Source organism: Diabrotica undecimpunctata, chromosome 3, assembly GCF_040954645.1.
Source record: "Diabrotica undecimpunctata isolate CICGRU chromosome 3, icDiaUnde3, whole genome shotgun sequence".
NCBI classification, from domain to species: domain Eukaryota; kingdom Metazoa; phylum Arthropoda; class Insecta; order Coleoptera; family Chrysomelidae; genus Diabrotica; species Diabrotica undecimpunctata.
The window spans coordinates 108,011,471-108,149,905 of record NC_092805.1 but is presented as its reverse complement, the minus strand read 5'-3'; the positions used below and the strand labels follow the sequence as shown (position 1 = coordinate 108,149,905).

The 138,435-nt window shown below is 32.4% G+C and overlaps 1 protein-coding gene across 2 annotated transcripts; it reads right to left on the bottom strand.

Annotated features, from left to right (window-relative positions):
* Nucleotides 1-27,496: 27,496 nt before the first annotated feature.
* LOC140437191 (farnesyl pyrophosphate synthase-like) lies at nucleotides 27,497-112,801 on the bottom strand. 2 transcript variants are annotated; one of them, XM_072526545.1, is made up of 4 exons: nucleotides 112,451-112,801; nucleotides 73,427-73,736; nucleotides 35,913-36,356; nucleotides 27,497-31,844 (listed from the first exon to the last, which is right to left on the bottom strand). In XM_072526545.1, exons 1-4 carry the CDS (start codon nucleotides 112,663-112,665, stop codon nucleotides 31,509-31,511), a joined length of 1,305 nt encoding a protein of 434 aa, XP_072382646.1. In that variant the 5' UTR covers nucleotides 112,666-112,801; the 3' UTR covers nucleotides 27,497-31,508. The 2 variants fall into 2 exon arrangements, with proteins under 2 accessions (XP_072382646.1, XP_072382647.1); XM_072526546.1 differs by lacking the exons at nucleotides 27,497-31,844; nucleotides 35,913-36,356 and adding exons at nucleotides 43,055-43,583; nucleotides 49,120-49,563.
* Between the last annotated feature and the right edge of the window lie 25,634 nt (nucleotides 112,802-138,435).

Here is a 138,435-nt window from a genome sequence, read left to right as displayed (position 1 = left end):
ATATTTCTCGCTTCTCTCTCAAAATGCAAAGGAAGCATCGAAGAATACTTTTTTAGATCAATCTCCCATCTTTTATATACATAAATTTGGTGCAAGGGTATTCTATGGACGTTTCAAAATGAATAACGATGAAGAAACCCTAACCTTAAATTTTTCTTTGCAAGAAATACAACCTAGTCCAAATCCCCAATTCCAGAAACTCTCTACTTCGACAGATCAATTTTTTTGTATGTACTGCAAACTGACTGAAAATGGGGAGTACTTAAATTGACTTGAGTAATGTCAGAAAAACAAACAAACAGTTCTTCGATGGCTGCATAATCCAAAACAAAAATAATATATTATTTATTTTTCTTAATGTGCCTTCTTCATTTCTGAAAGTCGACAACAATTCTGACACATCTTTCTCTATCCTGTGCGGCTCTGAATAAGGATTTAGTATCGAGACTAGTCCACTCTTTGATGTTTTCAACGATGAACATTTTTCTTACCTGGACCTCTGCTTCATTCAATTTTCCCTCCATCAACAACATCAAGAGCTCATAATGTCTTAGCCGGTACACATGGCCTAGATAACTGATTTTGCGCTTCTTGATAATGTTAAAAAGTTCTCCGTCATAGCACATTTTATGCAATACTGCATAGTTAGTGTCTTCTAAACACCCATATCTCGAACCTTCTCTATTCTATTTTCTCCCAAAGGACAAGTTTCTCCTATTTTTGTAAACAAAATGTAAAACCCACAGTATGGTGGATATATTATGTAGATGAGATATTCGATTTATTCCTGATGAATATAACCGATAAAGAAAAATTGATAAAATTTACCTTGGAAAAGGATTATATGAACTCATATCGTAGATATTTTAATGTCAAATCTTACATCAAAAATAGAGAATTTGATAGATCTCAAATATGTAAATACGCATGGGAAAATGAACATAGAGTTCAATGAAACGATGCATGTATTATCCTGAAAAAACAGATAGTAAAAAGAGAAAAATCAAAAAAGCTATTCTTTTTTTTGTTGAATAAAATCAACTGCGCCGCAAATTCGTCTTGTTACCAATATTTAGAGAAGAAATTGCTCAAAAGAAAATACCAATATTACTAAGTATCAGTAACATATCACTCATACATCATACGATTTAACAACAAGGTGGCTTCAGAAAAAGTAGTAAAAGATTGATATTGTTGCACCATCTCAACTCTGTACAATAAAAACAATAGAGTATTGTTTGCGTCATTATTTTTTATTTTACTTTTTAACGCATTACTAGATAATAAAAAAAGAGTTGAATTAATAATAAAATAGGTTTAATGTTTAATAATTTTTAATTACCTCACTTCCAAGGTAGCGTAAAACCGAGACGAAACCAAACAATTCCAACTTTTGGGTTAATGTGAAATAAATATCAGCCAAAAAATTTTTTCTCCGGTTTCCAATTTAATATCTAAAAGGTTCTTCATTTTCTTTCAGTACCCTGTCCGATTATCGAACGTTGGCGATCATATTGGCAATAATAACTTTGTTGACGGCGGCTCTAAATAAATTAGCGGTGGTCTCTTGAAACCATTCTCGGAGATTTCGAAACCAGGATGTTCTTCTTCGGCCTGGGCCTCTCCTTCCGGCGATCTTACCCTGTATTATCAGGTGTAGAAGGTTATACCTCTCTGGATGTCTCATAGCATGACCGAAATATTGTAACTTTCGAATTTTTATCGTTTTTGTTATTTCTGTGCTCTTTTTCATTCGATGTAAAACTATATCATTTCTTATTCGATCAACCCAACTTATCCGCAGTACTCGTCGATAAATCCACATCTCAAAGGCCTCCAATTTTTTCATGAATATCTCTGTAAGGGTCCAGCTCTCCATACCATACAGCAATGTGGAGAATATGTAGCAGCGTATTAATCTGATTTTAAAGTTTAACGTAATATCTCTATTAATTAGAATTTTCTTTAATTTATAGAAGGGGGCTCTGGCTTTTTCAATGCGTATTCTTATTTCTTTATTTATATCCCAGTTATCGTTAACGTTTGCGCTCAAATAGGTAATATTGTGGACTCTTTCTAACTCTATTTCATACGCTCTGATGTTCGTTGGTTGTAACTCCGTTTTGCTGACAACCGTAAGTGTTGTCTTAGAAGTATTAAGTTTTAGCCCATATTCATCACATGCTTCGGTTACCCTGTTTATAAGTCGCTGCAGGTCTTAATATCAGTAGATATTAAAAAATAGAGGCCATAGAATACATCCTTGCCTCACTCCACGTCGTATTTCCACTGCTTCCGTCGTGTTGTGTCCAATTCGTATGTTTGCACATTGATGTCAATACAAATTTTTGATAATACGGAGGTCTCGGTCATCAATTCCCACTTGTTGCAAACCACCTATAAGTTTGTCATGGTTTACTCGGTCAAAGGCTTTTTCTAAGTCGATAAAACACATATATACCGATTGTTCGATATCAATACATCTTTGAACCATGACCTGCAAACTGAAGAGTGCTTCTCTGGTTCCAAGGTTGTTTCTAAAACCAAATTGTGTTTCACTTAGTTGTACTTCTATTTTGTTGTAAATTCTCGAGTGCAGTATTCTTAGGAAAATTTTCAGTACATGACTCATTAGACTGATAGTGCGATGATCGCTACATTGTTTGGCATTTATTTTTTTCGGTATCATTACAAATGTTGACAGTCTCTTGGTATACTTATTGGTATATTCTTTGATAGGTTTATAGCTCTTTCCATTTCATCGAGTGTTATGTTTGGACCAGTCGATATATTATCGATTTGAATTTCTGTTCTATCGTCATTAAACAGCTCCTCAATATATTTTTGATATTCTATCTAAAAGGTTAGTCCAAACATAATCGGAGGATACAAAAATGGGGTTTCTAGCTAAATTATAACTAAAAAGTGTTTTGTGATTCCTTAAAAATGTTCTAAAATGTGGGTAAACCTCTTTTGGATCGTTACTGCTCAATTCATTTCTTGAATTAATTTTAATATTATGTATATTGGTAGTCCAGTCGGGTTAGACGAAAAAAAGGCCTAACCTTGCAAAATCACGACTGAATCCAACCGTTACGTTAGGACTCTGATATACGATATACTGAATGTCGTTCGTATAATTTACTCCACTGTAGTGCCATTGCCCGGTTGGAGGGACGCTAACGCGACGACATTAGCGCTAGTATAACAGAATTCTTAGCCGCTATCTTGAATTTTATTTAGCTTAAGTGCCTCGACAACTAAGGCCATTGGCACGGTACAGTTGATTTATTTTTAGAGATTACACAATAGGTATTAAATTTTATTAAAAAGAATAGTGTCTTCGAGAAAATGAAGTAATTTGGTGTATTCACTTGGATAGTTTAGAATATCGGCAAGCTATGTCTTTAAGTTACTTTTCTGGACGTGGCTGGTGTACTGTTGGCAGTCCGTTAATATATTATGGTTTACGGTAAGGGCACAATTGCACTGTTGATATGTTGAACGTTCATTGGAGGACATTAAGTAGCCATGTGTCAATCTTGTATAGCCGATTCGTAGTCTTCTTATTATCCGTGATTCGTTGCAAGTGAGGTTAGTAAAACTTGGACGGGTAATTTTAGGTTGAATCCTGCGTAGGGCTGTACCACAGTTATTCCAACGAGCTTGTCAAGATTCTAGGATTGACTTTTTTAAACTTAGCTTTAAGGTCTTTGCTTAGTTGGATCATTGTTTGGCTAATTGATGAAGTAACCGCTTCTTTAGCATGGCGATCAGAATTTTCGTTACCGACAAGACCAATATGTGACAAAGCCAGATAAGTGAGACTTTTGTGTATCGAGCATGAAGAGATTGGTATATGTCGTGTATACTCTGAACTAGTGGATGATCAGTAAATATTGATTTTAATGAAAATATGGAGAAAAGGGAATCGGTGAAAATCCGAGTGGAACTTTTAAAGTAGTAACTGCGCATCCTACTCAGCAAGAATTTTTTAGGTATCAGTGTAAAGAACTAAATCAAAAAGTGTTTTGTCTAGTACTTCTGAGAAGGCTTTCTTTATAAGAGTAGAGGTTGTCTCACATTTGTCGTAAATGGTGAGGGAGGTGTTAAATAAAGGAAGATGTTTGGTCCAGGGAGGAGTGAGTGGAGAAGGGATGGGCAGGGTGAAGGATAGTTCAGTATTCATAGACTGGCGAGTATTTGCTGGAATGGCTCTAAACTGTGCGAGAGGGGTTGCTAATGGAGTAATCAGGTACAGAGGTAGTAAGATGGACAATGGGGTTGGAAGGATTACTTGATGTAGTGGAAGTATATGATAGAAGCAGATGTTGTCTTCTAAGGGATAAAGGGGGCTCGTTACATTCGCAGTAAAGACTTTCCTACGGGCTGGAATGAAAAGCTTCGAGACATAGACGAAGAGCAGTATTTTGGATAGAATCTAGACAGGAAGTGTTAATGTTTTTCTCATGGCAATAGATAATAAAGTCATCGGCATATTGAACGTATTAAATAGGGTTGTGAAAGTTATTACATATGTCATTTATAGCAAGAATAAAAAGGGTGGAACTAATAACAGAACCTTGACGTACTCCGTGACTCTGAATACAGATTACAGAGTACTTTCCATATACAGATACTTTAAACCATCTGGGTTGCAGCAACTTTTGTAAGAAGTGAAAAATATTTCTGTTAAAGTTGCAATGACGTAGTTTATTTAATATGGATTTTCTATAAATTGTGTCATATGTATTTTCACTGTCAAAAATAGCTGCGAATATTTCTTATTGGTTATTGAGCGCTGTTAAAATGTGAGTTTATAGAAGGGCAAGGTTATCCCAAGTGGATCTATTACGTAGAAACCCAGATTGAGAATTAGGAATTTGTACTTTTCCAAAAACCATAGGAGTCTTTTATTATTCATTTTCTCAAGAAGTTTGCAGGTAGTGTTGATAAGAGAAATATGACGAAAAGACTTTGGTAATAAGGAGGGTTGACCCTTTTTCCTTATTGAAATAATAGTAGAATCACACCATATCACTGAAAATTGTTGGGAATTCCGTACAAAATTATAAAATCCAGTAGTTTGCAAAGGGAGACATCGGATAGCTTTTTTAAGAAAATGTATGGGATGCTATCCGGGTTAGCTGTATTGCTTCTACAGGAGGTTAAGGCCAATTTTAGTTCAAAGAGGGTAAAAGATTCATTGACGTGTGTAATGTCAAAAGAGCCAATAGAATTATTTATGATAGAAATGACAAGAGAGAAGTTAGACGCAAAATTAGAATTCTTATTTTTAAATTTTTCTTTAAAGTGAAGAGCGAAAGGATTAGAAATCGATTGGCTGTCACAGATAATATTGCTGTCTATGATAAGATTAAGAAACTTATTACTAGATTTGCGACCCTTTATATCTTTTATTTTCCTTCAGACCTGGCTTGGGCAGGTATAAATTGCTAAGGATGAGACGTAATTTGCCAAGAAGTTTTTTTTTACTTTGTTTTATGGTATATTTGGCTTTGGCTTTAAGTTTTTTGTGAAGTATAAGATTGACAACAGTATTATTGCGGCGCAATTTGTTGAGAGTGGATTTGGATTTGTGGATAGCTTCCACCAAGGAACCATTTTGCGGGAGAGAAGATGTTTTTTTACCAACATACTTATCAGCCGTTAAAATGATACAGTCGGTTATTTGTTTGTAGTGTGGCAGTGTTTGTATCTGAATAAAAAGTTTGAGTGGATAGGATCTTTTCCGTTTCAATTGTATATCTTGTCGTCAGCATATTTTAGATTCTAGTAATTGCGGAAGTATGAATAGAATGAAGTCCTGATTAGAGTATGAAGAGATTATAATAGGAAAATGATTACTATCGTGCAAATCATCGCAAGTGTTTCAGAAAAGAAAGGGTGCTGGTTTAGGGTCACAGATGCTAAGATCTATAGCGGAGAAAATATTGGATGATAAGTTAAAGTGTGTATGTGAGGACGTATTTAACAGACAAAAACCAGATACATTTAAAATGTTTTTAACAATTTTACCTCTTCCAAATGTACTACTGGATTCCCACATAGTACTATGAGCGTTAAAGTCACCCATAAGTATGAATGGTTGGGGAAGCTGGAAAATTAGATCAACCAATTTTTCTTCTTTTAATTTATCGCTTAAAGCAATATATATAGCTTGAAGCAAATATCGAAGCACCACCACTGGCTCTAGAATAGTTAGTACGTATGCGATAATACCCTTCAAAATTTTTAAGGCGACCACAATATTTATTTTAAAATTCTAGATTGAAATAAGTTGTTGAATTCTTTCTATACGAGGATAGAATCCATCGCAGTTCCATTGGAGAATGGTGAACGCTTTATTTATAAGAAAAAAATTAAATTATGTAGTGGAATTAATGAGATAATAAGGAGGAGTCAGTGGGGTAGCATTCCTCGGTAGTAAGATCTCCAGAAAATGTGTAAGAGTCGGGGTCCAGTTTGCATTTAATTTTGTTCTGAATACGAGTTAAACGATTTTTTAAGGAACGTTCATTAAAAGCGTTATTGAACTTACTTCAATCTTGTAGAAGAGAGAAGATATCTGTAGTAAATTTGTAAGCCTTCAAAAGGGTCAGAATTACCGAAAGTGTTCTCAAGAAAAGCAATTAGTTGCGTTTCTTGAAGGGAGCATGAGGTGTCAGTTTCAGCATATAAATTTTGTACGGTAGAGCGAGTTATGTTGCTTATTATTTGATTTTCAGGTACTTGTGATTTGGATTTTTTAGTTTTCTTTTAAATGATCTTTAAATAATTTGTAATATAATGACTTCAGAAGCTGCTAGAGTATTTGGGTCGGAAAAACTAAGGGTTTCTGTTAAGATAGGGGATGGAGTTTCCAGGTAGTTATCATTGGAGTGAAATCTTTTGTCACCAGGTTTCGGTGACTGTGCAGATATGGAGGTGATAGGAAGGTTCTGAGATTCATCAGTAAAATTTTGCACATTGTTAGCAATACTATCAATATGAGGAATGTGGGAGATATGATCAATAGATTTTTCATTTGGTTGCGATGAAATAGGACTGGATATATTGAGGCAGGTGTCGGCAGTGTGACTCGGCTGTTTACAAAGAAAGCATCGCAATTTATATATATTATAGGTTATCCTTCGTAAGCTCATTACGTGAGCATATTGTTGCATTGAGCAGTTGTACAGCATCTGATATGAGTGTGAGGTATAATGGTATTTAATCCAAGATCAGAGAGAGCTTTTTCAACAACCGAATGTGAGATAGAAGGGTTGAAATTAGACACTAAAATTCTTTTTGAAGGGGAGATAAGTCTGTGTATAGGGATAACTTGAGAGTTAATTGTAATACTTTAAATGGTTTTTTAAAAAATCAACTTGCTCAAAGGAAGATAGATATATACAGATACGACCATGCGCAACGCGTGACGCGAAATAAACATTTTGCGGTGTAACAATTATAAATATATACGGATTAAATAACAGTGTTGGGAGCGGAGGGCATTATGATAGCTTGATCATGTGAAGGAGTAGGGGTGAAGGAGTGGAGGAGCTTTTGAGAGAGTAGCAGCTACATACGATCGTTGAGTTTTGCTTGTGGAAGGAGATGGATTGGTAAAGAGGTAAATTAAGATTTATTTTTAGAGATGGAATCAGGGGTTACGAAAGATTGACTAGACATATTGCGATTCTGAATGCCAAAATCGCAACACTTGGAAATATAATAAAGATATTTATTTTATAGAGATGATACCAATATTAGTTCGACAAAAAATTTGTAAACAAAATTGTAGGAAATCGCATTTGTAACAATTTCAGTCCATACCATTTTTGCCAAAAAGTGGAAAATGGTGGGATATTGAGCAAACAAAGAAATCAAACTAATATCTCTATTTATTTCTCTCTTGGTTTAATATCTCTGTGAGCAAAACGGTTCTCCTTTAAAATCAAGATGGCGGCTGACGCAATGGCGGAATTCAGTCACGATTTTAAATTTACACTATTATTAACCCTATTATTAACCTAAAGGTTAGAATAATAAAATTTAGGACACCTTGCCATACAAGGTCCAATCCTCTCCCGACTGGAGAGCAAAGAATTTTTAATTATATTCAAATCTTTTTCGTCTATTGAATATATCAATGTATTTTATTATGCATGTATTTCTATATTATTTATTTTCTTTATTAATTTAGTTTATTAACCTAAAGGTTAGAATAATAAAATTTAGGACACCTTGCCATACAAGGCCCAATCCTCTCCCGACTGGAGAGCAAAGAATTTTTAATTATTATATTCAAATCTTTTTCGTCTATTGAATATATCAATGTATTTTATTATGCATGTATTTCTATATTATTTATTTTCTTTATTAATTTAATTTAATTTGTACTTCTATATGTCACATACTTCTACCATCTTATTCCCATCCAATTGAAGACTTGTTTTTTGTGATGATGAGTGCAACGTTCTCTCTTTCATAATAACTTGAAATCGTTACAGTCCTAAAGAAAACTAAAAGTGATGGAAATTCGGCTAGTTACCATTCATTTAGAATGTTACAATTTAGTTTTACCGTTGATTGAATATCCGAATTCAGATATTCAATCAACGGTATTACGTCAATAACCTCACGGATGTATCTTTATTTGATACATTTTGAGATATCAAAAATCCTCCTCCTATACTATTAAACCTAGCATTCCTAATTATTTGGTCGACTCTTCTATATGCAGTTGAAACGTGGACCCTAAAAACATCAACCGTAAATAAATTGGAGGCCTTTGAAATGTGGACCTACCGGAGAATGCTCAAAATTTCATGGACATCGCATACCTCAAACGAAGAAGTGCTGCATAGAATAGGCAAGGAAAGAGAACTTTTTAACACAGTAAAAGTTAGAAAAACATCATACCTAGGCCACATACTGAGAAATAATAAGTACCAATATGCCCAACTTATAGTGAAAGGAAAAATCGAGGGAAAGAGAGGCCTAGGAAGGAAAAGACTATCGTGGCTCAGAAACATCCGACAATGGACAGGGCTAAATTTTGAACAGCTAATAAGAACAGCTGAAGATAGAGAAGATTTTAAAATTGTAGTAGCCAACCTCCATTGAGGAGAGGGCACTTTAAGAAGAAGAATTCCTAATTATGATGAAAATAATATCCAGGAACTTGCAAACCAAATAACTATCTATTATTACTAAAAATGGTAAAATTACAATAGCTTCAGTTTACTGCCCTCCCCCTAAATACAATCAATAAAATGAAAGCTATCTTAATAATAACAAGTAGGTACATATACATCGACTGAAAAATTGGCCCATTGCCCAATGATCAAAATAAAGTATTTAATTTGTTAAACTTTTTCATTCCAAGAAAAATCTCCCCCTCTCCGTCTACAGTAATAGAAGAGAAATTAACATGGATTCAGACTACTCAGCGATTATCCTCATACTTATTAAACATGTCATCAAGAAAGAGCCAAATCCAACTTTAAATATTAGAAAAAGCGACTGAAAAGGATTAAAAGATCATAATTATAAAGATAAATATACAGCTAAATATTGCGCTAAAAACTAGAGATCAAGAGATTGATCATTGTCCAATTGGTAAATTTTTCAGTAGATACATGTGCATATATGTTATAGTCAAACCTCGAATCTCTGGCGCTCCTAGGTTTGACTACTCAATCCTCGGGTTTGACTTACGGTCTTAGTCAAACCCCCAAAATAAATTCTATTTTCGGCCTTTGACCAAAGAAGTTTCGTCAAACCGAGGAGAGACTAATTGGTCAGGCAAATGTCAAAACTAAATTTCATGAAATCAGGGTTGGACCAGTCAAACTCCGATCTGATATTAAAACGTCATAATTTATTAGATTGGGTTTAATAAAACTTCATTTTTTAATTTGAATGTTTATTATGTTTATATTATCGTAATTAAAATAAGCATTAGTCCCTATTCTGACACAGTGAGATATTTAGAATTGAAAGGAGGTTAGTCTTTGTATGTGGGTATATTTTATTTTATAAAAACCCTTAAAAGGGCAACATTACAAGCACGAACGTTTTCGGAACAACTGTTCCATCATCAGGTTAAAATACAGGTTACCATGCCTGAGCCACCAAAATATTTGGGTAAAAACCCTTTAAAATGTAATGTGTTACCAAAGATTCTACATGTTGTTGATAATATTATATGATGTTTAATATTTTAATTAGATTTTACTTCAGGTAACATACACCCATGCTTAAGTGAGTTCCAGTGTCCGGAGAGTAAACCTCTTCAAACGGACTACGGCTGGTAACTGATGGCTGGTTACCAGCCGTAGTCCGTTTGAAGAGGTTTACTCTCCGGACACTGGAACTCACTTAAGCATGGGTGTATGTTACCTGAAGTAAAATCTAATTAAAATATTAAACATCATATAATATTATCAACAACATGTACAATCTTTGGTAACACATTACATTTTAAAGGGTTTTTACCCAAATATTTTGGTGGCTCAGGCATGGTAACCTGTATTTTAACCTGATGATGGAACAGTTATTCCGAAAACGTTCGTGCTTGTAATGTTGCCCTTTTAAGGGTTTTTATAAAATAAAATATACCCACATACAAAGACTAACCTCTTTTGTTATACGTGGTATACAGCCAGCTACAGGAATTATTTTCCTTGTGGATTTTATTTAGAATTGCACAATACGTTAGACCTTTTAAATTTACATAATTTTGAAAAGCACTTTTATTGCAGTAGGATTTTATAAAGCCTTGTCCCTCCAAATTTAGAATCTTTTGCACTGATTTCTCTTAGAGACAGTTGAACGTCTCTTAGCCATATCTTCGAAATTAAGAAAATTCTCTTTGTATTCTTTTATTTGATTCCTCGAAAAAGTGAGTTTATTGTTTCGGGTATCGCCCCTACTCTGTAAAAAGCCTCAACTGTTTTATCTTGTATGATACGCAAAACATTTCGAGCATCTGCTTTGGCTCTATCGAAGCTGGGAATGGGTATGGTTACAGTTTTTCCAATCGCAATTGGTGGACATTTTTGTTCAGTTAATTTTTTCATCATTTTTCATCATTCATCATTCAAAAAATACCCAACACTATCAAAGCTGAAGAATTCCGACCAATCAATACTTTACCTCCTATAGAGAAAATATTAGAAATTGCTGTTTATGAACAATTATTAGAACATGTAACAAAAAACAAAATTTTAATTAATAATCAGTCAGGTTTTCGAAAACAATTCTCTTGTGAATCAGCGTTCCAAGTTACATTATGTCACATAAAGAGTAATTTAGATAAAAATAAATACGTAGTCGGTGTATTTCTTGATTTAAAAAGAGCTTTTGAAACCATTGACAGGACAATAATGATTTCTAAACTTAAACAGTATGGTATAGGAGGTACAGTAATTGCGTGGTTAGAAAATTATTTACAAGATCGCAAACAAAAAGTTCGATTTAAAGACCAATTGTCATCTGAAATGGATAGTAATACAGGGATTCCTCAAGGTAGTGTATTAGGCCTCATTTTATTTATTCTGTACATTAACGATATCGATATTTTTGTAATTTGTGAATTTATTAATCTTTTTGCCGATGATACTCTAATATGTTGTAGTGATGAAAATTTTAATGTAGCTATTCAAAAAATGAACACTATTTTAGATATAGTTAATAAATATTTAAAAATGAATAAACTAAAATTGAATGTGAAAAAAACAAAGGCAATGGTTTTCACTACCAAACATAAATATAGGTTGCTTGATTCTGAAGTCATAAATTTAAATATTAATAATGAAAAAATTGAAATTGTCACAACAGTTAAATATTTGGGATTCCAGCTTGACAATATTCTAAATTTTGAGTCACTTCGAGTATGTTCATAAAAAAATATCAAAAAAACTGAGTAGAATTTCTCAAAATTTATCAATGGAGTCAAAAATAACAGTATATAACACAATTGAGGAGGTGTCAATCAAAATCAATCATGTCCACTTTAAGAAGTTTTAGGGAAATCGCAAAAAACGTATTAGTAAATAACCTTACATGAAAAATCGGATAAATTAGCATATATCATTTTATTTATTAAAATTAACTGACTCTTAGTAAATATTTCAAATCTGAAGGTATAAATAAACCTGTAAATACATTTTAAAAAAAGGACATGTTCTTATTTGATTGGACTTCATGGACGTTGATAGAAGGGGTTGATAAAAAAACTCTTAGACTACTTAAAATATCTATTGTATTGTTACAAAAAATATCTTGAAAAATGGCTAACATTTACCAACGACACTTTCCACAAAATATAAATGTTTAAATGTGTAGTCCAATGTCAGATTGTCCAATGACAATCACAGGATTCGTCCACTTCGTCAGCATCAATTTCGTCGTCCTGGACTTCCACTATTATGGTCTTATACCAAGATAAAAAGTCATGTTTCTGGCAGTCATCACCATACATTTTCACAAGTAACGTCTCCACATCCTTCTTCTTAGTTGCTTTCACTATATTGCTCAGTGGAAGTGACTCTACAGGAGTTGAGAACGACCTTGCAGAATGCCAGCCTTTTTTTGAGGCTTGTTGTAGGTTTCAAAATCACTTTCAAACCTAAAATTCTGTGCCGATTTCACTTTGATGACAGTAAGTTCTTGTCCATTGCGGTTGACAGCTTTCTCTTTCCTCACAAAAATCCTTTTCTTTTCAGATATCATTTCAATGTTTTTAAATCGTGTAGCCAAACTTTTAGCATCAATCAATCCCCAATCCTCTCCAAGTTTCCGTACTTCTCCAACAGAACTATATACATTGTAGTACTCTTCTATTGTTGCAATGGTAGGCTGCTTCCTGAGTAACTTTTCAACCCTTCCGAACACCCGATCAGCGGGGAGGAAGCTATGCCCGCGAACAGGGTATGTTAGAACAATCTCCTCTAAAGCATTTTGCACTGATCCTAAGTAATACACTAATGTGTGAACAACGGCATTGTTTTTGTTTTGACCGGCACACCCATCACAGAACAGATTCAGTCTTGTTACATTTCAAAAATTAGCGGAGTTCAAGAAATTTATAAGTGCAGATGAAACTTCGGTCGCACCCCTTCCTGCAAGTTCTTCAGTCCATACGTAAAATATGGGGTTTTGTGCGTTTGATGCTACAATGCAAAAAGAGTAAAAACTTAATTGTCTTTTGTAGAACGCGTCTTGAATAGGAGTTTTGGGAAGTGCTTGAATTTGCTGGAGATCAAAACAGAAAGTAACCTCATTTTCTTTGTTTTCCTTTAAGAGCCCATAAAAAGCATTAGCTCTTAATCTGTGTATTCTTTTCTCCATCATAAATTGGTTGACCACTACCAAGTCTTTCACAGCTTTAGCCTTCTCAATTTTTAGCTGAAGATCTATTTTATTGCATGTACTGCAAACGTCAGAAGCTGGTGATGAAAATTCGATATTTAATTCATTGAAAACTCTCCTAAACATAGATTTCTTAACTTTAAGATTATCAAGTACAGAATCATTGTATATTAGCCACAACTTCTTAATGTTTAAGTCTGCACCAAGATAAATCCTTTTAGATTTTTTTCGATTATAGTGGCTTTCTTTTCCTCTTAAATTTCTCAAAAAAAGGCTTACTGATTCCTTGTTCGCAGCAGATTTGTGACTCTTCCTATCGCCACCTCTCTGATCCTTAACAGCCTTTCCCTCTTTCACCTTTTTAGAAATATTAGTCAATCTTGTTCCCTTCACCATGGTAATATGCATGAAAAGTTTCCTACACACAGGTATAACTTTACCGGTTGATGAAAGTATAGAATATTGTACACTAAAACTTTTAGCCTTTGATTTTTCAGAGGTAGGCCTAGGCCTTCGCCGCTTTATGTTACGTTGATTTATCCAACTGGCAATGGTATTATCTTGCGTGTTTTTGTCAGGTATTTTGTAGAAGATATTTCGAACAAAAATAGCATCTATAGGCCTAACTAATGCACATTTCATACCTTTGTTCATGTGTTTACATGGAACAAACACACGACATCCCACTGGAGTACTGTATCGCTTAAGCTTGGCTCTAGTTTTTTTATCCACAGTCTTTTTATTTTTACGAGATCCTTCATTGGCATCGCCCACTCTCACTAAGTTTTCTTCATCCATGGAAAATTTCAATTTTATTTAATAAAAACTACTATAATAATATTAAAATTAAACCACAGTGCAATACAAACTCAATACTCGCTATCGACATAACCTAGAGGGAAAACACAGACAATGTGTTGACATGGTCAAATCACGTGACCAAATCGGGGCACTCCTATTAGCTGAATGGACATGTGGTGGTATGATTGAAACCAACTGTGGACATGATTTCATTTGATTTGGGAACCAAATATTGTGTATTAATTTTAAACAGGACATGATTTTTTTTAACCGAAACCGAAAACACCATAGAATAGGATTCACTCTTTATATATTATGAAACAGCTGCTAACTCATTTTTTGATTTTTATGGACATGATTGATTTTGATTGACACCTCCTCAATTATTCAACCTCATTTTGACTATTGCTCATCAATCTTATATTTATTTAACCTTAACAAACTTAACATGCTACAAAAATTACAGAACCGTGGAATGAGAATAATTCTTAAAACAAATCGCCGTACCCCAATTGGGACGATGTTAAATACTCTAAATTGGTTCTCTGTTGAAAATAGACTGTTTTATTTCACCATGATTTTGGTCTTCAAAATAGTAAATGGCTTATCACCTGAATATTTTCAAGAATTCATTTCTTTCAACAAAAGTATTCATTCTTATAATACCCGAGGTTTAGATGACATATATGTACCTAGAACTATGTATAAAAGTACGATGAATTCACTCTTTTTTAAAAGCTTCCTTAAATTTAATCAGTTACCAACATCTGTAAAAAAATATACTAGTCTCAATAATTTCAAAATGTTACTTAAACAATATATCAAAAATTTATAGTGTACTTTCTTTATATTGCATGTATATTAGGTTTTTTTCTATTTAAATAAAGATCTATCCATAACATTAGGCTGACCATGGAGACCTTCAATCGCCTTTTCTTTATTTATTTTTATATTTTCTGTCTGCGCTAAACGCATGCATATAACTTTACTTTCGAAGCCTTTATAGCATGCACCAAGTGTGCTGTCAGTGTACAGAATATACAACCTGATTACAAATTATGCACGTATATGCGCCAAAGTTCTATTTTTGACAAATACAATAAACCAGATCTGAAGAAATAATTTCAATTGATGAAGAATGTTCTGACTTTCTTAGTGACGACGGTTCATTTCATATCTTTGAGCTAAAATAAAATGTAGATACTTAGCCAAACCAAATTATATGGAAATATTAATTGAAAAGCTTATTTCCAAAGTGTCTTAAATGGTACATTTCGATGTTTTTATTTTATTAAAGACGTTATAGATTTCTGCAGGCCTAGAATAAAGCCGCAATCCCCAGACAATGGCTGCAATTGACATTTGTGACAATACAAATACTTGGGAATATGGATAGCATCAAATGTAGACCAAACCAAAGAAATAAAACACGTATTGAAATAGCAAGTGCATCATTCGATAAACTTAAAAAGTTTCTTTGTTGTCGGGATATAAGGTTAGGACTACGCCTAAAAATGCTTCGGTGTTACGTATTCACTACTCTTCTTTATGGCTTGGAAGCATGGTAATTAAAATAAGCGAAAGATTAGGAAATAAAGCTGAAATAATATTGACTATCAAAAGAAGAAAACTTGAGTACTTATGAGGCCATGTTATGAGAGGAAAAAGATACTTATTATGCAAGGCAAAATTCGAGGAAAGCGAAATGTGGGAAGACGAAGAATATCGTGGCTTAAGAACTCGAGGGAATGGTTTGAATGCAGTAGTGCAGAACTACTTAGAGCGGCAGTCAACGGGGTCCGCATGGCCATGATGATTTCCAACCTTTGATAGAAGATGGAACTTAAGGAAGGAGAAATAAAGTTTTATTTGGAAACGCATTTGAAAATTGTATTTATTTTCAAAACGTCTCATCTCCCTACTGGTTTTGCGTCTTAAATCGGCCTGGCCAATCTGTGAGCACATATAAGTCACGTGAGTTATCATGGGTGTTTACTTGTTTGCTTCTAGTTGATGCGTATAGAAAACGACTAGTATCTATGGTATAAACGTGCATTTTTTTGTTTATTTGTGTGAATAACGGTAGTGGCTGGTTTTGAAGAAGTGGTCTCTTCTTCAGATCATACCGCGAGAAAAAGATCACAGAGAAAGATTTTTTTATTATCCCAGATTTAGCCATACGGCTCACACTCCCTCTAAGGGGAAAATTCACTCATCCTAGATACCTACGGTATCAAAAAGATCTGGTGGGGTTCTTTCGTGTTATCGAGTTCTAGGTGACTTGGTCAGTATCATCCAAACTGCTGGAGTATCATCCAAACATTTTCGTACATATATGGTCGTCGAGAGTAGTACAGCTTTCTGCATGGCCTTATAGAGATGTTCATTCAGACCCAGCTTTTTTATGTTTTCTACGAGGTTCTTCGGAATGACTCCAGTAGTAGAAAGAATAATAGGTATCGTCTGGGTACTTTTCATTCTCCATTATCTCCGTATTTTTATTTCCAGATCTCTGTACTTCGCGATCTTTTCGTTGTATTTAACACGCAGATTATTGTTGTTAGGTATCGCCACGTCGGTTACTGTTGTTTGTCTTATTAGTTTATTTACTAGTACGAGATCTAGTCTATTGTGTGCTACTGTTTGGTCTACTGAGCACAGTGCAATCCCAATTTAGCTTGAAGTTGTCATTTTTAAGCATATTCTCTGGAACGTATTGATAATATGGGAGATGGTTAGCTTGAAGAAGTCCCAGTTTGATAGCTACTTCTTGATGAAGGATTTTCCCTACTGAATCATGGTGTTCCTTGTATTCAGTTGCAGCGAATGCCTGACAGCCCTCAGTAATATGTTGGAATGTTTCTTGGGCTTGACATCCATATCCATAACCTTCTGTTTCAGGTAAGATATTTCCTGATGTCAGCCGATAGTTCGACTATATTATCGAGATAGTCTTGACTGACTTCATTGGGATGTGGCCCGTGCAGAGATTTACCCATCTAGGTATATATATGTACATATAGATATATACATATATATATATATATATATATATATATATATATATATATATATATATATATACATAGACCGCGTAGATTATCATTGCACCCAGCTTTCGACATCCTCTTCGATGTCTTCTTCAGGGTTTCCGAGGTTTCAGTCTCTTGAGCCCCCAGACAGAGTTTCGGCGTGGAGGTGAAGGTGGAGGCTGATCCTCGGAACAGGCAATTGCAATTTTTTGAAATCTTTTGTTTCGATATTTACAAAAAAGGTATAAGGTAACTAGGGTGATAATCAGTGATAAGGTTGATATGGTGAACAAGGATAAATGTTCCTCGATGAATGGTTGGTTCATGATATGTACCAGTTCTTCTGGATATTGGTCTAGTTTGTGTTGTGCAATGTTTAAAATGATCTACTTGATCTTATTGAGTTTTAATGGTTTTAATTTTGATATGTAACTCTTTGTCTCGAAATGGTCACAGCATCTATAGGGTACGTTAACTGGATGACTTCTATAGGTGATATTTGGATATTTCTCGATTTGGTCTCTGGAGTGAACTCTGGTACTGCCGATGAATGCGGTAAATTCGGGAATTAATCTTCAAATTGAATGTCTTTTGATTATTTGTGTAGTAACGTCTTTTCTTGCACACTTGATTGTTATTGTTAATGGATCGAAAATAGTTAGTAACCATAAATTTCGGTCAATTTCTTGCACATTGTAACCTTTTTCCAAGAGCATCGACATTTGGCAGAACGCTGAGAGGTTTCATCTGGTCTTCACATATGGCATCGGTGTCTATGGGATACGGAAGAATGTCTGCACACATTCTTTGGTTTTGACCGATCTGTTTGCATTTTTCGATGTCCATTGGTAATACATATGAAATATGAAATTAAATCATTATCTCGCCCTATATATTTATGTACAGTTTAAAGTATATGATGAAAACCAGTTTGATTATCAAATATTGGTATTGAATATAATTGATATAGGGTGTAGATTTCGGAATCAACTAATGGGATTTCGAGGATGAAAACAATTTTTGAATCGAGCTGATAAGCTTGAAGTTTTATAATATCATTATACTGAGCTATATTTGACAGGTAGGTCGGTAAAGGCAATACATTCTTTTGCAATGAATGTGAGATTTCTTTCAATGAGTCCATTAAGTCTATGGGCAAAATAATAGAACTATGTAAAATTTGCAGGCGGGAGAATGTGATAGCACTTAAGATATCATTTAAATAATTTTCTAAAAATACGTAGCTTTCCATTAAAGACTGATATAAATCTAGTGTTTGTAACTGTGCTTGGTAAAAAGAGATGTCGACACTAATGTACATAATTTCGATATTTTTTTTGTCTTTATTAAAAGTTTCTTGATCTATTTGCAATTTTTGGGTAGTAGAGTTAAAAGTGTTTATTACTAAAGTGGTAACAGATATTTGATTTTTTAAGAGTTTTTCAATTTGAGCTTCACCAGTGTTTATCCTATTTATACATTTATTAAAGTATTCGCCGTCGGAAGCGTCTAAATTTCCATCAATAGATTTCCATATTGTTTTAATACCGTTGATTAAACCGCGTTTTGAGCGTTTATTATAAGGTACTGTGTCGGAGAGTATTTCTTTATATTTTAAGTTAACGGAATTTGAAATTTGTTTTAGACTGACATGTGTTTGTACTTCGGCTTGAAATGCAAGTTTTCTCGGTGTAGATAAATTTTTCTAGTAGGTTTTCTAAAATTCTGTCATTGTTGGATATTGTAGTTTTGATGGGTAACAATTCCTTGTAAACAAGTAAGGTCCATTTATCGTTAGATATTCGTATAGTTCCTTTTTCATGAAAAAATATTCCAATTATGTTATTAATAGGGGTGAGATGAGTTTGGGACTGGTCGATTGAAAAGAGTCCATAAAATCAGTAAAGGAAAATTATTCAAAATAAGGTTTTAGTCTGTCAAAATTTACTTTGGAAGTTTGGTTAGCTTTGGGGTTTAGGTTAATTGCGGAATTTGTTAAGAGTTCTTTAATTTTGAAAGGTCCATTAAAAACATTTTCTGATTTTGATGTAATTTGGGATTCATTTACATAAACTTTGTCACCGATTTTAAAATCAGGCAGTTGTGCGGAAATATTTTCGTCAAATCTTATTTTCGCCTGTTCTTTCCGTCTTTCTGTCTTTGCTCTGGCTACTTTGTAAAAGTATTCCATACGATAATTTAGGTCTCATAATATATTTAGTCATCAGTGTTTTTTGATTGTATAGAGTTTCTAGTGGTCGTCCTGCAGTATGTTCAAATATAAGTTCGAATGATGTAAAACCATGGGTGTTATTTTTTGTGTTGTTATAGCATATTGTTACATACGGGAGTATGGTGAAGGAATGATCTTTGGGGTTTTCGGCTTGATTTGCTCGAATCATTTCTGAGAGTGTAGCATGAAATCTTTCTACAGGTCCATTAGATTGTGGATGGTTAACACTAGACAATGTTAGTTTTATGTCATATAGTTCGCACAGATCTTTGAGTATAGCATTCTCGAATTCTCGACCGCAGTCACAATGAATTCTTAATGGTGTTCCATAATGCTGGAAAAACAGTAGGAGTGTATTAGCTACTCTTACTGCCTTTTTGTCATCTAAAGGATAGGCTTGTGTGAATTTGGTTAATTCGTCAAGAATAGTTAAAGCATAGTTTCTAGTGGGGCATTCGAATATATCTATATTAATTTTTTCGAATGGTGTCTTTGGAGTTTCTGTTATGACTAATGGCCAATAAATTTCACATGCTTTTACACATTTTTCGACATCTTTTGTTAGGTTCTTCCAATTATATATCTCGTTTATTTTTCTGCCAGTTTCATTTATTCCTCGGTGTAAATTGTTTTTGCCACAATGGTAATGATCTAGAATTTGAGGGATTTCGTCTTCGTTGGCTGTTCTAATTATATTTTGATAGATTCTTAATTTTAATTCTTTTTCAGCCAAAATATACGAAAATATCTCTAAAATAGGTAGTTCGAGATTATTTTCGACACAATAAGTTTTGATTTGTCGAATTGGCCTTTATTTGCGAAAAGAAAGAGAAACAGATATGATATTACTCGTTCAGGATCAAAAGGTAATGATATAATAAAATATTTTCGGTCTTTTACAATTTTACTGGATACAATTATATATATATATATATATATATATATATATATATATATATATATATATATATATATATATATATATATATATATATATATACTAATCTGGTGGTTTTTGGTTCAACCAAGGAGATGAGTATGAGGTGTGTTTGGAGATGAGTAACATCATGGAAATAGTTGTTGATAATGAAATCATTAAACCTGTAACTAGTGCAAAAAATCTAGGTTTAACTTTAGATAATCACCTCAAATTTACAAAACATATTAACACCTGTGTGAGTAAAGCATTTCTCAGTCTAAGAATAATTTACCATAATCGCCGCTGTCTGTCATACAAAGTAAAAAGAATATTGTGCGAAAGTTTAGTATTTTAAACTTTCCAAACTTTAAACTCCAAAATTTAACTATGGAGATGTGTATGGGCGTTGTATTAGTTCAGAAGACAGGAGAAGAAACCAGCCTATTTTTCACAAATTAAAACATGTAAAATGGTTGAACATGGAAAAGAGAAGATTTCTACATGCTGCTTGTCTTTTCCACAAAACTATCGAAAACTCTCTACCAGCATATCTTTTTAAAAAAATTATATACAGAACTGACATACATAATGTCAATACAAGATACAAAAATATAATAACAGCTCCTCCACATTGTACAGAACAATTCAAAAATTCATTTACATATCAAATATCAAAAGTATATAATGGATTAGCTAAAGAATTAAAATTAAAATCGATTATATCTTTTAAGAAATCTCTTAAATCTAAATTGCTAAGTGAGTAACACATGTGCAACTATTTGATGACCTGTTATGAAGTATGTATAAACTGTGTGATAGTTTTTGGACAATATTTAAATGTTAAATGTTTCTATTGGTTATGGTTTTTAATTAATTGTTACAGAACATGCAAACAAATATATTATATATTTTTTTTTCTCTTGCTTAAGATGAAAAGCAGATGTACTGATATCTTGAAATCAGCACCAACTGATCTTCGACATTTTTTCTTTCTTATTGTATTTTATGCATACATAATTTATATATTTTGTGTATTGTATGAATTTGAAGGAAAAATAAAGACCTTTATTATTATCCAGATTTAGCCATACGGCTCACACTCCCTCTAAGGGGAAAATTCACTCATCCCAGATACCTACGGTATCACAAGGATTGAGCTCTGGTGGGACTCTTTCCGTGTTATCGAGCCCTAGGTGACTTGGTATGCTGGAGTATCTCCCAAAAATTTTCGTACACATCTGGATGTTGAGAGTAGTACAGCTTTCTGTATGGCCTTATAGAGATGTTCATTTAGATCCAGCTGTTTTATGTTCTCTAGGAGGTTTTTGGGAATAACACCAGTAGTAGATAGAATAATAGGTACTGTCTGGGTACTATCCATTCTCCATTGTCGCTGAAGCAGGGGTCGCCTCGTCAGCGACCTCCCGCCCACACCGCTCAGGCCACGTCAGTTCAGACCACGTCAGCGCATACCGTTCCCGCGCATACAGCGAGTATAAAAGCAGTCACACAGGGTAACACCGGTTGTCACTCGACACTGAGGAGTAGGCAGATTGATACCTCAGTGCCGAGAGACAGTTCTTGCAATATAGAACACGATACTGGTACGTCTCGAGTGAGGGGAGTAGGCAGATTGAGACCCCGAACTCGAACAGAACCGTATCACTCTTGATAATGGCTAAAAAATGGGTGCCGAAACGTCGAGTTTTAAATTTTCAACGCGGTTCTTCCCGAGAACTCAGTAATTTTCATTTATCTGACCGCGGAAACTTATCCTATACATATATATATATATATATATATATATATATATATATATATATATATATATATATATATATATATATATATGTGAAATTGAAATGGAAAAGGATAATGCGAGTGAATAATAAAAGTAAAATGTAATGGCATATCTCGCAAAACAGAAAAAGGTATATCGATGGAAGGTAACCGTATATACGGATTTCTGACTATTGGTCGTCTTAAGTACAGTGCAGCCAAGTTAGAAAATGAATATGTTAACTTGGGAAAGGACCACTACAGGAGCAACGCGACCAATTTGTGGCACTAGAGTTAGAAGACCCTGATGGTTTGAAAAGGATATATATATATATATATATATATATATATATATATATATATATATATATCCTAATGTGAGCGTGCAAACCCTCAAAGTAGTTATGTAAGCACACAATTAATTCAAATTATTTTAGGTCGAAAAATACTAACCAAAATAAGAAGCTCATACTATAAAGTACAGTCCTGGTTATACACTTTTACTAAATAAATCCCTGTCAATATTGTCCCTGAGACTTATTACCAATTATGTGATGAGAAAATAATTGAAATCATTCACGTGGGAGTGTTTAATCATGTCAATGCTGTTTATCTTTGCGAGTAATTACATACTTAATTTAATTGGTGTATTTCAGGTTCAAGTTCACATACGATGTTTATAGTGATAAGAAAACTTATTGATCTTTGTCGAATTACTAGAGATCGTAAAATTTTATGTTTGGGAGATCAAACAATACACTCATCAAACTATTATTCACCGAGATGCTTTAATCATTGTTCTTTATCGTTCATAGGATAATTATTGAATTTAATTTGTGTATTTTATGTTTAAGTTCAGATACTATGTTTATGGAGATAAAAAGGCTTATTGATCTTTGCCGAAGTTCTAGAGCAAATAATAACTTTACTTTTTATTCAAAAAATCAACCAATAGTTACAATATAAAAAAGACATTTTAAAATATTATTTTTATTATTTATCTATCTATCTTGTCACTTTCACTTGTTTCTATGCAGTGCTATGATAATCTATATTTTACCCAGTCTTTATTTCTATATGAGCATTTTGCTCACACCTTAAAAATGAGCACAAAAGTCAACGCCGTTTGCTTTTGGCTTCTGTTTCATACTAGCCGAGTTTTTGAATCTGCTTATTCAGTTCATGCTAAAACAGTGAATTGTGCTAAATTATAACACCTTAACTCTTTTTAATAAGTATTTACTTTTTACGTTTGTCTTCCTCTGGTCGTTCCGTTCTTACATATAGGCACATTTAATCCAGTTGATGCTTAGTTAAGTAACTTTTATTTCTTTATATGTTTTCTATAATATCTATACAGATTAGACTTATTTCTGAAAATAATTGGAACAATTTGAAATCTGAACATTTGTTGTTCCCAAAATTGTAGGCGATCTTCACGTCTAAAATCCTTACAGCTTGCTGTCATTTCCGGAAATTACTGTCAAGTTAATATAATACCCTACACGTTATTATATTTTTATATTCTGTGTAAAATTCTGGATAGGTATATTTTATACGAGATCAGATAAATCACAATTGACACAGAGGGAAGATATTGTATATTGATAACTTATTTATTTATGTTAAAACAAGACAATTTATAAACATGATGTAATATTATTTTACGAATTTGCATAGAAAATAGATTTTAAAATTCAGGATGTTTACAAAAGTATGCCATTTTTTTACATTTTAACTCACAGTAAGTCAGTAATTTAAATACAACATCCTTGTATTTTAGAACTTAATCAAAACAAGATACTAATTTTCATTAAAATATCAATCTCAGAAACAATGGTTGCTATGATAAAGAATATGCATTTGCAAACTCTTGAATTTTTATTATTGTAATTGTTAGGTGTAATTTGCTTTGTTATGTCAAGATCAGTAATTTTTAAATTTATCTCAAGATAATTAATTTTCACCAAAAAATTTCTCTTTATTATTCGAATGAAGCGGATTTGAATATTTATCCTATTTGCAATATACTATTTTCAATGTCGTTTTTTCATCGACTATGGGCTTACTAATTTCTTTATCAAATTATTCTATACAGTCAACTTAATAGAAACATTAATATGAATTTCTTAAAGGATTATTCTTATACAGTCTGTCAATTTTAAAAATTACAATGGGCTATATCTCACGAACAAAAGCTGATACCGTTTCTCGATGAGTAAGGGGGAACTAAAATGACATGAAAGAGAACTCACCCAGATCAACCCTCTAAGACCACCCACCACAACCAAAAAAGTTTATATTGCAACCCCCAACTTGTGATGCATCATTGAAAAGACTATAAAAAATCCTATCCAATGGTATAAATAATAATTATACAGGGTGAAGCAATAATTGTGAAACTTTGGCTTAAATGGAAAATTTAATGAGGTTTTTGTTGATTCTGTTGATGATCCTGTATAATTATTGTTTAATAATTATACAGGGTGTTAATATCAGCCGGCTTACTATGACTTTTCTATTTGTAATGCTATCTCCAGGTCTATTATTTTTAATGATAAGTGCCCGTCGGAATTTTTTTTTGTTAAATAAAAACTTAATTTGCCGTTTTTGCAAAACAAGTTGAAATTATCTGTTTTTTGGGTTCTATCAGATTCAATAATTTTTGGTTTATTTGAGAATTTTAAATGTCATTCATCATTTGTACAATCGGTACTGTCATTCAGCTGTAATTGTCACGATAGTTTACAGTATACTTGAGCGCGTGGAGATCATTTTCATATTTGCCTCCCAGAAGCAGTGTTATTTACGAAAAGCTCAAATATTGAAAGGTATCCGGACAAAAATGTAAGTCTCCGCGATTTAGTTGAAAAGTTTAGAGAAACGGGATCAGCGCAAAATAAAAAAAGGGATGCCCCAAGATTAGCCCTGAATGAAGCATCCCAAATTGAGGTCCTTGGAAATTTTGCATCAACACGTCAAGTATCTGCAATGAGAGGACTTTCACATGATTCGGTTAGAAAGGTGTTGAAGTTATATAAATTTCACCCGTACAAAACAAAAATTCTTCAAGAACTAGGCGATGACGATCCAGACCGACGAATTGAGTTTTGTGAACTTATGATTGAAAGAATTCTCGTTGAATGTTTGTTACACTGATGAATGTACTTTTATGCTGAATGGTAATGTAAATTCAGGTTCAGAGAAGGTCACACCCAATATCCTGAAAAACTGAATGTTTGGGCAGGAATATTAGGCGATGCTATAATTGGCCACTTGTTCATACCAGGTAATTTAAGTGGCGGCATTTATCTCGATATGGTGGAAAACACCATCGAACATGATCACCATCTAATTGTGCATGAATTAGAGAACCAAAGGGACGATCAACGCAACCTAGCTCTAGACGAAGATTTGCTACACTTCAAACAAGATGGAGCACCTCCAGTTAGACACTGGTTGGATACTAATTATCCGAACAAATGGATTGGAAGGAGAGGTCCTATTGAGGGGCCACCGAGGTTACCAGACTTACAGCCACCTGACTTTCTATGGGGTTACCTCAAGTCAGTTGTGTATAAAACTCAACCTGCGCCACTTGGGAATTGCGAGAAAGAATTACGCAAGCATGTCGCGCTATTACTAAAACAATATTTGCCAAAATTCGTGCAGAATTTTAAAATAGGCAATATTATTGTTTACAGAACCCACTTTGAACATTTACTTAATTGAAATTTTTAACAAATTTGTAGTTCAACAAAAACCTCATTAAATTTTCCATTGAAGCTAAAGTTTCACAATTATTGCTTCACCCTGTATAATTATTATTTATACCATTGGACAGTATTTTTTATAGTCTTTTCAATGATGTATCACAAGTAGGGGTTTGAAATTTAAACTTTTTTGGTTGTGGTTGGTGGGGCCTAGGAGGTTGATAGGGGTGAGTTCTCTTTCATGTCATTTTAGTTACCCCTTACTATCCTAGAAACGGTTTCAAGCATTTTTCGATATCAGCTTTTGTTCGTGAAAAGCCCATTGTAAGTTTTAAAATTGACACACTGTAGAACAGACAAACGACAAACAATCATTGGATTTTGTTTTGGAACTTTTGAAAATTAATTTTGAAAAAGTTTGTTGAGTTCTGGTTTCTGATGAATCCACATTTAACCTACGTTTATCTGATGGACACCACATAGTTTAGAGAAGGCGAGCAAACTTTTTTGTTTAAGCTACTATTTTGAAGTATAAGAATTTTTTGGGTAGATTACTAGGTGTTTGGGTAGTATTTTGTTTTATCAAAAAGCTTTTTATTCTTTGGAAATGGTCTTTAAATGCGAATTCTCATATCATGGATATTCTCATAGATTATGTTATTTCCTCTTTTATCGACCTATAGACCAGTCGGTATCTGTTTTGGGTTGGATAAATCGTATATAATCCAATTTTTTGCTTTAATCGCTAAGAAATGATTATTATTTCACTATGCGGACACTTAAGGTGGGCTAATTTTTTTATTAAATAATTTGTGAAAAAAAGTACATTTCTTTTCTTCTTTTCGTTGCTATATCTTGGCAGCTATGCATTTTAGAAACATTTTGTGAATACAAAAGTTTCGCAATTAAATTTTCTACAAGATAGAAATGATTTCATATTGAAAGAATAATTACTACTATTGCAAAATTAGAAAAAACCGTAAAAAAGGGTAAAAATCAATGTTTTTTTTTTCAATAATAGAGCCACATAGAAGCTTCAAAATTTACCCAGAAACTAATTTAATTATAAAATAATACTACCGCAAAATAATCTTGCAATCTAAATTTTTGAAAAAAGGTTATTACTTAATTTTCAAAATTATGCAAAAAAGTTAAAAAAAATGAAATATTTTTATATAGAAAAGACATTGAAACTTTCAAATAAAATTCGAATAAATGAAATCCATTGAATAGAAGAGCCCAGGGATTTTTTTAATTAACTGTACAAATTGTTTAATAAAAAATTTCGCTCACCTTTTGAACGTTCCGCATAGCGAGATTATCATTTCTAATATGTCGAAGCGATTAAAGTAAATAACAGGACCATATATGATTTATCCTAATGAGGGTGTTTTAAAACAGCATATATTTTTTATTCGAAATATATTTAGCAGATTCCTCAATAATTATTGGGGTCATCTCGTGTTTTTGTTTTTTTTTTACAGTCATATCACTCTTTTTGTTTTCCATATATCATATCTAGTATTCTGTTCTTTCCATTGTTGTTCTGATAATACTAGGGAACTACCTTCAGCTTTTTAATGAGGTATGGTGAAATACGTCTAGTATAATAGGGAGGATAATAAAAAAGCAAAAGTAACCTTAAACATTTTTTATTAACATAAAAAATGAAACAGTCTTTTATACTATCGAGAAAATTTGAATGCAATTGTGGATTGCATTACATACTTTAGCAAATCACTGAGAAACATTGACTTGTTCTATATAAACCAAATATCTAATATAAATTCTTATATAACACGCTAAATCAAGTTTATCCGCAAAAGAAAAATCATCACTGATGTAATTAAATACGTAAAATTATCATTATAAAAAGCATTACTAGAAATCATATAAAAGTGTACGTAATAACTTTGTGTTATTTGTAAAAATGTGATTAATATAGATATTAAGACAATAAATGCCAGATCCAAATATATTTTATGCTAGCAAAGAAAATTGCTACACTCTCCTTTTATGACAAGTAAAAAATCGTATTTCTTTATACTCCACTAATAAATGCATGAAATTCTAACGGGATAATTCAAATTCAAATGAATTAAGCGCTGTTCAAGCCATTTAAAAAAAATGAGATCTTCTCGGTTAAGTAGAATAACACCAACAATTTACTATTTTCTGTTGTGGAGAAAGTTCAGTCATAGACTCGCACGGATGTGTATAAATGCAAAATCAAACAAAAAATTAGTCGAACGACCAAAAAGCTTATAATCAGTTTTGCTTCATAGTTTACAATTAAATCATTTGAGTCCTTCTGCAACCAAATATCTAACACGCCTCTTTAATCGTATAAATGGAACTAAGACACTACCTCAAGACTGGCCATCAACCACATTGATACCATTAGCCAAAAAGCATCAGGCAAGACAATGTGATGATCACAGAACAATATCTCTGATGAGACACACAGCAAAAATTTTCATGAATATGTTTAACAATATTTATAATAAAAAAAAATTTTTATTTCAAATTTTTATAAAAAGTATAAATAAAACACCCAAACGGGCTAAATCACAAATACAGAACGTTTTCGGAATGTAAATTCCATCATCAGTGTAACAAAGTGCACATGCTATGAGCCACTAAAATATGGGTGAAAACCCATATATTTTAGTGGCTCATAGCATGTGCACGTTGTTACACTGATGATGGAATTTACATTCCGAAAACGTTCTGTATTTGTGATTTAGCCCGTTTGGGTGTTTTATTTATACCTTTTATAAAAATTTGAAATAAAAATTTTTTGTGATACATGGTATACAGCCAGCTACAGGAACTTAGTTTCCTTGTGGATATTTATAATAAATGCGATGAATATCTAAGTCGCTTACAATATGGATTCAGAAAGGGTACGGGAGCAAGAATCAATGGCATTGTGTTAAACAACATAAGGTATGCAGATGATACGGTGATTATAGCAGAAAATAAAAAACAGCTTCATATACTAATTAATTCACTCACAGAAGGGAGCAACACAATGGGGTTAAAAATTATTACCATAAAAATTAAAACGTTAGTTTTCAGCCGAAACAAGCCCATCACAATCTTAATGTTAGTATCAATGGACTAAATCTGTAAGTCGTTCAAAAATATACGTATACCTGGACAGAGAAATAAATTGGCAACTAGACCACTCAAAGGAAGTTCAGAAGAATTTAAATCGCCAGAGCAGAATTCATGATCATGAAAAACATACTTTGCAACCTAAAATTGACCATACCAATAAGGCAGAACACTAAAATGTTATATATGGTCATTGGTTCTTATGGCTGCGAAACAAGGACATCAAACAAGGCGACACCAACTAGTAGCTGTACAGAAGAAAGTTGTGAATAAGTTGGATCACAAGAACCACTGTAGAAATTTTGTCAAGGATGAATACTCGGCCACATCTGTTGAATATCGTCAAAGTTAAGAAAACCTCATATCCCGGACATATACGCGACAAGGAATATGAACAACTACAACTAATTATTAACGAAAAAACTGAAGAACAACGTGGTATAGGAAGAATAAAGAAATCATGACTCAGAAATATAAGAGACTGAACCAGAACTGACCGAAAAGTTATCAATAAGACAATAACAAGAGAATTTTTCAACCTTTACACAAATTACCTTGACCTTTGGTGGTGTATTTATGTTCAATAAATTATAGGACATAATATATATATATATATATATATATATATATATATATATATATATATATATATATATATATATATATATATATATATATGTGTGTGTGTGTGTGGAGAGGTTTTTCTTCGAACTGTTAGCTACAGAGTGAAATATTACTGACTTCAAATTAAATGTATTGTAATATAACGATTTTTAAATAGTACGTACTTGTACGTATCAATTGTATTTTAGTGACTACCTCAAAATGTTTTAAGGTATTAAAGGTTAATCAGTAAGGTAAGAAGTAGCAGGTAAGCCACTTGAGCGCACTCTGACCTTTGACCTCCGCGGCTTGAACCGTACGGGCATATAATTATTTTATTCCTCTTCGCGCATATACATATTTTATTATTTTTAAAGTTCTTACTTGGTCAGATATTGGGCTAACGGCACTTTTAAATGGGACTAATGGTACTTTTAAATGGGGGGATATGGGACAAGTGGGCCGTTGACATGAATACTATTAAATATAATAAAGTACGGGTGTCGCTATTTTTTAATTTTTTAAACAATTTCTATTTATGTGTAACAGACAAATTTTCCACCATCATATTGTGGTATGTCGTTTTAAAGGTTTATTAATAAGTGGAATAATACAGATCATTCGTTTAACCGGAATTGTACTAAACAAATTGCAGTTATTTAGGTTTACAACCTTCGAAAAACGTGGTTTGCAACACATATTTATTTAATAAGTCCCTAAAGTATCAATAAATAAACGAAATAAATGGCGTAGAAAAACCTGCAGTCTCGCATTCGATATTATGAAATATTACATAATGCTCAACGCATCTGAATCGCTGAGTCATAGGGAGACGTTTTTAAAGTTCCTACATAGAAGACCAGAACAGCTACATTGGCCGGTCGAATTAATTGAGTTCAGGTGACAAGGTTTATCTAGTTTTTAGTTTATCCAGTTATTGTTTTGAAAAGGGTTTTTTCAACAATAAATTATAAACGAGAGTTAAAAAGACGAGTTGCAGTTAGTTCATCACAATCACGCTTTTTAAGCCTATTAAAAGCTTAATTGAATATCGATAATATTCGAGCAAGTCAAACTGACGAAAAACGCAAAATTGCGCCAGCCGAAAACGAACAGGATGACTTCTGTCCGGTCTTTGAAATTTGAATCTTCAGAACGATTTCCGAAGTGGAAATTGAAACGTCAATATAAATTTATTATAAACTTCAATTGTGGCTTATTCCCATTAAAATAGTAATTACTTTAAAATGCCACATGAAAATAGCTTTAGAACAATATTAAGAAGTCTCTCGGGTAGTAATCAATGAAATTCGCCGTGTTTGGATCCTTTTAAACTGGTAATTATTACCCCACAGATAGTTCGACTCAATGTTTAACGCATTGTAATTGTTTCGACTGTAGAAATATTTGCCTTCACTTGTCATTAGAGACAATTACATAATATAAAATATTTAGCTAGTTCTTTTTTACAAAAAGAGCATATTTTAAGTATTCACGCCAAATTTTTCATTAACTATGAATAAGTAGCCTTTGAAATAGTATACTTGTTAAGTATGTAACCGTAAATAATTTTCGTATTTGGATTTGGCAGCAATAGTGAACGTATATTAAGAACCACTGACCCTCACTGCAGCAAAAACGTAATAAATTAATAGTAATAGATTTATTGTGTAAATTTTAATTAGAGAAAACGATATCCATAAATAATGACAATGCAAAAATATATGTAAAATCATATTACAACGATTAAATGGGCATGCACCCATTAATAAACTACCCGAAAATACCCAAATCACGGTAATTCTTCGAGTTCGTTTTGTATATTCAGTTTAAGACTTACAAGGAATACATGTAACTAATTATTTTCGTAACAGATTTTAACTGACAATAACTATCTTGATACTTTTTATACCGATTACACACTCCTAGCAATCTCTTTTGTAAATCTTTTTTACAATTTTAAAGAATAAATCATGCGGCAATCCCTTCGAGATTTGGTGAATGTGCGTTCGAATAATATTAAAGCTTTCTTCTTCGTAAACTGCGTATGTCGATGGCAAATTTAATTCTTCGTATAAGTTTTTAATAATCTTAATGGACTCTTCCTCATTACGTCCGTAATGGTCTTCCATAATCTTTCTTTGAGCCGATGTGGCTCGTTGTAAAGCTACCACGGCTAACCAGCTACACTTTCCATCTTGGATATCTGTTCCAATTTTGCCAGTTACTGCCGGATCTCCAAATACATCGAGAAAGTCATCCTAAAATATATAAAACATTATAATAATAGCAATATTTGGTATTACAAACAACTTTTTACAGCTACATCTATCTCAAATGCAAAGTACGTGCGTCTACCAGAAGCACTCCCGACGAGAAAAAAGAGGAACGTTGAAACTTCTCCCAAGAGATTGTGGTGGCAGAAGTTACAAAACTGCTCTAATGGGATCAAGACAGGGATCTCCAAAAATTATCTGGACAAAATGGTGTCCAAGAATGAAACATTTTCCATAAAAGATAGCCTAATAAAATTTATCGATGAAATTCCATGGATGTAGACTCATGGGCAGGTACTTTCAGTTGATAAATGTCGAGGAAGAGTCCTTTTAATAACAAAACGAATTTCTTGAAAATAAAACGGGATGGAAATAGGCTGAAAAACTACCTAAATCCAAATATGTGCTAGCGTAACTTCCGAAGACCAAAATTGGGGATCTGAAGGTGAGAATATTCCATCTTGGTACATAAAATACAAAATTGGAGCTCCGAATCCTGAGCTGTAAGCTGGTCGCAGATGAGGGACTACGTTTGAGTCTCCGGATCGACAAAACGTCGAAGTATAATTGAACAAGCTGCACTGAAAGCCCTATTACCAACTCTTTCGTGCTAGTGTTATGCAGTTGGCTCGGAAGAACTCTACGCAGACTAGGACACTAATGATCCAAAGCCTTCCAATCACAATTGACATATATTTCCACACAGGCAATTGAAGGTAGAAATTGGAGTAGAAACGTGGAAATTCAAGGCGGAAACTTTATCAAAACTTCAGGCTTTTTACCTATGGTTATATAGAAGGATCCTGAAGATACCATGGACAGACAAAGTCACAAATTAAGAAGTACTACGGAGGATGAACACAACCGCGGATTTGGTCAACATCGTGAAGGGCCCATATCTAGAAAATTAGGAGAATAATTTTTAGAGGGTGGGAATCACGTTCTTTTTCTTCTTTAGGTGCCGTCTTCTTAGAGAAGGTTGGCGATGACCTTTGCAAAGTTTTCCCTATTTTGGGCTTTCCTTATTAAACATGTTCATCTAGGCAACATGGAATCACGTTGCCTAGATGAAAAATATCTGTCTTAAATTTTGTTGTATACTATATAGTTCTCGGATGAAATATTACTTTATCTGAATCAACAAATCAATACCATTTCCTATACTGAACTGATTCAAATAACTAACTTGTACGAACTCGTCACTTTATAACTCCTGATTATAGTAGACCCTCCGAAATTAATCAAACTGGTCACCTGTCATCCTTTGGAGACCCGTAAACTGATCACTTCAGATAGGTAAACTTATCACCAGCATTTTTGCCCTAAAGCGCTGATTTCTATTGCGGAAGATTGCCTTTTACCTGCTACACTTCTAGTTTATGTGGTAATCTATTAAGCAATGAAGCAGTCTTGCACCGTTTCGGGCAAATGAAGAGACATTTTCCTTTTCGCATAGTTGGGGGTAGGTATCAATAGAATTCAGTGGAATTCCCAAATACCCGCCAACTCTTGAATTTAATACATGCGGATTTGGATTATTTTTTCGATTTGCAAACCTTAGAGGTTTGCAACCATTTTTTGGTATTTACCTGCCACGGGGTGCAGGTAGGACAATGACCAGTTTGCAAATCTCTTCGCGTCTATTTTAAAATCCCTGGTTTTATTGCGGTGATGAGTTTGTACTATGTACGAGTGCATTTATGCTAATTGGTCATGAGTTTACGTATACCTCAAGCAACAATACATACTGAAAACCAATGTGTAGACGGCCATTCTGAATAATTATATTACAGAACCTTCTTTATAGAAATATTGTCTAAAAAGTTTTAAGTAAAATATGAGGGCAGAAGAAAATATATTTTTGAAAAAAAAAGATAAAAATATTGAACCTTAATGAGTTTTTTAAGGATTACAGAAATACTAAAGCAATTAAAGCGTTGGGATTATACTGGGTAACTCATAAGGCAGGAATGGAATATAAAATAGTGATAAAAGGCTAAAACTACAGAAGAAAAGAGAAAGTAAAATAATTAAAGTATCGAAATATAAGTTAAAAACGAAAAAAAAATGGAGATATCACAAAACAAAATGTGTAAAGGACTGTTAAAATTATATATATAATATATATATATATATATATATATATATATATATATATATATATATATATATATATATATATATATATTGAATTTTTAGATTCTGCATAAAATTCTAGATAAAATTTGTATGAAGTACCATTTCATATTTTTTGAGTTATTCACCTTTTTTCAAAAATTTTGACAGATAGGGACAGCATGGCTTCTATCGAAAGATATATTTTTTAAGCAAAATGATTTAAAAACAGAACTGTTGGAAGTTGTCAACTGTTATAGGGCAAACTACAATCGATATATAATTTAAGATATTGCACAACACAATTTTAAAATTCTCCGCCTTCCGCCCTATCACTGTAAGCTCAACCCCATAGAGTTGATATGGAGCGAACGGAAAAGATATATTGCAGCACACAACAAAACTTTTAAGAAGTTATAAATTTAATTACTGAAGCGTACTCACAAGTTACCCCAGAAAAATGGAAAAATTATATAAAACACGTAATAGGAAAAGAAATGGACATGTGGAGAGACTACAACATGATAGATGATGTCCAACCAATTATAATCTTAGATGTTTAGTCTTTAGTGTCCTCCTCTATGGAGTAGAAAGCTGGAGCCTTACAGAAGATGCCATAAAACGATTGGAGGCATTTGAAATGTGGTGCTACCGATGTATGTTAAGAGTCTCATATATACACTACACAAGTAACATACCTATTCTCCAGAGGCTAAGAAAAGACAAATAAATTATTAACAACATAAAAAACAGAAAATTGGCTCACTTCGGCCACATCATGCGTAATGATAATTACCGACTTCTATAGTTGATTCTACAGGGCAAGATTGAGGATAAGAGAGGCCCTGGACGTAGACGTATATCTTGACTGGCCAATCTTAGGAAATGGACTGGTCTAACATCAACTGATCTATTTCGAGCTGCTGTGAATAAAATAAGATGGGTCAATGTGATCGCCAACATCTCTAGAAGATAGGCCCATTTAGAAGAAGATAATAAACATAGGTAGAACGGACAGTGACAGTGATTTTATTTGTAGTGACACGGTCGAAGCTGATGAACAGTAACGTAAGTTATTATGTTTATTTTGTTATTAAAAATATTTCCTATTTCCCCATTACATTATAAAACCGATGCAACAAACAACTTCCATAAAAATTGTTATATTAGCTACGTATAAATAAAAAACATTTACGGTATTGACCTGTTGGGTTATTTTATTATTAGTAAATTTTCAACTCGCAAGGGGTTTAATAAAATGTTGTTAGATGGTTAAGATTTTTATATCTTGAATTATTGGTTTCAAAATAGCCTAACCTAAAATAATCTTAAACTTCAGCACTATAAATGTTTTTATTAACATATTTTTTTGTTGACCGTTCACGAGTAAATTGAAAGAATAAAGAATTCTTCAGTATCGTCAGAAAATTATTAATTGTATGATGACCGGCTGAGAAAAAGAAGCAAATGAACGTATTAGGTAGTATTTGTAAAGGATTATCGCTGTTAACTGTTGTGTAATACAAAAGGACGATTTTGTTTATGATAATTCACAGAATGGGCGAAATATGGCAAATCCACTTGCAATTTACAACCACAATTTCAGTTATAGCAGACGCTAGTATAGGCTTCCTAGCACAAATCCGCACCCTGTATATTATTCTTTTAGTTTCGCTGTATATAGTCTTTTTTATATATCTGATTAAATATTTTTATTTAATTCGAAAATGGTTGACTTATTTTACAAATTAATTGACATTAATTTGACAATTAATATACCGTAAAGGACGACATCTATCGGCGATAGTTACGTGGAGACCCTACTTGTTTTACTTAATATATGACTATATTATCATAATACTAGATAATTAGATACTATTATGCTATGTGATATTGAGCTTCATTTCAATTACATTTTGCAAGAGATGATTTTCTTACCTGAATTTGGAAAAACTCCCCGATTTCTAATAATATCGTCTTTGCTTGCCTGTGTTGTTCCTCGTCAAACATATTCGCCAAATACATTCCTAAAGCAACGGGCAACTGGAAACTATAATAAGAAGTTTTGTATTTGACTATTGAATTATATCTCTTCATGGTGAACTGATCCAATCTTGGCTTTCCGTCTTGTAAACAAAGACAGTCAAGGGATTGTCCCATTGAAGTTTTTAAAGTTACGTCGTGGAAAAGTTCTATGATCGGTACGTAACAAGTACGATTCGAGAAGTACCTTCTAAGAACTGAATAAATACTATTTTCTAATAATATTCCGTCGTTGATCGCTACTAGACCGACGTCTTCGTTTCGATGCCAGCAGGGCTGGCCTCTGCGATACAGTGAATTGTCCATTATATCATCGGCAACTAGGAAATATGCTTGAAGCTGGAAACAAAAATGAAGATAATTAGTATGAATTATTACCGGTAGAAAGGAAAGGAATCAATATTTTTTAAACAATAACTTGATACAATAGGATGCTTTACTTGATAGATAAAGTAAAATAACGAATAACATTATATACTAATAATACGAATATTATATTATATAACAAACTCACTACCTTGTTAAAACTTCCTATATCCAATATACTCCAGTAAATAACCGATTTGGAGTGTAATTTTCCTTGTCACGACGGATTTACTTGAAAATTTGGATATAGGTTGCTCTTGCCCTCAATCTCACATTTGGACTCATTCAAAATAAGTTCGGAAATGGATAAATTGACTTCTTCTAAGCAACTTTTATTCTATATTTTTCACTATAGTAAAAATCCACTATCTGTAAGAGTGATTTCATCGTTTAAACGCAGAATATCCTCAAATTTAAATGTACACAGCGGCCATCGAAAACTACCCGTTTAATTTGCGTTTTCTCATAAGAAATTACAGAATGTATAATTATTACATTTATTTGTGCTTCTCTATAGCAGACTTGACCACGAGCTGCAGATTGCTGCTGCTACAGTGTAGCAGATTCTCGTTCACAAGTAGCAGTTATGGTCATACAAACCTGAATTCTTCGACACAGCGATTATTACCGGCATAAAAATACCAAAAAAATGAGTTTTTTTAGTACTAAAAAATTGAGCAAACATTGTAATGAAATAATTTTATTTACATGGTTTCGTTATATATTTAAGTTTATAAAATAAAGATCGATATTTTATATTTCATTCCCATTCTGTTTCAAAGTCTTGGCAACTTGGGTATTTGTAAAGCATCGCAATGGTATCACTACCGCCCGTGCCGAAGCAAGAAACATTCATTTACATAGGCGGTGCTGTGGGAGTGCTTGTGTTGTACTTTGTAAATATATTTTGTGCGTTTGAAGTTTGCGGTGATAAACCGAGTGTTATTGAAGTTTGTCGTTTTATACCGAATTTTTAGTTATATTCTGACTGTGATTATTGAAATACAATGGACGAACAACCAAGTTGTTCCAAGAGAAGGCAGCAAAATTCTGATGTTGATTCCAAAAATGAAAAGCCACAAAAAAGACGGAAAATGTTAACGTCAGAAGAGTAGTGATACGATATGAAGGAATTGCCAGCAGAAAAATGGCATCAAATGTTAGCCAAGCGGTCGATATTTGTAGCAGTTTAACGAAAGTAGCCCTTAGATCGTGTGCTCAAAAATACATCGGAAAATAAAAAAAAAAGAAAAAGGTAAAACTACGAGGTAGAAAAAACATTGTTTTGGATGACGAGACAAGTAGTGTTATTCAACAAAAAATTCATTCATTTTCGTATTTACGAATTAATATATGAATTTTGTGTATTTAAAAGAAATACGCAAAATTCAAAGCATTGGACGGAAAATATATTATTTGAATGAAACCTGGATTAACGAAGGTCATACAGTCGGAAAAGTTTGGCAAGATTTAAATGTTAAAAGTAAATGAGAAGCAGAATAGAAGGCTGGTTTACAGGATTAAAAGCTCCATAGGAAAAGGACGACGTTTAATCATTACCCATATAGGCAGTGATACAGGATTCCTTGATGATGGTTTGCTTCAATTTGAATCAAGAGAAACAAATAGGATATTATGATAAAGAAATGACTTCCCAAAATATTTGGGCGCTGGTTTAAGAGAATCTTAAAAAAATTAGAACCTGGACAGTTCACGTCAATAGACGTTTTAGCGTAACTTCTGCGACAGCTGGGAAGCATTAATAAGCTTTCTGCAAATTTATTTGTTTTTTATAGCTTTTTGATTGTAACATTCTGTATTTTTAGGGGAATGTAGGGAATAAGCCACAAAATATTAATTCATATGTTTAATTTACTGACGTTTCGATCTCTATATAAAGAGACCGATTTCAAATATACAAATAATAGATATAATTATTTTTCTACAGCTTTTTGCATGTTGCATTCTATATTTTTAGGGAGAATGTTGGAAATAGGCCACAATATATCTATTTATATGTTTAATTTACTGATGATTCGATGTCTATTCCAGAGACCGTTTTAAAGTTGAAAAAAAAAAGAAGATAAATAATTAATAATAAACAAATAAAATAAATATAGTATCATTTATATCTTTGAAAACGGTCTTTGGATATAGAGATCAAAACGTCAGTAAAAACCTGTAAATAAATAATTGTGGCCTATTTAGAACAAATAATATTTAAAAAATATAATATAATTAACGTTGAAATAAAAGTGAGTGTAAGCCACTGAATTTTGATACGTCTTTCCCCATTTCTACGCATTCAAAGATTATATCACTCTTCCAAATAGTGGAATTATAGTTTAAGTTAATACTTTAAATATATTAATTAAAAATAACTCAAAAAGTAAGTATTTATCAAAAAAATGCTTAGAAAAATGTAGCTTAAAAAAAAACAAAAAAATGTGTACTTATGAAGTCTGTAGACCCAGTAGAAGCAGAGTTGTAGCCCATGTAAAGTAGGTTCTTATTTGTCAAATTCCAAATCGAATATTTCAACGTGAAATAACTAAAAAACGAAGGACTTTTTCGGAGAAAACACATCAAAACTTTTTGAAAGTGTTTTAATAAAAAGCTTTATTTTTGTTTTAAATTTACTAGCATCAAAACTAGAAAGTTACTATCAAAATAAAGTGGTCCTTTTTTTTTGGTAAAACGATCGTGAAAATTACCTAATTAGCACCCCAAATAAAATTAATCGTTACCGCTTTATAATCTACTTTATTTATGTATTGTTTATATGATCTGTAAGTCTTACTGGTTCAAAGTACTTATTAAAAAAAATTGGTTTTAAAGTAAAAGAATAATTTTTGAAATTTTGAAAAAAAAATGTGTATTTTTCAAAATAACTTAAAAAGTGTTAGTGATACGAAAAATCTTGAAGAGTAAAAAAATATAGGATTTGCTTTTCTGAATATTTTGATTTTTTTGTTTTTCTATAAGACAAAAATGGGTTAAGATGTTGCTGTTAAAAATTTGCATACACTCGTGATTACTGACTCGTTTAAGCCCTTCATAGTAATTCATAGCTTAAAATCTAACCGAGTTATGAGTAAAAAACAATCACATATTTTAGGAGATATCAGAACGAGTATACTATATAGAGTATTGTAAGATACACATAATGTGCTATTAAGGCAAAGATATACTTTCACCCATCCTTACAAACTAATAAAAGTTTTTTTTTAAGTTATAGAAATAAAATAAATTCATAACATTTTGATTAAAAAATTATTGTATTTATAGATTCAATGAAAAAAAATACAACTATTTAAGTTTCCTCACAAGGTGTGGTTTTTATAAGGATATAGAAATTATGTGGTAAAATTAAAAAAGGAGAACTGTAAAGTTAATGTCACTGTGTAATTAAATAATTCCAAATTGTTCGAATTTACAATTTATATGATTTTTTCTAATAGGGGTCGTTTTCATCCCCAAAAAATAAAAACCAACGACACACGTCCAATTTTGAAGTGGGGGGTAAGTATTAAGTATAACCTAAATCCAAATTTACATGCAAATCAGTGGAGACAAGGTATTCAATGACATCATGTTGTAAGTTTTTATACTAGTTTTATACAATGCTCTTTAATTTTAATTTCATTGTATTTACTGATACCATATTTTAGCATATCCTGAAGAAGCAAATAAATTTTGCGAAAGCTAGATAAAGAACAAAGAGTTTCACTTTCCTGCCCTATTAATGACTGCAACCCCAAAATAAAACTTTATTTTACATAACGTGTCAGTCAATAATACCTATCTACTTTATATATATATATATATATATATATATATATATATATATATATATATATATATATATATACAGGGTGGTCCTTAAGTAATTGTACAAAAAGAAACGGTAGAATCTACACTTTAAAATATTACGATTTAAGCCAAATTGCTTTAATAAAATGTTGATATTAAGAAAGATACAGGGTGTTAAAGTGCAAAATAAAAGTTTTATTTTTCGCTATAACTTTCATCTTTGTAAACATTTATGTATAAAAATTTACAACTGGGTACTTTTAAATATGAGAAATTATAATTTGATGCACACTTTGACGTAACTGATAGAGGGCGCCACTTATGCCACATATGTGGTATAAATTTGCCCTTAAATTTTTTGCTCTTTAAGCTATCTGTATTTGGGATAAAAAATATTAAATATACATTATTTTAACAAAAAACGGTATACTTGTTAATAACTTCAAATCTCTACAGTTTTCGAGATAATCGCATTTTAAAAATCAGCTGCATAATTCTGATCTACGACAATTACTCCAGGCAACGAAGAAAAAATAGACAAAAACATTAATACTTCTGAATTTTGGTACAAAATACCTTTAACTAGAGTTAATAGTTAACGAAATATTAAATAAAATAAATATATCAGCAGGATAATTAATAATAGGATTTGACAAAATAACAGAATAATAGAATTTTACATCAATCATTTTACGTTTTACGTTAAATTAAAGTCATAATCAAAACATTTTGTTTACAAACCAAATTAAGAAATAGTTAAACTAAATAACATAACTTTTTGTCAAAGTAAGTGTTCGATATGTCCACCATTTTCTTTAATTCATTTGTCAATACATTCCATAAAAGATCGTCTCATATTAAATAGCATCATTGGTTCTAACGAAACTGCTGCAGTATTTATTTCTTTCCATAGTTGGTTGCGAATGTTTATGGGATTCTTATAGACACGTTGTTTTAATGCGCCCATACACCAAAATCAAGCGGAATAAATTCGGGGCTACGTGGTGGCTATAATGTATAATGGATAAATATATCGATGACATTACTTATTTATATTATTACGTTACAGCTTACGAGTAACTATAATTAAATCTCGAACAAATGGACTATTATGATTAACTAACGAACTAATATCAAGCCGAACTAAATTGCCTGTGTATTTACTATATTTGTAACAATATCGGTTATTAGGATAACGATGATGTTTTTGTAAAATTGCTGAGTCTATCAGGTTAGATTTGTGGCAAAAGTATTATGAAACAGGACACATATGTGTTATTCAATACCTGTGCTCTAGTTTCTATTTGTCCTAATAAAAATGGGTAAACAATTTACGTAATGAACAATAAGTATTCTTTTCGGATTTTTTATGAATTAAATAATTATATCAATATCTCACCACATTGCCAAGGAATATGACTACCACGACCAATTCAACGTTCAGAAAAGTTGTATATAAGTATGTTCTAACTGCCTTCTCTCTAGAATGTGGTTGTGTACCATCTTTCATAAACCACATATTTTGGGTTTTTAGCATTTTACAATAGAGAAAAAGTAATACAACGCCATTATACAAACTTTAAAAGCGATAGCAAAGGGAAATTGTAAACATGATGACGGCCAACGTCTGAATACGGACACGGCACCTAAAGAAGAAGATGAAATATCTTTTCTCCAATAAGACATTTAGCACATAATAACAAAGCATTTTGTGATATTACATTATCATCTTTAAGTTGTTTTAATAAGAATGAACTATGAATTATACTTATCTACAGGTATTCAGTGCTATACCGCACAAATATCAAACTAAGAATTATTGTGCAGCTGACTTATAAAATACGTTTATCTCGAAAATGGTTAAATTTTCAGGTTACTAACAAGTATACCTTTTCTTTGTAAAAATAATGTATCTTTAATATTTTTTAACACAAATAGAGCTAACTTAAAGAGCAAAAAAGTTAAGCGCAAATTTAAGCCACCCATGTGGCATATGTGGCGCCCTCTATTAGTTACATTAAAGTTAGTATAAAATTATAATTTATCCTACTTAAAAGCATCCAACTGTAAATATTTGTCCAAAAAATATGTACAAACGTAAAAGTTATAGCGAAAAATAAAATTTTAAATTTCCACCTTAAACCCCCATATCTTTCTAAATATCAACATTTTATTAAAGCAAGTTGGCTTAAATCGTAATATTTTAAAGTGCATAATCTACGGTTTCTGTTTGTACAATTACTTAAGGACCACCCTGTATATATATACTTTTTTAATTTCTGCGTTTGTCGATATGTTAGAAATAAAACACTTAATTATTGCTTAAACGTTTCGGCTATTTGCCATTTTCAATAGGTACTTTAATTATTTATCATAATAATACACAATTATATTTTATGTCTACACTATTTGGTGGTTTACAATAGATCGATGTTATATGCTTTAACACGAAGGGAGCCTACATCTTCTGTGGTCGAAAGAATTAAGCAGGAAAGATGTAGGTTCATCATAGGATGTAGGAAGGATAAATCATATAACATCGACCTAGTGTCATTATAATATTAAAATTAGTCATGATTTTTATGTAATACTTAAATATTTCCACACCGAATTACGTAGCCAGTTTCAACTACTTTAAATATTTTTCACTGGTGATGGTTCGACTGGACAGAAAACGTTGTGAAGATTTGAAATCCTTTTGGATAAATTTTATTAATAAATATACCATTATACATCATAAGTCTTTACATCTATGTAAGTTTTTTTAAACTATGGTATACAGCCATCAACTGGAATTTTTTCCTTTGATTTTGTAATTTTAAAGTATACTTTATTCTATATGAAATCAAAGTCAAAAATGTAAAACAATTTCTATAATTATTAACAAATATATAAAGAATTACAGTAATAAAATATACTGGCGATTTTGCGTTTACCATATAAATATACACATATCAATTTTTGGTCCCAAACTAGTTTGGAATGTAAAAGTCCTTGTGCAGCCTAATATCACATTCTTAATAACCCTAACAAGATATATAGCACTAATTTTCACTGATCCAAAACATACATCTGATCTAACAATGTAAGGAACAACTTATGAGGCAGCCCCTTTGAAATCTGCTGGATGTGCGTATGAATAATTTTGTATGTCTGTTCCTCGTATTTCTCGTACGTGGCGGGCAGCCCGAGTTCTACATACATATTTTTGACAGCTTCAATGGCTTCGTCTCCCTCTTTACCGTAATACTTTTCCATTATTTGCCGTTGAGCACTGTTGACTCGTTGAAGAGCAACTACAGCCAGCCATGAGCACTTTCCTTCTTCAATGTCTGAACCAATTTTGTCAGTGAATCCACGTTTTCCAAAACAATTCATAAAGTCTTTCTAAAAGACAAAAAGAGATATTTTAATGGGTAAAACTTATAGTCGAGGATATTAAGAAAAAGTATTGATCTTTAGCCAACTGTATTAATTATGAATGCATAAAATATAAAATCATATTACTTAGGTGACACATAACGATTCTACCAATGAACCGAATAATGTTTATGTTGGTTAGAAGAAGTAATGGAGACGGAAGATATTAAAACTAAACAATGGTCGTCAAAGAGATCAATCCACTACTAAAGTTGTTCTTTCAATTAGTAGAACAAGAATGTATGAAATAATTACAGTTGTTGATATATCTTTTACAGACGCCTTAAAAACAAAAAAGAACATAAGAAAGACATGGAAAATTTCTTAATAGGACTTGCAAGCCTAGCGAGAACCGAAGAAAAACAGAAAAGAGCACAACACAATGTTCTTCACAATTTTGTAAAGAGATTTTGAGAGAATTGGTAAGAAAATTGAACCACGAGATAAGCGACACAATAGATATATAAATAATAGATATATACAAGAGATATATAGCGACATAATAGAGAAGACATAGGCAGATTATTCTAGGCACATTCATCTTAATATATGTGATGGATAGGAAATATAGAACGAAGAGGATCCAACTGCCCGATTAATAAATTTGACGGAAGCCAGATACAGAAAGACAGAGGGAGGCCTCTAGAGGGAGAGATCCAAGTGAAAAACTATAGAAAAGACATACGTAAAAATCGGAAAAAAATAGAAAAAATTGTAACTAAATGCAAAGCCCATGACAACTATTGATAAAAAGTAGAATGCGGAGTGATTCACTACAATAAACGTATACGAAAAGAAAGTAGAAAGATTTGTTAGTTTATCAAGAATTACACACACAACTAGACATGTGCTCTGAAAAAATGTAGTACAATTCTACCAAGGAACTAGAACAGATGTTAAAAGAATTAAATAAGCAGTAAAATAAAATAGGTCTCAAAATTAACCTTCTTATATAGGTTTATGACTGATAAAATCAGTCTTGAAAATGTAGATCACTATAATATACAGAGTTGGAATAAAAGTATGGAACCAACTAAATATCTTCGAAACAAAAAAGACGCTATTCATGAAAGTTTGCATGCAAGTACAATGACACCTAACGCATCTAACGCCATATTTTTTGTCACTATTGTACTTTCGGTTTCACCGGAGGAACCCTCAACTTACTTAATTTGAATGGGAAACCCTGTATATTTTAAATATTATTATCTAATTCATACCTATCGAGTTAGTAGAAAATATTTGTTAAAACTAGAAATAAATCACTTTACAGTTAAAGAATCTTCTTCTTATTGCAACGTCTCCATTCGAAGGTTGGCGATCCAAATGGCAATTGTAGCTTTGGAAACTGCTGCAACGAAAAATTTCTGTGGATGAGCGGTCAAACCATCTCCTTCAGCCACGAGTTCTGGCGTCTTCCAACTGATCTTTTGCCCTGCACTTTACTTTCCAATATAATTTGGAGTAATTCATATCTTTCACCTCTCAACACATGACCCAAGTACTGTATTTTTCTCTCCTTGATTATGTGAGTAATTTTTTTTGTTTACTCATGCACGGAAGTACCTCACCATTAGTAACTTTTTGTATCCACGGAATTTACAGCATCCGTCTGTATATATACATTTCAAAGGCATCTATTCTTTTTTCTGTTTCAGAGTCCATTGTCCAACTTTCACAGCCATACAGCAAAACAGAGAAAACGTAACATCTAATCATTCGAATTCTGAGCTCTAGACTAAGTCTGATCTTGTAAAAAATGTTTTCATGTTCATGAGTGTTTTCCTTGCTTGTTTGATTCTTGACAGGATTTCTTTTTTTGAGTTACACTGGCTGTTGATATTTGCTCCCAAATATTGTATGGAAGTTACTTGTTCTATTATTTGTCCCTTGGCGTACAAATGTACGCTTGTTGGTATCTTTGATAAAATTAGCATTTTAGTTTTGGAAACATTTAGACGTAAACCGAACATTTCGCTATGAATTATCGCAATCTTCATTCCACCTTAAACCTCGTCTAATGCTTTTGTGAATATAGATTCCGAATACAGATTAAATAATAGTGGTGATAAGACGCAACCTTATCGCACTCCTCATCGGATTCGTATATTTTCGGATGTTGTGTGCTCTATTTCAAATGTTACCGTTTGATGCCAATATATATCTGAGATAATTCGCAAGTCTTGTTTGTCAATTCCAGTTGTTTTCAGAATTTCGATCATCTTTTGATGGTTAATGCAGTCAAATGCTTTTCGATGCATATACATCTACATTCATGTCTCTGCATCGTTGCGTTAACACATTTGAGGTAAATAAGCTTTTCTTTTTGCCTCAAATCAAGAGCAAAAAAGAAGAGTGTCACTTTCTGAAACTCACTTGTAAATTCGTGTAGGAATGATTCTGAAAAAAGTTTTAAGGACATGAAACATCATGCTTAATATTCGATAGTCATCTCAGTGTGAGGCATTGGATTTTTTTTTTGACATATTACGAATGTTGATTTTAGCCAGTCTGATGGTATTTTACCTGTGTCATATATCTTATTGAATAGTGCTGATATTAAATCGAGGCTTTTACTTTCGTTGTCTGCAAGTAATTTAAGTATTTTGACATTGATACTGTCTGGACCGGTGGCTTTTCCGTTCTTCTGAGATTTTACTGCATAAATAACTTCTTTTTTTTTGTTATTTTTGTACCTTTTTCAGTTAAAGAATAAGTAAAGGAAATATCCCCAGATCTACTGAAATTGTGACGTCAGTTCCTATCCTTTATATGAGGCTGACGTCAAAATGTTCCCAGAATGCACCACGGAGTCTGTTGTCTATCTACTTACGACATGAGTTTAAGTTTTTATTCTCATTAGACCCATTCTTTAACTTTGTTTAACGATTTGTTTCTTGTTTTGAGAAATTTCTTTTATCAAACTTGGTACATATGACTTATAAATAAGTTGTTTAAAATTTCAAAAAATATACAGGATGTTCCATTTATATCAAAAAGTTAGGATATTTCCTGTAAAACCGGAAGTAGAGTAGTAACAAAAAATATGGCGTCAGATGCATTGTGTAACATTGTATATTGTGTAACATTGCAAGCAAAGTTCATGTATATCGTCTTTTTCGTTTCACAGATATTTAATTGGTTCCATACTTTATCATAACCCTATAAAATACCATTAAACATACCATTAATATCGGCAAGTTAAGCTATATTTTGAAGAACAAGACTGCGTACGGATTTCAGACCATGGCGTTTATAAATAATTTTCGTATAAGAGACAGAACAAAAATTACTGATGTAGAACATATAGCGAGACTCAAGTCGGGCATGTTGCTCGATACAATCCTAAAAAATGGACGAAGAGACATGCGCAGAGCGCAGAAGAATTGGATAGATGATATCAAACATATCGTGGGATATGGGTGAAAATTGTTATAAATACGAACATGGGCTGAAGAAGAAGTATATATATTAAACTTGTATATAGAGTCAAGAATAACTACTATGATTAAGGTTAAAAATAATGCTAAAAACACTTATACTACTTTCGTATAAAGGGAAACATGACGCAAGGAAACCAATACAATGAAGAAAAACAGAAAAAAAAACAGATAAAATAAGTGGTGCCAATAATTGCAAAAATATGTCGTATAGTCAATGTATTCAAAACAATGTCTCGAAATAGTGTCATATTTCGAAAATGTTTTTGACGGATTTTGTATTATTAGATATTTTAATAACATAATAATGGCTAATTTTATCAATACAACTTCTCGATACCAAAACTATATTTGCGCAATATATCTACCAAGTTGATAATTACTACTTACATTGGCGTAATGAAAAAAAAAAAATATTTCAATTTTTTACATCTACATTAATATGAATTTTTAATCAATTTTTTTACAAAACTGTTCAATCGATGTTTGATAGGTTTGGTATTTTTATCACGAATAACCTCAAATACAAAACACAACAACAGCCGTTTAGGAACTTTCCTTGTGAGAAGCTGCTGTAGAATGTAGCACTTTCTCGCCAAATTAGCAAACAAGCTCAAATTAACCATTTTATTTACATTAAGATTATATCGATCAAGTATACGAAGTGACATAGAAAAAAGAACACCCAGTAATACTGAATTATAACAACAATTTTTTGTATATGACTCTTATTAAAATTGTGAGCCAATTTTTCATTGTCTTATAAAGCTCTTGTAAAGAATATTCTCTATACTCATCCACTCTCCCACTTTAGCTAAAAGAACTGTCACAGTTTTATTTGAATCCATTTTTTCATAATATAAAAAGTAGATTATTCGTCAGAAATACAAGTATGTTAGTAAGTAGACAGTTTTTGAAATTTTTTCAATTTCGAGACCTTCAATAAATTTTTTGTTCAAGATTTGTTTTTTCCTTTGTTTATTTCTACTCTCTGCCGAAGCTCTTTGTTTACTGCATTAAATGTGAAATGGTTTTGATACAGTCGGATGATTTTACCGAAAACACTATGGTCACTTCCATATAGATATTAATAGTATTTAAATTGGTTATTTATGCTCAAGGTCCTATACTTTTTGTTGTGTTTTAATTTTGTTTACACTTTGTAGCAGAACCAAAACTCGAAACAATTACCTCGGGTCTTAAGCCCCACGCAAAAGTTATTGCATATTATTCAGTTATGTACTCTTTATATTATTTGGTGTACTATTCTGCTTTAGACTTTTTAGATCGGATCTCAACTGATGGGGACGTATGCAGTAGTTAGAATAGGGTGTATGGAATAGAAGCAGGCGAGTAGTGCGTTGTGTGATAGAAAAATTCTAATGAAACTAAAACGCAAATTTTATAAAAATAAAGCACAATAGATAATGCACAGGAATAACAAGAAATAAGAAAACTAAGAATGAATTTATTGGGGAAGTGGCTTAAAATGGCTACAGTATGTTCAACGTTGAAAACACCTAGGAAATAGAACAAGAGGAAGGCCCTGTAAAAGGTGAATAGACGATGTAGATTTAAATCTTAAAACCATGAACATCAGGCAGTGGCAAAAGAAAGCATCTGACAGGACAGAATGGAAGAACGTATTTAAGCAGGCCAATACCTACAAAGAGTTGTAGCGCCATAAGATGTTGAACGCTGAAATGGCTATCAGCCAATGCGAAGATTCACTTGATTCACAGAGTTGTAGGACATGTCTGTGAACATAATTACCATTCGAAGACAAGAATTTAGTTGCAAGAATAAATTTAAACTGCAATCAAATGAAAGTACATGGTTTCTCCTACAATTTCCTTTTTATTTCTTTGGATATGCTCCAAAAAATGCTTTGGATATTAGAAATGCTCCAAATATTTAGAGTCCTGCCAATAAGATCACATCGATAATAATTGCACACTGAATCTAAATCAGAATAGTAAAGTTCATTTTTTTTTTCAATACGCCAATGTCAACTATGTAGATACATTACGAAATAATCAAAATTTGTCTTTGGATGCGCTCACCTGAACTTGAAAGTAGTGGCCCATTTCGAGAAGAATAGTCCTGGCTTGTCTGTGTTGCTCTGGATCGCCCATTTTTGCCAGATACATGGCGGACGCTACTGGCAATTGCAGATTAAAGTATCCGGTTCTATATTTGGATATCAAAGAAAAATTCGTCATGGTCATTTTCGACAGATCGTGTCGATTGCCATGAGTAATCTCTGCTTCGAGAGATTTACCCAAGGCACTTCTTATTGTGATATCTTGGAAAAGTTCTAGTAACGGCACATATAAGGAATGATCAGAAAAATACTTTCTCAAAATTGCATATACGCTGTTTTCCATCATGTTACTGTCGGCTATAGCGGTGAAACCTATCTGATCGTTTTTGTACCAGCAAAGCTCGTTATGTCTAATTTCGGATCTATCTATCATATCGTCTAATACTTGACCACATGCCCTAAGCTGCAAATAAAATGAAGGGATATACTACAAGAGATAACCAAGTACCCCAATCTTTAAGCTAGAGAAAAACATATTTATGTTAGTAAGCTAAAGCATTACTTACAGCTAAATAATTACAGTTAATATTCATATTATAATTTTATATATATATATATATATATATATATATATATATATATATATATATATATATATATATTCGGATAAATTTCCGCCGTCAGGTAAATGAAAATTACTAAGTTCTCAGGAAGAACCGCGTTTAGAATTTAATACTCGACGTTTTCGCACCCATTTTGGAGCCATTATCAAAAGGGATAGGGTTCTGTTCGAGTTCGGGGTCTCAATCTGCCTACTCCCCTCACTCGTGACGTACCAATATCATGTTCTGTAGAAATACAGGAACCGTCAAACGGCACTGAGGTCTCAATCTGCCTACTCCTCAGTCTAGTCACTCGACACTCCAGTAGATTTACTTTTATACAATCGGACAGCTTCTTTTACTTTTTTATGCATGCTGAATAGTCAATCACTCCTATTTTGCTTCTGTTCTTGTTTCTGACTGCTCTTTGCAGTTTTGAACACTTTTTGATTTTTGTTTTTTAGAACTCTCCTTTATTCCGTAAGTTTTTATTCTCTTTATTCCAAATTTGGATATAGCGTCTTTAACTACATTCCATATTATTTTAACATATCCGTTGGTATCGGTACTTTGAAGCTTTTCACTGAGAGTTTCTGTAATTATTTCTTTTTGGGGAGTCTACTTTCGTTCCTAACCAAATACAAATATATTTAATTTCAAGAAAAAGCTTAATACGATTTTAGAGGTGAATTTTAGGAACAGATCATTTATTTACCAGATCTCAGACAATCTAGCCAAAAAATTGCATTTGGCCAGGGATGAAATTCACTCGTTTGTTAATACTATTTCTACTATAAGAAATGTTCCTATTGTTTCTGCGATTCTCAGATGGTCTAGGCAAAGAAAAATTCAGAGTGAGTTTGTATATACTTTAAACAATTTTGGCAATATCAGATATCTTACCGTGTTTGTAATTATGGTAACTATAATAACAGGGAATTTGCGATATGTGGAGACGTACAGTATTGTGCGAATTAATGGAATAATAGTGACATTTTTCAATATTCACAGTTGGCAACACTGTCCACACATTTACAACTGACCAAGCATTAAAAACATAACCTTACTTTTCTCTGCTTTTTATTTGAGGGTGTTTTAGGGACATTTCCCACTAAGTATGTGTTGTTTTGTACTATTTTGTGTTGGTTTTGGTAATTAGTGAGTTTGTTTCATTTATTTCCATTACAGATATTACGCTTAGGAAACGTGAAAGTGAAAAGATTATAACGATAAGTGAACACACTTCCATGTCACAAAGGGTAAACGAGAAACTTGATCAATGGATGTGAATAGTTAGGAAAATGCGAAAGAAAGAGAAAAACAACACCAGCAGATGAAAGATTTTTACTTCAGCCAAAAAATTCCAGCATTTGGACACAGAACTCAAAAAATGTCAGCCCGAAGGAGGAGCGATTCTTCAACAGGACTCTGCTCCCTGTCACAAGCCAAAGCAAATGACGGAATTTTTCAAAAATAAGAAGATTAATGTTTTATATTGGCCCGGTAATTCTTCAGACCTCAACCTCATTGAAAATTTATACGCCATTTGCAAAGCTAGACGGGGCAAAATCCACTGTACTACAAAAATAAAAATGATACAAGCGATCATCAGGTTTGGTTTCGAGATGAAAGGATATCTGGGAACTGCCAGAAACTCGTAGAATCTATGCCAAAACGAGTAAAAACAGTAATTGCAGCCAAAGTGGGACATATTTCCTACTAAATGATGTAAGTTTACCTTTATGGTTTTGTCAAAATATATATTTTTTTCTAAATAAACTGCTTTTTCATTAAAACAGCCTATGATTCCATTAATTCACACAATATTGTAGAATAAACATAGCGCTATCGCCTACATATACCCAATAATTTATTGCTAAATTTCATTCCAATGGAATTAAAGAAATTCACGTCCACTTATTAATACCGTTTTATGGTTCTTCGGGGCGTGGAACGAAATATAAAAGATCGTTTCTTTTTTTACATTTTAACTTTGATCCGTGATTTTTTTAGATTTTCAGTTTTCTTTTTTTTTTTTCAACTGAACAAACAAGGAGAAAGTCGCATCAAACTGCGGTTTATATTAATTTTCATCTCAAGTTAGAGAATTACAAACGTTTTATTTGTTTTAAGATTAGAATTAGCATGCTATATTAGTGTAAGTGTACGTATAATAAAATTTATGTACATAATTTTAGTAGTTTCCGCTATAATACACAATTAGCACATGTTAGAAAAACTAAACACAATTCCTTACTTTGTATAATATAGCAGCCATTAGATTGATTACAATGAAGCTACACTCAATTTATCTTTATGCAGGTTCCTAATACGTCAGTTCTAGAATTATCCTGAGCATGGACAGAAAAAAAATTGTTTTCGGATTTATTCCACACGATTTGGGAGACCATTGCCGAATTACAGTTAGTCGGTTCCGTGAAAACGGTTTAGAACCATTTTGGGATCATCTTTAAGGTGTAGGTACTCTGTTTTTAACGAAAATATATTTTATATACTTTATATATTTATTTGTAGAGGCCATGAGAATATATAAGAAGAATCACCAAAGGTAGGCAAATATTATTGTCAATGTTGATGCAGATCTTAGCAATAATGATCAAAACTTCGAAGCTATCAGAGCGATTAATTTATCTGGAAACACGGGTTGACCCCTATTACAACAGATTCGGAAAGAGAAATATGTATGGTAGTTTTTGATAGGCCATAGTAGCAATAAATTTAAATATTTTTATTTTCATTTACTTGCCAGTAAATTATATTTGTAAATGCCAATAAAAGTTAGATATTAAAGAACGGACAAATAAGAAACTATTAAAGAAATTCAGAAATCTAAAATGCACAAAAAAAATAAGTATTGAGTACATTTAGGAGTGAATGCTGTGCAGCTGTGGCAGAGTCTTTGATAACGCAGAAATTATTCCAGACGATGACTACTAAACAAGTGTGTATGCGGTTGAGTGTTCGCCAGGTTGTCCAGTCCAGTCTATTCCGTGAAGTGGCTCTGGGTGTCGGGGGAACAATTCAGGGGATTCGACGCTAACGCTTCGTATCAATATTTTTTTTGCTGGCTGACAACTTCCCCACATATTAAGAGCCGCATTTACGGTCTTCTGGTGATACGAAATCTGCCCAGTACAGTATAGGTAGAAGAGTCAATTTCATGCAGCTGGTAGTTATTCTACATGTTTGGTTTAACGCAGTGGTGACTTGTTGGGCGTGCCTAAATCTACTTCAAACGGGACAGGCACATTCGCCTTCAGAGAAATACAAGGCGTCGATTGTTGACTTTTAAACCTATGGATTTACTACTCATTTGCTCCCTACAAATTTCCGGAGTTGCGTTGTTGCTCGTAGCAACCTTTTGTCTTGTACCTTCACAATGGTATTTATATATTAGTGAATAGGGACGGGGACAGAACGCTTCCTTTGACTAGGCCATTTTTCTGAGTTCGCTATCTGCTCTTATTTCCAATTACCTCATATTACCTAATGATCTTCAAGCACAGTGTTTTTTCCCTCTGCTCAAATCCCTCCTATATGTACTCTAATAGGTTCAGTAGTACTTGACCTGTGTAGGATTTTATCTTCTTTTAGTTCCATGACCGCTATCGATCGTTGGATTTCATTTTGGCTACCATATTCGTTATCGTAACTTTATTGACTGCAGCTCTAAATAATGATTTAGTCGATTTTCCGTACCATTGATTTAGGTTTTTCATCCATGATGTTTTTCTTCTACCAGGACCACGTTTACCTTGGATCTTTGGTTTCAGAAGGACTATCACTTTTGGAATCTGGTATACTGACACTTCTTGTTAAATATGTCAAGAACCCTCATGTCAAGGCTCAAAGTGCTTTATTTGCTGTTAGGATTTTATCCAGCCCAGGTGATTTTTCATTTTTCATGTCGTCTATGCCTTTTTTGAGCTTTTTGGTAATAAACACGTTTCGCAAAAAGTTGTTGTTGTTTCCTATTAATAGTAATATAATATTAATATTCCTATAAATTGTTGTTTCCTATTTCTCCGTGGCACCGTTAAGTTTGTTTATGATATTCCAAGCCTGCTTACTGCTGTGCGATGTGTCTACAAATCAATATGTTTTGAAACATTACAAAAAATATTTCCAAAACGCCAGTTGTTAATTTCAATAATTGTTTATACACTATAAAGATAAATATTAATTCATCGTAATATAATTGTTGGAATAAATAACTTTGTTTTGTTCAGATTTAATTGTTTTTGATTTATAATTTCTGTAGGTGGAGAAATTTCAGCTGTTACTCAGAATGAACATTCCATCTACTCGTGGTTCCTAACTAATCTTCCACTCTTATCGAATTTTAATTCTAACCTTGATACAGAACATACTATTCTTGGAGTCATATTAATTCTTACGTAACGCTGTGAAAAAAATCCGCACCATTAAACAAAAAATACCAATAATTTATAAATTACTGCAATACATTAAAAATATAGATACCGATGCCGGTTATGTTTTGTCAATTTAGATAATAACTGATTACGAAATGTGTTATTTTCCATTCCCTCATTTGGAAAGAATACAACTTGGTTTAGTAGTAATAGTATAACTGCTACAAAAACAAAATGAAATTTTACCGCCACATATGAAATACGAAAAAGCTAAAAAAATTGTTGAAAGTAAATAATTAAAATACATAAGATCATGTATTTAATATATGTTTAAAGAAATCTTAAATGACCAATTAATATTTGATGAAAATTCTTGTTAAACTTACAACAGTCAAAGTAGCAGTTATCTAAATTGTCCCAAAATGTATAACTAAATTCACAACAGCTGTTTCATGAGATTAATCATCAGAATCTCCACGGAGATCGTTAGAGATTTGCTATTGTAGTGGATTTTCATCTACGAAGTAGAGGTGTGGACTCATATGACTACTAGTAAGAAGTAAGATGGTGACAAACTGAGGATTTGAGAGAAAAAGATTGTCATTGTTGCGTAATATCAGGAATTTCAAGGGACTTACCTTTAAAGAATTAATGAATAGCTCATAACAGAAACAAGTTCGTTGTTGTGATCACTAACCTAAATTAGTGATGAAGTACAAAAAAAATGTTAGAACCCAACAAACATAATCTAACCTAACTTTTAGATATTTAATAAACCATATCAAACTTTTCAGCGTTTTTACATGACCTTTGACAAAGTGGTTTATTGATTTTTTTTTATTCATTTTGACAAAAATCTAACCACGGAAACATTTTCATTACATATAACACATTCATTTTTGACGATAAAAGATTACATTCAAAAAAAGGCTTAAGAAGTCATAAAGATTCAAATCAGATTATAAGAAATCTTCGTGTAACTATTTCATTGTTATACAAAGTCAGGCTATAGCTTTGGAAAAGAAATCATGACCCACGGAGAGATCACGCGGTCACGTAGTTACACAATGCTATTTATGCCTTATCTTGTTGTGAATTTTGGATTTTATCTTTTCCTTCTATAAATAGTTTGCCATTAACAATGCAAAGTCATTAGAAACATAACTGTTTGAATAACCTGAATAATTATCTGTTTCAGAAAATTCCAACACACAAAGAATACTTTAGGCAATATACACTGCTTTCGGTAATGTCTTGCAGGGATATATTATGTCAAAGTTCCTGTTTAAAAACCGGTTAGTTTATTAGTAGAGATAGTACAAAATAATAAATTATGCTTTGGTTCACGACCCCGCTTACTCTTTAAATATTGTATCGGCCATTAGCATATAGATAACAAGCTAATAGATGGGCCAAATTTTATTAGGATTGTTTAAAATCATTTCGCACACTTGGTGCAACAATTCACTTGTCAAAATTTGCCTCTCTTGAAATCTTTATATTTTTCACTTTCTACAGTTTTATTCTACAATAGGTTTGTTTCTGCAGTAGTTGGAAACAGTTTTACAACGTACGAGTTTGCGCAGTAAAATAATTGTGTTCGTGCACGTTTAATTTCAAACTACAACTGTTTGGTCAGATGTTCTTGCAGATTTGTCGACCATTTTCAAATCGTTTTCAAATAAGTAGTCAATCTGGTTTGAAGATTATTTTCCAACTAATAGTTGGACGCAGGTGTACTAAGTATAAATAAATACGGTTTCTTATTCTTAACCTGTAAATATATATTGTAAATATTTTTCACTAAGTTATATTGAACTGATTATTTATTGGTTATTGTTCAATTCCAACGTTTGGTGTATTTACATTGATTATTCTTTATTGAATACATTTTTGGACTAAATATCCAAAATGGTAATTATACGTGATATAACTATGATTAAAACTTATCAAGTAAAAAAATATATTTCAGGAATCTTCTGAAAGTTCTTCCTCTGATGAAGAGGTATTTGACATTGAAGAATTGTCGTCGGATGAAGATTTGTTACAAATTCTAGATGAACGTATAATACCTAAAAATAAGAATTATCTTGAAGAAACGGTGTCAAGTTACAAAGATCGTGAATTTATTGAACACTTTCGTGTTAGTCGTACTGTTGCTGAAGATATTGCGAACCACTTCAGATATTCACAATATTTTCATTATCAAGCGGGAGACAATGGAAAGCTTGGAGAATATGAACAAACATTAATATATTTATGGTTCGTTGGTCACCTGATTGCATCTTTCAGAGATGTAACTGATAGATTCGATATTGCTATCAGCACTATTTTTAAATTAATTAGAAAGTTAACATATTTCCTGAGCAATATGGCCCCTAAAGTAATTAAATGGCTATCAGGTGAAGAGAAAATAGAAATTGAGAGAAACTTTGACAAAAAAAATTTTCATGTGTTATTGGAGGAATTAATGGGAGCCACATTAAAATAGACAAACCAACAAATGATCCAGACTCATACTTAAATAGAAAACATTAATATTTTATTAAGGTAATCGCATATTAATACATATCTTGTAACCTTAAAAACTGACTAGAATTTTTATATATATTTTTAGAAGCAAGTAGTTTGTGACCGCCAAAGAAGAATAAGAGATCTATTTGTCGGTTATCCAGGATCAGTAGATGACAGTAGAGTTTTCAGAACTTCACGGTTAGCTGAGACTATAGTTGTAAAGTGCGCAGATTATTCAATTGTAGGGGATAGTGGCTATCCATGTTTGCCCAATCTGCTAACTCCTTTTAAAGATAGAGGTAACTTAACAAGAAGACAGCTAAATTACAATATGAAACTAAGCAAAAAACTAAATATGTAGTTGAACACTGTTTTGGTCTACTTAAGCAGAAATTCCGGCAGTTGTACCATGTAAAATTAAGTGCTGTACCAGATATAATACATTTTATAAGAGTATGTTGTGTTCTTCATAATATGACAATCGAAGACCAATTTGATTATGAGGCAGAAAATATAGACGAAAATATTTTACCATTTAATTTCAACATCGAAGAGACTTATGCACACATAAATGAAGTCATGAATTTGTTACACATGTAAATGAATGATGTTTATTGCTACAGTTTTTTTTTTGAATTCTTTTATAATTTCTGAAGAGATCTTTGAATCTCTTGGCTAAAACATGTATTATTTAAAATGTGTTGTATTTAAAACATATTTTTAAGTTCATATAAACGCAACAACAACAACAAAAAATAACTTTCACAGTGCGTAGACTTATCATGTTACCAGTGACAAGAGAATAAAAATAATCCTAATCGAAGTCATAAAATACTTGAGTTAGACATTTATTAGTCATTCAGTCAGGAGTTAGAGTAATTATATTAGCCCATTTCGTTATTTCCATCTTAGCGGTTACGTGAACCAACAAAATTATCGTTTCTGGGACACCAAAAACCCGTGTATCACCCACGAAGAGCCATTACAGCCGAAGAAAGTTACTGCGTGGTGGTGGCGTGCTGTTTACGCTGAAGTTTCTTCGAAAATGCCGCAGGCCAAACGACGACTGTGAAAGCGTGAAAGGCGAGCGCCACAGGGCCATGACTACTGAATTTTTTCTTCCTTTGAATTTTTATAGAAATTAATATACAGCTGGATTAAAAAATATTTATAAACACATCCAGGAATGTATTTTTTTCTCCAGTTCTCCAGAAAAAGTTCGAAAAATACAAAATCGTTTATGACTGACAGAATAAAACACGCCACGATTTATGGAATTGGAAATATAACAACAAATGAACTTTCGAAAAAAAAACTGATAAAGTAGCAAACCTTTTGAGGAAAAAATGTATTAAAACGGGTCTATAGTTCAACAATTTTTTGAATAAGTACAACAAAAACAATAAAGATTGAGATGATAGAAGCCGATGTTCACGACTAAAATTTTAAAATTTCAAAAATTCTTTAGAAATAAATGTAATGAAATATAATCGAAGTAGCAGCAATCTTAGTTTTTGTGAAAATGATGGGAAACCTCAATAATGCTACTGTCGAAATACTTTGTTACATCAACCGTAGAACAGAAAATTAGGGACGGACGAAATAGAAGAGGATTTACCCAACATGAAGTCACAGAACATCGTACCATTCACATTAATGTGAGTAATACAACAAACTAAACAGAGCGAACATTTTTCTACTTCTAAGTAAATACTCTTACTCTTAAGATACACGAAACTAACCAACTGCATTCATTTATATTTAACATAAAAAAAGTTTTATACTAGTATATAAATATATAAATAGAAATTATGTACCATTCTAATATTTAATGGCGAATTTCTAAATTCTTCCCTCTAAGGTATGCCCATTTCATATTATTATTGTGTGTCAATAAACATACACTTCGAATAGCCACCTCGGGTATGTTGATTAAAAAAGACTAAAAATAAACTTTGCAATACTCTTAAATCGAATGATTATTAAAACGTAATATTAATCTATTTTTAAATTTTGTGGAACGAGAATTATTACGTAGCGGATAAATATGTTTTACCATAAATTAATTATTTTAGTATCTGATATTTTTTAAGTAACGTCAAGCAGATTAGATGGTTAAGTCATTGTGGCATTCAGAATTTGTCATAGCTTCTGATGGTGCCACCCCATGCTCTGTAGATACCACCATTTTGGGATCTCTTCTTGAACTTTTCCTATGCAAATATTTCAACAAAGAACCAATTTCACAATTCACAGTAATATGGCCATGTAAGATTTTTCCAAGTGTACAGGACAACAAATATCTGATAACAAGAAACTGGATATTATGCTAGTCTAATCACAGATTCCAAACTAGCTCACAGTAAGTAGCATTTAGATAAGCAAAAAATTTTTAAATCAAAACTTATTAGAAGGCTAATATTAGAATACTCAAAAAGCATTATTTTTCCTGATTAAAGTATATTTCCCCTAAACGGTCGTGAAGTCGTTAATCTTGTCAGTATTTGACGAAAAATCCTCCTTGGATGCAGGAGTACCGTACCTAACACGTAGAAAAAGTGAATATTTGGATAGGAATAATAAGGCCATAAAATTATAAGAACTTTTATGAAGAAAGCTTAATAGGTCGATATTTAGAATTTCAGATGTAGCATTCTTAAGTGTGAACACACTACTGGGACAGTTAAAGTGCTTAGTGCTTGACATACTCTCAAACGAATTCCATCCAGAACAAGTTATCATACAAGGGCCTATAGCTATACTGTAAGGATGGGAAGAGGTATATATATTTAGGGATTCTACAGTATTCACTGCCTTCCCTCGCTCAACCGTTTCCATGTCTCTCTGTTGTTCCAATCTCCATCGTTTAGGCCTCTTTTTCTCATGGCGTTGTCTACTTCGTTCCTCCAGGATTTTCGGGGTCGTCCTCTTTTCCTCCTTCCTATGGGGCTCCATTCGGTTATTCTCTTTATCCATCTGCTGTCGCTAGTTCTTCTTACATGTCCATACCACTTTAATCTTTTTTGTTCTATATATGTTAGTATGTCTGTTTCTATTGATGTTCTTTGCTTTATTTCGTCATTACTTCTCCTATCCATTCTTGTTACTCTGCAGCATCTTCGAAGGCATTCCATCTCTGTTGCTACTATCTTACTGCTGTTTTTCTTGTTTATGATCCAATTTTCAGCCCCATATGTCATAATACTTCGCACTAATGTTTTATAAATCTGCGTTTTTGTCTTCATATTTAGGTGTCTATCCCACCATACTGAGTTAAGTTGTCGGATTGCTGTTCTTGTTTGTCCTAATCTTTGTGTAATTTTTTCCTCTGTTGTTGCCTTTTTCGTGATTATAAACCCCAGGTATTTGAATGTATCCTTTCCTTTGATTGTTACGTTGTCACGTAAACGTAACTTAACCTTCTTGTAAATAGTCAAGAAGAATACATATCAAAGACAAAGATCATGATACTGGATAGACTACATAACAATCATCCACACATAACCACGATTGACGGATTTGAAGTTGTGAGCTCATATTTATATCTGGGATCATTGATCACAAACACAGGGTACTACAGGAAGAAATAAAACGTAGATGTGATCTAGCAAAAGTCGCCGTAGGAAAGATGGCCAAAACATGGAAGGTCTTTCAAATGTCACGAATTCTAAAAATGAGGTTGATTGAAAATTAACTGCTTATTATTAATACTGACATATGGATGTGAATCTTGGACCCTATGACAAGCAGAAAGAAGACAGATAGACGCCACTGAAATGATCTGTTGAAGAAAAATGTTACGAATTTCGTGGACCGACCACAGGACAAATATTTTAATTTTACTGAGCTAAAAGTCAGCAAACGGCTATCCAGCAAAGTCCATCTCTAACAAATAAAATACTTTGGATGTGTTATGAGAGCAGACACAGAAAACATGGAAAGACTTATTATCCAAGGAAAGGTAGAAGGCCGAAGATCACGAGGAATATCCCCAACAAGATGAATCGATCAAATTACAGGAATATGCAAAAGACCTAGGCATGAGTTAAAAGAAATGACCACAGACAGAGATCTTTGAAGACGGATAATACAGGACATCACGATGACCACTACACTTCCTCCGGAGTGTTAGAATTGAAGAACGATTCCTAAGTGTAGTAGCAAGAGAACAGATATCATCTTAGAATCTTAAATCTTATAACACATCTTCATATGTTGCATTGTTATATGGTCAATTCCATATAAAGTTTGTTCTTTTAAGTCCTCTTCAATATAACTACTTACCAAAGATCTGTTTCCAATCTACATAATTTTCAATTTGACTAATAAATTTTTCTCGTTATTGCTGGTGTGTTTGCCTTGAAATCCTTATTTGATTTGTTCCGAGCTTGCCTGTATATTTGTTGGTGTTATTCTGTGTTATTTTACTGGTACTTATGATACACTCGCTTTTTTTCAATTACTTCATTTTTCACTTGTTGGTGCTTCTTCTTCTTCTTGTAGAAGATGGTCCTTTTTATTATATCATCCCAGATCTTGTAATGTCCAGCTGATGTTGTCGATTCCATTGTAATTCCTTTGTTCCTGCTTCCTATTCTATTTTCTATTTTTATTTCTTGTCTAGGTCTCATATGCTGCTTTTTAACACGTTTACTGCCCCGATGGAGAATATTTAACTTAACTATGTAGAAATGGACCAACATAGCCTAGAAGCTATGTGCTGCACATAAAACTTCTTAGATTTTTTCATAGTGAGAAACGTGGTCCCTATTGGAACATGATCTCTATAAAAACAATACAGGGAGGTTTTTGACTTTAAAATAAACTTTATTTAACAATTAAACATGTTTGCATAAATAAAATAATAAATAAATATTATACGCTATACAAAAAAAAAATGAAAATAAGCATCTTATCTTATTTAATTTTTATGAAGTTAATTGAAACAAGGTACGTACAAAAATGGGTCGCACAACTTTTACAAAAGGTATCTATCTATCTTTTAACTTTTGTTTATGCATATTGGCGCCAATGCTCTTCACTTTCTTATAACAGTTTTTGCACATCTTTTTGCATTGATGTTTACTTCCATCTGTTTTAACTTCAATAACGTGATGAACAATTGGTGTAGATATTTGTTTATGCGAAATTATGTTTTCATTGTTTGTCACTAGATGCTTCACTATCTGCTTTTTAATCTGTCACTAACATATTTTCTCCAGTTACAGCTTGTATAAAATATTAGAAGTAATCATATATTTTATGTCGTTAATAAAAGTTCGAAAGCCACTTTCCTAAACCACTTCACGCTTTTCTTTAGAGGAATAGAGTATGGCTAGTTGGTCGGATAAATAAACTGCTGGTTTGCCTTTATTATAGTCTAATACTAATAGTTTTTGGTTTTATTTTAGTTTGTCAATTACATGACACCTCTTGCATGTCATTTCCAGGTTTAGTGGAAAGGATATAAATATTCCTTTTGTCTCTCCAGTTGATGATAGCTATTCCTTACTCGTTATGTGGCACCGAACCAACGGCACACGACGTTTTTTTTATATCGCGACCCACTATAAATAGCACTCAATATAAAATATATGTTTGGCAGCGAACGTGTTAATACAAGTTGTCAAATTCTCACATTCATCATTTAAACCTGGTTTGTTAGATAGTTGTTCCAAATATTGATTTACGGTCTTAATGACGATCTCGACATTCGTTTCTTGTAGCAAATATATATTTTAAATAGTTTCTCTTGTCTGAGTTATATTAACAACTTTGTTTTCGTCGATATACTCAGTACTCAAATTGTTCCAACCACTAGACATATTGTTCTCAAGCTATTTTCTTGTCGCATCTTAATAAAATTTACTCTTTTTATTTGGAATAAGCCACAATTTTACTTTAAAATAAGTTTATTTTGACGTTTCATTTTAGAATATATTTTTTTAATAATTTGTAATAAGTCCTTTTCAAAATTAAAATATAAAAAAGTAAAAAGTAACAGAAGATAACACAAAATTGTATAAAGAAGGACGTTATACGCTTGTTCAATTGAAACTAAGTAGGGTATACAACGGTTGGTGGGACAAAGGGATATGTACCTTAAAATTGTAGCTGTAATTATTTGTAGAAATATTTTCCAATAATTTTTATCTGGACCAAAGATGTGCTTCAAGTCACCAAGCCTTGTATAATCATATACAAAAATTCATTTGATAGTATGTTAATTAAATAATATATAACATACCATCAAACAAAAAAATTTAATTTCATATTAGAAAAAATTTTTTACCAAGTAAATGGAAAGAAGTTACTCAAAGAAAAAGAAAAAACTCAACAACTCAAAGAAAAACTTAACAACTGCAGATTTTCCTACCATAAAAAATTTGTTATTTACGCCATTTTAAAGGAATTTTTACAGATTGCTATTCTTTTTTCGACTCCTTAGGTTGATGGACTGTAAAACTTATTACGAGCTGTGTGATTATCTAACCCTAACCGATTACCAAAACACATAATATCAATGATAAGAAAATTTTGGGTTGTTTTTTTATAAGTTAATATACTAATGCCATATCAAGATAAAAATTGTTTGTTGACCTTACAAAAATTATACTTTAAAATAAAAGTAGGTTAAAATCAGTCATTTAAAACTAAGTAAACAAAAAAATCAAAATAAAGTATTATCTCAAATTCTACTACGAACAATTCTCTTAACGTACACTCACAGGTCGACGACTGATATACCGGAAGTATGTAATTGTAGTTACGTTGATAGGGGTAATATAAAATATACCAATAAAACCATTTGTGAGAATAATCGATTATTTACAATACAATTTTAAAGTGTGTACTCTACAATATAAATTAAATCAACTGTGCTACATAATATCGATATATTTTACAATTTATTAGTGATGCGTATTGACCTTTTTAAAACTTTTATTCTTTAGGATTAGTCCAGGGACTAGCGCTGTTTCATGGCCGATCTAAAGTACACAAAATATACAAATTTTAAAGCAAAATAAAAACAACCCAAGAAAAGAAAAGAAGAACAGTGAATCTTGATAAAGTAATGTTTGAAATAATATTTATTTTATCAGAAAAAATGTTATTTCCGCAACAGCAGTGGGACATTCTTTTATCATCTCTCCATCTGCAAAGGGTTTCATTTTTTTGCCAGTATTTGACTGACAAGAAAACTATCCTTTACTGTCATATTTTTGATAAAATAGCTCGATTTTTAAAAATAGCCTGTTGTTTTCCCAAGTTCTTCATTAGATTAAACTTATCTATCTGGAGTTGTCCCGTTAACTTTTTATATTGTCGTCCATGTTTAGTATCACCTTTTTATGTTGTATTCTTAAAGTCTCTAAGCATATTAAGCGTACAGCTTAATCTTGGACGAAAGTGAAAAAATAATCAAATTTCCACTTTTCTTGGAAATGCTGTGGTTATCCGGTACCTTCTGTTTTTTTTGTTTATTTTCCGACATGCTATTATGGATTAAAAATTTGAAAGTTGAAAAAATTTAACTAATTACTATTTAAATGGGAATAAGCCACAATTAAAGGTTAAAGTACGTTTATTGACGTTTCAATTTCCACTTCGGAAATCGTTCTCAAAATACAAACATTAGTAAATTAAACAAATTTTGTTTTTTTATTACTTGGTGAAAAATTCTTCTAATAATTTAATTTTATCTGATTTATTTATATTGAAAATTCAGACATACATTATACATTTTAAAGTAGACGACTTTAAAATGATATTGCCAATATTGTTGAGTTGCGTTCCTGGGACGACTTTACTTAGATAGTTCATTCGATTACATGATATCAACTTTAACTTGAGAATATCCGTCAGAAAAAATCAAGACAAAATTAGAGAGTGATGATACATTGGCAACTAGAACAAAACTAAACATATCAGCTATAATGGAGTTATTAACATTATGTACTGATAATATATATTTTCAACTAAATAATGAATTCTATAACCAAAATTTGTATTTTGAGAACGATTTCCGAAGTGGAAATTGAAACGTCAATAAACGTACTTTAATCTTTAATTGTGGCTTATTCCCATTTAAATAGTAATTACTTTAACATGCGAAGTTCGTTAGGCTGGTGCGACTTTGCGACCTCTAATATTTCTACCAAGCATGTCCCAAACGTGCTCTATTGGGTTCAGATCTGGCGAACACGCTGGTCAGTTCATTTTATTAATACCAACTTCCTCTAAATTTCCGTGACACACATTGCAGAGTGGGGTCGAGCATTATCTTGCATTAATAGAAAATCATCGCCGACATATTGAGAAAAGGGTACTACGTGATTCGCTATACTTTCCTTAATATACCGGTGTGCAGTCAACGAACCCTCAATAAATACCATTTCAGTGTGCGCCTATCGGGATATTCCTGCCCATACCACCGTACTATCACCGAACCCCCTCCATGGCTAACGCTGGGATTGAAAGCGCACTCCGCAAATCTCTACAGTTCTACGCCATACTCGTTCTCTCCCATCTGATGAGTGAAGACAGTATATCAACTCATCCGTAAAAAGAACATTACTCCATTGCCCTAAATTCCAATGTAAATGTTCCCTGGAAAATTGTAGTCTAGCCACTCTGTGCCGTGGAAGTAATTTGGGCCAACTTTGCAAACCAAATTAAAATGTAATCTTGGACGAACTGTAAATACACTTACATTATTGCCTCGAACCTCTTGTAGCTGATTTCTTCTTTGCACCGCTGTTAAATGACGATTCCGCAAAGCGTTGACTCGTATAAAACGATCATCTAAAGCGGTAGTTTTGCGCTTCCTGCCACTTCCCGCTTTATGCTTGTTTGTTTCAGTTCGTATAAAACGTTCCACTACCCTTTGGATGGTAGAGCGATGAGTGTGTAGTACTCTAGCCACATATTCATAATTTCGCCCATCTTCAACCAGAGCCACGGCTTTCGCACAATTTTCGACACTAAGAACCATGATCAATCATAGGTAAACAAAATGTAAGTGCCAATATGACATAATGATAACAGTCACCAAAGCCACCTCGTCGTATTACAAAATAACTCCAAAATAATCATAATTAAAACAGTCCTAAATTCTGGGTGGCAAATTCATGTGGCTCTAAAAAATGAACCAAGGCATATTTTGACATGAAACAAAAAACACAATGCTTAGGAAACAGGGTTGCAACCGAAAAAGAAGGTTTTACGAAACTTCGCAAACGAATTTAGTCTACAGGATGTTTCAAAGTTGGGATAATAAAACCACGTTTTAATTAAACTGACCATACCAAATTAAAATTTATAAATTTATATACAGTGTGCTAAAAAAATCATCACAATAGGGCTAAAAATAAAAAAAATTGAAATATTTTGAATTTGACCAAAATTTTCTCCGTTGCGTTTTTTTGCATCTGAGTATATTATTATATTATCACCACCCGAAGAATTTTACTGTCATCATTACATGTGGTTGTCTTTTCAAAGACAAATCAAATGCTATGATTTTTCTGATGGATATGAAGTTAAAGTTAATTTCATGTAATCGAATGAAATATCTTTCAATAAAGTCGTCCCAGGAACGCATTTCAAAAAAATATTGACAATATCATTTTAAAGTCATCTACTTTAAAATGTTCAATATATGTCCAAAGTGGCAATATGAATGAGCCGGAATGGAAATCGAAACGTCAAATAAACTTAATTTAAATTATAATGGTAGCTTATTCCCAACAAACATAGTAAGTCAAAACAAAAAATATGTGAATATAACGTATTAAATTCATTGCGGTATATTACAAACTATAAAATATTTAGTCCGAGATCTCCTGTCTTAACAGTTTACACACATTCCAATGACATTTTCAAGAATAAAGGTACGTAAGCGGACAGTAGTAATAAAATAGTACAGCTTCTGTAAAATACGTATTGTATAAATAGTAGGTTTATTGTAGAACAGTACTTAGTTTTCTATAACATTTGTCACTATTATCACTTCATGCATAGGTAGATACATATATTTCGTCATTCTAATTTTAACACATTTTAATATAAGAATATGATTAGCATTATCGTAATTAGCATGGATACAAGATAAAATATAACTCATTAAATATATATATATATATATATATATATATATATATATATATATATATATTTATATATATATGTATGTATATATAATTAAAACCTCAAGCATTCAATTGCCGCTATTCGAATGATGCTGATTATAAAACAATTTCGTATACAGACAAAACTGTTAGATTATTATGCGATTTGAATAATAATTTATCAGGAATACAACACTCTGTAACATCGTGAATGATACGATGAATACTTACAATTTCAATTTAATTTATTACACCAGAAACCCAATGATTAATAAGTAACGACAAAAAAGCTGTTAATGTTTATATAACCTTCGGGAATAATTTACGCAATCACTTTTCCTAAATAATATATTGGTTTCTTCTTCATTTCTTTAATACAAAAAAAGTCTATTTATTTTCAAATGCACCTCGTAGTTTATGTTGTGAGACCGCTCCCGCAGGAAAAATGTTTCAGATTCGGTTTCTTTGCGGATTCTTGTTCAAAAATGTCCCGTTTAAACAAATCTGAAGGGTGCCGGTCGAAACATTTTTTAAACAAATTCCAAAAATCACCTTTTTTGCCCCTAAAAACATTTTTTAAGTTTGTTGTCATTTTAAACAAAAAAAGTATGTTGCCATTTTTCTCTAAAGTTGACAGTTTTCGAATTATAAGCAATTTAAAATCTGAAAATTGCGAAAATTTAAGTTTAAACATTCAGGTCTGCGGCGGCCGGCCAGGTGAAGTAGGTGAAGGTGAGGTTCACCAAAAAAATATAATTAAATTGAGACAAATACATAAAAAATAAAAGCAACATTATTATATCTAAATTCTGAAATCAATTATTTATTCTCTTTTAATTAATCTAAAATTAAAAAAGACAACAGCTTTATTAGCGGTATGTACTTGCCGGTCAAGTCCTTACCTGTGTCACTAGCCGTGTAAAATTCAGGAATAGGTGAATATAATTTTTGAAATGCGAAATCCATCTGCATAAGCGTTCACGGTTGCCATGGCAACGTGACGTCTGCCTATCCTTAGTGATAGCTGAGAAAACTGGTGAGTGCAGTTCCGTCTAAAAATACATTATCGGTCTTCACCCACTGTTGGATGTGTATTTAGTATTCCTATTTTGCAGAAATTTCTCTCAGCGACAATGTTTTGAAATTTAGTCTATTATATAGATATTTTTTCTATAGTATAGTGTATAGTATAGTATTTATTAGTTTAGTTTAGTCACAGTATTAATTTTATTTGTTTAGTGCACTTTTTTAATACATTTATTTCTCTATGGTTTGTTTCGGATTTCGGATATAAAGTGTTCTCGTGGATTTCGTTTGGACAAAAATAATTTTAGACAGACATGAATCCAATTAATGACTTCTTCTTCTTCTTCTCCCTATGCCGTCACCATTAACGTAGGTTGGCTACCACACTTCTAAAAGTTTCTCTGTCTTTTGTAACGTGGAATAATTCGTCTACAGTCATGTTTGCCCAGTCTTGAATATTTCGCAGGCATGATTTCTTCTTTCTTCCCTTTTTGCCATCGACTCTAAATAAATGACTTGGTTTGTAATATATTAGAGACTCCGTTTAGGCATTGGAAAAATGAAGATAAAAGGGATGTTCTTTTACATTTTCGACCAACCAGTATTTTAAACATCTGCATCTGATCTAGAGTGGTCGGCTGCAATCAGCATCTGACTCATGAGTGGGCGGCTGAATCGAAACTCACCAACCCATTTTAGCAGGCGTGGTGTTTTAATCGCTAAAAAACCCTCAATGAAATGTCAAGGTTCAGAACTAAAATACCCCAGGAAAGCAGAACGAATCGTATATAAGTGCCCTAAAAGAGTGTTTCCAAGTTATTAGGGCCCTAAACTCTATACATTTTTTTAACGAATTTTTAATGAGCTTTGGGCGCGAAGTAGGTACCAAAACTCCTTTTGGCTCCAGCAAGCTTTCCTCATCTTCACCACTTTTTTAAGCCACGAGCCGCCGCTGATTCAGATTCAAGATTCCGAAGAGCATTGGGAGCTTATTTCAATTTAGACTGTTGCTTTTTATTTGTTAATTATGCGCGTCTACTAAATGTTTAAGCCGCCGTGGCGGCGTCTCTGTCGCACTTATAGCTACGTATTATACGCACTTGCGCCAAAAAATCCCAACAAATATTGAAATTTATTAAAATTTTGTAATTTATTATAACATAGTTCATTCTGAAATTGATTGTGTACTATTGTTACAAAATTTTAATAAATGTCAATATTTGCTGGGAATTTTTCGCATAATTACTTGTATGTACGCGTGGACGCACATAGTTAACAATTCAAAAACAACGGTCTAAATTGAAATAAGCTCATGGTTTCTCTTCAGAATCTTGAAACTGAACATTTAAACTTTAATTTAGGCACTTGGCAGCCTCAAAAATAATAATTTACATTTGAGTTTTCAGCCTCGAAAATTTTCGCATTATTCAGATTTTAAATCGCTTTTAATTCGAAAACTATGAACTTTAGAGAACAGTTAACAACAGAACCTTTTTGTTTAGAATGACACAAAATACTTCAAAAAATATTTTTCGACAAAAAAGGTGATTTGTGGAATTTGTTTAAAAAATTGTTAAACAATTTCTGCCCGAAAATTTCGCCCGGCACCCTTCAGATTTGTTTAAAGGGGACATTTCTGAACAAGAATCCGCAAAGAAACCGAATTAGAAACATTTTTTTCTACGGGAGCGGTCTCAAAACATGGTCTATCCAGAATGTTATCGTTCCAATGATTTCGTGGTCCTCCTACTGACGGTCATTAAATTAGATAAAAATGTCTAGTTGATTTTCGTATTAATTTGTAATTTTGTTGTCACTTCAGCATTTATAATTATAAACTTTATACAGGGTGTCCCCGAAAATACTGCGTTCCTTAAAGGTATAGGTAAAAGGCACCATCATCATCATCATTTTGGCTTTACAACCCTGTGTGGGTCCTAGCCTCCCCAAGAATTTTTCTCCAGTCGTCCCTATCCATCGCCTTCCTCCGCCAAGCACGTATTTCCATATTTCTCATATCTTGGTCTATGTTATCTAGGAATCTTGTTCTGGGTCTTCCTCTTCTTCTTTGACCAATAGGTCTATCAAGGAGCGTTTTTCTAGCTGGGTCGGTTTGCTCCATCCGCATTACATGGCCTACCCACATCAGACGTCCTATCTTTATGTGTTTTACGATATCTGGTTCCTGGTATATCCTATAGAGTTCGAAGTTGTATCGTCTTCTCCAGACACCATTTTCATTTACCGCTCCATAGATGCGCCATAGTATTTTTCTTTCGAAACATCCTAACATGTTTTCATTGCTTTTTGTTAAAGTCCAGGTTTCTGAACCATATGTTAGGACTGGGCGTATTATTGTTTTGTAGAGTTTTACTTTTGTATTTCTTGATATAACTGTAGAGTTAAAAAGGAGATTAAGCCCAAAATGCACCATTTAGACCAAAAAAGTCTTATTCACATTTTTTTCTAAATTCAACCGTTTGACCAAAACACGAAAATACATTTTGGTATGCAAAAAGAAATTTGTCAACTACGTGTCCATATTAAGTAGCTGTCCATATTTATGTCAAAAATTTATGTATATTGGAACGTCAAAAAACGTTGTTCATAGACCATGTGAATTACCCAGAACACTAAATGGAGAGGGGCAAGGTATGGTTAAGTGGTACTGATATTGTACTCCTAGTTTTTAATAAAAACAAGTGGTTTTATTAAAAAATCACTACATATTATTTTTATTAAAGTTTTTTAAAATTAAAATGTTTATCTACTAGATACTACTACGTAGGTCAGCTATACGTAATTATTATTTTATTATCGTGAAAAAAAAAACGTCAAATAATTAATATACACTACCGTACAATCATTTTGTGAGGTTAGCTGCTGTAAGTAGCTTATAGTAGCATGCGGTTGGTTACCAGAGTCGAAGTAAGGTCTTCGCTGCCGCAGCTTCAAATGACTTCACACAATGTAAACACACCTGATCTAACCAGTCCAGTAAATCAACGTTCGAATATCACAAACAGTTATGCATCAGCCGCTTCACATTCTTTTCCGAGTAAGACCCAAGCAATTGTATTTAGTTGTATCGATAATGCTAAACTGCAGGATTATCTCATTCCTTTAGGCACAATCATCAACCCAAAAAATATTATTTTTTCATCTAGATTATCTCAATAGTATCTGCATGTATTTGGCAAACAAAACCGCAGTAGATAACTTCATGACACAACATGGCTCTATAGAAGTACTCGGCGAAGTTGTAACAGCACGAAGACTTGTCTCTCCAGCAGAACGACTAGTCTTATCTGGAGCCTGCCCGTCAATTCCTCATCAAGTATTAATTGAAGAATTACAGAATATCGGTTTAAAGCTTATTTCTCCAATAACATTTCTGAAAATTAGCTCGACTCTACCCGAATATAGTCATATATTGAGCGTTCGGAGATAAGTTTATATAAGCCCCATAACATCACCAATTCCAGATTCTATTCTAATACATTTCGACCAAACAACTTACCGCATAGTTTGTCACAAGGCACACTCACCTGCTTTATTTGAAAAAATACAGGATACATATCATGCCAATGCAATAACAGTTCAGTAACGGAATCAACTCATATTGAGTCAAACAATGAAGTACCAAATCAAACAGCTACAACAAGTATACTACAAAAAGTACCAAACACCCAGCAGTCATCAAGTTATCCATTATCAAATCCGAGCATATCACCTACACCTACAAATCTCCATGACAAAAGAAATTACTAATACTCCTACTCATAGCAACACTTTCAATCAACCTCATTCAGCGGCAATACCGTTTTCACCAACTTCGGAAGCAATACCCTCCAATCTATCAGCTCCTTTTCCATTAGATACAACTGCAGAAAATTCTAATAAAACTGATACATGACCACAATTTTCTGAAACAACCATTTCAACCAATCTTACAAATAAAACTTCAAAGCTCGACTTCTGTCACTACCAATGAGCTTGCTCCAGTACTTCCAAATGTAATAAAGCCACAGCATCTAAGTGAAAACTCTAATAGCAATTGCGAAAACGCAAGTTCTTCCATAAAACGCAGTATTGGTGAGATCGACACGCCCCCTTCAGACTAAGCAATTTTATCAGAAAATCTCTTTGCAAAACCCAAACCCTCTAAACCAAAAAAACCAATCTTCATTGATAATCATACCCTACCATTCGTTTTAAATTACCACCAATTGTCCTTACTGATTGATAATGTCCAAGGCTCCCCCGACACTATTAGCGTCGTTAAAGAATTTACAACTGATATGGCTGGTTTACTCCATCTTTTACAAAGCAGCTATCAATATGCAAATGATAGATCTACAAAAAGCAAGTTTACAAAACTTCAAAAGAAACTACACAACCGTTTATAGAAAGAGATTTTTGACTTAGATAGTGACTCTTCTGTAGAACTGGATGTCTGGTTCTTGTTCAGGGATTTAGGTGTTTCTTTTTTAATTTTTATGTATTTTTTGCAAAGCAGCTATCAATATGCAAATGATAGATCTACAAAAAGCAAGTTTACAAAACTTCAAAAGAAACTACACAACCGTTTATAGAAAGAGATTTTTGACTTAGATAGTGACTCTTCTGTAGAACTGGATGTCTGGTTCTTGTTCAGGGATTTAGGTGTTTCTTTTTTAATTTTTATGTATTTTTTGCGTATATTATGAATATGCATTATTTAAATAAATAAATTGTTAAATTTATTTATTTAAATATAATATAATATATAATTTAATTTAAATATAAATTAGATAACATTATCTAATTTGTTTGATTTGAACATTGCAATAATCTTCTTATATCTTCGTCAGAATTCTGGTTATCTTTTCCCAACTGGATTTTGTGTCCAAAAATATATTCGGATACGTTTTTCAATAGTTAATTATCAAGCCTTACCTTCATATTTTCTGAAGGTATGCTTTTAGTTTTAGAGACACTCATTTTAGATCCTATATACTTAGATACTTGATGTAATTCTTATATAACATATATGTAAGATCATCGGTATTGTTTCTTATAAGGATTATATCATAAAATATGCAACCCGCAGGCGATTCAGACGAACGTCATCTATATTAGTGACCATATTTAGCATTCCTAGGTTTTAAAGATATATTCCAGGTCTAAGCTAAGCGAAAGGAGAGGTAGTACCCCTTGGCGAATTTCCCTAATGATGAATACTTGGTCTATTCCTATTCTATCTGCATATATTCATGCAAGTCACTATAGATTGCAGGCTAATATTATTAACAATTCTTTTTTCTGGAACTGTTGCTTATTGTAGATATCAAAAGCTTTCTTGTAGTCAAGAAAGCATAAGTACTCGTAAAAATCACTAATATTATGTGCGGTTCCTAAATTACATGATTCTTGACAAATTTTTTGGGGATATAGTCCATTTTAACTTATGGTACGAAACTTACACTTGTAGTACTATAATTTACCATTCGATTTTCTTTGGCGTGATCATGAATATGAAAATGAGTTATTGTTCTCCAAATGGTAATCGACTGATTTATAAATATTACATTGACATAATACAGAAATTTACAAAAACGATTCGTTTTTGCAAAAATACCTATAATTATAAAACGGGAAAACGCTCAATAAACACTTACCAACTCTACACACCATCCCAAAATATTGGCCAGCCTAATATTTTCAGGAGTGAGATTTTCTGGTCGCTCCAACATCTTGTAGGCGATTACAGTGGATAGTCCTCTGGTCTTTTTTCCGGTGGGTACGTTATATTGTAGCACTTTAGCGAACCTTTTAGTTACTTCCGGAATGTCTGTGTGTCTTCCAGCATCCGTTAAATCGCGTACTATATCTGGAAATATCGCCATGAATTCCCTGCTTTCCTCTTTTGAGAACATTGGGGTATTGTTTACTGACGGCTTCGCTTTTGTCTGAATCGTTGATAGAGCTCTGAAACAAAAGAGACAAGTCTTTAAAAAATACAGTTCTATTTTAATTGTGTAATACGACAATAATATGACAAATTTAATTATTTTCTGTCCTAAAACAGTAAGATTTAGTAGTGTAATTAGAAGCTCAGGATAACTGCTCCAAGGACAATCTATTCTAGGAAGAAAAAGTATATTACCGCTGTGTAATTTGAGAATCTAATTTGACCTTATGTTCAATGAATTATTTAGAACTCAAATAAAGAAAGTGAAAATCATTTTATGTATGCCTACGACTAATCATCATCAAATGGCGCTACAATCCACTGTAAGCGTTGTCCTGCCTCAAAATTCCTTACACGTCTAGTGATTTTGCCCACTATCTACTTACTCAAATCTTCTTCCATATCGAGAGACGCTGGGGAAAGCGTTAACTTCGCAGTGATCATAAATAGTATGAACATTATATTTGTACATGTAATTAGAAGATAATAAGTAGAAAACGCGAGCAAAATGTTGATGCACAAAAATGTCGAGTGTATAAATTGGCTTACTATTAACTAAATTTGAATGGCAGTCAATTTTCTTTGGAATACTTCATAAGAAACATCTACACGTGATAATAATGATCCGATAACACAAGGGCCGTTTTTGCAGTTAGGAAATTGAAAAATAGACTTAAAGATTAAAAGCATGGTGTCAATTTTTAAGGTAAATATAAAACCTATAAATAAATTTATCACATCGAATAGGTATATTATGACGATAATATCTATTACCGGATAATTCATACTAGAGAAATAGTCGAGTTACGAAGTGTACACTAAAAGTGAGGGATTTGACTGTTGATGGAAATTTATTTAATGTAAGAATAAAATACTGAAAACTTTTATCCCATCCTATACAACATAAATTAGCCGCCTACCATAGCATGTCACATAGATTAACAGAAATTACCATGTTAAAACATAACTTCAAGATAGAATTAAATATCAATAACCAAATAGCAGTAAACAATGGGTACAACGAACGAACAATAAACAAAATTGTAAACAAAATTGTGGGTATTTCGTCGTATGCTGAAAATTCCATGGACCGACCGCGTTAGAAATGAAGTTTTAAGGCGTATGAATAGAGAACGTGAACTCACAGAAATTGCCAAGAAGCGTAAAACGTCTTATCTTGGACACATATTTAGACACGACAGGTATAACTTCCTTCAGCTTATTATAGAAGGAAAAATAGAAGGCAGACGCGGCCCGGGTAGACGATAAATGACCTGGCTGCGCAACATCAAAGATTGGACAGGATTAGACTTTTAAAGTTTAATAAGGAAAGCCCAAAATAGGGAAGACTTTGCAGAGGTCATCGCCAACCTTCGCTAAGAAGACGGCACCTAAAGAAGAAGAAGTAAACAAAAAACTACATAAAAAGCCCTAAAATTAGTCTTTTCACCACCAGGGAAAAACTCGATATCATTTGCTCGATTACATATACAGACAAGATATCAACAAAAATAGCCACACACAAAAAAGGAAAGGAATAACACCAGCTTTTAGAACAAACAAGAACTTGAGTAAATACATTCAGAACAACAAGAGCCAAGCACTTACAGTGGTGTACACAAACATCTGGTGACTGCCCAAAAACTTACATCGGTCAAACTGGTAGAACATTTAACAAACGTATAGCAGAACACAAAAGGGCTTTCAATAATAGAAAAACATACTCTTATACGTGTATACACGTCACCTTCTAGATCATAATCATTCTTTTAATGACCAATTTCAAGTTCTCCATATTCAAAATAAAGGCCTTAGACAATCTTGATTAGATTCTATGGCAACTAATAAATTAAAAAATACAGATTAATCCTAAATGAGCAGCTTGTGACAAACAGCTCTTCCCTTCTCAACTTATTCAGTTAAAGACTATAATATGTAGATGCATACTAAAAATACATCACTTGAGAAAGGACTCTGCCGAAACACCTGTATTGGAAAATAAATTTTGTGGAAGTGAAGAAAACACAAGTTTATTAAAAACTTTTTTATTCTTAGATACACTAAAAGTTTTGCACAAATAATAGAAAGAAAACATATTTTTGTAAAAAAAACCAGCTTGATTGTTTTTTAAAGTTTTAAAGTATTCGCCTTTAAGATCAATATACTTTTGCTAGCGAATAAACCAACCGTCAAATCATTTATGTCAGTCCGAAATTGGTATCTCAGAAATGAGATTTTTGTATGCTTCGATCGCCTCATCTGGCGTCTTAAAACGTTTAAAGCTTAGTTTGTTTTTGATTCTCAAAAACCTCACACGGTGCCAAGTCAGGATTGTAAGCAGGATGGTCCACCAAATCGATGTTTTCGCCTTCAAATACTCGGATGTTATAAGAGCCACGTAAGAGATTGTCTTGATGCAAGAGGATGCGAATATTTCGGTTGTTTATGTGGAGTTCATCAATCACTTCTGGCAAAGAAATGGTTGTATATCATTTAGTATTGAGGGTTCTACCATTCTCTAACGAAATCGTAGCAATATGTGTAAAAAAAAACTCGCCACCGTTTGTTTACAAACGCTGCAAGTATGGACTACTTTTATTGGTTTTGGCTCGTTTTGAAATAACGACACGTGCATTTAACTCATGCCTATGCCCAATGATGCACGGATCTCATGATAGTTAACATCTATCATGTCAACATCTTTCAATCATGCAGCGCACATATCAATGTTTTCCTGTTAATAGCTGTGGGCGGACAATCTTCACGGAATTCGTCTCTAGGCTACGTTTTAATTCTTCAAACCATCTATTAACAGTTGATGGGTCTAGTATTTATTACGAAAAACAAGCTGACATCTATCGACGCTTTAATGATTAGTTGGACCAATTTAAAGTCGAATAAAATCATCGCAGGATAATTTTCACGAGGGATTTCCATTTTTCACGAAATAAAATTGTTTGGAATTTTTTTTTTTTGCTGTAAATATCAAAACAAATCAATTATATGAATTACATTTAAATTCAAATCAAGTTGCGGAAAATTACTAAAAATGATATTATTTTGTCCGACGAATCCGGATAAACGTAAAATAATGTATTAACTTTTATAAGTAATATTATACATTATAATATATATTTATTTTCTATTAGAATAATTTGTGCCTTTCTTTCCACTTTCCACATTAATTATCTGTTCTTCTTCTTTACGTGCCGTATCATAATTGTCAGACATTGGCGATAACTTGGAACAATTGTCTTGCATTTGGTATCTGACTCCACTCACAAATGTTGGGTACACCTTCCTGTGTTCCCTACCTGGTATATTAATTTTGAATTTATTTTCAAAGCTATATCTCGTAGCTGTTGCATTGATGGATTGCCCCATTACAATATCTGCTTTTAGCTCTTTGATTAGCTTTCTATTGACAGCACTATGCGTCTGGCTTATGTGTTGCTGACTATGTATTAATCTGTGTATCGCAGATCTGGCTTAGCCCTGTATAAAGTGGTGGTAGATTCAGCAGCATTTCCAACGCCGCTGTAGGAGTTGTTTTTATGGCCCCCGTAATAAACAGTCATGCTAGCCTTTATGTATTATGCAATTTTTACCTGACATTCTTCTACATCTGCCCAAGGACATAGTAGCTTTCTGTTTGGTTTTCAGTATCAGTATTCCATGTAAGCTTATGATCGAAATATACCCGTAGGTATTTTGTTTCTTTGGCAAATGAAATCTCTGTTCCTCCCAGCACCGGTAGTTTTCATCATCATCATAAGTGGCTCGACAATCCGTTGTGGATCTTGGCCTGCTCACAAAGAAGTCGCCACTCCTGTCGATTCCTGGCAACTTCCCTCCATCCTCTAACCCTTAGAATCTGTAGGTCTTCTTCCACATCATCAATCCATCTCATTCGTGGTCGTCCTCTGCTTCTTGTGCCCTCTGGTTTTGAAAATGTTAATCTCTTCGTGTATTCGTGATCTGACATCCTAGCAATGTGTCCAGCCCATCTAAGTCTCTGCACTTTAACGAATTTCACAATATCTGGATCGGTGTATAACTGATATGGTTCAAAGTTGTATCTTCGACGCCATAGCCCATTTTCATTTACGGCCCCAAAAATCTTTCTAAGAATTTTTCTCTCAAAAATACCAAGAAGTCTTTTATCATTTTGAGATAAGGTCCACGTTTCAGCTCCATATATCAAAACCGGTCTTATTAAGGTCCTGTGGTTTTAGGCCTTGTAATACTCTCTTTTTTGTGAAGTTCATGATTTGTGTTTTTTTAGCATTGACTATGAGTCTCTCTTGTTTACACTAGTTGTCAACTATTTTTAGGGTTGCTTGCATTCTCCCAGATACAACCTAGGCGAATTTGCCCCTGACAACGATTGCAATATTGTCAGCGTATCCTAGACATTAAAAATCTTTTGTGAACAGATTTTTGAGAAGATCGTCTACCAAGGTTGCCCAAAGTAAAGGTGACAGAATCCACCTTGTGGACATCTTCCATCTGCTCTTGCTTTGATGGTGGTGATGGTGGATATTACTATCCTATTCTCCAGGAATGCCCTTACCCATCAGTATATTACCGCAGGTGTGCCTCGTCTACGTATTGCTTTAACCAAAGAGTTGGTAGTAACATTATTAAATGCCCCTTTAAATCTAAAAAAGCGGCCATTGCTATATCTTGTCCCCTATCGACTTTGAGATAAGCCTATTTAGATCATCCAACGCTGAGTCCGCAGATTTACCAGGTTAGTATGCATATTTACAATTGATTAGAGGATTATTTTTTAGTATTTCGTCTCTTATGTACCTATCCTTTTAATAAGACGATAGGGTTTTTGGTCTATACGACTATGTTGAGTATACTAGAGCTAAGACTATTTTCTTAGACGCAACGCATCAAATGGTTTGATAAACTCAATAAAACAGACAAACAGAGACCTTTTGAACTGGCAAACTTATATATCAGTTGGCGTACGATAAATATTGCATTCACCTCGTAATCGTAAACTCTTTTAACGTAAACCTAATAAAAAGTTTATTAGGAAAGAGTTTTTGAACTTACTTTTTTGTGAAGTTTTAATCAGTATGTATTAATAGATGCAGACCATGGTCACACGGTATATCCTAATAATTATTAGTGACGTCAATGTACATAAATAAATATATTTCAACACATGACTCTATCAAAATTAATTATATTTCAATAACTATGTTATCAATTGGTATGCAAACCAACTTGTTTGCTGGTGGTGTTTTTATTTCTTCATTTAACTATACATACATATTTAATATTGATAATACTAATAGCGATTATGTAAAGCAGAAACAATGAAAACATTACAACTGTATTGATGAAAAAATATGTTTATATTAACTTTTATTAATGACGTACATGATTAATTATTTTGTTGATTAAAAAATATATTATTTTTAATTTAACCGCTAACTGCTAAGTGTGGCAAAAAGTAACACTAGAATAATAATAATTTTATGTTTCGAACTTCTCACATGAAGACCACTCTATACGGAAAGCACAAAAAAATTAAACGACCGACAATAACAAAATAACGATGAAGATGATGATATAAGAATGTACTAGTGATGTAACGAATATTCGCATTCGCGAATATTCACATATTTTTGCATATTCGCATTCGCATTCCCGAAATTTGTGCGAATGTTTTGCGAATATGAATAAAAGAAAAAAAATTTGAAGATTCGATTAATAAAATAAAAATCCATTCACTTCTCAGTTTTTTATTAAGAAAACTCACTTTATTTTACAAGCTTAGAAAACTATAAAATTAGAAAACAAAAAAATAAATGATGCAGTGACTGCAGTGTAAACAAATAAAAACAAATTATTCTCTGAAACTGTTTTTTATCCTGAAGTTTTTAATTTTAGACAATCATCTTGAAAAAGCTAAGAATTATTCAACTACAAACTAAAAATAGTCTGTGTTTTTATGTAAAGAGTTTAAACAAACAAACATAAACAGTTCGACTTCAGTTAGATAAGTTCAGATTATTTAGTAATTGTAATTCAGCAATTTTCGGAACAAGATACATATATGTATTGTACACTACACTGTAATGTAATACAGTACAATATGATTTGTATAATTGTTCTGAAAATTGCTGAACTACTAAATTTATCTGAACTTATCTAACTACACACCTCGCGGAAATGAAACTACCGGCAGTGCCGGAGACAATTAAAATTGCCAAATTAAAAAAAACGGAATATTCGCATTCGCGAATGTCGGTGGCATATATTCGCATTCGCGAATGTTCAAAAAATGACATTCGTTACACCACTAGAATGTACCTCAAAACTCCCTGTCAACTATCTCTTTCTCTGACAACATTTACTCCGACAGAGGTTCGACAACAAATAAAACTGCTAAATCCTAAGAAAGCTCCTGGCTATGATTTAATAACATTACTTCAGAATATACCGAGAAAAGCAGTGGTGTTATTAACAATAATATACAACAGACGCTATACATACTCTTCGCTACTTTCCAATACAATGGAAATTTGCTCATGTCACTGATTCCGAAACCTGGTAAGCCCGCAACACAAGCAAATTCATACCGCCCTATAAGCCTACTCCCAATAATGTCGAAAGTATTAGAAAGGCTACTATTACATAAAATCGAGCAAGTTGTTTCCATGAACAAAATTATACCACAACACCAATCCGGATTTAGACTCATCTCTCTAACAATATCACAGAATAGTAAATATAACTGAAACAGTTTTGCGTTGGAGTATTTCTTGATATACAACAGGCATTTGATAGAGTGTGGCTAAAGGTCTCCTGTACAAACTGAAATTACACCTAACAGACATACTGTACTTTATTCTAAAATCGTATCTTGCTGACCGTTACTTCCAAGTCAAAATTGAAGACAGCTACTCAAATTATCACATCATACAATCTGGCGTAACTCAGCGTAGCGTTCTGGACCCATTTCTGTATCTGATATTTACAACAGACGTTCCAACCAGCAATGATACCTTCTTAGCTACTTTTGCCGATAACACGGGAATCTTGGCAGTGGATATCGACCATAATGTTGCATCACAAAAAGTACAAAATCATTTAGACCAATTACAAAACTGGTTGGAAATATGTTGCTCAGTATAGAGACCGATGGAAGGAGTTGGGAGAGGCCTATGTCCAAACATGGACGAAAGAAGGCTAAGAAGAAGAAGAAGAAGACAAAACTGGTTTAAGCGATGGAAGATCAATGTTAATGCCAATAAATCAGTACAAATTACTTTTACAAGAAAATCTGCATGTCCACAAGTTTCTATTAATAATACGCCAATTCTCACAAAACCAGTTGTTTTGCATTTGAATGAAAAACTCATATTAACTCAAATTAAAACTAAACGAAAACAACTAGATCTTAAACTAAAAAAAAAAACAATAATAATGTTATTTGGTAATTTCCATAAATTTTGTTGTACAGCCTTGTCAACATGAATGTGTATACCGCGTGTAACGCAAATCATTTGTATTATCTGTAAAAATTCTATTTATACTTATAAATGAAAATTCAGTATACGCATATCAAAACGGTTGCTAAAAAAAATTAAAATTAAACTCAAACTTAAACACACTTCCATACGTGTAGATTACAAGGTTCATCATTCGAGTTTGCATCACAAAAACACAAATAAGTTATAGAAAAATATGCAAAATAGCATTAGACAATCGTACAAAAACGGCACCAGAAAGGTTGCCAGGTCATATTTTATTTCTTCAGTAGATTGAGAATAATGGATATTATATCAATAAATAGATTTTTTTCAAAATTTATAATTGAACACTGACATAATGAACACTTATTGAACATGATTTTATCATTACATATTTTTTAGTAGATCGATATAGTATTTCAGTAAATCAGTAAATTGAAGTTGAAATCAGTAGATCTACTGAAAAATCAGTAGACCTGGTAACCCTGCGAGAGGTAGTAATTGGCAACGTATAGGCACAAACACATGGCGATGGCGGTCACATCGAAACTGGCTTCACTTTTCGAAGGTTTATTAAATGAGTGTTACCTGTCCTCTCCCTTTCCTTGTCTAAGAAAATAGCCAACATAGAGCAAAGCAAGTGAAAGATTTTAGTTTAGAGTTTTACCGACAGGGATAAGTTGGCTAAGAGGTTACTTTATTAGAATTATGCAAGTGGGACAAATATACTCGAATGGAGAAGCAGTATATTAGAACCTGTTCACAAAAATAAAGGAGATGTTCAACAAAGCACAAACTACGTGGCCGTATATATATATATATATATATATATATATATATATATATATATATATATATATATATATATATATATATATACAAAAAGGTGTAACGAGTACTGTTATAGTGAAACACAAAGGGATAACACTGAGAGATACGTTTGCGGGAGCAAATATGACTCGGGTGCTTCGTAGTGCGTGTCTTTGTATTAAGTCTAAGCTTTCGTCTATCTACACTCGCGATCATAAAATCCGGGTCACCTTGACAATCACCGATATTTCATTTTTAACGAGCTTTATCGTAAATAATAATAACACAAATACGAACTAATGCATGTTTCTGGGAATTGTTGTAGTCTTAGCGGTTTCCTTTGCAACAAATAATTTTAATAGTGCCGATTTCGCGGGAAAGCGCACACTTCCCAAAATGAACGGTACCTGTAACTGCCGCTTGTTTTAAATGTCTTATTTGTGCTTCGACTTTCTATTCAAACGCAACGAACAAACGTTTATTATTGCCATCATTAGTGTTTATTAGTGCCATTATTAGTGTTTATTATTGTTTATTTTTTGCCAAAAATACCCTTGACTGTTGTTAAAACGGCACAAATTGTTGCGCTTGTGAAAGACGGTCACACTCAACGGCAAGTCGCAAGAACTGTTGGCGTAAGCCTTTCTACGGTTCAACGAGTGCTTCAACACTTTCAGGAGAAGGGTTTGCTATCCAGACGACCTGGCTCTGGACGAAGAAGAATGACCACGGTACGAGATGACCGTTTTCTTGTGTTTCAGGCTTTACGAAACCGGACCTCAACGGCGATTATGCATCGAAATCGTCTACAGGAAGTACAAAATCGCAATGTTAGCGTTGCAACGGCCAGGAGAAGATTTCGTTCTTTTGGACTATCTTCTCGGGTAATGGCTACAGGACCGCCACTTCGCCTGGCGCATCGAGTTGCACGACTAGCTTTTGCTCGACATTACGCGCATTGGGGAATTAACGATTGGAGCAAAGGGTTATTCTCAGATGAATCCCGTTTCTGCCTAACTGGATCCGATGGACGTGTAAGAGTTTGTAGGAGAACCGGTGAATGATTTTCACAAGCTTGCATTGCTCCAAGAATGCCATTTGGTGGAGGCTCGGTCATGGCTTGGGGAGGTGTATCTTCCGACTTCCGCACAGAATTACCCTTCATCGAAAATGGGTCCTTAACTGCACGAAGGGACATTACGGAGATTCTGGAAGAACATGTTATGCATACCATGGCAAGGCTTGGAGAAAACGTCGTTTTTATGCAGAACAACGCGCGAACCCACGTTGCTACGATCAGTTAGCAATACTTGGACGAGGTTGGAATTTCGAGGTTACCTGGCCAGCTAGGTGTCGGGACCTGAATCCCATCGAATATATCTGGGACGATTTGAAAAAACGTATTCAACCCCTAACATCTCCTCCTAACAACGGACAGGAGCTCAAGGATCTGTTAGTGAGAGAATGGAATAACATACCACAACATGTAATCCGGAGAAAAATTGAGAGTATGCTCCGTCGTCTGCAAGGGGTCATTAGAGCAAGTGGAGGCAATACACGATATTAGTCATTGAAATTTCACTGACATTTTACCACGTTCTGTATTTTCCATTTTTTTCGTATGCCTGTTTTATCAACAATTTGGTTTGTTTTCTGCTTTTTCAATAAAAACAATAAAAAACCGTTTTTTTTTTCTTTCAAAACAAACATTGATGACAAATAAAAAATACGTTAGCCTAAAAAAATGGTTATTACTGCACCAGAGGCAAAAATATTCCAGAAACTTGAAATTTTCAAGGTGACCCGGATTTTATGATCGCGAGTGTATATTAAATAATATTAAATAATACAACTTGTTAAAACAACGTGTTCAGTTTAATAAATGTTTGGTTATGTTTTGAGAAAATTGACAATAAACAATGTTTCTATACGAATTTAAATTAATATGTTTTATGTATACAGATGTTAGTTCGCACTTTGTTTCGCGCCAAATCACCTTGAGTTTTTGTGATAATATTTGGGTGAGATTGTAATATTTTATAGTAAGTTCCAGTAGTCATAATTATTGTTCTTTGTTTTGTAGTTTGAACTCCGATGAAGTCTATAAACATAGACGAAAGCTTAGACTTTTAATAAAAAGGCACGCACTACGAAGCATCCGAGTTTTATTTGTTTATTCACTGAATGAAATAAAGAGTATATATATATATATATATATATATATATATATATATATATATATATATATATATACAGGGCTGGCCTCTCAAAAGAGTCCACTCTGATATTTGGCAATATTCATTAGATTTTGTGAAAATGCTAAAACAGATCGATTTTTATTCTGAAGGGGATATCTTTTAACAATATAGATATTTGTCAATTGTCAACCCCCTTCCTTCCAGTACGTCAAACCTTAAATTTTAAATAGGTAATATAATATGTGTCGCACATTTGTTAGATAGGTAATTCGCTAGAGAATTTATACATCCATATTTTTTCCATATTAATTCTATTCTTGTGGAAAAGTATCAGTTTATTGAAAGTAAACCTCTTAAAAACCAAACGTAACGCCTATGTTTTGCTAGTGCTAGTGTCAATTTCGTGCTTGTAATGAGCCACATTCTTTTGGCAATCAATTTTCCTAAGAATACTTCACAACAGAATTAGACGCAAATGCGAAGAAGATCTCGAAGATACCCAATTTGGTTTTAGAAATGCTATGGGAAGCAGGGAGGCACTTTTTGCGCTTAACACCCTATTACAAAAATGCCGTGACCAAAGAAAATATGTATTTGCATGTTTCGTGGACTTCGAAAAGGCATTCGAAAAGCATGTAAAATTAATGCAAATACTGAAAAATATCGGAATAGATGACAAGGATATTTGTGTCATTAAAAATTTGTACTGGAATCAAACTGCTGTCGTAAAAATTATAGATAACTCTACACCGATAAAATATCCATACAACGAGGAGACAGACAAGGTTGCATTTTGTCGCCAACATTGTTCAATGTTTACTCGGAGCAGTTATTTAAAAAGGCACTTGAGAGACAACCATATGGAATAAAAATCAACGGGAAACTACTTAATGTGATTAGATATGCAGACGATACAGTAATTCTGCCAGATAATATTGAAGGTCTCCAAATTCTGCTTGATCGTATTCACGAGGTAGGAGAGGGAATGGGCATTAAAATAAACTCAAACAAAACCAAATTTTTAATGTTTAGTCGTGACCCACATCCCCATGCAAAGCTTCAATTAAACGGAGTCCAAGTTGAGAAAGTTCACAAAATGATATATTTGGGAACTGTGATAACGGAACAACTAGATCCAGACATAGAAATAATACGTAGAATAGCAATGACTAAAGGTACTTTTATAAAAATGAAATCATTTCTTTGCAATAATCATCTCAGTTTAGAACTAAGACAAAGAATGGTTAAGTGCTATGCTTGGTGCGTACTTTTGTATAGTGCAGAAGTGTGGACGCTAAAAGTATCGATCATGAACAAAATTGAAGCATTGGAAATGTGGGTTCATAGACGAATGCTGAAGATACATTGGACAGCAAGGAACAATTATTCCATATTGAAGAAGATTGAGAAGCCTTCGCAATGGTGATCGCCAACGTCGGATAATTCTGATATGGCGCGCGAAGAAAAAGAAACCTTTTTTTTATGAAAACCTTTCAGATTTCTAATGGTAGAGTAGATAGACTTACAAAAAAAAAAACAGAAACTGGAGTTGCACCCCAGGATAAAAGAGGACAAAGTAATTCAGCAAATAATACAGGTGACGACAAAACTACTGAAGTAAAAAAATTCATTAGCAAATTTCCCACATACGAATCACATTATACGAGGCATAAAAGTGAACATAGACGTTATTTTGAACAAGAATTGACTTTAGAAATCCCTTGTAACTTTTACAAGGGAGAACATTTTTTACTCACTAGATATCAAAAAGAGGACAACTAGGAAAATACTTCTAATAGATCAATCTTTATCCCGGTGGATGTCCTTTAACCGAAGCAAAAAAAAGATCTTTTGGAATTCCTTTCATTTATACCTCCAATACATTATAGATCGTACACATGCACCAGAACAATAAGATCCTCTATACATTCAGAATAAGAGTTCACGAGGAAGATTAAATATTTTTGTTACTTTGTGTTTTATTAAAGCTTATTTTCAACATTGATATTGTTTAATTGTATTGTACTCTAGGTCTAATCTACATTCCTATCATAATTTTTAAGGGCACTCTGGTGCAAAAGGTGTCTGATCCACAAAAAAGCTACAATTTTTATTTTTTTGTTAAATATACTGCACGATCTTCGAGTTTTTTTTACTAGTGAATGATTTGTAAACATTTGAAAACCTTTTGACAACATATTTTTATTTGATAAAAATAAAAAAAAAACGCATATATTCTTGGTTCATGTAAATCCATTATATAATATTTGGGGTTATACCACTTTTGCCCTCATAGCCTCATATATATATATATATATATATATATATATATATATATATATATATATATATATATATATATATATATAACTGTTTTGGATAGGTTGGAGTCAATAAAAGGGCTATTGGTTAACTATTTTTTTAATCTCGAGCTTTCAATTGTGTTTACAATTATTATCAAGAGCTAAAAAAGACAAAATATCTTACAAGGTTGAACTAGAAAGAAAAAACAATTTTTGTTAACTTACCAAATAAAAATTAGTTTAGTAAATAAAAATTGCTGCTAATACATCTTAAAAATAATTAATATAAAAATGTCTTAATCCAATAATAGATGTTCTGATTGTTAGATACAATGTTTTGAGATTTAGCAAAAAATGGTGTTGTTATTTATATTACCAATATTAGAAAAAAAGCATCCTATGTAGCATATCTGGAGGATAAGAGTTTTTAATTAGAATATTTTTTAATAATTGAAGATCTTCTTGTAGATAATCTGGATGAGAAAGTTTTAAAACACGTTCTTTTAATCCTGTTATAAGGTTTATTTTCATCTTATTTGGATGATGAGAGTAATAGATTTATAAGCTATTACTCATTCACTACCTTTTATACCATCATTAACACCTAAATTAATACAAACACTAAAGGTTATTGACAATATAAAAATAGCAACAAAGAACATCAAAACTATTTCATCTTTATATTCCAAAACTAAATATCCTATAGACAAATTTGAAAAAACGAATTTAGTATACAGCATTAGTTGTACTCAGTGTGAGGCTGAATATGTTGGTGAGACCGGAAGAAATCTTTCAAATCGCATTATTTCTCACAAAAGTGATTGCAGAATTAAAAAACCATCTTGTGCTTTGGCAGAGTATGTAATCGATAAAGACCATATTATGGATTTTGATAACATTAAAATTTTATGTAGTGAAAGTAATAAATTTAAAAGGACTTTTTTGGAAATGGTTTGTATTAGCAAAAGTGATAATAATTTAAACAAAAGATCAGAAATTCAAAATCTAAGCAAAATTTATAATTATATTCTTTCTTTATGATTTATATATAAAACTTGTAAAATGTCATATTTAATTCTCCATATATCTGTTACATTTTTTCAGACATCTGTCAACGGTGAACATCATTTTATATTAATTATTTTTAAGATGTATTAGCAGCAATTTTTATTTACTAAACTAATTTTTATTTGGTAGGTAAGTTAACAAAAATTGTTTTTTCTTTCTAGTTCAACCTTGTAAGATATTTTGTCTTTTTTAGCTCTTGATAATAATTGTAAACACAATTGAAAGCTCGAGATTAAAAAAATAGTTATATATATATATATATATATATATATATATATATATATATATATATATATATATTATTTAGTTATATATTTATAATGCTATCCGAATAAAAAACATGAAATAGATAACTTAAATTATAAATATCCTACAAGTGTGAGTATCTTGTGGATGAAGATGTACATTTAAGGGTTTGGTTCTTGTTTACACAAACCGAGATATAATTTATCTTTTATTTACAGTAGCATGAGTACGTAGAGTACCTACATATACAAAAAACAAGCCATTTTTGACAGATTTGAGATAGCACACGATAAAATAACATTTTTTAAACAAACTCTTTTCTAATTATAAATGATGAAATATAAAACAATGTGACAATAAACCCTAACACAAATAGCGGATTTAAATTAGTTTCATTAGAAATTTAAATAGATAAAACTGCGATGAATACAAATATGTACATGCGTAAATATATTTATTCAAAACGTAGTTTTCACGGAAAAATCACGTGTTTTATTGAAAAAGTTCAAGGTAACCATATCTTACAGTCAACTTTATAGGCCTTCAAAAGGTATAATTATGTTTGTATTTTAACAGGTTGCTGTTGTGTAGAAAATTTTAATTATTATTTTGTTTTTAATATATCTTGGCATTTGCATTTAAAGTAAGTTGGGAACTATAAAAGCATAACTGTGATAGTCCATGAAATCACACCAATTTACGGCTCGGTAGTAACCTACTCACTGTGCTAAATGAGTGAAAATTATACCTTACTAACTCCCTTTATAAGCAAACTGTTAATCTTAAAACCTCCAATATACACCATATTGACAAATAATGGCTTGACCATAATAATAAATTAACTGTATATAATACACGTAATATACTAACTGTATAATATTATATAAGTGATCACTCCATACTTTTATGGTGCAGACTTTAACTGTAAAGTATCAGGTATCGTTCAAGTATCACGTGTTTTTAAATGCAAAGGGGCGCCATATTATTATTGAATTAATGAACACCAATTCTTCCTGTTTATTAAATGAGAGGACTGATTCTGGTACATCGGCACAATTTACTCACATTAGCAAAGCCGGAAATAGTGTAATTAACTTGGCATTTATCCAGAATTATAAGATTATTCAAGATTTATACCAAGATATTCAAGATATGTAATAAGCCATAACAGCCTTTCTTTCCACTTTAATGTACTGGTAACTTGTCTCAGTCTCAAAATTGCCAAAGCAAATAATTTCTGCGACCACTACAAAATAAATTTTTTAACATAAAAAAACCTATAGACAAGTAATTAAAAGGAAAAGATATATAATATATACTTTCATAACTTATATGTCATTAACTTTTCCAAAACCAAAATTATGGTATTCTACAAAAAACTCCATGAACAAGTTACTCCTAACATACAAATAAATGGTATCACCCTTCAGAGTTCCCAAAGCTTTATATACCTGGACAGAGAACTAAATAGTCAACTAGACCACTCAAAAGAAATTAGAAGACGCACTGAAATAGCAAGATCGGGTTTCATGAATATGCGTAAAATGGTCTGTAACTGCAAGCTATCAGTCTCAATAAGATTGAGAACACTAAAGTGTTATGTGTGGTCTCTATTACTATATGGCTGTGAGACCTGGACATTAAAACAGTATGACGTCAAGAAATTAAATTCATTTGAAATGTGGATGTACCGCCGAATGCTAAGAACAAGCTGGTTCAGCAGAACTACGAATGAAGAAGTACTGAGAGCAATGAACACACGCCTTCATCTGGTCAAAACTATCAAAATTAGAAAGAAAGAAAAAATCTTAGCTATGAAATATCAGAAATTGGACCCACACAAGAGGAAATGAATTAATCCATCAAGCTCAGAATAGACAGAAATTTGCCATATTGATCGCCAACCTAAACAGAGAAGGCACTTAGGAGGAGGAAGATTTTGAAGCAATATATGAACTTTCATTCATTTCAGAAACCGTAGCTGGTTTATATGAGGTCAGAACATTCAAATAATTCTTAATTCTATAAGGACTGTCGTTAACATATTTTTGGCCAAATGATCATCAGCATCTATTTTTTTATTTTGCTAAATCTACCTTATTCTTTTGTAGTAAATATGTTCTGGGTGTTCTCATAAATGCTCAGATAGATGTATTTTACAATTTATTGTTGGATATAAGATTCAATTTAGGCTATACTAGAAGTTTATTAATTAAATAAAACTTATCCTCAAAGGTAGTCACTGCTTCACCACGAATACCAATGGCATGACTGGAATTCTCGATTCTAAATTAGTTAGTTTCTTATACTTACATTTTGCGCAATTTTCATATGCTTAAGAAGTTTTGAATATCTTAAAAGAGACAACACACAGGCAAACTCAACACAGCCAAAGGTTTGACGTTGAGTGACCTTGTTGTGAGTTTTATTACATGCCTGACAAATAGATATATGTTGCAAAATAACCCGAAAGGCTGAAATGTGCTTTAGACTATCTTATTTGCTTTTAAAATTGTTTTTTAAAGGTATCGATCAATTCGAAAAAAGTTAGGTTATGTAATTTATTTTGGATTTCTTGTGTGGGAGTGGTATAGACATATAATTAGATAAGGAAAGCGAAGGACAGGTAAGGCTCATTTAATAAACCTTCGCTAAGTGAGTCCAATTTCGATGTGGCCGCCATATTTTGGTGCCTGTACTTTGCCCATTACTACCTCTCGCAGACTGACGTTTATTCCTCAAACACGTGACATGTATTCACGTGTTTGAGGCATTTACGTTTGTGTTCATAATTTATTATTATCATTATAGTGTAATTAATTGCTATTTATACTAATCTCATAATTAAGTACGAAATTGGTCAATTTTAATAAATATAATTAAAAATATTATAAAAGAAGCAATTATTTAACACAAAATAAACCATCGCAAATAAACAGAGATATATATCTTAATATATCTGTGGACCATTAAAAAACGCTGTAGTAGAATCGCAGATGAACACAATAATAAAATCAGTTTTTTCACTGCAGGGTTGAATTGTTCACGCTGGTGCGCATGTCTACACCTCTCCCTGCATCTTTTCCTGTCCACATATAGTGCCTAGGAAGGCGATCAGTAGGAAAACCACGAAAACGATGGAACAACTTACTGGAGGCCCATTGAAAAACAGACAGAGTCATGTCTACATAAAAAGAAGAAGAAGACATACAGCGCCTTTAAGTATATTCTCGATTGATGAAAGTGACGAAATTTTGCTATAATAGGAGAACTTGCATATTTCTTGTTAAGAAAGTTAAAAAACGTAAAAAATTAAACCGAACAACTTGGATGAAGAGTTATTTTAAAACTCCTAATTTTTGTATTCTAAAGGATTAAGAGGGCAACATAATATGTTGTTTAAAATTTTTATAAGGATGTCAAAAAACAACTTTGAAAATCTTCTGTATATGATTAGGCCATTAATAGGGAAATGGGACAGCAACTTTAGAAAAGCAATACCTACTGAAGTAAGATTGGCGAAAACTTTGCGGTTCCTGGCAACTGGAGACAGCTATTCATCGTTAATGTACCTTTTTAGAGTGTCAAAGCAATCTATATGGGCGATTGTTCCTGAGGTACTAAAAGCAATAATCAATTCTCTAAAACATTTAGTGAAGGTAAAGTATAAATTAACTACTATTTTCTTCTAATTAGAAGTTATTGTAGGAATGTACAATAATTGATGTAACTGTTAACAAAAATTATACAAGACTGTGATACCTAAAAGAAACTTGTAAAAGTCATAAATTTTGGAAGACTAAAAATTTTTAATCTCAGTATCGACTTAGGGTTTCTTTGTTCAGCCTCAGTGACCAGTGCACTGGGCGACTAGACGACGTTAGAGCTGTACTTTTGAACGTGTTTGCTGAAGAAAATGACCTCTGGCCACAAGGAAATGTCGAAATTGGCATTTCCTCTAGTTGAAGATCAAATATCATATTTTGAATCTTATTTTTTACGAGAATTTTAATTCGGAGATTTAGTTTTCGCAACTCAGAGGCTATCATTTGACCAAAAATTGTACAGTCGCCCTTTTCGGCGGTCAATGCACTAGTAGCTGTTCTCAGAAAGTTAAATACTTCACATTCTTCTTTATTAACATCGTCGCATTCCACGTCAAAATAACGTGTAGCTAAGTTTGTTACTTAGTTAATTATGCAAGTTAGTATTGTTATGTAAGCGTGAATGAATTGAATAAATGTATAAAATATATAGACTATTTTCATTCATAGTTATCTTAAAAATCTGAGAGGATTCCAACTTTTCTTCATTGATGACTGCACTGATGGGTTTATCCACCATGAGAGTCTTCTTGGGCTCACAGAATCAACTATGAACATCATCTGGTTATATGCAAACCACGTAGCAAATAGTCAAATATAACGTCAATAGAACGATTTCAATATTTACCCGGGAAAAAAATCCAACCAACTACTGGAAATCTGAGAGAACGAGTTGTTGGAACTGTACCTAACTCCATACCATCACCAGATGTGTATCCATGTTTTGATAGATTTCTTACTTCGTTCAACCTACTAAACATACTAAATTTTCCATTTTTGGGAATCTGGATAATCAATCGGGTAATCGTAACCAGATTTGATAAAAAACAATTGCTTAGAGGTGAAATTGACTTTTTAGTTTCATTCGAAGGAATTTTAGTAACTAAATGGAAAGACATAAAGAAGGTGATGCTGATGTCCAATTGTCTAGAGGCAACTATTTTCTACAATAATTTTATGGGAGGAATAGACCTCACCGATCAAAAAGTTAGCCGAAATGATATGGGCCGAAAACTTTCAAAATGGTGGAGAATAGTTTTTTAAATATTAGTTATGTACATTGTACATATTGTACATTCCTGAATTATATACAAGGATTTACATAAAAGAATTGTACAAAAAGATAATACGAAATTTTCAATCTTAAATTTTATTGAATTTTTCTTAAAGCTGAAGGTTTAAAAGGCCCTGGTCCAAAGCAATATTCAAGGTTGAGAGACTTAAGAAACTAACGTCAGTATGATAAAAAGACGTGCGGAAGAAGGATATCTGTACATTAGCCAACCAGCCTAAACACCCACAGGCTGCGTACGGCACCCAAAGAAGAAGAATTTTCTGGTGAAACTAGCAGAACAGCTAATTGAATTAGGAAGATCGAAATCAAATGTAAAAAGACAAATAAGTGACCTTTCTGGAAGAATTTTTAAATGACAGAAACATATAATCAATTTTTGAGACAATTTGTCACAATAAATAATACCTACTAGCAGAAGATGATCACAAGATAAATCAGAAACCAGAACTACGACTCTTTGTACAGCGTGTAACCTGCCTCTAGGCAAAAATTGTTTTTTGCCACATCATTCATAAGAACTCAACTTTGTCTGATGGACATTATTTACTGATGGGATTTATTTATCCCACCATTTAACACTAATGGAATATATATGGCCCATGCAATTACTAAGGATACAAGGACAAGCAAAAATATAAAAAAAATTCAATCGCTTTGTTATGTCTCCAAATATCAACAAATATCATTAGGGTTACTTAACTGAAATTTCTCTAATCTCACAAAATTTTCTGTTTTGATTTTCGATTTGATTTTCGTTGAAGAAAACGATATATCAAGAAATACGGTCTTTTGCAGCTGGTGTCTTATCAGAGAGGTCACTGCTAGTCGACATTATATTTTAATACCTTGTATTATTCTATTTTTTTGTATTCACTCGAAATAGCTACTAAACTTATTATTGTTGTGAAACTTATTATTAACAATAATTTTACTTAATAAACTGTCTCTTAATAATTAACTGCACTTTTCTTACTAATTTGCCATTTAAACAAAAAAACAAGAGTAAACCTAAAATTACAAGACAATATTATCAAAATAAATACTAGTTAGCATATTATTTGGTTTCACCAACAATAATTGACCACGTTTTTTTTTCAACTTCATATTGAACTTTCTATAAATAATATTTAACAAAAAAAATTATCACAACGCCTTTTAACACATTAAAGCTGATAATCATATTTTTAAGATGTTTTTTTTTTTGTCTTAACCAATCAGGTCAGTGTCATGTGATCTGGGGGAGATAAAACATCGCTTAAATAACAATCTGAACTAAAACATTTTTTCATCATTATCATAATCATGGCTTTATAGCCCTTGATGGGTCTTGGTCTGCTTCAGGACGTCCTTCCATTAATCCCTATCAAATGTCTTTCTTCTCCATCCTTAAATGAAACTATTTTGAGATCCTCTTCACCTCGTCTAGATTTTCTTCTGGTACTTTTTCCTACTGGGTATTGGAACATAGATATTCTGGTAGGGTTTCCAGCTAAACCCATCTTACGCGGTTTATCTTTGCTACTTTTACTATATGTGGGTACATTTTAAAGTACATTTGTACATTTTAAAGTTATATCGTTTATGCCATATAACATTTTCATTTAAAGCGCATTTATTTATACCGTATGTTTTGCGCAGTACTTTACTCTCGAAACATTCTAGCAATACCTCACTGTACTTTGTCAATGTCCAGGTCTCGGAGCCACACGTTAGCACCCGGCTTGTCAGAGTTTTATATAATTTACATTGTGTTTGCCTGGACAAGAAGATCGATTTGTGCTTGTTTTATTTACAGCACTCTATTTTATATTAGCTATATCGTCGAATATACTTGGTTTAGTGTTTATGATCAGCGCCATGTCCCTCGCTGGCCCTTTTAGTGCTTTGTATGCTTCACAACAGCTATTTGTGTTCGGCCAATAATATCTACATCATCGGCGTATGCAAGGGTATGGGTGCTTGTGTTATAAATAGTGCCTGTGGTATTAATGTGTTCCACCTTCTCCATTGTTAACTTCATGAGTTCGACCAGATGATTTGGTACCCAAATTCCTGCATTGCTTCAAATAGCTTTTTTCTATTTATTGTGTAATAATCAGCTTTAAAGTCCATAGCGTGGAAATCTGATCGGTAGTTGATTGACCAGCTATAAACTCGTTTGGTAATTTCCCACTAACCTTTCTGCATACGGTTTTAGGCGATTACAAAGAAGAGCGGAAAATTTGTTCTAAGCGCTGTTTAATAAAGTGATCCCTCTATAGTTGGAGCATTCGAGGATGTCACCTTTCTTGTGTATGGTACAAATTATGCCGTTATTCCAGTCGCTGGAGGAGACTTTCATTAATATTTTTCCGAAAACTTTTGTTACATAAGTACGTTACTAATTGAAAGGGATCAAATCAACAGACTAAGTGGTTCAAACTTTGTCACATTGAAATCTTTAACTGATTTTTTAGACAATATTGTGAAAATTAAGTTTAGATTTACATCCCACCTTACACAGATACGTTTTATTAGAAGAAAAGGTTAACAAGCATTGCCAAGCGAAACCTGAAGATTCAGATTTGGTTAAAGAATTAAAAATACAAAAAATTATGCATTCAAAAAGCTATTTAAACCCCACTACTTGCATTGTGGCTTATTCTTGGACCCAAATTTTAAGGCAATAAAATTTCTCAGTGAGGCAAGATAGATGAACGTTAAGGAATGGGTAAAGTATCTGCTATAAAATATTTCAGAATCCCAATCTACGAACAAAGTTGGTCAGCATCAAAACAAGCCAAGAACAAGTCAGCAAACTGACGAACTCTTTGCTTTCACAAACTCCACACTCCCATTATCTTGAACAATCATCTTAGACGAATTTAAGGATTCATGAGGCTGAGAGGATATTCATAACATTTATCTACGTTTACAAAACAACTTAGACCATTTATGTCTTTAGAGTCTTGCTGTCCCGCTTTTGGAACCATGTCGCAACATCTTTTTACAGTGAATATCCAGCGATTGAAACGCTCGATTAGAGTACTCCCGCAATCAAATCGCGACACGTAACGAGCAAACACTATTAGATGTGCCTGAACCTCGACGGGATGGGAGCATCTAGAAGGAAAAAACTAATAAAGTGAGTTGCAACTCAACGTAAAAAACGATGTAGGAACGGAGATCAAGTACGGATTAGTATCACAAAAGAGAGTAGATGAACAACACGGCCATGACTATCAGCATAGGGAAAACAATGTGTTAGAGAGAGACGTCGCATTTCGTGACGTACTGGCGACGTCCGAGCGTGGTGCGCGATCCTATTTTTAGGTGGGTCGTACGGTGCGCGAAACAGATGTGCGGTCGGAACCTTAATTTTTCACGCGATGCATCGGGATCCCGTAGATATGAAGGGCGCGGCTGTTTAACAGGCGTCAAATGAAAGCGTTGGTGGCCCAGAGAAGCCACTGTTAATTCTTCTGTCAAAGTTTAATAGTAACTTGCAATTCGTCTTCTTTTCCGTATAGTGCCTAACAGAACATGACATTCGACGCAGGTCGTGGCAGTCGACGCAGAATGTGACATTCGGCGTAAAATGTCACGTGAAATGACGTGACATTCGACGTGAAATAACGTGAATGACCTGACATTCGACGTGAAATGTCACATTCGACGCAGGACATGGCAACGCAAGGCTTCGCTTGACATAAAACGTAATATTCGACATAGGATATATTCAGTAGTAATATGAATCCCTTCGAGTACATACATAGAGTAATGGAATTTCAAAGAAGACTTAATCAATTAAAGAAAGACATTAAATCGTATGAGGATTTTAAATAAATTACAAGAAAATTAGATAGCCTGCATATTGACAACAAAACGTGGAAACTGGAAGAGGTGAATCTACAGCAGCAGCAATACACCTGGATTTACGCATGTAGAAAACTACCACCAGCTACATATCCATTAAGACGTATTCAACCAACACCATGGGTGTCAACAACAACACCAGCGAGCATATGAAAAGTGAAATAGACAATGTCTATGCAATGTCTTGTGTAATATTAGCATCTATTTATATTAATTTTAAAAATTATTTTTGAAATTGTAAGAAAAAAATTAGAATCTTCATGTCATATAAGACTCGATCAATAAAGTGTTTTAAATAAAAAAGCGTTTAATTTCTAATATATTTATTTATACATATAAAAATTACAATGGTATTATGTTATTGGCAAACCAGTGACGTAGACGATCCACATTTCTTTCGGTGCATGAAAATAATCCAGTGGCATGACATGGGTTTGCAGTAGGACCAACGTTTCCAGTAGCATGAGACGTACGTTTTCAGAATTACGAGGGACACTTAATAACTATAAGCAATAATAAGTATTACGCTGTATCTTTCCCCAATTTAAAAATTCAAAAAAGTTTTACATTTCCTTCTTTACCTGCGAGAACCAAAATAAATGCTTTATTTCAAACAAACAGCGGTCAAACATATTTATTGTACAATGATAATTCATACACTGAATTTAATGAAGCTGGAGATGTCTTAAACCGTGGTCCAATAAATTATCTGTTCCCCGGAATACCGGATAAAATAACATCAGCATTCAGGTACACGGATGGGTTTATTTACTTTTTTCAAAACAATACCTATTATAAGTACAGCGAATACATACGTAAAGTTGTAGCAGCAGGAACGTTCAGTTGGGAACTTTTTGGGATACCCTGCCCTGAAGACGGCCTATTAAAACAATTAAAAATTTTGTTAAACAAAATTGTAATTCAAAATTCAAATGGTCTGTCGCGCCCTTCATATCTACGGGATCCCGATGCATCGCGTGAAAAATTAAGGTACCGACACCGACCGACCGCACATCTGGTTCGCGCACCGTACGACCCACCTAAAGATAGGATCGCGCACACGCTCGGACGTCGCCAGTACGTCACGAAATGCGACGTCTCTCTCTAACACATTGTTTTCCCTATGCTGATAGTCATGGCCGTGTTGTTCATCTACTATAGAGGAGCTATAATAAAAAGATGCGCTTAGATGAGTGAAATAATGTTTGTTAATCATTTACAATTTACTTCTGTTATCTGTAACAATTCTTTAAAATAAAATGGCTTTTATTATGTACTTGTGTTTTAGGTCATTTGAAACTCGTTCAAATAAATATTGACTTAAATTTTATTTTGAAAAAGGTTAGAAATTGAAATATCAATAAATACTTGGATAAAAATAGAAATTGAGATAAGCAAATACTACAAGTGTAAACAATCCGCGAAAAGAGCGCGAGATTGTTTACAACGGGAATCCTCCTGAAAAAAAAACTGCACGAGATTTGTCACGTAGACCAGGGTACATCTTGGATAAGTTAACAGTTAACGAGACTTGTCACGTAGCCCAGGCCACATCTTGGATAAGTTAGTCAATAACCAAGATGTAGGTTAAAACGTAGGATCACGATGGTAAAGGATAGTATATTATTAAGTATAATTATAACATTTTATTAACTACAAATATTAATAAAAAATCATACATTTTCTATACTTAATCAATCACTCATTTTAAAATTTAATAATCGACCCTATACTTTGTAAAACAGAATTTTAGTTTACATTTATCTAAGTACATACACATTTCTTAAAATTGGCAACATTGCATAGTCCTTACTTCAGTCTGATTCCTGTCACGGATGTAAATTTCCCAACTTAACAGTAACAGTAGCACACATAAAAGATTAAAAAGGGGACGGTCATTCGTACAAAGTACAAAATACTTAATGAATAAAATTATTATTTTATGAAACTATTTCAGTTAGAATTCCATAAACGATTTTTCGTAGTTTTTTAGTAGAAAATTATTCTGCAAATATGCCAATAATTTACATGAAATTTTTGCAATGTGTCAAAAATAAAATTTTGTTCAGAATTAATAATTATTAATTTTAATATTTTATTAAAATAAGTTATATTAATATTCATCTATAGACGGGTCCAAAAATCTAGATTTCTAATATACATAATAAATATATATATATATATATATATATATATATATATATATATATATATATATATATATATATATATACAGTAGACTCCCTCTATAACGAGAACTGAAATGACAGACTAATTACCTCGTTATAAGCCGATCTCGTTATATCAGACAATAATACTGTGCATACATATGAATCTGTAGTTTTCTAAAACATTAACTTCCTATAATGAAGCCATTCGGAGCAATATAAGATGCTAATAAATATTGTTTGAATGGCGTTTTTGAAAAAAAGTTATTTACTTTTATTGTCAATGAAATATATTAAAACATAAAAGAGTTGTTTACTTTTATTATCAATGATATACGTTAAAACAAAAAATCTGTACTTATATTTTTTTCCAACTACATAATGTATAAAGCGTATTTTCAAGGATATCATAAACTATTGCTTCTGCAATTTTAAGAACTCTGACATTTTTAACTGCTTTAAATGGTCCAGTATCATTCTATCATATTTTCTAAAGATGTGAAACAGTTGTATTTATTCATTGTAAAGAAGTTTATTGCAGGCTGCAGTTAAGTTTATTGAGGGGCTGTTTCAAAAGGTATTTATTTATAGCCACGACCCGACCAAAAACGTAAAAAACTTGTTTTTGGATCTTATTTTCTCTCGTTATAACCAAATTTGCCTCGCTATAGACGGTTATAGTTCAATAGAAATTTCACGGGACATCTAATGTATCTCGTTATAAGCGAGACCTCGTAATAACCGTGTTCGTTATAGAGGGAGTATACTGTATATATATATATATATATATAAATCTTACCATCATTGCTGCATCATTTTATTATAGGTATGTTTGTGCGTCCACTCGAAAAATTGAAATATATCTAAATTTTAAACTGTTGTTGCATATCTTGCAACAATGGCTACTTCGGTGTCAACTCAGTTTTCTATATACTTTAAGAATAAAGAAGATGATTTTTACTTTCACTAAGATAGCAGTTTTGCATCCACATATTTTGCCATCGTTGGAACGTCCCAATATACCATATTATAGCACGCCGACATTTCTGTGTCCGCAACGGGTATTTTTGTTCATAGGAAAGCTGTTCCTGCATCCGCAACGTTGCCATTATCAAATACCTCGGTTCAGTTTATTATTCATTTTGATGTGATCCTAAATACTATTTGTACTCTGTTAGAAAATATGTCTGCGTAGAATATGCCAACTTATATTTTCAAGGTTGTCTGCTAGATAATGAGTAGCATCATTTGGTAAATGAAGGAAAGTTCAGTACTCCATAATGACAAAATAAAAAGAAATCGTAAATCAGGAAAAACTGATATAGTGTTATTCATGATAATTATTGACTCACAGGAATATCACTAATTTAAAATGAGAATTAAAGATATTAAAGAAAGAATTAAAGAAAAAGAAAAACTGAAAAAAAAAAATATTCTACTAAATAAAACCTAATATGTCAGAAAGTAATAGTTTTGAATATTAGGTTAATCAAAATATGCAGCAAATACTAACGCACTATACAGAATGTCCCTAATTTTCTAAGCACATTTCAGTATTGCATGATATAATAATATTTTAATAATGGTGTCAAAACTAATGAATTTATTATAAAAATTCCAAAATACTCATATTTCTCAAATAAGATATAATGTAAACCTTTTTAATAAAACTTATTAACAATTATCAGTGTTGCAACTTTTGAAATAAAAGTAGAGTATCAAAAATAAAAAGTGAGAGAATAGAAACGTTCCTGTTTACCTAGAAAAGTTTCGGACCAAAGTTATTAGCTACATTCAGAACTGAATTGTTTATAAATAACATTTTTTTTTATTATTAATTAGTTTTGAAGTAATGATGCTGTTTCAAAAACATATTTTTCCACTATTTGTAACATTAAAAAATATCTTAAATATAATATATTAGGCATAATTAATCTTATAACTTTTATTATATATATATTTTAAATTTGAAATTTTTTAGATTTGAAAAAATCGTATAATACGAAAAAACATTTAATTTCCTTTTTTGGATGATAGAAAATGGTGCTTGTAATGGCATCGACATTTTTTAAACAACAAATCCCATTTTTTGTAACAAAATTCGAAAAATCATATTATTTATATACCCAGACCAATATTAAATATAAATCATACAGTATACTTTTTGAGAAAAATGCAGTTGAAAGTTTTTTCGTTCTAATGATTACTTCAAAGTAGGTGAATATCTCAAAAAAACATTATAAGTAGCAAACAGTTGTAACTGTGGTGATTATTTTTTTTTAAACAATTTTTGATAAGACCAAAAATTTAAAAAACGTTTCGGTATATTACGATTATTTCAAAATTGATTCAGATGAGACTGAATATTATTAATTAAAGATTAAGCTCTGAAACTCTGAAGATTGTTAATAATAGTAAACTAATACAAAATACACTGAAAACAAAAAATAACTTCGAATGTGCTATAAGCACAGAAGTAAGAATAAATCGTAAACTGGCGGCAGGCATTAATATATCTCGTGATTGTCAGCCCAGTGTAAAATTGTATCACAAATTAACTCAACCGGTAAATGTTTCGTATAAAAACTTTAATTTGGAGTCATGTTTTATTGCCAAAAATATTTGTATTTCTGGATTTAAGTTCTTCACACTCTCTTTTTTTTGGTGGTGTCTTGTTTCTTATGTGATCTGTAAAGATTTTTTTTGCAATTTCTTTTTGGTCTAAAGTCCATGGCACAAGAGTATGACTTTTTTTGTTGATAGTAGGGACATTTTTAGGTTCGACTTAAACTAACTCACTAGCATCTAATTCGGCATCACTTGTTTCGTCATAACTCATCCTCCATGTTTAAGTTGATTTCATCTAAAGTCTTGCCTTTATATCACCCTGCTTCTCCTTTTAACATCAGCATTAAGAGCTTGAAAATTTTTGCCGTTTGATATACATCATCGGGCAATCTATACACCTGTTTATGTACGCCATTAATGTGATCCATAAAAGTTGTTAGTTGTTCGATATCATTCGGCGACATGTTGAAGATTTGGGTGGCTAAATGTTTGCATAATCTCGTCGATGTAATGGTACCAGGATTTTTTACTCCACTCATTTTGACATATGTTTCCTTAACTTTATAACCGGTCATCGGATTATTTGTACCGATTTTCGGGAACAAATATATATTTGAATAACCAACAAAGTTTTTTCTTCAATTTGTCAAAACACCTGTGTGTTCTTGTAGGCCAATGCTGAAGAGCACTGGAACACCCCTTCCTCGTTTGTCACGAATCACAACTCTTTTGAATTTAGTTGGCAATGTTTTTCAGTATGTGTTATGGCTTCTGAAAACTCTTCATATGTTTGATGAGTACTTCTTTCAGAATAAACGTGAAGTGGCATGCGCTCCATTTCGCCAAAATCGTTAACTTGTTCCATTTCTTAATATTTAAATCTGCAGTAGCAACGGTTGATATCTCAAACTTCCAAGCATCCTCCTGTAACTGCTTAAAAGTTTTAAAATTTGACGCTGCTTTAGCTGTTGTCAACGTGGAAATATGATATTTTCGTTTCAGAATAAGCAATATGGCGATATCACAGCATTGTTTTAAAGAAGTTTGAATGTTCATTGTAATGTAGGAGAAGCAAAAATTTTCCTGACTGCATCATATTTTGCTACTTTTTTAGTAGCGTCAACAAATAAATCGAACTATACTGGCTGAAGTGCATCATATAAATTTTTGATTATTGGTTGTAAAGTGTGTATTTCTATCAACGATTTAGTAAGCTCTCTCATTTTTCTCTGTGAGTTTTTAAATAGCGAGCTCGGAATTTACAAATCAATAAATCTTTCTTTGCCACTAAAGAAACTTTCCTTAACTGAGGATCTACTAATAAATATTTAACAAATACGCACAAAAATACATCGAAAAACACTAGCGTAATGCGTAGTAGACACTTTTTTTTTATTTTGTGGGGCTGTGCTATTATCACTGCATCAGTAGTAATCGTGAATGTACACCAACCTATCATTTTATTCTTCAGAGATGTTCCTTTAGTGATTTCATGATTTAGTATGGACCATTCATCTTTTAGCAGATTTAAAATTCTCTTCTTGATATGTTCAGTTTTCAGCCTATAGATTAATTGATACTGTATAAAGCAAACTCAATAAAACAATCTTTGTGTTAAATTAAGTAACGTAAATAAATCCATTTAAACTTGTGCATTCGTGTTTAAATTAAATATAAATAATTGTATAAAAATACACATTTTAGAAGTATTTAATTTTGTTCCGAAGGGATTGTTTAACTATCGTATTTTGTTCAATTCTCTACTCATAAAATAAAAGCTAACTTCTAACACCTATCTATTAAAATGTTAAAAAATCTGATGTTGACCCGTCATGTACCTGACATCGCTTCAAGGTGGGTGGGTTATGCGACTTTCATCATCAGGTTTATCATGCACAAAAAGATATTAGTATCTAGTTTTTGAAAAACGTCTAAAAATCTGTCCCTGTATTTAAATTTATCTCTAATTAACCACCCCGAATCTGAATGTGTTCTTTTACAATATCGAAAGGTTTTTCGAATAAAAGTTGTTCGCAAGGCCAGCCCCAGCCGTGCACATGTCGGAAATATACATTCTTGAAAAATCACAAAAAACAAAAGTACGAGAGTAAAGTACCACAACTTCTAGATGAATGTTGCTGTAAACATTTTCAAATGATGCATTTTAGTAAAAAGCTTAAATATGAAATTTCATCAAAGTAATATCGTAAAAATAATATATTTACAACTTAAACTCTATTACCTACATGTTACTGTTATTCCAATGCAAAACATCTATATATTTGATGGTATTTCAGATGGTTAGCAATGTTGCCAAATTGAAATGACGCAGAATAATCGAGAGAATGAAAATAATATACACCAATGAATTATACTCCATTGTTTCATGCGCCTCCTGAAGGAGATATCGTGAACTAATATATACACAAATATTTCATGCTAACATCATTGTTACGTCACTTAAAATCCTTAATATACTTGTTGCTGTAACTCAGAACTATATGCAAGTTTGTCACATCCCTTGTTTGGATTACGAGTGTCTTCTGATGTCAGTTAGAAGAAATTGGTTACGACCATTTTTGAAATATAAGCGATTGTAATACTGCGTCCGTATATTGACGCAACAAAGCGGCGGATGCAGCATTACATGCAAAAACATAAATGTAAGGACGCATCAATGTCTGGAGGATCTATATATATATATATATATATATATATATATATATATATATATATATATATATATATATATATATATATATATATATATATATATATATATATATATATATATATATAAGAATGGAAAAGGATAATGCGAGTGAATAATAAAAGTAAAATGTAATGGCATGTCTCACAAAACAGAAAACCAAAAAAGGTATATCAATGGAAGGCAAGCGTATTTCTGACTATTGGTCGTCTTCAGTACAGTGCAGCAAAGTTAGAAAAAGGAGCATGTTAACTTGGGAAAGGATCACTACATGAGCAATGCGACCAATTTGTGGCATTAGAGTTAGAAGACCCTGATGGTTTCCAGGGCAACAACTAACAATAACCACGGAGGAAGCTACAGCTACCCGGGGAAAGATATGCCAAACGTTGAAACATTTAAAACAAATGGAAAAGGATAATGCGAGTGAATAATAAAAGAAAAATGTAATGGCATGTCGCACAAAACAGAAAACCAAAAAAAGGTATATCGATGGAAGGCAACCGTATATACGTATTTCTGGCTATTGGTCGTTTTCAGACCAAGTTAGAAAAATGAGCATGTTAAAGCTGCACCTTACTGAAGACGACCAATAGTCAGAATACGTATATACGGTTGCCTTCCATCGACATACCTTTTTTGTTAGGTATAAATTTCGGTTTTTTTGTAAATGTTAATATCTTTAAAAAAAAATAAATTTAGAACCTTCATATTACACAGAATGATGGTTCGTGTGATGGTTAAAGTATGGACACAATTTTTAAAGCGATAGTTCAAATAGTTTAAAAGTTATTTAATTTCATCATCATCATCAGTTGGCGCTACAGCTTTTCGTGAGCCCTGGCCTGTCTAAACAAATTCATTCATCTTTCCCTTCAATCCTTCCATTCTTCCATCCTTCCCTGCCCACCACAAATTAAATTTTTTTGCAATAATTTAAGTCAGAAAATTATGAAGTTACAATAATTCTACAAATAACTTATGAAAGAAGATTTATTCTATCAATATTATTTAAAAAAAAAATAGAGAGAACCCATTTTAAATATTGCAAAATTATTTTGCAAAAACATGTCGATTTTTTGCTTATAAACAATTGGAATAACCTTTTAACTGTTGCCTACACGAAAACTTTTTTTAGCTGTTAACTGTATCTCTGGATCTTGTTTATGGATTTCCACATTTCTTGTTTTAATTTGTATGTAGGTACGTACTTTTTGAGTGCATTACGAATCTGTTTAAAACAGTTTTTTTTTATTTCTTAATTTTGTTTTAATAATATTTGTGGTAATTTTATTGTAAAACATAAATATTAATTTATTTATTATTATTTATTGACAACAATTTTTAAACAAATTATAAAAAAATGTTTTTTGTTTTGAACATACTTACCTTTTTTTAATAATTTGACTTATTCTAAGACAAAAGTTATCCATGTGTTTTTTTGTAAAATACTTTAAACATAAAATGCAAATAAACAATTAAAAATGTGGAAAAAATGCAAATAACCAATTTTAGCGTTTTTCAAGGCCATTTTATAATAGTTTGAACATCTAGTTTAAAAATTCGCATATCATTTTGATATTATATTGAAAAAGTCAGTTTAAAATAACCATAAACAAATTGATGTATCATTGCATTTCGGAATATATAGACTTCTAAACTTTAACATTCGAAACACATTGTTTATTTCTTACCCACAAGTTGAATCTTTCGAATCAAATCAAATGAAAGAATAAAGTGGTTTCAAACAAAAAAATAAATTTTTTATTTGTTGACAATTTGTTATAAATAAACAAGTTCCTGTGGTAAACGTTAACTAAACTTTTTATTGTAATGTTGTAGCATCATATTCTTTTGATTAAAATAAGATTCAGCGTGTGCTTGAGAAATAAACAATAGTCTATATATCCTGAAACGCAACGGTACCTATATCAATTTGTTTATGGATATTTGAACTGACTTATCAAATCTATATGCCATATAAAATCAAAATGGACTTATGCATTTTGAAACTAATGGATTTAAATTCAATGTCCAACCTATTGAAAAATGGCCTCAAAAAATGTTAAAATCGGATTTTTTTACTAATTATTTCCATATTACGTTTAAAGTATTTTATGAAAAAAAAAACACAAGAATAACTTTCATCTTAGAATAACTCAAATTTATTAAAAAAAAAAGTATGATGAGGAAAAAAAAACATTTTTTTGTTTAAAAATTGTTAAATGAATAAATAATAACAAATAAATAATAATAAATAAATAAGTTTATAGTAAAAATCATAAATATTTATGTTTTACAATAGAAATTACCACGAATATTACAAAAAAAATAAAAAGTTGAAAAAAAAAATTTAAGCAAATTACATGGTTTATTTAACAATTTATTTATTTGAATAACCCTTAACCACTGACATGCGGTATGCCATACCGAGCCGAAAATATATTTTGTTGTAAAACGTGTTTTATAAAAGATTCTTAGAACACCATCTGTGTACCTTTAAGTGGGGTTTAATTGTACTTGCTCTTAACTGCTGCAGTTTTAGTACACGTTTAGTCTTTGAGCTACGTTGACATAAAGTTTTCTTGCGGTATCAAGTACCGCATGTCAGTATTTACGTTTCTATAGTTAAAAGCAGTGTAGTGTATTATTTTGCTGTTAGTATGGCTGCAAGTTCATCCAGTTGTTCTAAATTTAGCCGCAAAACTGTAAAGCTTTCAGATGATGCTTTTGAGGCTGTTTTATCTCAATGGGCTGACGAAGTACCTAGTGATTTAGAATATTTTAGTGATAGTGATGTTGACGATGCAAGCGAAGTATGTATTGAAAGTTCACACGACACCGGAAATGAGCAGTCGGAAAGTTCTGAAGACGAATATCATTTAAGTGATAATGGTAAGTCATATTTTTATGGCAAAAATCATTTTAAGTGGTCTACTACAGCACCCTCGAAAAATGTAAAAACTCCGTTACACAACCTTATAACAAAAGTACCAGCTGTGCGGTCCAGAGATGTAAGAAACGAAACTTCATCATTTTTTTTAATTTTCTTATTTCTGAGGATATAATACAAGAAATACGTAAATGGACAAATAATAAATTACGAGCAATTAGTGAAAACTATAAAAGAATGAATAGACCAGAACTAAATGAAATTGATGAAATAGAACTAAAAGCCTTTTTGGAATTGCTTTTATACTCATCAGCTTTCAAATCTAATGACGAAGATATAAATTCTGTATTTGCTACAGATGGCACTGGTAGAGATATATTCAGATGTGTTATGTCAAAAGAAAGATTTGCAATATTTCTAAAATGTTTACATTTTGATAACCCTCTGGATAAAGAAGAAAGAAAAAAGATAGATCCAACAGCAGCCATTAGTAACATATTTAATATATTCATATCAAATTGTCAAAAATTGTATTCCGTAGGCACATGTGTTTGTATTGATGAAATGTTGGTCGGCTTTAGGGGAAGGTGTAGGTTTAAAATGTATATGCCTAATAAGTCTGTGAAATATGGCATTAAAATAATGTGCCTGACTGATGCACGAACAAGTTACTTATACAATGCCTATATATATGGAGGCAAGGACACTGACGGAACTGGGTTATCTGAGGAAGAAAAGAAGATGAATAAACCAACTCAATCTGTTCTTCGGCTTGCTAAACCTATTTATGGAACTAACCGTAATATTACAGCTGATAATTGGTTTAGTTCTATAGAATTAGTAAAGCAGTTGGAAGTAAAGAAGTTAACGTATGTGGGAACCCTCAAGAAAAATAAACGGGAAATCCCTCCGGAATTCCAGCCACACCGATGTAGGCAAGTAAATTCAACTACTTACGGATTTACGAAAAGTTTATTCCTAATTTCCCATGTGCCAAAAAAATCGAGGACTGTTTTACTTATTTCTTCGATGCACCATTCAATAGGCACGGATCAGATTACTGGAAAACCAGAAATTATAGCTCATTATAATCGTACGAAATAGGAGTAGAGGCAGACCACGACTGAGATGGAGGGACGGTGTGGACGAGGACGCAAGGAAAATCGGCGCGACAAATTGGCAACGGTTGGCGATGAACAGAAACGACTGGCGAAATAGACTGGGGAAGGTCAAGGCTCAACTAGAGCTGCAGCACCACTGATGATGATGATGATAATCGTACGAAAGTAGGTGTCGATACTTTAGATGCCAAGTGTGCCAAATATTCTGTAAAACGTCGTTCTCGCCGATGTCCACTTACTATTTTTTACCGCATCATTGATATAGCTGCTGTTAATTCGCATGTTGTGTACCAATCACTACAAGAAGATAATATGGAAAGGCTAAACTACACAAAGGAGTTGGCGAAACAATTAGTTTTACTTCATCTACAAAGAAGACTCGAAAATCCCAGAATCCCGAGAGAATTATTATGTGGTATTGAACGAATACTAGGACAAAAACGCCAAAAAGAAGCAGATTTTGAAGAAAGGCTTGAGAAAAAGAAGACGTGTTACTTATGCCTAAGTGCATTAAAGCGAAAGACTTTTTATGTGTGCTTTTCTTGTGGAAAACCAGTGTGCTTACAGTGTACAAAGAAAAATTGCGGACCTTGCGCGCAAAATGACTAGTTATTTTATTGTAATTTTTGGTTATTGTCAGAATTTTGTATTTTAGTTTCTCATTAAATTTAAATCATTAGTCTGTTTCTTTTAACATTATTTTACCATTTGTTAGTCACAAGTAATCAATTTTTCTTGTAATTTAGTTTATAAACGATTTTGTAGTAACGTCCACCATTTTTTTAAATATTATGCATGCATTCATAATATTCTTGAAAAAGTAAAGTTTATTTTACTTGTAGCAGTATATTATGCTACAGCAATGTGAAGAATCATTCCGTAGTTGATATAAAAAAACAAATACAGTGATATAAGATAAATTCATATTAAAAATAAAGGAGAATAGGCAACGGTATGACATACCGCATGTCAGAGTCTACGTCCTGAAACATCCACGTCAGTAGTTAAGGGATAATAAAGATTCGTAATGTACGCCAAAAGTACATACAAATTAAAAAAAGAAACATAGAAATCCATAAACAAGAACCAGAGATACAGTTAACAGCTCTTTAACAAAATCAAATTTTTCACGGTAAATAAATATGTTTTCATATTAAAATGTAATGTTTGTCTATAAGAAATATAATACATCTATCTATCAAGCATCATTATATCCATTTTAGGGCATGTGGCATGTCTCTCCTTATCTCCTCTGCTGGTGTCTATCCACTACTGTGGGATATCATAATAAAAGATGAGTAATTTACCACAATTAATTTTCTCCTTCATCCTTTGTAAAGATATAATGATGTTATGTCAATCAATTGGCTATTGCTTTATATTCATCAGTTCCATGTGCATGTCGTTTTGCTTCCTATTGCAATGAATATCTTCTTGTAAATTTACCCCAGTGACATTGACTTCAACTATCATTTTTTTCATATCATCTCTTCTCCTATTAACATGCCTAAAATATTACCATACTTTGATTTAGGCTTTTATTGAGTTTCCTGTTAGTGTTGTTTCAATAGTATGAAGTAATTAATGTGGTGTGCTGCCCGTGGTATGCACATCAACCTACAATAAACCCACATTTCCAAAGCCATCAGGAGTCTAGGATCTGATTTTTTATCACATTATGAGATACTGACACATTTGTTCTTTGTGCACTACCTTGATACTACTTCTATTAATGATTATTTATTAGGTACTTTGTTTTCTGAATATTTATTTTTAAACCATATTTGCATACATACCCAGTTTAGTCATAATACTTTCAAGTTCCTCTCTTTATAATGCCAATATTATGATATCACCAGCATATCGAAAGTTGCTGATTTTTCATCTTCCTATTGTTACTCCACCTTGTGATTCATCAAAAATTGAAAGCATTTGAGTAGTCAATAATGCACAAGTATTTTTCTAGTCTCAGCTGTCCTACAATTTGATGACAATTAAAAATGTGTTCCCTAGTGCTTTCCCTAGAACAAACTTGCACTGTTCTTAGTGGATTTGAGGCAAGAGTATCAATTTTAGTCTTTCATTGATTTGCATGAGACATTAGTTCTGCTGTACAATAGTTGCTGCAATCTCTTAGTGATCCTTTTTTGTATATGTACAAGTGAGCTTCCATAAATCATTTTGCCATTTTCCAGTGTTTCAGATTTTATTGTAGGTCCTAAGCTTTACTTCAATCCTTAATTCTCCCATTTCTTTAAATGTTTTAGCTGTTATTCTGTCTATTATAGGTATCTAACAAAATTACTTAGTTATGTCTAAATGGGAAGGACAATTACAAAGGAATGGGTAGGGTTTTGAATGGACAGAATTAATATTTAACTCAACTACTGTATAAAATAAACAAATAAGTAATAATTGAAATGAAGATGGCTTTCATCAGGAACTATATGTATATACAGTAGACTCCCTCTATAACGAGAACTGAAATGGCAGACTAATTACCTCGTTATAAGCTGATCTCATTATATCAAACAACAATAATACTGTGCATACATATGAATATGTAGTCTTCTAAAACATTAACTTCCTATAGTGAAACCATTCGGAGCAATATAAGATGCTAATAAATATTGTTTGAAAGGCGTTTTTGAAAAAAAGTTGTTTACTTTTATTGTCAATGAAATACATTAAAACAAAAGAGTTTTTTTTATTGTCAATGATATACGTTAAAACAAAAAATCTGTACTTGCATTTTTCCCAATTACATAATGTATAAAGCCCATTTTCAAGGAGAACATAAACTATTGCTTCTGCAATTGGAAGAATTCTCTCATTTTTGACTGCTTTAAATTGTTCAGTATTACTCTATCTATCATATTTTCTAAATATGTGAAACAGTTGTATTTAATGTAAAGAAGTTTATTGAGGGCGGCAGTTATATTTATTGCGGGGCCGTTTAAAAAGGTATTTATTTATAGCCACGTCCGGGCCAAAAACGTAAAAAAACACGTTTTTCAATTTTATTTTCTCTTGTTATAACCAAATTTGCCTCGCTATAGAGGGTTATAGTTCAATAGAAATTTTACGGGACATCTAATGTACCTCGTTATAAGCGAAACCTCGTAATAACCGTGTTTGTTATAGGGGGAGTATACTGTAATATATATATATATATATATATATATATATATATATATATATATATATATATATATATATATATATATATATATAGTTTTATCACATAACATAAGAAGAAATATCTTAAGTAGTGGATTAAACCAGATTTTTCCCTGACCTTGTTTGTGTACAAGGTTGGAAAAACCAACATTTGTGTGAAAGTGAAACAAAATGTAATTAAAATATTAAGTTTTGATGGTCAAATGACAGCTTTAATATATTCATTCACAGATAAAAATCATTTTTAATATTTATTGATATTTTGGGTACATTATGGGGGTGTGATCAAAGCAAAATTGCAGTTAGAAATCATTTTACTTGTGGAATTATCACTTAATTTTAGAAATCATTGACAATGAAATTTGTAATAAGTATCTAGATTCAATATTTATTTAAGGGGCTCATGTACCATGTTTTTCAAACTAACATTTTCCCATTTATCTCACAGAAAAATAACATTTTTTTAAATGAAAAGGTCCTTCTTACCTAGCTTATCTTATGTTTTATTTTCCTACAATCAAATTTTTGAGCTATTTCTTAGAGGTTGTGAACTGTGAACTCATCAAGAATACTTATGCCATGTCAAATTGCCTTAAATTCATAATTTGTCATTTTATTTTAAACATTTGTCCCGCTCTACTTACTATATTTTTTGGGGGTATACTGGGCTTTCAGTATATAACCAATTTCAGATTTTCACTTGGTTAACTGGCAATACTAATAATTACTAATTGATCTAGCTCATTTCACTAGGACCAACTAAAAGTAAGCCCAGGTCCAATTAAATTAAGATTGATTCTTGAAATGTTTTATTGATGAATTTCTGTTAAATGAATTTATAATATACATTTTTAAATGTTTGAGTAACTATACATTATCTTTAGGTCTTTAACCTTTGCAATTTAAGGAATTTAGTATTTTTATTTTTTACTGATTTCTAGTTGTCTTAGGTTTATTTATCTTAGAAAGTTGCTTATAAAAATACCACACTAGAGAAAGTAAAAAAATGTGACATACATTGAATTATGAATAATATTACCAGGACAATTATAATAAAGTTGTACAAAAATATAATATACCTACTTATACAAACATTCGATACTCTTTGTTCATATAATATCACAATGTATTTGTTCAAACCAATGAATGGTAAAACTGAAGAACTACACAAAACGAAATTTTATAAATTCAAAATAAGACAAACATATTATACCTTATATTGTTGTGTTTGCTGTGGACAAACCATTTTTCATTGGCAGACATTTGTTCTGAGCCGTTTAAATCCAGATTTTTCACCCCGAGTTTATGGTCCTGTCTGGATATAGCATCGCTATTTGGAGCGCTAGATGTTTTACTGATGTGTCTTCTAATATTTTTCAGGAGCTCTCGGCTGGATCTGTTAAACATTAGATTCTTTGAAGACATCATTTTTCATGCACTACACTACACCTAACAGAAGAAAATACAGTTTAATAATGAAATGAAAATCACTAAGCAGTCAAATCAAATGTTCAATGCGTGAACCGTATTTAACACCGGACCGACTGTGAGAGAGAGACAGAGATGAAACGAAAACAACTCCGCTGGAGGATGATATTCACGCATTGTTGCCGGACTTATGTCACGTAGGCATTGGATGAGACGGCGATTGCCATGGTCGTCGCTAAGAAGTGGTTAAAGGATATCAACCATACTATATTATTTATCTATGGATATCGACCCTAACAAATATAATCAACTAAACCTATTTTAAAATAGATACTAGTATTTATGGGCGGAAAACATGAATAACTTAACTTGTTTACAGTGTGTTGTTTTCTTTAAAATAGAAATTTAAAGAAAATGCTAAAATTCACAACAGATTCGTACTTCCGGGTGATTTTATGACATTGCAGATTGCAGCAGGACTGTCATAATAGTTTTAATTATTTACTTAGCGGGCTTTAAATATGACCACATAACGTCTTGTTATTTGTATATTATGCAAATGTTTCACATTTTAATAAAAATTAAGATGACAAAAGTTAACATAGTTTACTAAAATCCTGTTAAGGGTCCATCATGGGCATATATACGCTCATGATAGACCCTTTGATACTCCCATGATGGACGCGTTGCATTTTGTATAAAATAAGTAATTTTTATTTTAATAAACCAAAAGATATTCTAAACGATAAATAATATTACAAATAGGTATTTTTAAGAAAAAAGTTACATGCACAATTCACAAACAAATTGTTTACGTCCAGGATTTACATGTGCACATTTATTGTAACACCAATTCTTACACACATGACAACGAATCCATTTTTCTTTGGATCGTGAATGCGAAAATAGTTCGTTACAGTAAATGCAAGCTGCATCGTCCGAGTCGTCTTCTTCAAAAGAAGATTCACAATCGTCTTCAGAACTGTTTGTAGTTGAAACACGAACTTGCCTTTTCACTTTTTTTGCTCCTTGTTTTCTTTTTTTTGCTTCTTTTTCTGCAATTTTTTGTTTTATACCATCAATTTCTGGCGTTGAATTTAAATATCCTATTTTGCCCCGTTTTCTACCTCTTTTCTGAGTTACTTCAGATACTCCAGCTAAAGGAGGAGGACAAATATCTTCGACCGAGATATTTAGGACTGCTAATGATGTTGGTTTCTGATCAGTGATTTTTGATAAACCTTCAATCGAAGAAACATTTTGGTTCCGATGTTCCGGTAGTGAGTTCTCATCAGAACATCCTGGTAGTGGGTTTTGTTTATAATTTTCTTTATCTGTTGTTATAGACGGCAAAAATTGCCAATCCTCGAAGACATCTGGATTGAACGGTTTTATTCCTGTCTTTTTTAAATGCATTTATTGCATTTGATGGAAGAGCACTTTTGAAATATGCTTTATTAAAGATACTTGCTACTTTAAATTGGGTAACTGTTTTACCTGGATTCTGTCGCAGCCATAATTGAATTTCTTGGCCGTAGTAAGTTTGAAGTGGTCTAAAAAATCCTAAGTCCAAGGGTTGAACGTGATGAGAGCAGTGAGCAGGAAAACAAAACATATCTAATAATACCGTTTTCTTTTGCAAACTGGAGAGCTTCAAAACTCTTATGACTACCATGACCACCGAGCAACAACAAAACTTGGTTGGTTTTAGAAGCCTTTGAATACCTTAAAAAATGTTACAGCCAGAGACAGAAAATGTCGGAAGTCATCCATCCTTTTTCTTGAGCGAAGGCTACACTTACAGTAGGTGCATCGATCATAAGTTCGTCTTTCTTTCTCTGTTGAGGAAAAATCAAAGCAGGAGAAACATATGTTCCAATTGCATTCACTGCACATACGACCGTAACATGTAGACCGCGCTCTGCACTACTTAAAGCACCAACTTGTTTGCAAACTTTACTAGCATAAATCTTCTGCAATCTCATTTGCACAGTTGTCAAACCAGACTCGTCCAAAATGTTTTCCGGTGGAAATTGAAACTCGTCTAATATATGTGCTAATGCTGTAAAATAGGCACATATATTTGGTTTATTAAAAGCTTGAGCCGTTGCCAACGAAGTATTTTCTGGAGTTTTTAACGATATTCGAGGATTTCGCTTTAAAAAGCCTCTGATCCATTTCCAGCTTGCCATCTTGATTTCCTTATTAAAACTGTGGCTAATATTGTTTCTTTCAGCTACTTCGTATATAAGTTTTCGTAAATCTTTACTAGTCAGGCCAAAAAAACGAGCTTCCATGGTAATAATATGGTCAGCAATTTCCTTTTCAATAGCAGTGGAAAATATTGGTCTTCGTCCTCCCAAATTACCTTTGGTAGTTCCTTGTTGCTTATTAAAGCGGCTTTTCAAACTCGTTTTTGGAAAGTTAAATGTTTTTGCTGCCAGCTTAAACCCATAGTTTTTTCTTGTATGCTTTTTAAAGCTTGCTGCATATTACTCTTATTCCACTGTTGCCTTTTATGAGGATCCATCCCTATAAAATGTATTATGTTAATCGTTAGGTAGCAACTTATTTCCTTTTTCCTATGATGGACCCCTAGTCCGTCATAGGTAACGACAAACGGGTCCATCATAGGCAAATAGGCTAGACAGTAAATTTAATTCTGTTACTTTTGTTTTGACCATTCTAACCTAACACAAAGTATAGTATTTGACAAAGAAAGTGTAGTCATTTTATACAAAACAAAAGCAAGACTTAGCTTAACATATGTTACCAGTAAAATATTACTTACCAAAAAATGTTATTAGATCAGCAACGCCAAATTTTAATTTTATTTCACAAATTTACTGTTATAACTGCCACGGGTCTAATACTTTGCAAATACTAAACTACAAAATTCGTGCGCAAGCAGCAACCGGCGATGTGCATGTAACCGCGCCATATTTGAAATTACAGCAGGGGGTCCATCATAGGCAGGGGTCCAACATAGGCACACTTCCCATAACTGAAACAATTTTCTTTTTCTTAGGGTGCCTGTCCGTTCCGAACGTTGGCGATCATTCTGGCTATACTGACTTTGTTGGTTGCTATACGAAATAGCTGTGTTGAGGTCTTTCTATACCATGCTCTCAGGTTAGCCAGGATATTTTTCTTCGTTCTGGAGACCTTTTTCCTTCAATTTTACCTTGCAAAATGCATTGAAGTAGCTCATATCTGCCTTGATTTCTCATTATATGTCCCAAGTACTGCAGCTTATGGCTCTTCATGATGTTGACTAAATCCGCAGTTGTGTTCATCCTCCGCAGTACTTCTTCATTGGTGACTTTGTCTGTCCATGGTATCTTTAGGATCATTCTGTATGACCACAGCTCAAAAGCCTGAAGTTTTGATAGAGTTTCCACCTTTAATGTCCACGTTTCTACTCCCGTACAGAAACTATTTTGAACAACAATATTTATTAGCACTTTTTGTGTAGAATAAACCATTCTCTCAGAAACAACGCTTGAAGCGACCTGCAATTTTGAATGTCAGTTACACACGCAAAATCAATTTTAAATAAAATTTGTGTAAACTCAACGGTAAAAGTTTTGTAAAAGAATTTGTAGCTGAAGTTGTGTAGTTTCGAAAAACGTATTTATGTAATTTAAAAGAAGCAGTTTCAAACGTTTTAAATAATTTGTAAAGTGAAAGTTTAAATTCAGCGTTTTTTACACATATAGTCTGTCCCAAACCCTTCTTTCAGTGCGTCACTAATTTTGACGTCATATAGGATTTTAAGAATGTCGAGAATTATTGCATGGCATTTTAGTTAAATCTGACAGTTGCAGGATCGTAATCGGTTAAATGTGAAAAGGTTATTTTTTTTTTAAATATAGAATAAAAACTTAAACAATTCAAAATTGTTTTTTAATTTACATATTAAAGATTAAAGGTCCCGTTCTGTATATAAATTTTTATTGCGCATTGTATTGGGACGGCAGTTTGTCATAATTCCTATTGAACTGAGTTCATTAGTCTAATTTATTAACTTTATTTATTATAAAAATATTCTAACACTTAATTTATTAAAGTCTTTATTTGTACAATATTATACTAATCACTAATTTATTTCACACTGTAATTATATAATTTATTTACAACATTTAATATAATTTATACACCCGACAATAAGCGCGTTACATTTCAAAACTCAATATTATTATTCAGACTGCCTCACACAATGAAAGTTCCGCTATATATATCAAACAGCCGTTGTTCGGGAATCCCTTCGAAGCCCACTGATGTTGAACTGTGTTGACCCTTGAATTGTCTCGAATGAAAGGGAACGCCAGACCGGTTTCTAGCGGGTCGGAGAATATACTAGAACAAAAGTGAGAATAACAAAATGTTTACAGGTTAAATATGACTCATATTTATCGTAACACCATTCTATATATTCCAAGGAAAGTGCTTAATTAGTTAAGATTTACCATCTCCAATAATTCAAGTTTCATCATCGTTGTTGAAACACGTATATGTCTCCCCTTTAACCATTCTACTAAAGAGTCTTTAGTCCAACTTGAATTTGGTATTTTTGGTATGAAATGAAGGGTAACATGTTGGCCTAAAATGAACAAGAAAAAATTTAAAGACGCTAGTGATATTTCAGTAGGTTATGGCAAACTATATTTTGATACAAACCTTCACTAAACATTCTGTATAGGTACATGAGTTCTAATAACATGTTCATAGTTATTGGTTAATGAACGGCAGAAACTGGTAATAAAGTTGTCCCAGCCTCTTTTTCTAATTGAAAATAATTTAATAATTTTAATACTAGTCTGTTTTTTCTCAGTATATCTAGGCATATTTAAAATATTTTTATGACAATAAATACAAAATTAAATTTTCACTGTAAAATGTCGGAAAATTCTAACCTGGAAGTTAATTTTATCAGTTAACATTGTAAAAGTACTGTCCCGATCGAGACCTCTTCTCTTCTTCCTTTGCCCTATTCGTTTCGGACGTTGGCTATTAACAAGGCTATTTTGACTTTGTTTACGGCACCTCTGAACAGTTTGGTCGATGTTAGTCCGAACCATTGTCGCAGGTTATGCATCCATGAGTGTCGTCTTCTTCCCGGTCCCCTCCTACTGTCGATTCTTCCTTGGACTATTAACTGTAGCAGCCGGTACTTAGTATGCCTCATGACATGTCCGAAGTACTCAAGCTTCCGTTTCTTTACGGTGAAGATTATTTCTTTGCTTTCGCCTATTCTCTGCATTACATCCACGTTAGTGATGTGGTCTGTCCAGGATATCCGAAGAATATGACGATAAATCCACAGCTCAAAGGATTCTAGTTTCTTCAGGGTGGCTTCCGTTGTGGTCCATGCCTCTGCTCCATAGAACAAGACCGGGAAGACATAACACTTGACCAGTCTTAATTTTAGTTCCATTGAGATTTTGCTTGTGAACCACTTTTTCATATTGTTGAACGCGTTTCGCGCTTTTTCAATTCGTGATCTTATTTCTGTTGACTGGTCCCATTTTGTGTTGACTATGGTTCCAAGGTATGTGTATGTCTCCACTTGTTCTATTTTTCGGTTGTTTAATGTCAATTGCATCGGAGGTTGTTGTGTTCTGCTGATGAGCATGCATTTAGTTTTGGTTGTATTGAGTTCTAAACCATATTCTTGACTTGCTGTGTGTATGCTTTGCATGAGTCTTTGAAGCTCGTTGCAGTCATTTGCGATAATAACTGTGTCGTCAGCATCTCTAGACCTACATATCTAGATCGAGACCATCTGCGTCAAATTATATTTATGTGCATCATTGATTGGATATCTATTTAGCGTATTCTAAACTCTAACCAATTATACATCCGTAAGTAGAATTCGCTTTAATATGCAAATACCCGCGAACGATACATAATTTTCTAAGTTCTATGTATAATAATCACAGACTCACGTTTTTTTCTGTCACTTCTAGCTTAATGCGTTAGAGAGAATTCGATCAACTATGACGCACTGAAAGAAGGGTTTGGGACGGACTATATTTCAAATGCCTCACATTTATTGCCAAAACTCAAAACCAAAATTTCATGCTATAGATTTTGAAGATTAGGCTCTAACAATGGAAATTCCTGAGTGACCGGTCAATAAAAGTGATGAGAGTCATGAGAATTATAAAAAATGGCAAAAATTGCGCAACGTTTATTTATTTAACACCTTTATAAAAACTGACTTTATTTACAGCAAAATACAAAAATTGCATAAAAAAAGCTGCACTCTTCACCTTTAAAACTCATTTTGATTTTTGTCGATAGGACACTCTAATCAAAAGATATAGAATTTTTACCGCCGAGTTGATACAAAGTTTATTTAAAAGTGATTTCGTGCTTGTAACTGACATTCAAAATCGTCGGTCCCGTCAAGAGTTGTTTCTGAGAGAGCGGTTTATTCTACACAGAAAGTGCTAATTAATATCTTTGTTCAAAATTAACTCGGCTACATTTTTTGTTTAAAACATTTTTTTTCTCGGCGGACAGATTCTTGTTAAATCGATTTTTTCGTTCCCCCTCCCCCTACGAGGGATTTCAGGATAAAGCCAGGGGTAGGAGTGGTAAAAATTTTTTGATATTTTTTGAGATACGAAAAATTGACATTCTGAGCAAAACTCAGTTTGTTTGTATGATTTTTATAGTTTCAGTGGCATTTCATCTATGACGACTGGAGTAGTAGTTAATGTAAAATAGCGTTTACAAGAATAGCTTGATCGAATTTTCAATAACGTGAATACGTTATTTTTATTTAAAAATATTATTTAAAAAATTCCTTTATAAAAGGTATAATAATAAAAACCGCATCGGGTTACATCACAGAACGTTTTCGGAATAACTATTCCATCTTCGTTATCAGTGCTATCTGGATATACATATTTGAAGCCATTAAATATGTCGGTAAAAACCTTTAAACGTATTTGATTAAATTTGAGTTATATCTTTGATAATTAAAAACTATGTTACAAAAGGAATTAATCACATGGCAACGTAAGACTTCACTGGAGTTGCTAGTCCTTAGACAAATTGTCTGAAGAACTTGTTGATATGAACTTAAACATCATAGTTTTTTATTATCAAAGATATAACACAAAGTTAATCAAACTACATTTAAAGGGTTTTACCAACATATTTAGTGGCTTTAAACATGTACATCCAGATAGCACTGATGATGGAATAGTTATTTCAAACGTTCTGTGATGTAGCCCGATATGGTTTTTTATTATTATACCTTTTATAAAGGAATTTTTTAAATACAATTTTTGAGATACATGGTATACAGCATATTATTTATCTATGGTATACAGCGAACTACAGGAATTTAGTTTCCTTGTGGATTATTATTATTTGATATTATTAATTATTATTAGTGTAATTAATGCAGTTAATAATGCCAAGTCTATGAACGTTTTGGATTCGGATAAATAAAAAATTGTTAAAAATCTCCATTTAAGTCTAAACAAAAACTAACTTTTCTCTGCAACACAATAACGTATTGTGTAAGATTTTTTGTGAGTTGCTAATATTTTTAAACTTTTTTTTTGTATTCGCTAGTTGGAAACTTGCATTTTAAAATTCCTTATCATCCATTTGATTAATCCTGGTGATAATATAAATGACAATTTTCAGATGACTATCATCTATTCTCTGAATAAAAATTTTCAAAAAATCAAGCGTTATAGAAAATTGTTGTGTTAATGATGTATATTATTTTGTATTTGCGCCATTGACGAAACATCACTAGTTTTTACTAATTCATTGGAACTAGCTCTTAAATCCATTGTAACCTGCTCCAGTCAATTATGTGCTGGTACTTGATCTTTTTATTATCATAGCTGCATTCGTTTTCACCCTTTTTGTTTTCTATACCCACCCCAAGAATAAAATGCTTCTAGCTATAAAATATAGAGATTTGACATGCATGGATATTCATTCACTGTTAAGAATCGCAAAAACTAGAGAAACAGTTTAATGCTAAAAGAATATTAGCAATATACTGTACTAGAGACAAAGTTGCATTCATCTGACAATAAACAGAGGCAAAACCATGCAGTACAACCACCTTCAATTAAATATAAGGTCAACAAAGAAGGTACTTCAATGAGATTATCAGCCGAAGAAGTGACATACTGGACTCACGTAGATTTTCATCTTGTTCATAAGTTCTACGTGAATGATCTGGATGCTATAAATTTGTAATAACTATGTCAATCTTGACTAGAATTTTTAATAAAGAAAGGTGACGTAATTCCGTGGTAACATAACGTGATTAAATAATCGCATAAAAAATTGTTCAAATATTATACTACAGTTAACAATAAAATATTTAATTTTGAAAATATTAAGTATTAATTAATATTTTTTACAAGGAATATAAAATTAATATATAAGAATATGAATACAAAGTAATTTATTGCACTTCATCTTAATCTTTAACTTAAGTTGTTGCTATGTAAATTTATGAAAAATAAACTTAAATAAATATGGTTTTTTAAATACAAATAAGAGTCCTATAAACATTATTTGATCTGTCTATATCGGATAGTAGGTTTTAGTATGTGAGAAAAAATTATCCATAATTTTTATGTATTTACATACAGGGTGAATCATAACTATTGGGACATATTCTCCGTTCATAAATTGTTGAGAGCACGAAATGTGCCCCAAACTCATAAAACGGTCGTAAACCATAGGCGTTCCTGACGTGTTTATTCATTAAATAATAATATAATATTTTTTAATACTGTTAATATATATATATATATATATATATATATATATATATATATATATATATATATATATATATATATATAATAATATATATATATATATATATATATATATATATAATATTAATAATATTTTAATACTAATATATTAAGCAAAAAAAAAACAATTAAAACTTTCACGGCTAATATTATGTAATTATATTATATTAATAAAAATAAGAATTTAACCATTAACAATTTTGTAAATAAGAATACCTTATCTCTTTGGATATTTCAATACTAATCTTCACGTTTAATCACTTTACTAGAAAACCTGGAATTCATATCCGAAGGTACTGTTCGTTGCAAGATAATTAGGATGGAATTCCCCAGATTTTTAATAATATAATGGGTATGCTTTGGCCACGTGCCTAGTTTGTTCAGTTTATATTCGAAACTTAACTTAAAAGGGCGAAGTTATTACGAACGAAAACAATTTTTTTGTTTAGTACGTTTTTGATCGCATTTAATTTACGGCTCGTCGGTGTGTCCGCGTCTACGGCAGTAATTAGCGTCTCGAATATTTCTTTTGCGAATTATATGCAGTGCGTGAGTGATTTTTTATTCCATATACCTACGAACATATACGTACCTTTCGCTCGTGCTCGTTTTGCTGGATTGTTTGTGATGGCTTCATTATCAAGTTTTACACCGGTACTGTTGCGTACAGTCAGTAAGTCTGTCTATTCACCAAGAGAGAAGACTATTGTCCTGAATGTTCACGATACTCTGGTTTCTCAGAATCCCACAAACGCTGTTCGCAACATAGTCTAAAGTTGTGCCAACATGACTGGCGTAGGAGAGTGAACTATATATAGGTTCCTATCAGAAAGAAAAAAACACGGTATAGCGAACCCAAACACAAACGAACACGTAAAGAGAGGGAAAAAGCCTATTGAAATTGATGAATTTGCCAAAAATGGTATTCGAAGGAAAATTCATGGATTTTTTTTCAAAAAAGAAATACCAAACCTAAACAAAATTTTAGTTTGTTTGTTTTTAAACAAAAAGTTAGAGACGACCCGGATTTGCCTCATATCGGACGAACTAAATTGTGGCAAGTTTTAAAAGAATTAAATTTCCGGTGGGAGAAATCAGACCGAAAATCACTTTTGATTGACCGGGAGGAGATAATATGTTGGAGAAGAAATTATCTAAGATCCATACGAAAATTCCGGGCTGAAGGAAGGCCCATCTTCTACCAGGATGAAACGTGGGTAAACTCAGGTCATACTCTAAAAAAAATTTGGTCAGATAAAAATATATTAAGCTCCAGGCAAGCCTTTATGGAAGGTTGGTCTACTGGTATCTCCCCACCTTCTGGTAAAGGCAGTAGATTAATAATTTCTCACATTGGCAGTGAAAAAGGATTTGTTAAGCATGGTTTGTTGGAATTTCAATCAAATCAGTACAAGAATTATGTCATAATGATTTTTTTGACTTGAAAAAGTTAAATAGTAAAACAGCGACAATTTTCAATGAATATGTCCAGGGAAATATTTTTCAGTGGAACCACATTTGTGAAATTCATATAAAAAAAGCTCTGGTACTCACTACTATTTTAAAACTTCATTTGCACAAGAGGAGTACAGATCAGTTGATACCACCAAGAAAAAAAACAAAAAAAAGGTTTAGAAATCATGGATACTATAGAACTAGAAAAAGCTAGAAAACACTGGCAGCCTGCAAATAATTGAAAAGAAGAAAAAATACCTTACTAGCCTTTGTGAAGACAAGAGTATTCCACCAATTCACGCTGATTTCTACCGACATTTAAAGCATTGTTAATCGTAACTTTTCCTATTATTATTAATATATTCTTTTTTTATTTCGTTCTTCTTATAGTTGCTAATAAACACATTCTCATTTAAATAACTTATAGTATTCTTTATTGAACTTTTATTTCAGTTGATAGGAATAACAAACAAAATGCCAGTTTTGTCTTTACCTTAATTAGTCTTGAAAAGTGCAATAGTATCACAACTCAAAATAAGGGTTGAATTTAAAAGTCTGTGTTACAATTCATTAAAGGCTACCTAACGCTCTCCCAAATAAACCAAAATTTATTTTTTTTCAAAAATCCCAATCCATGTAGTGATGTAGTAAAATAAATAAGACAAAATTATTGGCACACAAACTTTAAACCCCTGTTTTGAAAAATTACCAGTTTTTGTGTTGTGCCACTATTGCATACAGCCGACGATGTGATCCACATCACATATACCTGATGACATTAGAATATCGATAACCGGACATCATATTGAAATAACAAATGTAGGGAAGCAAAGAAAATGTACAATGTTAAGATAAATGTCCAAAAACAATGTAACAGTTGCAATGTTTAAGTTTCATATTATATATTTTGGGCAATGGCATAAAAAGTAAAGTATTACCATGATCCCTAAATGGGGATCCGCCAATAAACGGTTATAACATAAAAAATATTGTGTTTTTCTTTAAAATCCGTTTGAATACTGTTTATGTATTCCACATACGAGACATGAACTGGCAAGAAACAAGAAAGCAGAACAATTTGAAACATTCTCAAAAGAAATGGAATATGATTTTTACGGATTACTGACATTAATGTGAACATTCATAAGAAGAGAAAGAATTGTCATGTGAATCATGATAGAAGCAAAACGTATTACCAAAGATGAATATACAGCACACCTTAACAAATACACAAACAAAGAAAAAAGGAACAATAATGATCAGTTAACAATATTGTTTAATAATATCTTAATTTTTCAAGAATACCCGAGGATTGGATTATTATGATTATTTTCTTTAAGAAAGGAGGAACAATTACACCAAATAATTATAGAGGAATACATTTTTTGTTAACTACCACTATTAAACCTTATTTTATTAAAAAAAACTCATCAACTGCCGAGAGTTATTAGCGGACTAACACCCTTAATAAAATAAATAACAAATAAGCTGACAAAAATACACAATAATAAGAAATACAAAATATTATATAGGGAAAACCAAGGATTTGGTAGATTCTGTGACGATGTATAAGTAATCAAACAAATAAATAGCTGAGAAATCTTCTTCTTCTTCTGGTGCACTCCATTACTGGAGGTTTGAGATCACTACATCAAAATGTTCTCTATTCTGCGCCATTCTTCTGATATTGCCAAGCTATGACATGGCTCCTCTTCGGCCCTTTATCTTCCCTTCAGTTATTATTTGTAGCAGGTCATATTTGTCATTCCTCATTGTGTGGCTTAGTACGAGAACTTTCTATTTAGGGTGTTTAATACTGTTCGATTCGTAATGTATTGTGTCCATGATATTCTAAACCGTTCATGGTATTTAATTTTAATGTCCAGGCTTCGACTCCATACAAAAGGACTGACCAAACTTAGAATTTAATAATCTAATTCGGATGTCTAAGCCTAGTTTTCGGTTATAGATAATTTGTTTCCATTTATTGCACATGTTCCTAGCCTATTCTGTTCGTGTTTTTATTTCTATATCTATATTCCACTTATCATTTAGTACTACGCTTAAGTATTTGAATTTATGAACTTATTCTAATTACTAAATTACTTTAGTTTTTGAACATTTATTGCCAATTCCATTGCTTCACCTGCATTATTAACTCTGTCTAAGTAGTATATTTTGTAAGTTTTTTTTGAACGCACCGGCTCATACACCGCCGTCGCCATGGCGAAATTGGTCGAATTGGGCTACGAACTGTTGCCCCATCCACCTTGTTATCCAAATTTGGCCCCGTGAGACTTCTTTTTGTTTCCAAACTGTAAAAAGCCAGTCGCCTTTGCAGACTTCGAGAAAACGTATTTTTCAGACGGGTTAAAGAAGCTTTTTTAAGAAATGAATTGGGACTTTTCCAATATTTTCGTTTTTCTTTTGTAGGTTAAGTACTTATTGGACCGCCCTAGTACGTTATAGGTCCCATACGGATTTGATCAAATTGCGCAACATGATATTACACTAAACTGTGTAAACGATTCACCCATAAACTGGGATGTATTTTCACGCGTTGTTTACATTGCAATGTCATCATCAGTAACACTTAAAAGTTCTCGATCTTCTCAAATACTCTGCCGCAAATTGCTCTGTTCTGTGCTTAGGTTTTCTCACTAATGAGCACCGATCTTCTCTGCATCAGACGTCCTCCGTCTATTCATCTGAGCTTTGTTCTACCCAGTTTTCTTCTAGCAACTTATTATTTTTTTAGAAACACAGTCGTGAGATACTCCAGAAGGATCAAGATGTCTGCAACTAAAAAATTGGTTGGTCATTAAATTGTCTAGTCAATTTCTTTGACGAGATAATTTAATTTTAGATTTTTGGCTCATTTTGAACAAACAAGATACTAAGTAACTTATCTTGTTAAGTTTATCGTTTTCGAGTTATAAATTATTTAAAATTTAATCAGATATTAAATAATTAAAGAGCAAAAAAGATCATTTTCAAGGCTAAAGAAGACAGGTAAAAATTAGTGTTTTGAGATTAGCAACTGCTAAAATAGGTTCAAGTTCAATCATTACTCTACATTGATCTACATTGATCATCTAGCGGCCACTTAACAAACTTTTAGGGAGAAAAGACATTCATTCATATTTTTTCGTGTATTGTAACGGGTCCGTTACTTAAATAATCGTTTACCTTCTTTTTGTGACTGGAATCTTTTAATTTAATTCTAAATTAAATTCATATTGAAATATTCTTAAACTAAATATTTAAATAACTCCCAGTAAATTTTATTTTCTGAGGTTGGCATTAAACTGCGCCCTCAGCGGTGAAATTCTGAAAATACATTCAACCGACAGCTTGTTAAATCACTTGTTGCTGGAATCTCGTTGAGTGAACATCGTTTGTTCAAGGCGGCTGGGGAAGTGCCACTTTTTTTTCCCGAATTTGGTTTAAGTTTATTTTATGTGAAGAGCTGTTATTTTAGAAGAAACCATTTGAGTTATTTTGTTGTTTTGTACGAGGATATTTTCAGTTGGATCACCCTAGCCGGTAAGATAACATTACAAATCAATTATAAGGAAAAATCCTTCATATCATCCGCCATTGTTAGTAAAATTCAGACCTATTTTAATTTCGTCTTTGATAGGTATTTCATATATTTGATACATGTTATATTTCACCTTATTTCATTAAGGAAAAGTTTTATACCTAAATAAATTATAAGTATTAGATTCTATATCTATCTCAAATTTTTATTTCCTTTCAAGAGTTAACGTAAACAATTATGTATTTCAATTTCATACCATTTAAACCGGCTAATATTTCTTTTTTTTCCTATTCTATAATATATAAAGATCATGTTTTCAGTTAAAATTATCTATCTAATATATCCATACATTATAAAAACATTGTCACACCATTCGAAGGTCACTATTTACCGAAAACCATTAAGGTTTTTATTTCAATTTAAGGTCACTTGCTGACATTTTTTGTATCGCCCTCCAAGGTTGATAACCCTTGTGTTTTTCCTTAACTTTTGTATGTACAAAAAAACATGGAGTAACACAACTATTCTTTTAGCCTACTCAAGAATCCAGTTACAAGTCAGGGGAAGAATTATTTTTTAGTTGGGGTTATACTTAATAAGGATAAGGGGAAGGAGTTTCAAGTTGGTTTTTTTATGGGAAATTAAGAAGCAGTTTAAAGTGACGTATTTGTCCAATAGTACCTGATCCAGGGAATACAGGTTTGGTATCCTGTTACCACCTGAGTCCAGTTCTCCACCGGATCATCTTCGAGGGAAACCGGCAGGAAGAACTGACTTATTTTTTTTTATTATCATTCAATTACTTTAAATAATTTTTTTATGTCCTCTTCAAGGTTTTAACTTTTGGTTCAATTTTTAATAAAAGAAAACTATCCTTAATAATAACTATCTTCAATTTTTTCTAAAAAAAACATTTATCATTGTAATTTAGTTTAATTATTTATTGTTTACCAAGGGATGAGGTTATAACTCTCCCTTGAATTTCTCATTGTTAGGTTATTGGGTGCACACATATCCCGGAGAATTTTTACTTAAAAACCTAAACAATTTTTGAACGAAAACTAACTATTAGTGAGTAGTATATATTTATATTTATTATTTATACATTATTATTGGATATAATCTTTGTCACAATTTGAAATTTTAAGGGGAATATCAGGGGTAAATTGTTTTATAATTATATTCAGGGATTTTACTGTAAATATAGCTATAGTTAACTGTACATAAGAGGTGGTGGTTTAGAATAAGCATTTAAAATAGTTTGTACCTAAGTTTGGTAATTATTAAAGGTGTGGTTAAAATTTAATATTTCAATTAGTACCTATCTTTTATATTTCAGCAATACAAGATATCTCGGAAGAAAACATTTAACTTCCTGGCGCCCAAGTATTCACTAGAGCAACTTTTACTTTTCATCTGTTTATTTCTTGGTGGTTTTCTTGTCATTAGTTCTTATATCTTACGGTCTCTGTAGGGCATGCAAATTGGCCGAATCCTTCTTTGAGTGTCAAGTGGTCATTCTCCTGCATAGTCGCTAGCCAACACTTAATTCTGCTATAATTTAAAATTCATATTTACTCTTTATTTATTTCTTCTACATAATTTATTTCTATCTAATCCCTTCCATCTTCTGTTATTCCACATATTAGTTCGTTGGTGTATCAAGGTACATTTTAGAGTTCACCCTTTTGCTACACTGGATAGAGTCACCCAGACTTCCTTTAGCACAATTTTTGCTACATAAACATATTTTTGTTACATTGGCGCCCAACGTGGGGCCTATTTTCAGTTCAGACCGTACATTCTGTAGTATATTTCTCTTTGCAAAATATTCTTTATTATTTCTAATTTGTTCCTGTTGCTCTTTGTTCAAATTTTTTTTAACTTCTTTATTTATTTATTTTTCCTTATTAGATTTACATTTATAGGTATACTTGTATTGCTGCAGTTTACTTATATTCATATTTAAACCCTCACCTTCTTAATCATTGTGTACAGTTAACAATCTATTTTACTATTATTGAACTATAAGAATTTAATAATTTAGATATTACTATTTTTATATATATATATATTAGCCAATATTGGTGGGTTTTTATATTCAATTATTTGTTAATCATATACTTGTTGAAACCATTGTGTGTTGCTTCAAGGATTGTGTTATATTTACTTAACTTTACTTAACCATTTTAAAATTTTTGTGAATAACTTTAGATTATTCTTGGATTGATTTTGTGGTGTGTTGTTATATATTTATTTAGATATATTTTTTTTAAACCTTAGATTATTCTTCGATTGATTTTGTGGAGTGGTAATACATTATTTCCTTTGTCTATTCCTTTATTCATCTATTTTTTTTCACAATGTCTGCATTCAAGGTAGAACATTTATTAGTCAAGGAATTAGATTATGAGTTGAGAATTAGGGACATCAATATTGATGAGTCTTCCAATGTGGATTTAAAACGCAAACTATTGCGTGGAGCTTTAAGGCAAGAAGAAGGAAACAGAAGCTTTCGACAAATTTCTGCCACAAGTATTCCTTTTCTAGAGCAGCAAGAAGAGATTGATTAGACTGTGGATGATTTGGCTAAAAGGATATCCGATTTTAGAGGGACTGTCCAAGATAGCCTATACTCCAGGCTGATATCACGTCTAGCTCATGTCTCAGGCCGTGTTCATTTATTGTCGTGTTCGAATGAGGAGCAGCAATCTTATAAACGCTCAATTTCAATCCGAATTCTTAGCCTAGAGGGTGAACTTGATTCACGAGTAAATCCAATTGCTACTTCAACTCCTATTTCTTCTGTCCAAGCAGCTAACTCATTTCTACACCCCAAACCTGTTCAGGTACATAAATGGGGCATTACATTTTCTGGTGAAGGTCATTATGACCAAGTAATTTCTTTTTTGGATAGGGTGGAATGTCTTCGAGTATCGAGAGGAGTAAGTGAAGATGATCTTTTTGCAGCTTCTGCTGAATTGTTTACAGGCACAGCTTTTACGTGGTTTAGAAACAACCGCAATAATTTTTCTAATTGGTCTGATTTGGCTCAGAAACTTAAATCTGATTTTCTTCCATATTCATTTCAAGATGACCTTCTAGACCAAATCAAAAATCGTAAACAGAAGCCAAATGAGTCTGTTACGATGTTTATCAATAACATTTTGGGTATGTGTAGTCGCCTTGAGACTCCTCTAACAGATTCTGCAAAAATTAAGATTATTATAAAATGTCTATTGCCTTTTTATCACCAACAATTAGCTTTAGTAGACATCACCAGTATAGCAGACATCACCGAGAAATGTAAACGTTTGGAGGAAACTTTATCTTGGTCTTCTCAACCTCCCACCACTTCCAAACACTCTTCTGACTCTTTCGGTCACCAAAATCCTTTTAGACACCGTTCTTGGCAATCTAAGGGCCCTGAGCGTAATATCTCAGTTGTAAGTTCTGTAGTGTGCTGGAATTGTCGTGAGTCTGGCCATACTTTTTATGATTGCGGCATCCCTCGTACGCGTATTTTCTGCCACGGTTGTGGTAAAGAAAATACCCTCAAACGCAATTGTTTTAGGTGTTCGGGAAACGAACGATCGGAGGTCCGTCCCCTGAGCGTTTCTCCGTCCACGCCCCCATCAGGGAATCAAACCGTTACATCAAACGAAATCACTGGTCCAACCACGTCAAACCACCTAAACCCACCTTCCAGTCGGAAAGGGAAAGGGGTTGTTCCAAAAAAACCAACACACACCACACCAAGTCATTCCAAGAAGTAACTTCTCAATATAATACATTTGATTCGCATAGATTATCTTCCCCAAATATCTTCCCAAATTTTAGTAATAAACATAATAGTAGCAGAGTAGTAGTTCCAGTATCTATACCAGAGTCTACCACAATTCAGGAGGATTCTTTTATTTCTGATTCTTCTTGTTTGCCTATTGCATCCTCTGATTGTGTAGGTAGAGATAATAAGTTTAGTTTAGTACCATTTAAAATTTTTGATCAATCAGATAATAATTGTTTTGATTTGAATTCGTTATTAGTGAGAAAACATAATGATAATAGACCTTATCTTCCTATTAAGATTTTAGGACAATCTGGTTTAGCTCTTTTAGATAGTGGCTCGAACATTTCTGTGATAGGTTCACATTCATTAGCATTACTGAAAAATGCTGAGATTTCTATTATGCCCATTTCTTCTCTGCAAGTGTCTACTGCAGATGGTACAGTTCAGTCTATTACAGGCAAATTTGAAACTGAAATCACAGTAGCAGATTTATGTAAACAAATTACATTCTATATTATTCCTTCAGTTCAGAATTCTATAATTTTAGGTATGGACTTCTTAAATGCTTTTAATAGCACACTAAATTGTTCTAATTTTTCCTTTTCTATTTCTCAATTTAATCTGTCCTTACTTAGTGCTATTCAGGATTTTACTAGTTTATCTAGTTCCGAACAAAGGCAATTAGAGAATATGATCTCTAAATTTACAACCCTTTCGTCAAAAGACAAATTAGGTCGTACATCCTTAATATCTCACACTATCGAAGTGGGAGATACCACACCTTTTAGACAATATCAGTATCCTATTCCTCAGGCTTGGCAAGTTGACTTGGAAAAGGAAATTGATTCCATGTTAGAGTTGAAGATCATTGAACCTTCCACGTCTTCTTACTGTAGTCCTTTGTGGTTAACCAAGAAAAAAGATGGATCTTTTAGGGTTTGCTTCGATGGTCGAAAGTTGAATAATATTACTACAAATCGGGATGCTTATCCTATTCCCAGAATAGACGTCATTCTAAGTAAACTCCAGAATCCTAGGTATATTTCGTCTATCGATCTATCTAAAGCTTTTTTACAGATTCCTTTGAGTGAGGAAAGTAAAAAGTATACAGCTTTTGCAGTTAGTGGGAAAGGATTATTTCAGTTTGTCACTATGCCTTTTGGTCTTGTTTCAGCTCCTCAGACAATGTGTCGTCTGATGGACTTAGTCATTGGTCCTCAGTTAGAGCCCTATGTTTTTTATTATTTGGATGACATTTTGGTTGTCACTCCTGATTTTTCTCTTCATATGGAAATTTTGGATAAGTTGTTTTTACGTCTCAAAGAGGCTAATTTAACTATTAATTTAGATAAATGTCAGTTTTGTCGTCCTAGTCTTAAATTTTTAGGATATGTAGTCGATAGTAAAGGTTTAAGGACTGACCCTGATAAAGTTACAGCTATCAAAGATTTTCCTATACCTAAGACTACTACTCAAGTCCGTAGGATATTAGGCATGTGTGGATATTATCGTCGGTTTGTGCCGTCTTATTCTACTTTGTTATCTCCACTTACAGATCTCCTTAAAAATAGGAAAAAAGGCCAAACTATTACATGGACTTCAGAAGCCGATGATGCTTTCCGGCGTATAAAAGAAGCTCTTACTAGTGCACCTGTCATGACATCTCCGAATTTTAAAGAGCATTTCTATCTCATGACAGATTGTTCCAACACTGCTTCAGGTGGTGTACTATTTCAAATGAAGGATGGTTCGGAACATCCAATAGCTTATACCAGCAAAAAGCTCAATAAAGCACAGAAAAATTATTCCACCACAGAGAGAGAACTTCTTGCAATTATCCATGGTCTTGATGCCTTTCGGTACTATCTTGAGGGTCGTAAGTTTACTATCATCACAGATCATAGTTCTTTATTATGGTTACATTCCATGAAAAATCCGTCACAACGTTTATCCCGTTGGATTTGTAGGCTTTCTGTCTTTGATTATAATATTGTTCATCGCAAAGCCAATGGTGTTGTGGTTGCAGATGCGTTGTCACGTACATTCGATATCAATCTTTTAGATCTGTCCACTTTATCTCCAGATAATTGGTATCGAAAGATGATTCATAATGTCACCCAAGAACCTACTAGATATCCTGATTTCAAGGTAGAGAATAATATCCTGTATAAACATGTAATCAGTCCAGTTGAGTCTTTATCGAATATGTCTGATTGGAAAATAGTAGTCCCAACAGCAAATAGGGATGAAGTCTTGAGAACTTTTCATGATGATGTGACATCAGGTCACTTTGGTTTTTATAAAACATTTAGTAAAATAGCTGAGTTATATTACTGGCCTGGTCTGCGCAACTCAGTTAAGAAATACATCTCTAGATGTAGAGTTTGTGCAACATGCAAGCCGAGTAACCTACCTCAAGCTGGATTAATGGGTTCGTTTAGGAACATTAATTTTCCTTGGCAAATGATCTCTTTAGACCTTATTGGACCGTATCCACGTAGTTATTCAGGTAATACGTATTGTTTGGTAGTTGTAGATTACTTCACCAAATTTCCTTTAGTTTGCCCTCTTCGTAAGGCTACAACTCCAGCTATTTTGAAGTTCTTAGAGGAGCAAGTGTTCTTACTATTTGGTATTCCCCAGATAGTATCATGTGATAATGGTCCACAATTTATTTCTAAAGCCTTTAAAGATCTTTTAAGTAAATATAAGGTCCAAAAGATATTCTACAATGCAGCTTACCATCCGCAAGCTAACCACACTGAACGTGTAAATCGTAGCATTGTTACTGCTCTTCGATCTTACACTTACACTGATCATAGAGCTTGGGATCAGTACATTCATTCAGTTGCTCAAGCCATTCGAACTTCTGTTCATGAAACCACTCAGTGCTCTCCAGCTTATGTTAATTTTGGTAGGCATGTTCCATTGTCAGGTGATTATTTCGGTTTAATTTCAGAAAATTCAACAACTCTTCCTCAAATTTCTGAGAAACTTCACCGTATGGAAGATCTCCAAAACTTACCTCCAATATTCGCTGACATTAGGAAGAAGTTGAAAGCTTCTTACCATAGAAATCAGCATCAGTATAATTTGAGGAAACGAGATTTGCGATTTTTTTGTGGGCGATCGAGTTTTGAAACGGAATTTTGTAAAATCAAATAAAGGTGATGCCATTTCTGCTAAGTTTTGTCAGAAATATGTTCCCTGTACTGTCGTTAGGGTAATATCTCCTTTAGTATATGAATTAAAAGACAATTCGACAAATAGACGAATTGGTCAATTTCATATAAAGGATTTACTCCCTGATAATACAACAGATGAGGCAACATCTTCATCTTCAGAGGAAGATTAACTTAATGTCTATTAAGTTAACTTATTCCTATGAGTGTTATTGTTTTGGCTCGGTTTGGTTACGATTTGATATTTTCTTAGATTTTTGTTATTAATCACCAGATTTGATATATCTACAGCTTATACTTTGATTAGTATCTGTTTATAATTAGTTAAAATTATTAAGGCCATTAGAGTGTTTACGTATATTAGATGTTGCATTGGTATGGAACTAAATATTGTAATGCTACTATACTGTGCTATATGTTTATGTGTTGTATAACCTATGTTCCCATTTTGCTTACTTGTTTTGCCAGGTTGGAAAGAATGTTGTAATTTTTTTTATGGATTTGATTCCGTTTATTGGTCATGATCAAGTTATATAGGAACATGTATCTGAATGTGCTATGTGGGATGGTTTTTTGTTATGTCATTAGGAATTTATATAGATAATCAGTATGCATAATTTTAGTACACTCCTATATTATGTAGACTATTCTGCCTGTGTATATGTGAATGAATACGTGGGTTCGAAGTTTTAGTTCAATTGTTGGCCCCAGTTGTTCAATGAATTTCGGAATTCACCATTTTCATGACAATTGTACAGTTATCTAGGCAGTAGAATGTCTTCCATAGACAGTAAATTATTGTTAATGTTAATTAGGATTTGAATATTTAGCTTTAATCCTTAATATTTTCAGACTTTGGTCTAATATAAGAATTGTTCCTTAGCTGATTTATTATTCTTACTTATATAATAGTTTATTCAAGTCATGGATTGCTCCCTTTACAGCTAGCATGTTTAGATTACAGTTATGGATAGTGATTCCATATTTTGGCAACAAATGACCATTTATAGTTATTTTCACTTCTTTCCTCAGGCACTTATCTATATTTTGGTATATTGAATTAGGAATTATCCTGTTCTCTTTTATTAATATCAGAACGAATTATAAATCTGCAGTTTCTTCAGAAATTGGTCTACTCGTTCTTGATGTTCTGTTTTGTTATTACTCCTACCTTAACTCTTACTATTTTGCTATGGTTGTTAGAGTTACTGGCACATTAAACTCTTTTTAGTGCTGTTATGTTAGATATTCTTATAAATTTGTTGTAGCTACCTGCTATAGTTATCGAGTATCAGCATAAGTTAATTTTGTTGTTTTTTCTAGTTTTTATTTTTGGTCTTTATTTTGGATCCCAAATGTACTTATGGCAGATCATCAGGATGGAATCGATTTTATGGCTGTCCTTTTGTTCAAGCCGTTAGGCCCACATTTTGATCCAATAATTTATTTGATGAATTTTTAGGTTAGGCACATATTACCGGATGTGGGTATATGTGGACCTACCCTATTTGGTTTATTTGGTTATAGTGTGAATTGGGTCATTATTTGCCTGATTGATTATCTTTGGATATGCTACTTTATAAATCTGTTGTCCACTGTATGGTCAATTTTGGATTTACCATCCAATTCGACACTTATATTGTTGTCTATACATTTGGTATTTTTTATTGTTACTTATATTGTTTTATATAAGTACGTTGGTACTTTTATTATTACTTATTATTGTGTATCGGTCCACCCATTTGCCTGATTGATTATTCCTTGGATATGCTCTTCTATAAATCTGTTGTCCATTGATGAGTCAATTTTGGAACCAGGGTCCGATTGCACATTATTTTGGATTATTTGCATTGAGTATTTGTAGTACTAGTCTATACTATGCTATGTTAAAGCTTTACTTTAATTTTACTCTAGATAGTATGTGACTTTGTACTTAGTTACATGTGGGTATCTTTATATGAAACCATATCTTTGTTTCTACATCACTCATAATCTGTGGTTAATGATAATCGTGTGAATCGATGTAGATTGTTTTGGAAGTATTTTAGTGAGTTAATATAGTTTAAAGCTGTACTTGGCAAATTGTTGCCATGGCTATAATTTTTATATATAAGTTTATTTTTTCTTCTCGATTCTTGATTGCTCCACATATGGTTGAAGTATTGGTTAACCTACACCTAACCAATCAGTCAAGTAAAAAAAAAAAAAAAATTTTTTTCACTAAAAATTTTTTTTTCTCCAAGTAAGAGGGGAATGTAACGAGTCCGTTACTTAAATAATCGTTTACCTTCTTTTTGTGACTGGAATCTTTTAATTTAATTCTAAATTAAATTCATATTGAAATATTCTTAAACTAAATATTTAAATAACTCCCAGTAAATTTTATTTTCTGAGGTTGGCATTAAACTGCGCCCTCAGCGGTGAAATTCTGAAAATACATTCAACCGACAGCTTGTTAAATCACTTGTTGCTGGAATCTCGTTGAGTGAACATCGTTTGTTCAAGGCGGCTGGGGAAGTGCCACTTTTTTTTCCCGAATTTGGTTTAAGTTTATTTTATGTGAAGAGCTGTTATTTTAGAAGAAACCATTTGAGTTATTTTGTTGTTTTGTACGAGGATATTTTCAGTTGGATCACCCTAGCCGGTAAGATAACATTACAAATCAATTATAAGGAAAAATCCTTCATATCATCCGCCATTGTTAGTAAAATTCAGACCTATTTTAATTTCGTCTTTGATAGGTATTTCATATATTTGATACATGTTATATTTCACCTTATTTCATTAAGGAAAAGTTTTATACCTAAATAAATTATAAGTATTAGATTCTATATCTATCTCAAATTTTTATTTCCTTTCAAGAGTTAAAGTAAACAATTATGTATTTCAATTTCATACCATTTAAACCGGCTAATATTTCTTTTTTTTCCTATTCTATAATATATAAAGATCATGTTTTCAGTTAAAATTATCTATCTAATATATCCATACATTATAAAAACATTGTCACACCATTCGAAGGTCACTATTTACCGAAAACCATTAAGGTTTTTATTTCAATTTAAGGTCACTTGCTGACATTTTTTGTATCGCCCTCCAAGGTTGATAACCCTTGTGTTTTTCCTTAACTTTTGTATGTACAAAAAAACATGGAGTAACACAACTATTCTTTTAGCCTACTCAAGAATCCAGTTACAAGTCAGGGGAAGAATTATTTTTTAGTTGGGGTTATACTTAATAAGGATAAGGGGAAGGAGTTTCAAGTTGGTTTTTTTATGGGAAATTAAGAAGCAGTTTAAAGTGACGTATTTGTCCAATAGTACCTGATCCAGGGAATACAGGTTTGGTATCCTGTTACCACCTGAGTCCAGTTCTCCACCGGATCATCTTCGAGGGAAACCGGCAGGAAGAACTGACTTATTTTTTTTTATTATCATTCAATTACTTTAAATAATTTTTTTTATGTCCTCTTCAAGGTTTTAACTTTTGGTTCAATTTTTAATAAAAGAAAACTATCCTTAATAATAACTATCTTCAATTTTTTCTAAAAAAAACATTTATCATTGTAATTTAGTTTAATTATTTATTGTTTACCAAGGGATGAGGTTATAACTCTCCCTTGAATTTCTCATTGTTAGGTTATTGGGTGCACACATATCCCGGAGAATTTTTACTTAAAAACCTAAACAATTTTTGAACGAAAACTAACTATTAGTGAGTAGTATATATTTATATTTATTATTTATACATTATTATTGGATATAATCTTTGTCACAATTTGAAATTTTAAGGGGAATATCAGGGGTAAATTGTTTTATAATTATATTCAGGGATTTTACTGTAAATATAGCTATAGTTAACTGTACATAAGAGGTGGTGGTTTAGAATAAGCATTTAAAATAGTTTGTACCTAAGTTTGGTAATTATTAAAGGTGTGGTTAAAATTTAATATTTCAATTAGTACCTATCTTTTATATTTCAGCAATACAAGATATCTCGGAAGAAAACATTTAACTTCCTGGCGCCCAAGTATTCACTAGAGCAACTTTTACTTTTCATCTGTTTATTTCTTGGTGGTTTTCTTGTCATTAGTTCTTATATCTTACGGTCTCTGTAGGGCATGCAAATTGGCCGAATCCTTCTTTGAGTGTCAAGTGGTCATTCTCCTGCATAGTCGCTAGCCAACACTTAATTCTGCTATAATTTAAAATTCATATTTACTCTTTATTTATTTCTTCTACATAATTTATTTCTATCTAATCCCTTCCATCTTCTGTTATTCCACATATTAGTTCGTTGGTGTATCAAGGTACATTTTAGAGTTCACCCTTTTGCTACACTGGATAGAGTCACCCAGACTTCCTTTAGCACAATTTTTGCTACATAAACATATTTTTGTTACAGTATAATATGTAGACCTCTATAAAACGAATTAAAGAAATTGGGCACCTACATTAAATATGAATTAGGTAATAAATAAAAAGAAAATAAATTTTGTTGTATGTTTGTAATTTTTCGTTTTATTTATAATAAATCTTAAAAAATGAAATTTATTTATAAAAACTAAAAATAATTGGTAATAAAATATATACACAAGCGAAAAGTGCCGGGAGTGCTTGAGTTCATTGAGCGCATAATTAACAAATCAAAAACAACGTTTTAAAATTAAATAAACCTGTAACTCATGGGAATTTTGTAGAGGAATATCTGAACTTAAATTTAGATACTTAACATACTTGCTAATCTCAAAATAGTACATAGTAAGTCCTTTTGACCTAGTCCATTGAAAAGTTACATTCAGACTAAATTTTTGAGAGAACCCAATTTTATTTTTTTGATGTGTGAAGGTGGTTAGTATAACTTTCAAGTTTGTGGTGTCGCCAACCTTGTCCCCGGCCGCCATCATCTTGGAAAAAGGGGGACAAATGGTTTTTGCATTATATCTCGGAAATTAGCAACCCTGCAGAAAATTTTATAAACAATATTTAT

Excerpts from the sequence above, each read along its gene's own strand:
- LOC140437191 (XM_072526545.1), bottom strand. The coding sequence starts at position 112,665 with ATGATGTCTTCAAAGAATCTAATGTTTAACAGATCCAGCCGAGAGCTC. Across the intron at positions 73,737-112,450 it reads AGCAAACACAACAATATAAG|AGCTCTATCAACGATTCAGA; the intron begins GTATAATATGTT and ends CTTTTGTTTCAG. Across the intron at positions 31,845-35,912 it reads GGGAGTTTTTCCAAATTCAG|GATGACTTTCTCGATGTATT; the intron begins GTAAGAAAATCA and ends TATATATTTTAG.